Source organism: Amphiprion ocellaris, chromosome 13 (genome assembly GCF_022539595.1).
Source record: "Amphiprion ocellaris isolate individual 3 ecotype Okinawa chromosome 13, ASM2253959v1, whole genome shotgun sequence".
Lineage (NCBI taxonomy): Eukaryota > Metazoa > Chordata > Actinopteri > Pomacentridae > Amphiprion > Amphiprion ocellaris.
In genome coordinates, this window is record NC_072778.1 from 16,198,107 (window position 1) to 16,314,690 (window position 116,584).

General features: G+C 40.0%; 3 protein-coding genes and 1 long non-coding RNA gene across 13 annotated transcripts; all 4 read right to left on the reverse strand.

The window, feature by feature from the left end:
• Positions 1-9,782: 9,782 nt before the first annotated feature.
• Positions 9,783-16,540, reverse strand: LOC129350303 (uncharacterized). Of its 5 annotated transcripts, XR_008603657.1 has the most exons (6): positions 16,434-16,540; positions 15,436-15,536; positions 13,573-13,673; positions 10,265-10,388; positions 10,044-10,201; positions 9,788-9,944 (listed from the first exon to the last, which is right to left on the reverse strand). It is a non-coding gene; the product is annotated as an uncharacterized LOC129350303 (long non-coding RNA). The 5 variants fall into 5 exon arrangements; XR_008603660.1 differs by lacking the exon at positions 16,434-16,540 and having other exon boundaries at positions 9,783-9,939; positions 15,436-15,600; XR_008603656.1 differs by lacking the exon at positions 16,434-16,540 and having other exon boundaries at positions 9,789-9,944; positions 15,436-15,597.
• An 11,373-nt stretch (positions 16,541-27,913) lies between these two features.
• ccdc88b (coiled-coil domain containing 88B) lies at positions 27,914-86,355 on the reverse strand. Of its 3 annotated transcripts, none has more exons than XM_023282017.3 (28): positions 86,156-86,355; positions 84,802-84,950; positions 82,373-82,481; positions 76,765-76,834; positions 76,518-76,576; positions 75,948-76,031; positions 74,950-75,090; positions 70,550-70,695; positions 69,993-70,074; positions 68,474-68,632; positions 64,554-64,700; positions 64,094-64,268; positions 63,739-63,854; positions 63,244-63,312; positions 61,062-61,745; positions 58,680-58,859; positions 54,620-54,960; positions 54,218-54,377; positions 52,163-52,537; positions 48,250-48,411; positions 46,436-46,713; positions 46,071-46,214; positions 43,883-44,069; positions 37,901-38,046; positions 33,128-33,235; positions 30,882-31,033; positions 28,478-28,825; positions 27,914-28,115 (listed from the first exon to the last, which is right to left on the reverse strand). In XM_023282017.3, exons 1-28 carry the CDS (start codon positions 86,213-86,215, stop codon positions 28,048-28,050), a joined length of 4,899 nt encoding a protein of 1,632 aa, XP_023137785.2. In that variant the 5' UTR covers positions 86,216-86,355; the 3' UTR covers positions 27,914-28,047. The 3 variants fall into 3 exon arrangements, with proteins under 3 accessions (XP_023137785.2, XP_023137784.2, XP_054872272.1); XM_023282016.3 differs by having other exon boundaries at positions 63,718-63,854; XM_055016297.1 differs by lacking the exons at positions 27,914-28,115; positions 28,478-28,825; positions 30,882-31,033; ... (1 more) ...; positions 37,901-38,046; positions 43,883-44,069 and adding an exon at positions 44,097-45,168 and having other exon boundaries at positions 63,718-63,854.
• A 2,628-nt stretch (positions 86,356-88,983) lies between these two features.
• On the reverse strand, positions 88,984-94,887 carry rom1b (retinal outer segment membrane protein 1b). Of its 3 annotated transcripts, none has more exons than XM_035953623.2 (6): positions 94,384-94,887; positions 94,090-94,245; positions 92,578-92,820; positions 91,850-92,037; positions 91,043-91,289; positions 88,984-89,807 (listed from the first exon to the last, which is right to left on the reverse strand). In XM_035953623.2, exons 2-6 carry the CDS (start codon positions 94,237-94,239, stop codon positions 89,541-89,543), a joined length of 1,095 nt encoding a protein of 364 aa, XP_035809516.1. In that variant the 5' UTR covers positions 94,240-94,245; positions 94,384-94,887; the 3' UTR covers positions 88,984-89,540. The 3 variants fall into 3 exon arrangements, with proteins under 3 accessions (XP_035809516.1, XP_035809515.1, XP_023137806.1); XM_035953622.2 differs by having other exon boundaries at positions 94,090-94,248; XM_023282038.3 differs by having other exon boundaries at positions 94,090-94,887.
• A 2,541-nt stretch (positions 94,888-97,428) lies between these two features.
• On the reverse strand, positions 97,429-107,555 carry si:ch211-276i12.4 (uncharacterized). Of its 2 annotated transcripts, XR_004848337.2 has the most exons (8): positions 106,960-107,555; positions 105,157-106,732; positions 103,047-103,075; positions 102,198-102,326; positions 101,432-101,498; positions 101,218-101,325; positions 100,678-100,796; positions 99,251-99,384 (listed from the first exon to the last, which is right to left on the reverse strand). XR_004848337.2 is itself a non-coding variant. In XM_035953621.2 (7 exons), exons 1-7 carry the CDS (start codon positions 107,061-107,063, stop codon positions 98,734-98,736), a joined length of 2,664 nt encoding a protein of 887 aa, XP_035809514.2. In that variant the 5' UTR covers positions 107,064-107,451; the 3' UTR covers positions 97,429-98,733. The 2 variants fall into 2 exon arrangements, 1 of the variants encoding a protein (XP_035809514.2); XM_035953621.2 differs by lacking the exon at positions 100,678-100,796 and having other exon boundaries at positions 97,429-99,384; positions 106,960-107,451.
• Between the last annotated feature and the right edge of the window lie 9,029 nt (positions 107,556-116,584).

The following is a 116,584-nucleotide window of genomic DNA, read 5'->3' on the forward strand; positions in this document are numbered from 1 at the left end:
CTAAAAACGTCATAGTATAGCATGTCACTTTAAAAATGTCATAGTATAGCATGTCGCTCAAAAAACGTCAGAGTATAGCATGTCGCTCTTGAAACGTCGCAGTATAGCGTGACGCTCTAAAAACTCAGCATAGCATGTCGCTCTAGAAACGTCATACTATAGCATGTCGATCTAAAAACGTCATAGTATAGCATGTCGCCCTAAAAACGTCATAGTATAGCATGTCGCTCTAAAAATGTCATCGTATAGCATGTTGTCCAAAGAACATCATAGTATAGCATGTCGCCCAAAGAACGTCATAGTATAGCATGTGGTTCAAAAAACGTCATAGTGTAGCATGTCGCTCTAAAAACGTCTTAGTATAGCATGTCATCCAAAAAACGTCATCGTATAGCATGTCGCTCTTAAACGTCATAGTATAGCATGTCGCTCTTGAAACGTCATAGTATAGTCTTTGGTCCACAAAACGTTGTTTTGTCCCAGCTGTCTGAAGTACAGGGTGGGCCAGAAAGATTTACCCATCGTTTTTTCTGTACTACCCAAAAATGCCTGCAGACAAACATAAGAAACATTGAACACAGTTTCTATATTTTATTCTCTGTCACCAAAAAGATTTACATCTCAATATGGCCACCCTTTGCCTTTATCATAGCCTGGAGACGACTTGGCACTGCCTGGCATGAGCGCCGCACTGTCTCTGCATCAAGTTTTGACCATGACTTCATCAGAGCTGTTTTCAAAGCGGTGACACTGCTGTGAGACACTCTTGAGACACTCTTGAGACACCAGATCGCAAAGTCCATTGGATTGATGTCCGGACTTGATGGAGGCCACATGTTCTTGTCCCAGAAGCCAGGAAAGTGCTGCTTGCACCAGGCCTGTGTGATATTGGATGTGTGAGCTGGTGCACCATCTTGTGTGAAGACATACTGGTTTCCAAACACATTGGTACACCAAGGCAACACTTTTTCTTCAAGCATTTGAAGGTACACCTGGCTGTTCACTTTCACACCCTCCTGAATGAAGACCAAAGGAGACTGCAGCCCACACCATGACTCCAGCTGGCTTCTGACGACGAAAATGAGTTCTGCAGCCTTCGGGTAGGTGCTGTGCACTATGTGCATAAACCCTGTCGTTCTGGGAATTGACCACTGCCTGAACGGTGAACATCTTCTCATCAGACCAAACCATGACTTTGTCTGTGGCACTCTGAATCTCCTGCAACATCATTTTCCCCCTGTCAAGCCGTTTCTTCTTAGAAGTGGCTGAAATCAGTTGTCTATGTTGCATTTTTAGTGCTTTCAATCCGAGATCCTGTTTGACGATTCTTCTCAGTGAAGTTCTTGAGATGTTCACTTCCTTTGCTGTTGCCCTCATGCTCCTGCGAGGATTCCTTTGGACTCTCTTCTTCACCCTCTCAACATTCCTTTTGGTACGGACTGAACGTTTTCTTCCAGGGATTGGCTTGCTGGTGGTATTGCCAGTCTCCTTGTACCGTTTCATGACATTGTAGACAGTCTTACGACAAACATTCACCTTTTTCATGACTTGCATTGTTGTCAGTCCAGCCTCCTTCAAGGCCACAATCTGGTCGCACTTACCTTTTGATGCCATACTTGACAACCATTTGGAGTATACAAATGAACTCGGGTACATCAACACCTATGCCTTTTAGGAGACACTATCCAAAATTTTAGGTTTCTAGGATAAAAGGTAAGCAAACAAAATAGAAATATACGATGGGTAAATCTTTCTGGCCCACCCTGTAGGTGAGGAGCAACACCAAAAAAGTCCAAACGCTGGTTTCCAGAGGGTTAGACGAGTATTTATTTGAAAGAGGAAGTTTACAACAACACAACATGTGAGGGGGTTAAACGCAAATGGGTGTTAGTAAAATAAAAATAAATAAACAGAACTAAAAGTGAACTTCATGTTGACATTGATGGGCATTCCAACCAGGAACAAAGTAAAAGATAATCAATACAAAAAAAACTCTTCCTGTTCACCTCTTCAAGCCCAAAAACACACCACAGTAGCACCCTAAACTAAAACTACCAATGGGTTCTCTGTTTTCCTTTCTGAACAAGTCAAAGGTCCCTCTCTATCTCCCCACACATCCACCAAGCACTGGAACACATCTCCAAAGTTCTGCCGGGCCAGCTCAGCTTCCCCTCAGAAGAAGTTCCACCAGATGAAGGAGCCTTTTGAGAGGCAGCTGGCATCGTGATTGGACTGTACTTTGGTCTGTTCCAATCCAGCTTCAGCTCCAGAGACGGCAGGCGGGACGAGTCAACGGAGGCCGGGTGGACGAAGGCATGCAGCTGAGTACAATCCAGAAAACAACAGAGGAGGAGTGCAGAGCCAGAAAAAACAGAGTATGTCTCTTAGAAAACATCATAGTACAGCCTTTGGTATAAAAACACCATCATATACATCGTATATTGTACAAATAACAAATCAGAGGAAAGAGACATACATTGTAGAATTGTAGTAATTGTGGGCTGACTGATTTACTGATTATCAGTATTTTATTTTTTACTGATTTACAGTAATAAATACATTTAAAAATGGTGCTACTTTGGCTCTGAACCTTAATCTACCTGTGGTCGCTCTGTCTTCTGGAGTGATTTGATTGGTTATACGTCACGAATGAAAACTCCTTTAACTTAACATCTGTAAACAAAACAAAAACGTAGCAACAAAGTTTTCTGTTAAAGTTTGTGTTCTTGTAAGTTTAACTCCAAGATTTTAAATACTTTCATTTACTGCAAATGAATATCGACTCCAAATGTCTCACTAATAATCATTATCAGCCTTAAAAACCCACAAAACACCCCTCTACACTCGACCACACTTAGTACAGTCCGGTTCCCCCTTCTATAAATCTGCTTGGAATCTTCCACTTCCTGTTTGTCAAAGTGGCCTTCTACCTGGACAGGTTTTGTTGGAGCTCATGCAACAAACATTTTGGGTAACTGCACTTTAATATGGATGGATGACACTGAATTAGAGTCTGTTTTAATGAGACTGAGTTAAGATGTGTAGCTCTGTCATTAAATAGGAAATTATTTCTCAGAATTCACAGAGAAAAGTCTGAAATGTTTGCTAGGTTAGCATCCCACATGTTCTTTGGCTCAGCTAAAGCTAACTCTCTCCAACTTCTGGATCTCTTGAGTTGCTTGTTGTTAAAATATCTTGCTAGAGGTGCTGAAGCTCAGAAAGTCTGACATGTTTGTTCAAAATAAGCTCATTCTCAAGTCTTCTCTGAACTGTCCTCTTTTGTTTGAACTTTCCCTAAATTTAGCAGTTAATGACAGAGCAGCACATCCAGACTCAGTCTCATTTATGTAGAGGTTAAACTTCAGTGTCATTCATTGATGTTAAAGTGCAGTTTTTCAAATGTTTGTTGCACATGCTCCCGACCAAACCAGTCCAGGTGGAAGACGATGTGAAGAGAAAGCTCCAGAGGATGAATATCACACATTTACGTTGGAAATAAATGTCCTTTAATTAGACATTGTCATGCAAAAGTTGGATTTCCCTTTAATGATGTTCAAATCTTTGTTGAGTGTTTTGTTGATGTTGGTTTCTAAATGTTTTCTGACACTCGGCCCCAAAGATTAAAACCTTTTACGGCTCACAAGCTGCAACAATTCACACATTATCAATTATCTTTCTGACTAAACTAAGATAAAAAATGAAAAACTGCTTGATTCCTGCATCATGAATGTAAATATTTTTGGTTTTTATGACAGTAAACAATATATTTGGGTTTGACATTTTATAAACCAAAACAAGAAATGAATTAGTGGAGAAAACAATCAGCAGATTAATGGACAAAGAAGATGTGTTTTCCAACATATATGGCTGAATTACTCCAACATTACAAGATACATACAGTTTTAATTCAATTTTATTTATATAACGCCAATTACAGGTCAAATTGTCTCAAGACGCTTTATTTTTATATTTTTTTGTCATATTTAATATATGACAAAGAAATTTAAAGCTCTTGACTAATCCAATTTATTATTTGGTTTTTAAGAGACTAATGGACAATTAAAATAACTTTCTCCACTAAAACTAATAAACATGAGGTCAAATAGAAGGAAGCGTTTTAAATACTGCATTCCCACGACGACAAGAATAAAGTTTGTCAACAAAAAGTAAATCTGCTGGTGGATTCCATTAAAGTCCTAATAAATGATAATAAAGTGTGATACTAAAGGTTTGTGGTGCTAAAAATGTCCAAGTAAAGATATCAAGTTGAACATCTGGATGGAGGTTGATAAAAGTTGACCTCCCTTCATTTCTCTGGAGCGACTCCATGGATTTTATGGATGGTGGTTAAAGACCTGCTCTTCTAGTGGTCTTCCTTCTTGCTGTAAAAATTCAGTCCATCCTGGCTGACTTCAACATCTCTTCATGACAACTTGTTCTGCCTCCAACCTGGTGGAAACTCCAAAAACTCAGGAAAACCTGTGGAGACTCGAAGAACTCGTGGAAACTCGAAGAACTCGTGGGGCGGGGGAAGGTGTGGTGGGCGGTGGGGGGAGGTGGGGGAGTAGAGGGGGGAGGCCGCCACCCACCTCCCCGCCTACTCTCCGCCCTGACTCCACCCTGACTCCGCCTTGGCTCCACCCATGTGGTCACTTCAGGAACTACGATGTCAAAGGGACGACGAATTTATTTCTTTGTATCTGATCTGTAGCTCAGTGAGTTAAGGATTTGCCTATGGAGCTGCAGGTCGCTGGTTCAAGACCAGACACTTCTTAAATTTTCTCAAAATTCTGACAAAGACAAACAAAGAAAAGTGCCAGTGGCGGGTCTTGAACCTGCGACCCTCCACTTGGTAGTCTGTCTTCTTTTCCCCTGAGCTATTCGCTCAGATACTAAATTTTCTTTTTTTTGCGCATTTATCATCTATTTTTTGTCGTTTTCGAGTTTTTTTTTTAACTTTCTCTTATCTCGACCGTTTTTCTCAGGAGGTTGGACTTCAGCCTTTGTGCTGGAGGGTTGAACCCTCAGTTCCAAGACTTTCCAAAGCCTCCACACCTCCCGAGTCCTCAGGACCTGAGCTTTCACACAGTCTGAGGGCTGAAATTTTCTAAGTCCCACAGTAGTTCTCTGTTAGTTTGAACCTTCAGACACTCTGAGGACTGATATCTTCTAAGTTCCTGAGTACTTCTCTGTTAGTTTGAACCTTTCCACAGTCTGAGGACTGAAATTTTCTAAGTTTTTGAGTAGTTCTCTGTTAGTTTGAACTTTCAGACAGTCTGAGGACTGAAATCCTAGAAGTTCTTGAGTAGTTCTCTGTTCGTTTGAACCTTCAGACAGTCTGAGGACTGAAAACCTAAAAGTTCTTGAGCAGTTCTCTGTTAGTTTGAACTTTCTGGTTAACAGAAGCCTTTAAACTTGTGACCATGAGTCTTGATTTAACATTTAGATCATCCATCTGAGTTCTTCTCAGACCTTCATCTGTGGGTTTTTTAGAAATCCTGAACAAACTTTGATTCTCTTCACTGAACAGTAAAGTTTGTGGAGATCAGAAGGTAACATTAGTTTGATAAATGCCTTCAACTACCAGTAGACTTTATCTGGAAAGCAGTTTTCTGAAATGAGTTCTTAGTAAATCTGTCCACAATCAAACCAAGAACATAGAAAGAGGAAATGTTTGAAGAAACAACTTGATGTTTTCATTTCAGACTAGAAAACGCTTTAAAACCTTTATCTGTTATTGTCTCTTCTGTTTAATTTGATCTTCTAAAGTTTAACTGGTGTCTTTTCAAATGTTTTGTCTTTAGTTTGATTCTTCTTAAGCATTTAGTTTTGCTCTTTTCTCACCTTTTATTCTTTTCTAATGTCTTGATTTGATTTAGAAATGTTTTCTTTTTAATGTTTAATTGTTGTTTCAAATGTTTTATCGGCTTGTTTGAATTTCTTTTTCTTTCCCAATATTTAATTTTTCGTTAAATCTTTGTTAAATGTTTTACCACCTTTTAATGTTTAATTTTCTTTTTAAATGATTCATTGTATTTTCTGTTTAATTACTATTTGAAGTTTTATTGTCTTTAAGATTTAATTTTCTAATTAAACATTTAATTTTTTAATTAAATGTTTTGTTTTTTTAAAGGTTTAATAATCTAATTAAATGTTTTGTATTTTTTTAAATGTTTAATATTATTCTTGTTTGAAAAGTATTTTTTTAAATGATTAATATTATTCTTGTTTAAAAAGTATTTTTTTAATGTGTAATTATCTGAAATATTTTCTCTGTAATTTTTAATAATGTTATTTTAAAAATTTTGTTTAATTTCATACATGTTTTGTATCGTGTTTAATTATCTAATTCAATATTTTGTCTGTTTAATATAGTTAAACATTAAATACAATTAAATGATATTAAAAATTAAAAAATACAAAACATTTAATTAGATTATTAAACCTTTAAAAAAATACTTTTTGAACAAGAATAATATTAAACCTTTAAAAAAAATACTTTTTAAACAAGAATAATCTTAAACATTTAAAAAAAATACTTTTTAAACAAGAATATTAAACCTTTAAAAAAAATACTTTAACATTTTTTTAAAAGTTTTATTGTAATAATTTTTTCCCCCTTTGATTTAATTGCTTTTTGTTATGTAGTTTATTTCTTTAATCTTTTTTTCTGTCAAGATTTTAACCCCAACCTTAAAAATGAAACAAACCCTTAAATCACAATGAAAATACTTCTTTTGTCACAATCACGAGTTAATCGGTTATTCAGTTTATCAATTCAACTTTATTTGTTTAGCACCTTTCACACAGATGACAAAACTAAACAAGCAAAGACAAAAAAAAACTATGCTAAAACTATGATTAAAACTCAAAAACATATTTTTAAAAAAAAGATTTAGCATGGTAATAAAATATGTTGTGTCCAGGGGATGGAGGGAGTTTGTTGAAGTCTTCTTGGGCTCACATGTTAAATCATTTAAAATATAAACTTGATATTCAGTCTAAGGAAACTGCAGAGCAACAGAAGAACCAACAACATCTCCTGTTTTCTCCTTTAATGAGTCGACTCTTCTTGTGCTTTCAGACCAAAGAACTACAGACTTTTCACAACCTGCTCAAACTCTTGGTACAGGACCTCACCACACGGGTCAAGAAGGTTTCTGTCTCATTTCTACTCTGAAGCTCACCTTCTCCTGCTCAAACTGCTGATAAATGTTTCTGCTGCTCTAAAGTCTGGTCTCCAGAACTTCCTAAAAACTCTCAAAGTCTCTTCTGCTGCAGGTTGCTTTGTAGAACTGTTGCAGAAAACCTCACTAAACCACATGGAGGGGCCTCAAGATAGTCATCCAAATGAAACCATACAAAAACCAAACTAGCACAACCCAAACACTAAAGTCTCCTGCAGCCAACCAGAGAACCTCTGAGAACAGAGAATCAGGACAGGAACTCTTACCTTCTGGACAACCAATGTTGGTTCACAAACTAGAATACAGAATGTGTCTGACCAAAAACCTCTAAAGACTCAGTGCAGCCAAGATAAAGACACAACTCAGCTGTACCAAATCCACTAATCAATGCAAACATTAGCACCATGTGCTAACTGTGGCTGAAGAACCACATTTACCAAGACAACTATCCAGTACAAAGCCCTAAAACACACCAAGAAACACATTAAAGACGATTTTACTGCTGGAAGCTGCAAGCCAACGCCTAAAAAACAAACTAAAGCAACAGAGTCAAACCCGGTTCATTGGTGAAGACAAGCAGAGGAAATGTTTGACTGCAGCTAAATAAAGCAGGAAGACACTGAGCTACTCAGGTGTTCCTGATAACACCAAGCAGCCACCTGGACAGCCAATAGGAACACAGCCACCTGGACAGCCAATAGGAACACAGCTTACTGGAAGTCCAGAGGGCTGGGTTAGTGAAGGAAATTTAGTTTAAAGTTGAAGCAGAAAGTTAACAAAGAAAGTTGAAAACCACCTTCTGATCCCTGAAATCTCTGAGTTTTTACACAAAGAACACCTGAACATGTCAAACTGGTTACATAGTAGAACCATCATTGTAAAAACGTCATAGTATGGTGTGTTGCTCAAAAAACATTAGGACCCGGCTGTCTAGGTTCGCCGAGGAGCAACACAAAAACAGGACAAATGCTGGTTTCCAGGGGGTTAGGCAGCTATTTATTTGAAAGAGGAAGTTTACAACAACACAACATGTAAGCAGAAAAATCACAAAGTCTGTCTTTAGTTCAACTGAAAATATTAGTTTTTGTCTTTTTTATTGACCAAAATTTTCAGGAAGTAGATGAAGAATAATTAAAGCTCTCATGTAGAAGTCCAACTTATTTTGGATCCTTGTGGAGAGTTTAATCTTAGAGTTTGTAAAGCTGTTGAGTTTTTAGAGTCACATGGATTGTTTTGACATTTAATAACCGAATCCTGAAATAAATTTACAGTTGTGGATTTCTGTCATTTAGTCTGGACTAAACAAATAACAGCAGCATAAATCTCAAATGTCATTATGAGGAATCTGGATTGAGGTTTCTCACTTGATAATGATCAAAACATGAAATTTAGGTTGGTTTAAAGGAATATTCCACCTTAAATCTTTGAATGTTGACCTAAAAGTTTGGTTTCAGGAAGTATTCCACCTACAAGGTCCTCAAACATCCACCTTATAGGAACATTCCACCAAAAATCCTTGGACATGCACCTAAAATGTTGGTTTAACCGAGTATTCCATCCAAAATCCTCAAAGAGACCTGAGGGGCTGGTTAAAAGGAATATTCCACCTAAAACCCCAAATATAGACCTGAAAGGGTGGTTTAGAAAAAATCCTTCAATGTAGACCAAAAAAGTTAGTATGGAGGAATATTCCACCTGAAATGTAGACCTGAGAAGTTGGTTTGGAAGAATATACCATCCTAAACATCCTTAAATGTAGACTAAAAGACAGTTTGGAAGAAAATTCCACCTAAAATCCTCCAATGTAGACCTAAAAGGTGAGTTTAATGGTATATTCCACCTAAAATTCACTACTGTAGAACTTGGAGGTTGGTCTGATGGTATATTCCACCCAACATCCTTGAACATAAACTTCAAAAGTTCATTCAAAGGAATATTCCACCTAAAATCCTTCAATGTAAACCAAAACATCTTTGTGTAAAGGAGTATTCCAACTTAAATGTAGACCTAAAGGATGGTTTGGAGTAATATTCTACTCTAAAATCTTCCAATGTAGACCAAAAAGGTTGATCTGATGGTATATTCTACCCAACATCCAGGAACATTTACCTAAAAGGTTGGTTTAATGGTATATTCCCAGAAGGACCCTTGAACATGGGGCTTAATGGTATATTCCACCCAAAATACTTGTACATATACCAAGAAGTCAGTGTAAAGGAAATGTAGACCTAAAAGGATTGTTTTAAGGAATATTAAAATGATTATTTTCATTATTTAATAATCTGTTATCAGTCAGAACCCTGGCAAACGTATTTTCATCAGTTTTTTAGTGGAAGTCACAAATAAAGGAGCTCTTGGTTTTTCCCGGCGTTACTGATTCAAAAGCTGCTGTTTCAACACAGAACGTTCACATGCATCCACAAACCTCTCAGCACTCAAACACCCACAGACAGGAGGCCGGCTGGGCCGAGGCTCGGCAGCGTCCTCAGACCGAGTCGGGGAGTCGCTGAACTTGTTGGTCCGGTTTGAAGGCCTCCGTGTGGTCCAGTAGAAGTCCACGTAGTCAGTGTTGGCTTTGAACCGCAGCGACTGGCCACCATCAGGTGGATCAGCTCGTCCTCATAGGACTCCTCCTGTAGCCTTGAGGGAACCACAGGAACATTCAGTAGCTGTTGCAGTTCTTCCTGTCAGGCTCGTGGTAGAACAGCTCTGAAGAATCTTGTACTTGTCTTATCTGGAACAATCTAACAGCCTAAACTGTTAACAGCGGTGTAAAGAAGCAAACAAACAGGCATAGATTAGGACTCAAACTAGATTTATTTTAGAAAACAAATCAGCTTAGAGGCATTTGTTCACATGTGGCTGAATAGGAGGCCGTCCAATCAGATTTGAGGTCTTCACTCTGTAGGTTGTTTGTTGGGTGAGACTCTTGGACCTCCATCAGCTGACATGGATGTTTGATGGTCTTCTTCTCTAGTGCCAGATGATTCATCCATGAATTCAGCAGCTACAGACTGAAATGAAGCTCATGCTGCCATTATTGAATTCCTGTTCCAGATCAAATGTTCAGAGTTCACCTTGAATGCAGCCGTCTGCTGTCTGATAGTTTTTCTCATTGTAGTCTTCAATAAAGTCTTTTTCCTCATGTCAGGATGTGGTGAGACTCTTTCTCAGTCTCTGCAGACGTCCCTCATTGTGCATCTCCAGAGAAGAAACAGAAAAACTGGTCACTGCTTCAGCATCACAAACGCTCTCCAGCATTGAGAGTGTTTTAGGAATTCATTCATTGTGTTGTGAACTTTGAAGGAGCAGAAACTTTACAGCTGCCAAAGATATGAGCTCCAATTCTGGATGTTTTAGGAAATGAAGTTCATCAAATGAACAGTTGATTTTTGCTGATAACTCTCATTAAATTATTGAAGAAATCTAACAAAAACCCGTAAACTCTCAGTCAGCTTTTGTTAAAGTTTGTCTATAATTCTATCATCATGTTCTGGAACCAGGACTCTGCAGAAGTTCCTTCAATCAGATACTTGTGTGTTTCTATTTAAGGCCTCAGGTTTCAACGTACAGCAGAGAATTAGAAAGGAGTGATTTTAATGTTTAAATCAGTCCAGTAAATGTTTGGAGTAAAAATGATTAAAATTTTGATTTAGATAGATTTGTGTCAAATAATATTGTAGAGTCTCACTTAAATATATCCACATGAGTTCAGTGTATTTACATTTTATAGAATATTTGATTTCTTGATCTCAATACTGTAGGGTCTGACCCTAAATATTATAATAATGATGTCAATTTAAATAATATTTTAGTGCAGTCATAAACTTTAATCAGCTAAACTTACATAAAAAATATCACTGTACAATCTTAACCTGAACATTCATATTATTGAGGTAAATTTACATAAATCATGACATTCTAGAGTCTTAACTGGAATATTTCTAACATTGCAGAAGGAGATAAAGAAGAAGATCAAGGAGGACAAGGCCAGCTACAGGACCAAGATGGAATCTCACCTGCAGGAAAACAACACAAGGGAGGTCTGGAGAGACCTGAGATCCATCTCTGGTTACAGCAGAGGCCATGAGAGGGGAGCTGCAGCAGGAGGCCAGGAGTGGGCCAATGAGCTGAATCTGTTCTTTAACAGATTTGATTCTGCTCCCACTCCTCCCCCCTCTCATCAAAGCACTGACCAGCCAGCTCCTTCTTCACACCTCAGCTCTCTACCACCACCACCACCACCCCTCCTCCGATCCCCGTCTTCTACCACCTCCGGACTCCACATACCCTCCTCGTCTCACCCCCCCCCACCACCACCACCACCACCCCCTGCATCTCCATAACAGCTGATCAGGTGAGAAGTGAGCTAAAAAAGATCAATACCAGGAAAGCTGCAGGTCCTGATGGAATCAGCTCCAGACTCCTTAGAGACTGTGCAGACCAGCTCTGTCAGGTGCTGCTGCACATCTTTAACCTGAGCCTGAGTCTGGAGAGGGTTCCTCTGTTGTGGAAGACTTCCTGCCTGGTTCCTGTCTCAAAGACCAGGAACCCCAGGGAGCCTAACCACTTCAGACCTGTGGCCCTCACTTCGCACCTGATGAAGACCATGGAGAGGATCGTCCTCAGGAACCTCCGTCCCCAGGTGAGCCCACATCTGGATCCACTGCAGTTCGCCTACCAACATTGGAGTGGATGATGCAGTGGTCTACCTGCTGCACAGATCAATGACTCACCTGGAGAACCCCAGCAGCACTGTGAGGGTCATGTTCTTTGACTTCTCCAGTGCTTTCAACACAATCCAGCCTTCTCTGTTCAGGGTGAAGCTTGAAGGAGTGGGAGTAGACTGTCACCTGGCTGCTTGGACCATCGACTACCTCACCAACAGACCACAGTACGTAAGGCTTCAGGACTGTGTGTCTGATGTGGTAGTCAGCAGCATGGGGGCACTGAAAGGGACAGAAAGAGACTAAACAGAAGGTCAGGAGGGCCGGTTCTGTCCTGGACTGTTCCCTGGACTCCATAGAGGAGGTGGGTGAGAGGAGGATGTTGGCAAAGCTCACATCCATCATGGACAATCCCTCTCACCCACTGCATGACACTGTGGGGTCTTTAAGCAGCTCCTTCAGCAGCAGACTGAGACATCCACCCTGCAAGAAAGAGCGCTATCGCAGGTCCTTCATTCCATCTGCTATAAGACTTTACAACAACAGCATCACTGGCTGATGTTAACATAAACTGGACTCATATCATTACCACCCCAAACCGTAAAATTTGCACAGACATTCTTGCACTGCTACATCTTTGCACTTTTTAAACTTATTTTTTAAGCCACTTTATATTGCATTGTCTTAGAGTGTGTCACTACTGCACTATTTCATCCTCATTTCTCATCCCTGTACATATTGTGAATATTATTACTACTGTTCTGTTATTATTGTATTTCTATTACTACGTGTATTGCTACATAAGCTGCTGTAACAATGTGAATTTCCCCTGGCGTGGGGAGAAATAAAGGACTTATCTTATTAATCTTTTTGTATTGTGCTGATAAACAACAATAACCCGACTTTCAGATAATATTATTATTATCTGTGATTGTGAGACTAAATTCCTCCACATTCTGGAACTGGACTGCATTTCCCAAAATGGAAACATGGACAGAATTTAACACTCATGTATCCATGGCAACGCTAACGTTTCTGCTTCTTACCAAAGTTCACAACACAAGTAAAGATTTTAATGTAAAACTTCAGGGATGACTGCTAACCATAAGTATTCTGATCAATACTTCATGATCAATATCAGGACAGATGTTACAACTCCAGCTGTTGCATCAGACTGCAGTTATTCACAGAGAAATTAAAACATCACATTCCTCATAAAAACTAGATGGGACTTTTATTAAATAAAGTGTTGGTGAATAAACAGCGTACAAAGTGCAAAGCAGCTCCATTAAATCAGGAGATGTGAGACTTCCACAGCATGGATCACCATCTGCTGTGTTGATTCATAGCTGAATGTCAGAATGAACTGAGCTAGAAAAGCTGCTTTGAGCTGCAACATTACGGTCTGACAATCCAACACCATCACAGTTTTCATCTGGTTGTTTTGCTCCAACATGCTGTGAAGTTCAGTTTTTACCTGAATCAATACAGAGATTCTATTTCCAACCAAGACTGGAATAAAAATTAGAATGTTATGAGGTCATTAATGCAACTAAATCCTTTCAGATGGAAGGATTTACTTCTAAGTTCTAATTCAAGTTTCAGTTGGAGCACATTTCATTCACAAAGAAAAACAGTGATACTTTCATAGCAACATTTAATAAACCTAAAGCTTCCCTGTTGGCTCATTGGTGGAGTTTGTTACTGAGCATCTGAACCTTAAATCCAGTGAGACGACCATCTTCAGTCGAGGCCAGTCAGAGAACTTCAAGACCTTCCATCAGCTGGACCAGATGTGGCATCATCTCCCTCTGAACATCTGGATGACAGGAGAAAAGACAGAAATCAAACACAGATCACAGAAATACAATTTATTCACTTTCATCATTTTATAAAAGTAGCATGAACTTTATTAAAACTTGACAATATCAGTAATGAAAGTAAATGTTTTTATCTCGTGTTGAAGCTAAATTTAAAGTCAATTTTAATGACAGTTTATCCTGAGAGGAGTGAGAATGGAGCTTTTCTTTCCTTTTTAGAATATTCCCTCAAAATTTTCTGTTTATTATTGGCTTTAGAAGCATTTTTCTTTACTTATTTATTTTTAGATAGCCTCAGACTGATGCACTTTGCTGGTTTGCAGATAATTTCATGTACAATGACAATAAAGATCTTCTATTATAACATATTTTGCTAAAACAAGAACTGCAAACCTTCTCAACCATGTCTCAGGCTGCAAAATTCCAACTGCGACAAAGAATTATCTGATGTACTTATTATTATAATCTTTACTGAACCAGCCCTGGAATTAATAAAAATCTGTATATGGATATGATTTTCTCTGATGGGACCACTAAAACTGCATACAATAAAGTAAATCTCTTCTGCACTGCACACATACTACACTTTTGTATAACTCTGGATGTCAGAGTAAAGGCAGACAGATCCACCGATCAGCCACAACATTCTGACCATTGACAGCTGAAGAGAACAACATCCATCATCTTGTTCTAATGCAACGTTCTGCTGGGAAACCTTGACGTTCATGTGGATGTTTGACATGTACCACCACCTAAACACTGCAGGACTAATAACCCCCTAGTCTCCATGGCAACAGCAGTCCTTGATGCCAGCTGCCTCCCTCAGCAGGAAGAACTAAAACTGCTACTACAGGAGTGGTCTGAGGAACACGACAGAGCTAAGCTGTTCACCTGGGTTCCACACTCCCCACATCCACATCTGATGGAGCATCTGTGGGATGGTCCAGGATCAGCCTGGTCTAGATAGGACCCACCCTGCAACCCACAGGATCCACAGAATCCACAGGACATCCCCAGAGGTTCTGATGAACCACTGGGTCAGAGGAGTTTTAGCAGCATAAAGGGACCAACACAGTATTAGTCAGGTGGTCAGAATGTCATACTGTTATATTGTCATGCTGATTATATGATCAGTAAATGTTACCATCAATTATAACGTCCACATTGATCAGGAAAAAAAACAACTATCAGTTCATTCAGAAACTGTGGGGTTAAACCTAAAAACACAGACCTCAACAGCAGTTTGTTTCAAAGCAGAACACCAGCTGGTTTTCACTAAAGAAGCTTTCAGAGCAACAATTAAATGACAGTTTTGTTCTCATTAAGTTCAGAGTCAGCCAAAAATAATGTACACACATCAGGAAAAGAAAAAGTTTTATAAATATTTAATTTGCATAAGTACTTCTATACATATAGATTCCTCTTTCTAAGTTTGATCAAATCATGATAACTCTGTGTTCTGTTGTACCATGTTTTCCCAACAGATGGCGCTACCCTCATGAATGGAGCATCAACAAGTGACGTCTACAACACAACAGAAATGTCTGGAAGCCAGTGGCCACCACTTTGAGCACCTCTTGTAATTGTAGAGGTCAAAGATAACTTTTATTAATCTCGTTATGTCTGAATAAATTTGGTATTGAAATATTTATGCAAGTTTTTCTTTTCCTGATGTGTGTAAACATTACTTTGGCTGACTCTGTATAATGGGTTTCTAACAGGTCACCAGGCAACATCTTATTATAATAATGACAAACATACCTGCATTCTACAGGAGTGATTTTCCTCATGTGCAGGTAAAGATGTGTGAGGAGCTTAGAGATGACAGGAGCAGGAGTCATCCTCACTAATTCAGCTTCCACCTTGAAACAAAGACCACAAACAAACACACTGATATACTCTCAAACGTTCAACCTCACAGCCTCAAAATATCTGTTTAGGAAGTGTTGTGTTTCTAAATTCTGCTGAAAGCATTGACAGACATTCTCTTACAAGGTTGTGTAAAAAGCAGCCTGTACTCTGAGCTACTTAGAAATCTTCCTGAACAAAGTTTCTACATGTAAATTGGCTCAACAAACACTAAGCCTCAGTCAGAGATAACAGGTATCGCATATTATAAACAACTTTCTTTATTAACTCAGACTTTCTGCTTCAACCTCACATAAAAAGGGGAGTTTAACTCATCAGGTGACTGAAAATGAACGGCTTGTGCAGTTCTTGATCCAAAAGTAGGATGTTTCAACTCATGTTTTACTACAAATACATGCAATAATAAATAAATACAAAGGCTGGTTGTTAGTTTATTCACCATTAATGCCACTTTATATACTGGATTGAACTTGAGCAGTGGAAGAGAGAAGGAATTTAATGAAATTATGGAGATTCAGAGAGGTAATATTGCGCAATGCTAAGTGGTTTAATTCAAACCAGCTGAATGTTAAACTTAAGTGCAGCTCAACGGGTTTCAGTTAACCTTAAAGTAAAATAACTTTTTTAAAAACTAAAATACACAGTAGAGAAATACAGGTTGACAAGGTCATTCTAATAATGACGGATAGCTGCAGCATCAACTAACGCAGGTGTTCAGCCGTAAGTTAGCCACCTGTGTTAATTAGCCCGCTAGCTAACTTAGCCGCTTAGCGAGCTAACGCGTCCGGACCAACTGCTCAAACATGACAAAACACAAAACACTCTTCACAAGTCGCTGACTTAACGTACAATAAAACAACGCTACAGGTTATAAGTATTTATCTTCTTACCGTGTTTTACTCCAAAAACAAGGTCAACAGCAGCCAAAGACGCTACCAGGCGTTCAGACCATAGATACATAGATGACTAGATACGCTAGCCCGCTGTCTTCTATATTATCTATGGTCTGACCAATCACTGCTCTCTGGCTCAGTCAGTCTGACCAATCGCTGCTCTCTGGCTCCGCCCTCCGAGAATCTTGCTGTCGTTTGGCTCCACACTTGCTGATGACCACTTCCGGTCCTACAAAATAAAAAAACGGACCTTTTTTCGTTTCTGTCTCTTACTGATTTTATTTTTTTGTTATTCTAAATATAAAATGAAAATCAAAGCATTTTTAAAATTTCGTATATCCCTTTTTGATCATGAAAAGGAAAAACGCCTTGTATTTCAATTTTAATGTTTGTATTTTCAAACGAAAATCAAATAACCACTCGTTTTTTGTTTTTCAATACCCGCTTCAGAACGGAAAATCCAATTACCAGATCCGTACACGGACCGAAAGTGGCACTTGTGTATCCTTTGTTGCAGTGAGAAAGAGGCCACTGTAGGATGTGGAGCTGTGATGATCTGCTGGATGAGTTGGTTCAGAAACTCAGAGACAAGAAGGAACTTTGGCAGGTTTGCATTGCAAAATTATGCCGAAGTAAAAAAAAAAACACTAAGAGTCAAAGCTCATTATCAAGAAAATATTCGCACTGTCGTAGTTCTTAAATCCAGTTGCTTTCTTCTGAGAGTTGCATTTTCCTAAGATCCTTTGTTACAAGTCCATTCATACGAGCCCAGTTACAAACCCAAGTTGAATTTTTCTAAAAGCCCAAGTTGCATTCTTCATAAAGCCAAGCTTTCAAAAGCCCTCAAAAAGCCCAAAAACTAAACCAAAACCAAGTCTAAAACAAAAACTGAATTGCATTCCAGTGACTTTCCTCTATATATAAAGTTTTGGAGCCAAATTCAAATCAGCATGTAACCAATCATGGATGTGTTCCTCCCAGTGGGTGGTGTTGAGCTTCACTGTCCAGGAGAGGTCCGAGGCCAAATACCTTTAAAACTTACTCTTAGTTCATTTCTTAAATGCAGTAATCCAACTGTTCAACATTTATGATGATCACAGATCTGAAATAACAGCAAATTAATGATTAAAATGACACCAAACACAACACATTTATCTCATATGGTTCCTGAGATAATAATAAATATGTAAACATAAGAATAAACTTACAAACTGTAGACTTTAGGCTACATTGAAGTAAACTTATAACATGGTTAAACATACAAGCATATACATTCAGTAATAATAAGAAAAAGAAGACATAGGGATAGAGTCCAGATCGTCATTCTGATGATGGTGCATTTCTTTAACGTTCTGATTTAAACGGTTCTATTCACTCCTGTACATAAAGTTCTGTGTGTCAGGTTGGGAGATCAGAAGGTCAGAATGCCAACCCTGCAGAGGTGTGGTTTTCCTCACAGATGACACTTTATGACCCTTATCAGATTCTAGTGGAGGTAGGAGGCATCCTGTTGTCTCCAAAAGTGCCATGAGTGGTCCTTTATTCCTAAACATCCGATCAGCAGATGTTCCATTTGGAGGTGAATTTTGGGTTAGCTGTCTCCTGAAATGGTGTCTTACCACATTTACAGCTTTGGGAGAGGGTCTTTGGATGTTTGTGTGTTGCTCTGGAATGTTTTGCTCCTTAGTACGCTACAACACAGAAGTTAATGTTTTTCTATATAAATAAAAACTATCACATGGCCAACTGTAAGTACTTCAACACTGACTCATCTTCTGTTTCACTGACTCAGTACCTCAGTGCACTGGATTTGAAATGGAACAAGCACTATGAGGTTTATTTTGAGGGAGAACAGTGAAGAACACTTTATAGTACAGCCCACAGAATACAGTGTTATTTTTATTGTATGAATAACGAAACTATTAAACACTTACTGACTGTAGGTTCTAGAGAAGAATTCTCAATTTTTTAAAAAAAAATACTGGGTACCTGTGAAACCAAACTGAAGTTTAGGAAAAACGGTGTTCATTCTGTGTAATTAAAAGGTAAAAATGGAAGAAAAGCCTCACATCACATTACAGCCCACCCACCTCATCACTTCCCTGTAATTAAAAAAATAATTATAAGGTCCTTCATTAAACATCAAAAATCACCCGTGTTTGATCCTTCCACATCTGTGTGTTATTAATAATATTAGCTTATGACAGAAACCTGCAATAGCTGTGCATCTGATAAAGGTATATTTGTTTTTTCACACCAGCGGACCTGTTAGGAACTGCTCGACAAACATCCCTGCTCACAGGAAACTTCCACAGGTATAGTCATATTTCTTGTCTTTATTCCAGTGTGGATGTCAGCGTGTGGGCATAGCTGTGTGCTGAAGGCAAACTTAGACGCTGAGTGCACCTTTTTAATGCTGTGTTTTCTATGACGCATCACAATCATGTTTGTTAATGAGTGAAACTACAGCATATAGTTTACATTATAATAAGCTATGTGGGTTCTCTTACTCTTTGATTAGACAGTGGGAATCTTAACATAATTTTCCTCGAATTATTTTTTTTCTTCACCCTGTAGGTACAGGAAAATATTTACAAAATAATTTTAGGGTTTCATTATTCCTCTACAGTGCCCAGTTGTTGCTCCCTTGTTCCCCATAGTCTTGATTTCTTCCACTGTAGCTACAATTTAAGCACCAGTAACAACCAGTAAGTGCTTGATTCATGTTGAAATTGCACTTTAAATCACAGCCCGTTACCAGAACGTCCTGCTTTTCCATCCAAAAAGTGAGGAGACTATATATAATACCAACATGTTCATACGCTGTTAAAGCAATATGTGAACACCCTTATCACTCCATCACGTCAAATGAACAGACACAACAAAAGAAAATGTGTTTCTGTGCACTTACTTACAGACTGTACTGGATAAATGGGTATAGATGGATATAGTGTATATAGAGATAGAGTGAAACTAATGCCAAGTTGTATTAAAATGCAAACCTACTCTATAGCCATTCCTCCAGACGCCAGTGATAAATGTCAGATTCCTGATGATATGTATCTCCTTTGAAACACAACAGCATCTCTGGGCTCCTTTTTCTCCCCAGTGCCTCCCACCTTAAATAAATAAAAAAAAACTACCAACAGAACACAGATCACGTCTGAGGAGAGCAAAACCTGTTAACAAAGTAGCTCCACACAATTCCTCACTGTGCTGATGTCAAACAAATTACAGGGAGGTTAAATTAATCCTGATGCTGCTGGAGTCAGACCCCTTGGAACCAATTCAAGGAACCCTGCCGGGCTCTGGACCCCAGTTGTGGTAGAGTGTCGGTACACTATTCAGACGTGTGTGAGCAATCAGTATGTATTTCTGAACCGCTTCGAGCCTTTAAAGGTATTTCTCTTCTCAGAAAATTGTGAGTCAGCAGCGAAAAGTGGGAGGAAAACAGCGGTCGGCACTCAGAGAGGATGAGGATCTGGCAGTTAGGTGAGGCGGGTGATGTGTATGGATGAGGCCATGATGGAGAGAGCGAGAGAAGAGGGAGGAGAGTGATGTTTACGGGTGGGGGGTAGCGAGGCTAGTAAACTGCTTGTGAAATGAAAATGGCTCTTTAGCAGAATCCAGGACACTTGGGCGCTGCTCTGGATCAATGTCTCTGATTTACTGTCTGAAAGCCTGTCAGAGGGAAAGAGAGGCAGAGGAGGAGAGGGGGGAGACGGAGGCCCGGGGGGAGGAGAAGGGGGGAGACGCTGGACGGAGAGAAGTTAGAGCTTAGAGGTAGAAGAGTCCTTTAATGGAAGGAGAAAGAGAAGAGATGGTAGAGGTAAGGATGGAGAGGGAAATTGTCCGTCAGACTGCCAATGCAAGGAGGCAGATTGCTCCTCAAGTCCTCGTGGCCAAGATACAAAATCAATCTGTCAAGACGATGGGGAAGGGCAATCTTGTTTTGTGCAGGGAACTGGTGTGGCCATTTGGGGTAAAATCAATAGGGGACACATGGTGCTTCTTAAGTCCTTACTATCCCACAGAGGCCAGATTATTGACAAACAGCGGAGTGTACGTAGGCAGTACACAAATCCTTAACTTGACCTGTCTGAAAGGAATCTATATTCTGTTGGTGGCCGAAGAACTGGTGGAGACGCATGAAGGTGGTGCTTTCTGCTGTGCACTCAGAAAATAATATAAATGGCAAAGAGGTGACAGTAAGGCAGAACAAATTCTATCTATCTATCTATCTATCTATCTATCTATCTATCTATCTATCTATCTATCTATCTATCTATCTATCTATCTATCTATCTATCTATCTATCTATCTATCTATCTATCTATCATCCATCTATCTATCTATCTATCTAGCTATCTATCTATCTATCTATCTATTGCATGCTAACATCTGCTAATTAGCACAAAACCAATGTATTCCCCAAAAACCACAGCTTTAAATTGGAGCCCATGTCAGTCGCCTAGTTAATATGCATCTGCAGCCACTTTTGACTAGATTTTTCTTTTAAAGTCATGACGTGCAAATATATACAATTTTTTATCCATCCCTCTCCTCTGCAGCATTTTCCTGCTCCTCCTGGGGGATTCAAAGGTGTTGCCAGGCCAGATGAGATATGTAGTCCTTCCTTCAAGTTGTGCGTTTACCCTGGGCCTCCTCCCAGTTGGAACCTAATCCTAGTTGCATCCTAATCATACGCCCCAACCACCTCCGTTGGCTCTTTTTGACCCCAAGGAGGAGAACCACATCAGAGTACAGTACAATGCCCACATAACTGCCAATGCCGTCCCAGTCCATCTGTCCATTAAGATCCCAAGATATTTAAACTCATTTGCCTGTGACAGAAATTCCCCTCTACCCAAAGGAAGCAGAGGACCATGGCCTCGGAGTGGGAGGTGCTGACTCACAGTGCATGCTGGAAGTCACGGCCTGATAAAACCAACAGAATTATTTTATCTGCAAATATGCAGAGAAGCGATTCTGAGGTCCAGGCTGGACGGCATCCTCGGTCTGATTCGTCTGTGGTAATAGCAAAGATATGTGTTTGTGAGACTTTACCACAAGATGCATTGACACTTGACCCCAAATCTCTACAAGCATAGCTACTTAAGCATAGCATTTTATCGTTTCTGCAGGAATATTCGAGCCGTTCTCTGTTTTTAATGAGCAACATACCGATGATGCTGTCTGCATTTTATCAGCTTTCCAACAGGGTTCAACTGCCGCGCCTCAGGCTTCACTCATGTAGGTGGATGAGTTCTGTAATATATAGAACAGATAGGAAAATACATCAGTATTAGTTAAAAATAAATACCATGTATTTCTATCAGTGCCATATTAATATATTTAAGTGACTTTTCAATCATTGAACACGGCAAAGAATTAATGAGAGCTCTGAGGCTCCTTCCTTTACATTAATAATACCATGAAATTCAATGAAACCTCCAGTGTAGCTAATTAACACTGACACAATTAGACGAATGTTACTCACTTATAGACATTTGAGGCTTTGCCGCTTCGCTTTGGTGTTTCTCACATCCTTTAAGCATGGCCAAGAAAACAGCAGCAACCCCAAGTGCATTTGTGTCCTTAAATGCCTTACAAAAGTCAAAACAAACTTTTTAAATTAAACCCAATATGAGTGGAGGTTTGTCAGCTGGATTGAATATGTCACGCCTCAAATTTGTTCGGATTTTGGTGGATTCGTAAAATAAGACAAGTGGAGGTTTATGCAGCTGACTTCATACAACAGAAGACTTGTCATCCTGTTCATTGGCTCACACAACTGAAGCATCAGCAGGTCTGTGATTGGATATTATATCTTTATTTTTTAGCCCTGTTGTAATTTTGTAATTTTCTGCCTTATCTTTATTCAGCTGCTGTAACATGTGATTTTCCCTGGTGAGAGATCAATAAATTCATCTAATCTTATCTTATGTTATTACATCTCTTCTCCACTCCTGACATGCTGTAGGCTTCAAGTCCACTCAAATGCAAACCAATAGGTGACATCACTGCTTGCTATGTCCATACAGTTTAAGGTATTTCCTGATGATGAAAGGAAGTGAAGTTATCACAGTTGATCTTGACAAGGATATGTGTGTTTGTGCCAATTTCAACACCAATCCGCCCAATAGTTATTGAATTATATGACTCCAAACCCAGAATATGAACCTGCTGGTAACAGTCCACATGAGAGTAACAGTCATTTGGATTAATCATCTAAAACCCACAAATGTCTGTACACATGCGGCGTCGGTTCATTTAGAAGAGATATTTTACTCAATAATAGAAAACAGATGTTGCCAGGCTCATATTACCGTACCCAAATATCTAATTTTGTCAAAACAACTTGTTGAGTTTAATGATATAAAACAAAGAAAAACAGCATATTGAAGAACGAGAGAACAGTTGGCATTTTTGCCTTCATAAATGATCAGTTAATTCTCAAAATAGTTGCTGTTTAATTTTCTGAATGGGTTAATTATTACAGCTCTATCATATCCACTGACATCCACTGTCTGTGATTTGTCATTGTGTTTGTTACAGTGCATTTGTGTTTGCCTGAGAATCCATGTGTATCTGGCTGCACGAGTCTCAGCGTGGAAAGAAGATGTGTGTTCCTTTGAGTATCTCTGTCTGAGTCAGTAACACACACACACACGCACGCACGCACGCACACGCACACGCACACGCACACGCACACGCACACACACACACACACACACACACACACGCAGGTGGAGCTCGAGGGCCCGGATGACAGAACGGACGTCTCGACAAGAGTGTTTTCCCGCACCCTCGGGACACCAAAAGTCTGGTGGTGGTGGTGGCGGTGTGGAGGGTTGTTTTATTTTTATTTTGAGTGTTTAATGTATTAAAAGGGGCCGGGGTAATGAATTATAATCTTTAATGCAGAAACCGATCGATACCACCCAGAGAATAAATCAGCTTTTACTGAGAGCGTCAAAGCCCCTTAATACACTAGGGGAGAGAAAGGGAGTGCATGGGGAGGAGGAGGGAGGAAGGGAGGAGGGGAGCAGCAGGGACAAACTGTGAGCAGGAAGGATCCCCAATGAAGCAGAGAGACAGAGAGGGAGAGAGAGGGGAGGATGATGAAATAAAGGAGAAGGGGGAGTAAGAGGTAAAAAAGAAGGGATAGAGGGATGGATGCAGGCAGACGGGGGGAAGTTATAGATGAACAGACTCACCTTTGGGCTAACCTCATTGAGTAAAAGCCCCGGTGAAAGCTCTGAGATTCTGACAGTTTTGTGAGGAGGCGAGGTTGCAGGGTCAGCCGGTGTGTGTGCTCACACACTCCACTTACTTGTCATTTCTCCACCTAGCTGCATTGTGTTCCCTCTCAATGATCCCCCTCCCGACTTCTGTTGCCTGAGGCAAAATATAATTAATTGAATTACACCACCACTTCTCGATCAAAGATCACCTCGTCGCTCTCTTGTCTCGGTCCCTGCTCGACCGGGGGCCTCTGCCGGGAGAAAGCACCTAACAACAATCCATGAATTATAACTTCTTATTAACCCAAAGTGAAGTTTTCAGTGCTGTGTGCTGTTTCTAAATCAGCCAGACTGCAGAAACAAGCCTGGGAAGATCGAAAAACAGCTTAATTTAAATTCAATTGACAGTTGCAAAAAATTTCATCTCAAACAAAAGCATAATGCACCTCTAAGGATGCCTAGCCTGTTCAGTCAGTGGGCTAAGTGGTTTAAGCGAGGGTTTTTGGTCGCTGGAGACTCTTTAGTAAGACACAGTCATTAAAATTTCAGTGCTCAGGCCAGGACTGGAGGTAAACGGGCAGAGAGGGGTGATGAGGAAAGTCATATGCAGGCCACAGAGGTGGAGAGAGTCTACCTTGTTAGAAAAACAGAAGAAAGGCTTTCACTGAGACAGACGAAAGCGAGAGAGAGGTCTTTACAAGAGGAGGATGGCCAAAAACATCGAAAAGGAGGGTTGAGAAAGTGATTTCTGCTGATAGAGTTACACCCCTCAGGTGCTCAATAATTAAGCAGCGGAGCAGACTCTTGAGATCCAACCGTGATGTCAGCCAAGGCAGCCATCCATCATTCATCGCTTTAGGAATCAGGGATGGAGATGGCACTTAATCACTCATTTTGTGGCACAGACTTTCTCTTTTTTTTCTGTAAGGCTTTTTTTTGACTGATTTTGTGTTGCTGCTGCTTGTTATGCTCTCAGGGACAAACTTTCTTTCAAAATGTGAGTTTATTTCACTCAGTGATTGTAGTGAATAAACAAGGGTCAAACTACAAATGAGTCGCTTCCTGCTTTTTATTAATTTTCCTGTTTGAGTGGTCTTTCTTTAAGAATTGTTTGGTAATGCACAGAGCTTTATAAATGGAGAAAAACAACCTGTGAATGCTCTCACAAGGCTCCACTGTTGAGATTTGAAAGCCTTACCCTTCACTTTTTGTCTGGGCGCTGTCTGTCTGTGTGCCTGAGGGCGTGTGATTGTTGCATTGCACTCATAATAAGCCTCTGAGTGACTGGCAGAACCAATATCTTGCTATCGCTTTGCCCTGCGCTCACTCAGGCAGCTCGGTGTGCAGCCCCCGTCATGCATCTCAATTCCACAAACACAATGTTCGGAGCCGAGAGAAGGGGCCTGCTTTTTGATTAATGTCACCATGACAACTACATAATTCATGAATTGTATTAGCGATCCATTTGTCATTTGCAAATCATAATTCAGGATGTGTGTTTGGGGAGGGCTGGCTGAAGAGACAGAGGCACGGCCTGCTATTATCCTCAGCGTTGTCTTCTGCACTCAAAAAGAAAAAGAAAAAAAGCAGCCCCAACAGAAATGCTGACGTATCCTCGTCCTAATCTGGGAGGCAGAGACTCTTTGGAAGCTGCTTGTCTTCTAAGAGGGCCCTTTTAGCTTCATGATGAACTCTTAGGTCTGCTCATTTTGAAAGCCGCATGCTAATGCCCCCCTCTTCATCCCTCTGTCTGTCTGTCTGTCTGTTGACAGAGGCCTGGCCGGCTCTACACTGACACCATTTGGTGCAACAGTGAAAGAAGATAAAGAGGACTCTCGTTAAAGCACCAGTGCACATCATTTGCCATTAGATCAATGGCTGGATTTACACAGGAACCCCTGAAATGAAATGAGATTTTCAACCGTATGTGAGCCAGATGGTGGGGTTTCTCTGTGTTTATCCTGCTGTACACAGATAAGATCCGAGGGTTACAAGGAGGTTTATCATAAGATTTATGTATTTGCTTTTCCTTCTGGATAAATCTGACCCTCACAGTGAAACTGGATTGAAGATGACTTAATCATTTTTTCTCTGTTCTTAACTGAAATCTTGCATTTTTTTGGCTGGAATCTTTATACTTCTTGCTTCAGAGCTAATTTTCAACATTTTATTCTCTCTGGTATCTTTCCTTTATACCTTAAAGCATGTCTCATAAAAAATGTGATCAGCTTTTAGAAGTCATACTTTTTTTTTTCTTTTTTGCTTTGAGTGAGCCAACTTCAAGAAGAGGCGATGAGGAAGAACAGCAGGAACGCCGAACATTTTTAGTTAATCCTGTAAAGGTTTATGAAAGACGAAATGAAGCACTTCAAGCACTGATGTTTAATTCTCAAGAGAAATTAGCATTTGAGTTCTTTTACTTGTACCAACTCTGCTACTGTTTCCTCCACAACGGAGCTACATACGTGTTATATATGATGCACTACATGGCATCTGCACTGATATTCCTGCCGTCGACTGCAGGCGTCTGTGATTAAGTGGCTCCACTCACATCACAGAGCTGCTGTTTGAGTATCTGATGAAGAATTTACACCGTGAATATGAAGCCTTGAAATCAACAGAGTCTGGTAAAAGGTTCCATCAAAATATAACTAAACACATCAATTAATCATGCTAACAATTAAAATGGAGTGTAGAATGTACCGTTGTAAAAAAATGATCATTTTAATTTAACCGCTGATAAGTTAGTCCTTGATGAAGACACAACGTGCATTTTAAGATGAAGCTACTGGAGCAGAAACATTAAACTTTAACGTTATTTTTTAGCGTTAATTTGTTGGATAAAATGCTTTAAATACTACTGCTTATAGAACCAGAATACCATATATTTTACATGATTACTTGGTGGGCTTTAAAACCCTACAGTTCCTATATAATAAGAAAACTACAAATGCAGCAGTATGGATACATCACTCGGTTTCATTCATATTTCAGTAGTTGATTTTGAAAGCTGAAAAAATATACCTTGGTGTCATGTTGTATTTATATAACACCCGAATGGGCAGCATTCCAGTGCGACACTGTTTATTAAAGATGGACGTAACTACCATGATCACATGGTCTGTGGTCGTCATCTGTTATGACAATCAGTCACGAGGCAGCTACGCCCTAAAACGTGCTTATTGTTATGTGTTTCACTCTAAATAAGAGCAAAATTTACAAAATGAACATCATGTTGTATTCAAGAAGATTTGCAAATAGTGTTGGAGACCATGAAATCATTAGAAAAATCTTTACTGAGGTAACAAATTGAATGAAACGCAGAATAATTTTCTCATAGACTTTTAAACAGACCTGACTTACTTTGCAACCAGTGGAGTCGCCCCCTGCTGACCTTTAGAAATAATGCAGTTGAAGACACTTTCATATTGGCTTCATTTTTCAGACCCAGGAGCTGCATCCATCTGCCATGTACAATGTATGGTTACCATTTAACAACAAATTTTAAAACCGAGATGAATCATTGTTAACATTACCAGTATTAACAACACATTATGCAGTATTTTGCTCATAAAAACAATTACAGATAGAAGTCGGCCAGAAATGTGTGTAACCGACTAGAGACACAAATAAGACAGAAGTGCAGAAATCCAACTACAGAAGGGAATTTCAACTGAAACTGAAGCAACTCAGTGGCTAGCTGGTGCTCAGTGTGTTCTCAGCCAACCAGGCAGACCTCTTAACTAATTATCTGAGGCTGTCAATAAGTCCTCCAAATTAAACGACAAGATATACTGTTTGCTATTCTCATCCAGAATGATACATAAGTGTTTATCTGATTAGACCTCTGTGTGGTTCAGGTTGTGGTTTGTGCACAAACATGGCCTGGTTATGGAAGAGACCATAGCTCGGGTTAAAATTACCGTAGTGTTAAGATTGTCAGATAATATTGGATGTATTAAAAACAAAGTAGTGTTGACTTTCTGTAAGTAACAGGAAATGAACAGAGGTTTCCTGTGGTGTTGAAAATCTTGTAAATAGAAAAAAAGGATTTGAAAACTGATTCCATTTGTGCTCAATCAAAACACTGTAGGAGTTCAAAAATATAGATATTGCAAATAATAAAATCAATTTAACTTATCAACTTTATCAACTTTGTAATAATGGAATATTAGTAAGGGTCAGTTTAGAGAGGTGGTTAATAACTTCACAAATCAGCAAGCCTGAAAATCATGGATTGAAGAATTTTTTATTTATTCATATATTCAAAAACACTAGAAGGATCTCATGTTTAAAATATTCAGACATAAAAGAAGATGCATAAGAACAGTTCAGTGGGAGAAAATAATATAAAACCTTTGGTTTTAATTCAGCTGGTGTGAGTCTGTTGTGTCTCGAGTCGTCACGGTGTCGTCACTGGAGTGTTGATTGTCTGAAATGCAGAGAAGATCACAGTGTAAGAGGCACCTGCATGTTTTATTAAAACGATCATTAGTTGTGCTTTTGTCTGGTTGTAGATGCTATAATCTCTCCTGGCACAGTTTCTACTTTACAGTAACATTTTTATCCAGCTTGACATTTAACTGATTACCCAATAGATCTTTCTATATGTTCCCACAGTTCACTTGCAATCACATTGTTTATTACACAGTCGATTATTATTTTGTTTCCAAATTAATGAACTTTTCTTGCAAAATAATCCCTCCATTATCGTCCTCATTTACAGTTGCTAGGGTGGACATTTCTGGAAGTTGTACAGACAAGACCTTCCTCATTCCACTTTCTCGTCCTCACCTCTGCCTTCGTCCTCCTCAGCACCCTCCGGACTGCTCACCGGTGCTTCTGCCTCCTGAGGTGCACTTCTTTCACTTCTCTCTCCCTCCCAGAGGACAGTCGAGTTGTTCTGGCTGGAACGTAGCCTCAACAGTGGATATGTTTTCTGGTCGCCGGGACTAAAGGACTGGGAAACTCCAGAGCCTCCTCTGGCCAAACCCAGCCCCCACCCATGACGGGATCCCAGCTTACGACGGCCCCCGGAGCCGGAGCGTGTGGCGGGGGTTCCTGGGAGCGAGATGTCCGGCTCCGTCTGGGATGACGGAGCTTTTCTCAAGGGAGAAGGAGACACTGGAGCACTGCGGGGGTCTGAAACAGTAAGAAATGAATTAATGGCTGACAAATGGTGAAGTGTTTTCACAAAGTAAGTATAATGATATTGGTGATAACGTGTCATTATCAGTAAATTATTGGTTAATAATGATGTAAGTATTGTTAGCAATCAAGACCCTCTGTATGATAGTGTTTTTCACTTCATTCCACCAGATTGGACAAATCAGTCTGATTGGTTTACAGCACAAACAAAGAAGATTAAACTTTTCTTCCAGTGCAAATTCACTTTTGGTGACTATCAGGCTGAGGCAGAAATAAATTGAAGAAAGGTTGTAACTGTGGCTCAGGTGGTGGAGCTGGACTGCCATTAATCCCAGAATAGTGGTTTGATATCTGTTTTTCTGAAGCAGAAAAACACTAAAAAAATAAGTGCTTTATTTTAAACCTCAGATTTACCAATTATTTAGCTAATATATGAACAGCTTACTGCAAATGCTTTGTAACAGACAGTAATATAGTCAATATGTTTGTATAAATGACTATTTATTATGTATATCGAATACATCATGTATATTTAAAATGTAGTTGTTTTTCATTATTACATTAATTTGCCTTTAACTATCTGCTTGTGTAACAAATGCACAGGAGAAGGAAGAATGCTGCTGAACTCAGTAATGTTCACTTGAAAACCTCCTATTTAACATTTATAGTATATAAAATTAATAACTGGTTTATAATATACATTATGATGACTACATTAATAAACCAATAAACAGAAAGCAAGTTCTTATTATTTGTTTGTTTCTTTTATTTAAAAAATGTGTCATTATTTAATTTATTTTCATTGGAAAAGTTGAAATAGTTGACAGATATACATGAATAAAAGATTTTAAATATCGTAGATACCCTTCAGAGAACTCCTGCATATTGTCAGCACTAACAGTATTGAAAAAAACAACATTTAAGACAACAAACTCACATAATGTTCCAATATGTATCTTTTTGCTTGTTCTACATGCTAAGTTAGAGCCAATGTCAATAAATTCAGTGTGCACAGGCTGCAAGAGTTCACTTCCTTTGTTCTTATGCATCATGGGATTTGAATTGTGAGATATGATAATTATGAAGTGTGCTCACTTGAAAATGTGCCTGCAGCATGGTGGAACACAGTTATGTGTTGTTATATCTGAGTTTATTAGAAAGCATAAATATAGTAAAATATAGATATCATTTAGAAATGCATTACAAATGAGTTCACTGAAGGGCTTAGCATGGATATACGCCTGACCTTTATATTCCAGAGAGTGATCCTCACCTGTCTAACAGTAATGTTATGGTAAACAGGGATGACTCACTTTGATTTCAAGGCTAAATGTTCATGGAAAAATGTCACCTCTAATAAATAAAACAGCAAGAAGCTGAAATTGTGGGACATGTCTTAGCTGTTTCTCCACTTTGGAGGGATTTTCTGCTTCTTCTGCTTGTTGTGTAGATGCGAGATCAAGTCTTTCTCTAGGATACAGACTCAATAAAAAACAGCAGTTCCCTTTTCAAGAACACAGAAAGACCCCCCACGTTTAGGAAATCAGGGTTTTAAGGGGGATAATAGAAAACACAATGCAAGGGAAAATAAAATGAAATGAGTGACAATATTAGTATGTCAGGAAGAGAGAAAACATATCAAGAATGCAGGTTGGGGCTTAAATCCAGGCTTTGAAAATGTCTGCAGAGAGTTTTCCTACAGACTTTCAGTCAGTAAATGCATAAAAAGAGAATGAAGCCTGGCGAATCTTCTCCTTTCAACATGTGGTTAGCAGAGAAAGCCGGCTTCAGTGAGTCTGGGCACTCTACAGGGAGAGATCTAAGGAGAAGGGAGTGGTATCAATGCCGACCACACTTGGCAGTCATGAGATGATTTGTATGCACGCCTGTAGCCTCGCTTGATGGGGTGAGCATGTGAGCATATCTTTGTGAAAACCAGTCGGCTGGTGTTTGTGTGTTTGTCGGTGTGAGAATGAGGCATAGTGTGTATGCCTCCCCGTGTGTGTGTGTGTGTGTGTGTGTGTGTGTGTGTGTGTGTGTGTGGTCTCACCAGGCTGAGGTGTGTGTGTGTCTGATGTAAATTCAGTGCTGTCGGCCAAGTTTTCCACGCTGCCCGCGGCGGTGAAGAGGGCGCGTCCCTCTCTTCCTCCTCCCCGGGGTTTGATTAGCTTCTTCATCCTGTCTGCAATCCAGTTAGATTTCCTATGAGGACACAGAGGACAGGGACCATTTACAAAGAGGGATGAGCCAGGGGTGTGTGTGTGTGTGTGTGTGTGTGTGTGTGTGAGCACACCCTGACTTTTCAGAAACAGCGGTGGGATGCCAAGTGTCAGTGGCTGCGTCTTGTTCACAAAATGCATTTGTGCCACGTTGTGTTTATTTCCTGATATGACAATTCAAAATAAGAACAAAATATTCCTCAAGGTGCCAAATGTTATTTGTTACGCCGGGAATGCATTTGCAGAAAATGCTATAATTAAAATGTCACGACAGGAATAAGCTGTAGCACTTGGGACAAAATGCACTTCCACATTTGTCAAAGAAAAGGCTCTTCAGTGGTTTAGTGCAAAGCAAGTTACACTGAAAAAATACCAAAATAAATGGTAGTCCCACTCACACTTCTTTTTTGAGGCAGAGAATGACATTTGTGAGTTTATATTAGCAAATATACATCATTATCAGACATAAATAAAGCATTTTTTTTGCTGTTTTTGAAGTGGGACAAACTACAGTTGAAAACTCAACTTGTCAGTTTGTGGACAAACTGTAAATGAGACGCCGCTTATAAATTATCTCCAACCCACTTTGGCACTTCTGCACTGTAGATTTCTTGTTAATTATCTGACAACATATACACAATACTCTACAATGAGCTCATTTCCAGTATATCAATCCCTATCTAATCAGTCCTTTTATTTTCCTGTGTTGACATGTTTTGCTATTGAGTGTTGCCCTCCTCCTCCTCCTCATATAGAGAATTAAACATCATCCCTTGCTGTGTGGTGGAAATCAAATCTTTTGTTATCATAATGAACAATATAAAATTTTGTACGATCGTTTTATCCACAGAAGTAAAAATAGTCTGCATTTTGCATGTAATGTGGGCGTGCAGCCTAAACATGGTATGATGTCCCACTACACACTATTTGTGAATGTGAATGTATTCAGAGTACAAAGTAAGTATCTGATAAGAAAATACAAAACCAGAACAGGTAAAAAAAAATCTATTTCTCCCCTGCAGTCTGGAAGAAAAGCCTTGAGTAAACATAATAAAACTGATCTGAAAGGAAAAAATTGTGATTTAATTAAAAAGGTTGCTTTGTATTTGCTTTGTCTGTCCAAATGAAAACCACATCTGAGAGCTGATGACATATTCCAGCTCAACAAAATGTGAAAAAAATAAATAAAAGATAAAGGATAAAATGATGACCTGTTTTGTGTGCTTTTGGAGTGCAGCTGTCTCTATCAGCTGTCACTAAACTGTGATTGAAAAAAAAATTCTAATTAAACTGTAACAATTCCAAATAGTTTGCTGTGATTAAATATAGTCATGTTTATTACTAATATGCACCAGTGCAATCAGGGTAATTCAACAAACTGTTCTACCACAGAGTCAAATTTTATGATGCCTATAACATTCAGTTTTTGTTGACACAGTCAGAGAGGAATAAATTCTACTATACCTTTTAGCACTCTAGTGATAGTTGTGTTGTACTGGACTTTGATGCGTGTATTTAGAGTTTTTATAATATTCTGCTTCCTTCACATAAGGAGGACAACTGAATTTTACTACGACCTCAGTAATAAACATATAATTGAATTTACATTTGAATCTGCAGACATGATCTGTATTAGCTATGCAGCTTTTACACACACTGTTGTAGAGATGAGAGCAAACAACTGTAATTCTGAGTCATTTTTCTGGACAGCTGGAGAATTTAAGTTCAATATTTACTCCGTTTTACCTCCGTGTTGGTCTCCACTAACTCCTGAGGGAAATGTCAGGCTCTCCAGCTGCTCAATGCTCCTCTATGTTCACTAGCAAGTTGCTAACTATGTCTATATCTCTCAGGGGCAGAGCAGGTTAGTGTGCAGAGAGCTTTTTTGCAGCCTGCTGCATCAGAAAACTATCACTATCCCATCAAATGTCATCTATTTGAAAATACTGATATTTTTTTTAGATGCACAGCACTTTCCATTCATCGACTATTAACAGTAACCTTGAATTATTCACTACCCAAGGCTATTGTATATACAAAATACATTAGCATAGGTACATGTATTTGTATGGCGTACTTGGCCTTGCTACTTGGAGGCTGCATGCTGGGTTCGAGGACTCTGTACTGATCCATTATCTTCTCCACCAACTTCTGCTTCTCCCGCCGGAGCTCGCTCAGCTTCTCCCTGGAGGAAAACATATGAAGCATCGGAACAAAGGAGATGAGAGGATGAAGGTCTGTTTGATTCATTTCATGCATGCATTATGAGTGCAAGTTGATGGGATTATTCTGGAGGATGTAGGCAACGTGGCTGATGGTGTTTGATTCAGCCATGTCTTATAACGTCCCTTCTGAGAAGTGGAGCCTGCTGTGATGTTTGCTCTGGCTTCTTTTATAACCAGCACATCAGAAAGGAGACCGTGTGTAGATGGATGTTAATGCACTGCAGAGGTTTCAGGGTTCGAGCTACGCCGTGCGCAAATAAAAATCAGGATATTTGATTAAAAATAGCCTGTATGCTTTGAAAAACACCATGCTGAATGAAATATAAATACTGAACAGAAAATCTGCGACAATAAGAGCTGATGATTACTGACGCATAGATCAGAGGCTGTTAGTGGAGACGAGCAGCGGTCATAAATGGAAATATTTCATTTGGTATCAAGGCCTCTGGAAATTTCTAGCTACAGTAGCAACGCGGTTGTGCTGGTCTGTTAATCACTCGCTCAGTTGACCCACCACTTTTGTCCAAACCGAAATATCGCAAAAGATATTCTATACATTGTCAGTGAATTACAAAAAAAAAAAATTGTGAGCAGTGACAATGCAGGTTCTGCTGATAAAGTAACACTCAGGCACTATATTGATTTATGTCATGGAAAGCTTTATGGTGATGTATTGCTTCATATGTTTATTTATTTACTTATTCATTTATTAAACACAGAATTCTCTTGTATTTTGCAGAATTTTTATTTGCTTCTGTAAAAACAGCCTGCTGTACTTCGCTGTGTGCATCACCACAACCACACTATCAAATTTATGAAGTAAGACTGAGTTTAGAGTTTGATAAAGCACCCTGCAGGGCGAGTTCGCCTCATTTTATGAAAACTTATGAGGCGTCTTTCACATGTTTGTTCTCACTGGATTCACAACATTTCCACCTGCATTAGTTCTGAAGGGAAAAGTCATTGCATCATTTGCTCAGCGTCACTCACAATTCAGGCGATTCTGTAAATCAAACAATCTAAGCTGTCTTCTGCAGTTTCCCAGGTCTACATTCCAGACCCTTCCAAGAAAAAATAAACAGAAGAGTCCAACTGAGACAGCTGAGTGGCAGGAAAATTACATATCTGTGAAGTGTATTGAATCTGCTGCAGAGACAATTTAGCTGAAATGTGCATCAACAATTTTTAAATCTGCGCCACGAGCCAGGTTGTTTTTACTGCGTTTTTTGGTTTTCACATGAACTAATACATGTCACATTAATTGGACTGTTATGTCATCTGGTTTGAATTTTATCTTTTCATTGCAGACTACTCATTGTTACTCATTGCTCCTATGAAAACAGACAAATCTGGATAGGAGCCTGAGTCAGACTCAGACTTCGCTTCGTTTTTAATGGTGTGTTTCTGAGAGAAACTGCTGGCTGTGACATAAAAACATCCGTCCCCTTCCACCCCGATGCTCTATTTGGACTTGTATCCTGGTGTTAGTTTGGATTAGATTCTCACTCCTAATGAACCATACCACAGTTGGCTTGGCTCAGGACAGAGCCTTGCTAAAAAAAAAAACCTAAACTGCAGGAGTAAATACTCCAGTTTGAAGAAACTGCTCTAAAAATGCCCTGTGCACCATTTTGCTCTGAACTTCAGACACTGGGATGAAAACGTTATCAAATAATTCAGATGGAAACACGCTGATGGGGAATCTGGTGATGTTTCAGGCTTCAGAGGACGAGCACAAAAGAGCCTCGCAGTTTAGCATTTTTAATAGGCGTGCTGTTCGTCTGTTCTTATTTTTTTCAAATAATGTATTCCAACATAATTCAGATTTTTGTATTCACTAGCAGGCAGGAGGTGATACTGGTTCAAGTCAGCTTTGATCAGGGCTGAAGTCAAACTGTCAGAATAAAAACTTGGCAGGGTCTGAAGGTCACCTCCACTTTTCCAGAGTGATGCTACAGCATATTTAAAGAGTCACGTCAACAATAAAAGTGCCTGATATTAGTATCTATAACAGTAGTTACATAGCTGTTACCTGAGGGATGCTTTTAATATGATAATATGAACTTAGAGTTGCTCATTTTCCACAGCACATAACATTAACATTCATTTGAAGCCATGTTTCAGGCCACTTGATGAATAGAAGTGCAATACTTATTCTCCTTTTAGCTCCGTTTTATCATTCGGGAGCTTTTCAACAGCTAAATGCTCCTGTCAAGATGGCTTGTTCTTGGTTGTTTTTCTCTTCCTCTGTCCCCAGCCACTTCTCATTTCCCCCCAGGCTAACGCATGTCTTAAGAACTTTTTAGACCTGCCATTCTCCATCTACCAGAATGCCCACAGACTCTCCCATCGGCCCCAGTCACCTGACTCCCACATCCACCTGCTCCATCTACACCAGGCCGGTTCCACCTGCTGCTTGCCAAATCATCAGGTTTGTTGTTGTGTTTTTTGTGTTACAATTTCCTAAATCGGTTTCTGTATCCTGTTAGCTGCAGTCTGGTCCTGCTCCCCTGTCCCTGATTAGTTTTTCTCAGCTAGCCATGTTGTGACCTGCTGCCAGTTGGTGACCTGCCTTTTTTGCTTTGCTTGTCTGGACTTGTTTACTTGTCCTAACTGCCCTCCTGCTGCTAAGTTGTAAGAAACAAATGCAGAAAACGTTAACAGGTCATGTTTCCTTTAAACTTATGTTGTATTAGTCTGCAGGTATAAGCCTGCTATTGGGAATGCATTTCACACGGTTTTCTCCTCTCCTTCTGCGACCTACATGTCTCAAGTTGTGCAAAACATTTGGATCATGCAGTGAAAGGCAGAATTAGGCATTTTAATCACAGTGCTTGCCTCCCTGCTCTCAAATCCAATTCCTCTGTCACTATTTTGAGGGAACACATTGTTGCATCCCTGACTTAACTCCACCCAATATGGTAGTGATATGTAAAAAAAAAAAAAGAAAAAAAACCAAGCATGAGCATTTTTATTTTTTTCTCGTATAGAAGAATGATAATGAGGCTTGGACATTCTGTGCTGCAGAATAGTCTGACTACGTAAACTAATGTTACGTTTACGGTTTCATGTTCCTCACTAACCTACGTAATATACATCCATGAGGCTTACAAATGCACTGAAAGCATTTTTGATATATTTTTTGATGCATTATTGCCACTAACTTTGGAGTAGTTTAATAGTGCCAAACTGTCAGCAGAAGTACAACAATCACCCACAGCATTAAAGCCATCTGCCCACTACTCTCTCGTGTCCGTGAAGAGGCCACTACCTGTCCTCTTCATGGGCACGGGACCATTAGTGTCTCAGGTCCTGTGGTGTTTGGCACCAGGTACTTGTCAGCAGATTCTTTGCATCCTGTGGGATGAGGAATGGAGCCTCTGTAGATCCATTGTGTTGTGGTGCATCCCACAGATGCTCAGTCAGATAGAGATCTGGGGAGTTTGGATGCCAGATCAGTGTTTTTGCCGTGAACGCTTGGTCTCGAACGATGTTTAGATGGCTGGTACAAATTAAAATGACATCCACATGAAAGCCGTGACCTAAAACTTTTCAGCAGAACATAGAATTCAAACAAGACAATCAAAATTACTGACATCAGTTGTCAGTGGTTTGAAAGTTGTGGCTGATCATGTGTACATATTAGGTCATTATGTGCTCTTGTGGACATGAATGAGATCCAAATAAAGCCCTGGTCAGCTCACAAAAACAATGAAAACTCTGCTGGGCATCTTTAGCCTTCAGCGGTCTCAAGTGTTGCCTTAAAAACTTTCCGAGTCAGCTTTAAAAATAGGATACAACAATGTTTTTTCCACAAATCTGCCACAACATACATATATAAACTCCTCAAACCCAAGATCGTCCTTCCATCTTGTATTCTGTTCCATCCTATTCATGCTGTTATCGTGTTGTAACCTACTTTTTCTACAATTCAGTGTGATTTCTTTCTTCTTTGTCAAAGCTTTGCTGATATGGACAAACATCCAAATTGATTTCTGTGAGTCTGAATTATGCATGGCCTTTTGGCATGCATTTGTAAGAGAGACCCACCAGTGTTGCAGGTGTAAAAGGCTACAGACGTTGCTTTGCAGGGAGCTGGACCTGCAAAGCAAAGCTGAGCCGTGAAACAATGTGACATTGTTACCAGTGACATTTTTACCTTGAGACAAAGAAAAACTCAGCAGACAAAAGTATTTTTTTTCAAGAATGAAGGCTGAAAATTAAGGCAGAAAAAATACATAATTTTTGAGAAATCCAATTCATTAGACTTGAAGAGTGAAGCCAGCTCTGCATGCTCACTGTTAGTTCTGGATTAATTCGCTACCAGTCCTTTACTCATTCAAAAGGACGACTGCTGAGTGCTGCCAGACTGTAAAATTGTTGTCTCGCAGTCTCAAACCTTTATAGAAGTGCTTTTATGTGCTAGATATGATTATAGACTGTGTTACTGCCTACAAACTAAACAAAATGCATTTGCTCTAACACATTACATCAGATTTTCTTCTGCAACAGCATAACATGGGGAAACCTGATTTCTTCTTTAATCCACTTTTGCTTTCTTGGTTGCAATTCACAGCAAAACAAATGATCTGCTTTGGTTTGAGTGTGAGCGTGTGTGTACTGACTGGTACTCCTTTTGCTGTGAATAGTGCTGGTCACGGCGCTCCAGGCTCTGCTCCAGTAAGGCCCGGTTCTCCTTCAGCAGACTCTGGTTCTGCTCCACTAAGTGCCGGTTCTCCTCCTCCATGTTCCCCTTCAGCTGGGTCAACAGCTGCACACAAGACCATACATTCAATCGGTTTTTTCCTACTCAGACGGTCTGTGTGAGCATGCCTAATATCAGGATATATTAATGTATTCCCGAGACAGCATGTGAAGCACAGGACACACAGAAAACAAACTTTGAGCTGCTGACAGAGGGGAGAGCGTCATACCCAGTCACTGAATGATATAATCAGCAATGTGGTTCATAAACACTGCATAGATATTGTCAAATTATGCATACTGGACCATGAAAAAATGGAGCACCAGCTTTTAGGTTATCTTTTTAAGCCCTGATGATATCTCTGCAAGGACTTCTGTGGTACAGTTTCACAACTGATAAACAGTTGAAAATACTGCATTACTTAAGCCCTCTCTGCAGTGTGTGCATGCTGGGACCTGCAATAGCTTGACATGTAAAACAAGCTGCTCATTAACCAAAACAAAAGTCTGTACTAGAAGAGAACAAAGTTTTCATAACGGAAGAACCTGTAGTCTCTAAAAGTGGACAAGGTCAGGAGCACCAGTAGCATGCTCATTGTTTTCCTCAACATTAATGTGTTTATGCAGTGGGAATTAGTCCTCCAGGGTGAAAAAGCACTGCGAGCACTACTCTGATGGGCCAAATTTAAACCAAAAACTTCCTAGAACTTACGAGAACGTACCTCGTATCATACAAATGCAGCACTTTAAATTACTAGCATCTTATGCCACATCTGCAATCTCGCTATACATTGTATAATGACAATAAAGAATATTCTATTCTATTCTATTCTATCAGCTCCTAACGTTGTTTTTCTTTTCCTTATAACTCTTCCAGTGCCACAGCATCTCTTGCACTGTTTTTTCTCTACAGCTCTTTGTAAACAATCAAAGCTCTTCCACATCAATCAACGAGATACAGCAGCTCTTACAACTCTTCATGTGTAATAACATCATGTGTAACGCTGGTCTTTTCCCCCAATGTTTTAACAGGTATGTGGGTACATTAGCTTCCATGCCGTACCTGTACATATGTAAATTCATCATGTCATATCTTTACACATCCACATTTAAAGCCAACATATCATAGTGGCACTTATTCATATGTAAATTAATTTCCCCTTTTATATTGTCACTATAAGACCTTTATTATTACACAACCAGTCAAAAGTTTTAGAACGTCCCCAATTTTCTATTTTTTTTTAATTGAAATTCAAGTAGTTCAAGTCCAATGAAAGCTTTAAATGGTGCAAAGGTACATGGTGAACTGCCAGAGGTTTAAAAAAATGATAAGGTTGCCCAAAACTGAAAAATAATGGACATTTCAGAATTATACAAAAAGGCCTTTTTCAGGGAACAAGAAATGGGTTAACACCTTAAAGTTGTTCTGCAGCAATAAGGGTTGATCAAGTCTTGAAAGTTGGAGTTATCAAATCCTGCAGGTGTCCCAACTTTTCTTGATTACTTACAACCCCCTCTGTTGGCGTAAAATTAGTGTTGGAACACACCATGGCACCATACCCTCGAGAACATTATTTGAACAGTACTGTACTACAGAAAGTAGTGTGTTGCCATACAAATGGTGAGAAAAAGACAATTAACAACAGAAGAGAGACAGACCATCATAACACTAAAAAAATGTAGGTCTTTCCTACAGAGAAATTGCAAGGAAAATCAAGGTGTTGGTGAGTACAGTTTTCTTCACCATCAAAAGTCACTCAGAAACTGGAGGAAACTCTGACAGGAAGAGGTCTGGAAGACCCAAAGCCACAACAGAATCAGAAGACAAGTTTCTGAGAGTCAACAGCTTGGTGATAGACGGCTCACAGGACAACAGCTTCAAGCACAGCTTAACAGTGGTCGTAGTAAGAAGTCTCAGTTTCAACTGTAAAGAGAAGTCTTGGAGTTACAGGTTTGACTGGTGGAGTTGCAGCAAGAAAGTCATTGCTAACACGTCAGAATGAGATGAAAAGGCTTGCCAGGGCCATGACACACCACCAATGGACTACTGAAGACTGGAAGAAGGTATTATGGACTGATGAATCAAAATTTGAAATCTTTGGTTCATCATGCAGTATTTTTGTATGCCGTGGAGTAGGTGAAAGGATGGTTCCTCAGTGTGTGACATCAACTGTCAAACATGGAGGAGGAAGCGTGATGATCTGGGACTGTTTTGCCGGATCCAGGGTTGGTGACTTGTACAGAGTGAGAGGTAGCCTGAATGAAAACGGCTACCACTGCATTCTGCAGCACCATGCAGTACCCTCTGATATGTTCCTAGTTGGTCAGGAGTTCATCCTACAGCAAGATAATGATCCAAAGCATAAGTCCAAGCTCTGCCAGAACTACCTTGGGAAAAAAGAACAAGATGGTGAGTTTGAAACCATGGAGTGGCAGCACAGTCTCCAGACTTAAACCCCATGGAGCTGTATGGGATGAACTGGACAGAAGATTGAAAGCAAAGCAACCTACAAGTGTCAAACATTTATGGGAACTTCTGGGAAGAACTTTATGAAGAATATTTGATTTCCATTGTGGAAAGAATGCCACGAGTATGTTCAGCTGTTATATCTGCCAAAGGTACCTAGTTTGATGAGTCAAAAATTTAGAATACATTTTGGTTTCTAAATTTTAACCTCATTTGTTGATGCGTTTTCGGCTTTCATTTCAGAGTTCAATGGGACATTAACATGCAGAATTTCCAATAAAAAACGAAAAAATTGTTCTAAAACTTTTGACCAGCAGTATATATCTTTATTTATTTTTTGAACCTTTGTACTTTTTGTAATTCTTGTCCTGCCTTATCTGTATCCAGCTCTTGTAACATTTAAATTTCCCCAGTGAGGGATCGATTAAGTTTATCTTATCTTTATCTTTAAAATTAAAAGTTTTTAGGTGCAACTTTTGTTTCACAATCAATAAAAAATATCTTCCAAACACCCTTCTATTTTAATTAAAACTGAGTACACAGCGCCTACCATTTAAACATCTTTGAACACTGTTCTACACTAAAAAAACATTTACAATCATGGTATCATACCAGAGTCTCAGCCTATAACCATGAGGAAATCTGTCTGCCAGTCCCAGGTGTTGGTAGAGCAGCCAAAGCCAAACAGAGTTAGCAGAATATTCACAAAACACCCCCACACTCCTTTCAGTGCCGAGGAGAGTGAACACTACAGGCCTGAATTCATCAGTTAACAAGATTTAACTCTGCAGGAACCAAAAATAACATCATCTCTGTCACAGTCAACAATTTGACTACTTAACATACCTGTTCTTATTAAGCCCATCTCTGGTTAAGATTAAGAGTAACAGCAGTTTTGTATTGACTGAGAGAATTGCAGCTACATGCACACACACAAATATGATTTTACTACCAAGGAGCGAAAAAAATATGAGACAGAAGAAGCACAAACACAACAATCTCATGAAACTGTTTATCCACCTGAATAGAACGGTGCACAAAATTTTAAAAACTTAAATAACAAAGGTACTGCTGCTGCAAGTTCAAAATGGGATGCAGATATTTGTCAAAAAGTACTCTGTAACTTACAAACACTAACATGAAAGATCTTTTCAAATAGTGCTTGATTTAATTAGCTAAAAAAAAGTTCAGTGGTCCTGTTCCAATGCTCACATACAAGAAACACTACATTAGAGCGATACAGGGGAAACAACAGATGCATAACCAACTGCATGATATTAAATTCAACTTTTTATATACACCAATCGGTCAATGTTTAGGTGGGTGGCACATGTCAAACATACACATGAATGTCAGGACTCAAGGTTTCCCAGCAGAACATTGCATTATAACAAGATGATCCATGTTATTCACTTCACCTGTCAGTGGTCAGAATGTTGTGGCTGACTGGTGTATTTTCAGCTTTAAAAGATACAGTCCTGACTGTTGTGTAATCAGTAAAAATCTCTATGGGACACTTGGGTGAGTGTAGGCCATAAATGCCCTCCGATAAATCCTGTTTTTGGTCAAAGCGGACAACAAAAGCAAATGTAAAAGAACGTAGAATACACAGTATGGATCTGCAAGGATCTCTATACAGGATGATTCACATTTAGCTGAATAGCAGGCAGCAGTATTGAATTTAAACTGAGGAGGTACACGGAGAGCTGATGATCCGTCAGTGACCAAGGCAACAGTCACAAAAACTGCTAACTTTTTTAATAAAAGCTCAGAAAACTGAGAAGAGAGAGGTCACAGCTCTCTAACACTGACTCACTGAGACTGACAAAACCACAGACCTCACAAGTGACCGCAGAACTATTTCAGCTGCTTTGTCTGCACAAAAACTGAGCATTCAGTGTCGCAAGATGTTATCTGGAGCAGAGTTTACATCACGACATCACCAGGTGAATGAAACACAATGAAAAGAATAGAAGAATAGAAGAAGAGCTCTGAGCCTTTTTCTACATCTCAAAAAATGTCTAAGCTTGGAAGAACTTCCAAGAACTCCTTATAAACGCAAACATTTAGAACAAGTTACAACTGAATTAATCCCTACGGAAAATCTTAAAAACTCTGGATCTGCCCATTATTATTTCATGTTTCATGACGTCCATTCTGTTGCAGAGATGATGTATTGTGACGGAAAATCAAATACTTCTTACTGTATGTTAAAAAGAATCGATGGAATTTGTTGTGTTCAGATTTTTGTTCAGCGTATGTAACGAAGACTTTGAAGTGTGTAATTTCAGAAAGGGAAACATCAAAGAGAGCAAAATTCTATGTGCAATATGTGTTCACAGGTCTTGGCAAATAAAGAGAGTAGGCTATATTTCAAGTGTTAATACTGTTGCAAAGAAATTGCAAATTCTACAATGCAGATGCTTCAAACACAAGATCTATGCAGCCGCCACAGTTACAAGATTAGTGTCACCAATTCACCAGCTACACTAGCTAATAACAGAAAAGTGTTTTGGCAGGACATTACAATGTCACAGTGAAGTTAGTTTTTGACCTTTTTCATATAAAATGTTGTCCTGTTAGACATTTGTGTGAAATTTTGTCACGATCAGTGTTTGAATTCTTGAGTTATGGCCAAATTGTTCTGTGAGGTCAGAGCGACTGTGGATCACCAAATTCTAATCAGTTCATCAGTTAATTTTTCCAATATTTGAAGAAATTTCTTCAAGACATTCCTGAGGTGCTGCATTCACAAAGTGGGATGTGATGACAGACAACCTGAGAACATAAAGCCTCTGGACGCGGCTGTTGCCAGTGTTGAGGCAGAATAACTGCCAGATCTGCATGTGTCTGGAACCAGACTCTATGAGACCAAATGATTCAGGAGCAGAATGAAGCATCTGCTGGTTGACTTCTTAAACCTTTTACGGGAAGTCACTTTCCACCTGTGTCATCCCTCTAACAACTGCTTGAAAAACATTTTCAAAATTCAGTGCTTGTTTCACAGCATTACACGCAAGACTAAAGCTGATTTGGAGGCAGAAATGCACCTAATCCTAAAGTGTAGCTTGCTGTTCATTTTCTTTTCAGACCAATGTATCATTTTTGTCTGATACGCCAGACTGAAATTGGCTTTCTATCAAATGTTCCCCACTGATGATGTGATAGCTGTTCCTCCCTGACCACAGCTATGTAAAACACTCTCTAAAACCTGCAATGAATTCCTAATAAATTGTGTTTAATTGCCCAATAATGCGTTAGATAAATTTGTTTTTATTTGAAGAGGGTAATGTATCCGAGTGTCTCTGCTGAGAAGCACTAAATCCTGTTTTGCATGTCAATGGTCAACTGACAGCTGGAATACAAAACACCTGTGTGTATCTGCAGGTGTGTGCCTGCTTGTGTGCCTGCTTGTGTGTGTGTGTTGGGTACATACCTGGTACTGGCTGGTGAGGCGGGCGCTGCTGAGGTCCAGGCTCTGGTTGGTTTCCCTCAGGCCGCTCAGCTCCCCCTCCAGCCGAGTCCTCTCCAGCTGGGATGCGCTCAGCTCTGCCCTCAACACGGAGCCCTGAGCCAGCAGCTCGGCCTGCGACGCCAACCACTCCTTCTGCTGGGCCTGCAGCCTGCAACACCACCACCGCCACCGTTATGTGCTCCGTAAAGTGCTGGGTGTCAGCGCACCCTAAGTGCTCTCCATCTGAAGCTCGTTATGTTATTTGCTATGCAACACAGTGAGTCTCCACAAAGCCGCGCAATCCAGCAGATAAATCTGACAACGTCTCGCACAAAATGGTTCAGGGAGAAACATTTCTGAGTTGGTAAGTGTTTAGAAAATAGAAACAATCTTCTTTGTTTCATTTCGTAATGAGAACTGAGAGAGCAAGATGAGATGAAAATATTAACAATCACTGAGGGAGCAATTGAGTCATATTCACTAATAAACGTTTGAGCATTTTATTTTCCCCATGTGGATATGGAAATTATTTGGGATGAAACTTTAAAGATGAAAATATTCACCTTTGAGAAGAGGGAACTGAGTGTTTTAGGGAATGTGGGGAGTGAAGGAAACAAGCTCAGTACAACACTGATACATCATCACCTGTGTTTTTAGTGTGACATAACACATATCATAGTTGAATACAGGCGTTGGTGGTATAGTAGTTAGCATAGCTGCCTTCCAAGCAGTTCACCTGGATTCAATTCCCAGCCAATGCAGTGATTTTTGGGGCAGATTAATACACTACTATAAACTGTCAACACCATGGCTGAGTATTTCTGTCTTGAAAATCCCAATGATTTTTTTTAAAAACACTGATTCAGACTTCTGGGATTTTATATGTAGCAAATCTAAGCAACCAATTCTGCCAATTTACGGGGTGATGCTCTCTGTATCATTATTTTCACTGAAAAACTTCTAATTATGTGACTTTGATACACAGAGTTGAGTTTTTAAGGTTTTGATCAATCACAGGAATAAGACTTTAAGTGACTATAGCAAAATTGTAAGCTCACAGCAGTTTGGGCGCAACATTATTCTTCATTTAGAGTCCTGTTTCTGTCCACCCGATGAGTGTTGGTTATCCTTAACTTTGTTAAAGCGGCTCTGGAGGGAAACGTCTGTCTCTTCAGCTCCCCTGTGTTCACCAGTCAGTCGCTGCTGTGTCTGTCTGCTGTGTTGTTCAGAGACTGTTGGGTTTTTCTTTTTGCTGAAACAGCCGCCTGCTGCAGCCAAAAAACATTATGCTATGAGTGCAGTGAGAGTGAACCAAAACAGTAAAGCTACAGCCAGACAGCTAAACAATGAGCTCACTATGAAGCTCCGTAAAGCAGAAGAGATTCAGGCAATAATTCTCTGTAGGTTCATCCCTAAGGGAGCTTCCTCATTTGATATCTCCAGACATTTTGATACACTGCTATTATAAAAATATATATTATAGCCACCTTAAAGAGCTCTATGAAACAATCTATCTTCTAGCATTTTTTTTTAAACCAATTCAAGAATTTCCTCTTTACCCGCATTCATGAACGGGTCTACAAAGCATTTCAAAATGCATCTCCATTTACGTTTAATGTTGTATTTATAGCACCATGTCATCAGCTTGCCAGTCCATCATCTGCAACAGTCTGTCAGTAATCAATTACATCAATATGATGATGATGGTTGATTAACTAATTATGGTACACAAGTATCTTATGATGACGATCATTATCATCATATACCCATCAGCCATCAAGAGGAAATGTAATCAGAAGCACAGATGTGATGATGAAAGTGATTTAAAATTTTCTAAAACAATACACAGCCTGACATAAATTCACTTTTTGCAGAAGAATTCAAATAAATCTTTCTTTTTTCGCTTTCACTTGCAGCTCTTAAGTCCTGTTTTTTGATGTTTTGTGCCTTGTTTTTCTGTGCTCAGCCCAAAGGCCCTAAATCAGGAACAAAAATGCATTCAGAGCACTATATAGTGCATTTGCATTCAAACTGATTCCTGTGTTGCTCGCTGTGCTTCATACAGAGGTATTACTGCTGCTGCTCCCTGTATTCAAATGAACATGAGCACCGTGAAAGGATGATCGGATCTCATGAATGTGATGCAGAAGAAGCTGGCTAGATTTATTACCTCTCGTTGTCTTCTTTCAGCTTCTCCAGCTCTCGCTCTCTCTCCAGCCTCCTCTGGGCCTCTGCCTCCATCTTCTCTCTCTCCATCTTCATCTCCTGCTCTCTCTCTTCCAGCCGGGTTTTACCATCTAACAGCTCCTTGTACCTTGAGATTTCAAACACAATATTCACCCACCAAAAAAAGCCCCAGTATGACTTAAAATGTAAGACAGTGTGTGTCCTTAAAAGATCCAGGTCAGGCGTGTGAGTTTGTGTGTCGTTCTTTTGTGTATTTCAGTTTTGGGAGAACTGAAAGTCCTCAAAACAAAAGAAAATATGCCATAAATCTTCAAAGTGAGGATTTCATCAGTCAGTGAGTGTTTGTACCTGCCCTCCAGCTCCCTGTGCTGGGCCTCCAGGCTGCGGTTGTTACTGCGTAGTTGGGAGTGTTTGTCCAGCAGCTCTTCCAGCTCCACCTCCTGCCGCTGCTGCAACGCCGTCATCCTCTCGTGGTCTCGCCTCAGAGCCTCCATCCGGGCCACCGACTCCTCCCGCTCCCTCGCCCACACCTTGGACTCGGCCTCCAGGGCAGCACACCGGGCCTCGCTGTCGCTGCAGCGCGCCAACACCGCTGCATGCTGGGAACTCAGGGCTGCTTGCTCCACCTGTGTGTGTGTGTTTAGTATGTGATGCAGAACAGAGAGGCCATGTCTGTAATGTTGGATTCATTTTAAAGGTTAAACAGACAGCCAAAAAGCTCGAAAGTTACTTTACATTTATTACCGGAAGATTTAGATGACTTGACTGTCTGTGTGATGAATATGAAGCCAGAGTAGTTGCGAGTGAACCAGTAGAATAAATGAACAAGAATTACTGCCTCGCAGTTGGATGCCTCTGTAATCCATGTCTGTCCACACTCATATAATATACATCATGAAAACTTTCAAGTTCATTTAAAGAAACAGAATAACAAACAGCTGATTCTGATAACACTACATTGTAACCACGGCGATGCGTCAAATCTGAATGCTGCTGCAAAGAATCTACACATTCTAAAATGCAGAAGCTTCACATACATCTTCAACCCAGCACCACAGTGGATCTTTACAATCATCACAGTGTCAAAGTGGAAATCCAAAATTAGAGTCACCGTTCAATATTCAACCAAATGTAAAATACCATTACTATCCCCCTTCTGGTAATTAATTATAGCCTTGAATAATGGCCAGAAAAGTGTTTCTGCAGAAAGTTATAATGTCACAGTAACGTTGACCTTTGAACTTGAGGATGTAAAACGTCACCCCTTCATCATTTTATCCTGTTAGGTATTTGTGTGGAATCTTGTCATAAATAGCTACAGATTCTTGAGATATGGCCAAAAATGTATTTTTGTGAGGTCACAGAGATCTGACAAAAATTCCTATCAGTTGATTTGGGAGTCCAAGTTAACGTTTGTTCCAAATGTATAGAAATTAATCCTCAATCATTTTAGCTATTGCATGTTAATAGTGAAGGCTAGATGTCTATATAGCAGAAACTCACTGAAGGTTATCATTAAATTATGTGAATAAATTAACAGAACATTAAGTGAAGGGTAATTGCTTTCTACCGTGCTTTCTCTTTCTCTCTCCTTCTCTGAAGAAGGTTAAAGTCAATGAAATACAAATTACATTTATAATGAAATGAAATCAACCTCTGTAATTGATGGTCTTTATCAAAGGCAAATTAAATGCAGAAAGAAAAATGGCTGGGAGTGACAGTTTATAGTTGGTGGCACCGGTGAGGGGAGTGATATGATTTCACACATACCATTCTATAAATTCCACCACAAAACCCTGCAGCAACATAAAGTCCTGCACAGTAACACTCCTAATGTTCACTTTTAGTAGAAATTTGTGAGCTTTAGAGATGCTCTTAGGTGGAGCTTGTTTTCTTTGGACAGAACCAGACTCACTGTTTCCCACTGGTTCTGGTCTTTATGCTAAGCTAAGCTAAACAGCTCCTCAGCCCAGATACACATTCAGCATACAGACACTGGCTGAAAAAATATGAATACTTCCCAAAATGGACTTTCTTTAAATGTGACATCTTCTTTTCACAGTCTTACAGTGTAATAAAATCCATGCAAACATTATGACAAAATTCATTGCAAAAATTCCCAAAGCGTTAATCATGCTGTGTGCGCCTGTGCGTTTTGTCACCTGTAGCTGGGTGTTGAGTGTCTGTAGTCTGGTGCAGGAGTCCTGCAGGCTGAGCGAGTGTCGCCGCAGAGCCTCCAGCTGCTCCTTAAGGTGCTCACAGGCCTCCTGGGACTGAGACAACCGTGTCAGCAAAGCCTCTTGTCCTGCAACCACCGCTGCTTTCTAAGAGGGAGATGATAAAACCTTTCATTTTCATTTTTATGTTGCGTTCACACATGACCCAGTTGATGTACAGCATCAACTCGGTCATGAGTAGTGCTGCCTTCAGTGTCACACACCTCTGAAAATATCCATATTATTTGAACTTGGACCAAATCTGCAGCTGACCTTTCAAAGTGTTCTCAGTCAGGTGGCAGCTTTACGTGACATTTGTGTCGATCTATAAATGCAGAGATGAAATTCATCCAGTGCCTCTGATAAATGTTGAAAATATGTTCCACTAGTTTATATCTGATCCAGAAACTTGCTGCAAGATTTCAGTCAATTCTTTGTTTTTCTTTTTTTATAATCCAATCAGCAAATCTGCAGCCTTGTTTATGACACTTGATTCACACATCTCGTGAAGCCACACTCAACCACTAAATAAAGCAGTTTGTTGATTGGGAATTGTGAGAGCTACTTTAGAAATGAACAGAAATATGTTTTGTAAAATTGCTGAAGGTATAAAATCTGGTGTGTTTTCTAAAATTAAAATGAGCTTGCAGCACCACCACAACTCAGCTCTACTCCCACGACACAGTAGGATTTTATTTGAACATTTTTTTCAAGCACTGGCAGAACGACAACACAATTCATGTGTGCATCGTCTACAGAGTCTGCAGCAGTTTTTTCACCCTGGATCCTTTCACATTTCATACCAGCATACTGCTGACTGAATCATACTGCTACACTGGGGAGTTCTACTTTTTTTCACCAGTGCTTTTACAGTTTCTGCTTTTTTACTATACCAATCTCCTCTCTCATGTCAGCAGTACAAAGTAACCATTTACATTTACTGCAGTATTCCACCTAAGCACACCTTTGAAGTACTTGTTCACAGGGGTTAAATTGGGATTTAAGAGGGAGAGGAGCCTTTGTCCACTGAGGACAGACAGCAGACCAACGGCTGGGTTCCTCAACTGAAAGCAGTTCCACTAAAAACTGCAAACATGGTGTTGTGTTGATGTCCAGAGTGACAAATGGTTTCTGAAATGAGATGTTGCTCCTGAATTTTGTACGTATCATTTCATTTTAGACTGAAAACTGAATTGGATTTACCTCCATTACATTGGTGACATGTCAGAATCAGATATACATAACATGAAATCTGTCCCATTAGCCAGATACCACTACGATTTCCATTTTTGTTTCATTTCACGTGTACTTTCTGTGCCTTTTGGTGATTTGGATGAGGAAGCAATTTCAATGAATTTGAAAAAAAAGAGAAAAAGAAACTTCTGAAGCTCTGCGAAGTCCCAAAGGAAAATAATACAGCATCCCAAATATACAGGTCTTCATGCAAATACCCTGCTCTTAATTTCTATTTTTATTATTATTTTGATTCTTATCTGCATTTTACTGATGGATCAGGAAACACTGACATTCCTGCCACACATAAAAACACAACAATCTCTGCAGTGGCCCAACTAAAGTATCTGCAGCAGCTTATTGACTGAGTATAATAAATTAATTCATTACTACGCCACCTGTCTGTTTGCTCATTTTTTAAATTTCCATTATCGATTAGAGTTCCATTCTTGCATTAATACCACTGCTGCAAATAGTCTCCATTGAAGGAGCAAAACTGTAAACTCTGCAATACTCCACTCTGCAGACCAGAAATAACATATTGTGATTCTCCGCAGGAAACGATATTTGGGCTTTTACTGACAATCAGCCCTCATAGTGCTGGATTCATCCTGAGTTTGACCACTTCCCAATTATTCCCAATTATTTCCAATTATTTCACTGCAGAAACTGTGAATCTATGCACAAACAACTGTTTGCTCAAACGAATAAAGCATTTATGTTAACCCTGAGCTCCAAAACCCACTGGTGAGTTGAAAAGGCATGTTTTCTTTTAAATGTCAACAAAATCACATGAATACAGAAATAACTGCCAACTTTACAATGAGTTACTCATCTGTGACATACTGTTTTCATCAGAAAAACAAATATACGCTCATAATTATGATATTTGATTGAAACACTTTTCTCTACATGCCTTACGTAAAAAAATAAAAATAAAAAACTGGCAAAAATTAATCAGATTCCGAAAAAAATTAAAATGATGTGCTCCTTTGCACAATGTGAAGCAATGAATACATCAGCAACAAGAAACTGTCATGTCATAAAATTGAGGGAATTCTTCAGCTGAACTGCAGGCTGTGCTGACAGAGCAGACAGATGTTTGGGAAAAAATGAAAAATGTAACGAGTAAAATATTAGGTTTTTTTTCCCAGTACTGGTAACACCTGTGGGCACTTGTAAAATGCTGTTATTGTTACTTTTTTTTCTCAATTTGTATAATAAGTTGATAAAATAAATAAACTTTAGCTAGCTTTATTTTATGATTTATGACATTAAAGCTATTTCCTATCGCACACAATACATGTTTGAGTTCTCTCTGCTTCTAGCCATGGTTGTGCTGTGTCCACAGAGATGCAGGACTTTATATTGCAGGGTAATAAATGTATGTAAATGACTAATTTTGTAAGTTTGTCAGGATCACGCTGCTGTGTGATTCTGTTATGTATGTGAGTCAGTAGAGCTGTGAAACTGAAGGAGTCGAGCTCCGACCCAATTCAATCCTTGCTTTTCTGCTCTTTCCATTTCATGCTTCTTTCCTCTTCTACTTGATTTGGAAGCTCTTAGTTAGATTTCAGATTCTACGTAAAGCTTTTGCATGATCTTATGACATACAACAAAATGTTTAAAGATTAAACCAGCAATTCAGAGCATTTTTGGCTTATGACTCTAAAACTCCAGTTTCTCCATGTTTCACTACGGAATGATTTTCTCCTCTAAGCTTCTCAGATGGTTTCGTTTAGATAACTGTTCGAGGCCCAAAGAGGTGAAATCTAATCTTTATGTAATATTTCACAAAAGAGCAAAGATTAGGAAAAACCCCAAAAATGATTATAAATGCATGTAGCTATGCTTTCTCTCATTAATCATCTCAGGACTGCTCAGTTTTATCTCGTGGCACAAAGGAGGGGGACCAGCAGTAAATGAAGTGCTCCACATTGACCAGCTACAGTTAGCAAACAGGAAAATGCTGCTTGAATGCATCAGTATTACCTGATATATAGGCCATATTCCTGCAGAATTAGTTATTGTAAGTTTTTATTTTAAGGACATTTTGCTGACAGTACAGTATATTTACTTGAGCAAGACTTTAAATGCATTGTTTTACTAGGAAATTAGAATTTTTCTGCTTCCTTACCTGTATCTACTGTAAGTATGTATGAATGGGACCTGGAAAAAAAACCTAACTAAAGCTGTCTGAGCCCTGCTTCATCTATCCTAATCCAAAAATTTAAGTCCTGATTGTGTTAAAGCAGTGACATGCCCACTGAGAAGTGCACTGGATAAATTTCCTGACCTTGGCGACGCTGGAGCCGCCACTTACAGCTTGATGTTGGAGTTTATGTGTGTATTTGAGAGAGAGAGAAACAGTAAGAGCCGAAGTAAGAGAGCAGCGGAGGAGATAAGGAAGATTAACAGTAGCCGAGGTGACATTTTAAAACTGATGAGCAGAGATAAAGCGGTAGTTCTGGAAATAAAGTGCTGCACTCAGGGAAGTGGCCTACTGTGAGTTGATAGTCGTCAAGCATCCCGAGAGCAGGAATTTCAACATAATATAGATCATCTCTCTCACACTGAAGTTGCACCGAGCCACACACGCATCCTGTGAGGAAACACACACACAAACCTCTTTTTCCAGCTCTGTCACTCTCTCCCTCAGCTGCCTCTCTGCTTCTCCTGTGGTTTGATCGTGCGTGTTGAAAAGGTCACGACCTTTGCCAGCTTCAGGGTTTTGATCCAGAGGTGACGTCTCCTGTGTGAGCGACGATTCTGAATTTGAATGAGACGTAGCGCTCAACTCCGCACTTCCTCTTCTCTTTTCCAACTGGAGAAGAGATTCGCTTTTCTTAAGGCACTGGGAAATTGATTCTATTCTCTCCTGAGACACGCTGAGAGAATCTGTCGCCACTTTTAGTTCGGCTTCGGCTCTTTGTAGTTTACGGTTCTGGTGTTCGACTTCGGAGGCCAATTTCTGAGAGCGTTCCTGCTCATTGGTTAGATCCTGATGAGAGGGAGAAGAGACGAGGGGCAGAAGTGTTCAAAGATTAAAATCTGTGGAAAATGATGGCAAACAGCACTCGAAAACAAATCTAAACCAAATGCTTTGTCCTCACAAAAGTTGACATGTCCTTATGTGTCCTTATATTCTCATATCATCAGCGTAGTAGACATTGTGGCCCAATTTCATGCTGCACGCTCCACTACTATTTTCACTACGAATGTTACAGTATTATGTTAGTTGTTAACAATTAGTAGATAAAGAGTTAATGTCTACAACGAGGAAATTATTCAGTGCTCTGACACGCATTGACACGCGCTGGCTACAGCCAAATAAATAATTTAATTCAATTTTATTTTATTTATATAGTTCCAATTCCCAACACGTGTCATCTCACAGCACTTCACAAAGTAAGGTGAAGACCCTACAAATATGACACACAAACCCAACAAATCCAATGTCTCCTTTAGATTTTCTTTGAGCAGGTACTTGGTGACAAAGAGAAGGAACAAAATATCTTCAATTTATAGGAGAGGACAAAATAATACCTTGAAGACAGATGAGAGGATATATATAAAACGTGTTTGTTTCCTTTTTTACTGTGTAATATATCATGATTTTGTATGCTCATTCATCATCATCATTTTTCCCACATATAAAATGCAGAGCATTGCTGTTCGGGATTGTTAGCAGATACTAGCATACATGCTATGGATATGGCTTTTTTACTCTACTGTGGGACTGTCTGGGGGCACTATATAGTAGAGAGATTTAACACACTCAGAATTCAGACACTTGGATAAAAATTGCACACTGTATACTGAGCAATAAATCCTATTTTCATTGCCATATTGCAATATGAATGTGCACAATAAACACATCACAAAACACTAAAACACAAAAAAATAACCTCATTAACATCGTCAGACTCTCATGCTAACCTTTGACCTATCACATACATGAACCCTGCATTTGCACCATTTGGCCAAAGACATGAAATCCCAGCAAACCATCAGCTACCCGCAGATTAACTGCAGTCAATTTGGTAGAGACTGAAGGAGAAAAGATGTTTTTGTTGAGTTTAGAAGAAAATTCTTAAAAGGGAGCAGCAGGAGAAATTAAACTTTAATTTCTAATTGTTGTAATGTCTTATTTAAATGAATGTTTTGTTTAATTGCTTGGATATTAATGTGCAATTTGTTCAATAAAAGGATGTTCAAAATAATTTATTTCTCAGCAGTCACAGTAGGATCATTGTTAGCAGCGCACCTATTAACGCAGGAAGACATATAAACTGTACGGCTAATACACACTCTTCGATATTTGTTTATTTATCACAATACTGAGCAAACTTTCTTCAAATGGTGCAGGCCCACCTAGTGTGTGATTTGAGACAGTGCTGTTGTTTTCCTGGGGCTTTTTCAATTTTTCCAACTGTGAGCAGCCTTTATCTCAAACATGCGTTGCATTGTGGGACAAAAGATGTGAATTTAGGCCATCAGAGGAAATAAGGAATTAAAAATCTAATTTTAAAGATGTGGCTTCTGTCTAAATCAGGGTAAAAAGCAGACTTTTGGAGGGTACATTCCCTCCACTACATCCCTGCAGCAGTGCTTACTGTTAGTGACTAAACTAACACATCACACACACCCCCCACACCCACCCACACCCACACACACACACCTGGGACAGTGAGCTAATCTTGGCTTGAACTTCTACATACTGCTCCTGCAGCTGCTGTTTGCCCTCCTCCACGCTGCTTAATTGAGTGCTGAGCTCTTTCTCCAGGTCCTGCAGCCGAGTGCAAAGCTCCTTAGACTCAGACAGCTGCTGACACACACGCCTGCACACACACACACACACACACACACACACACACACACACACACACACACACACACACACACACACACACACACACACAAGGACACACCAGCCGCAGCAGAAATACAGGTCAGACACAGGTTGAATGAAGATAGAGTTGGCATTATAGATAAATGCATAGTGCAGTCAAGTAGCTCTCTGATGCCTTGTAAAGTTAATTGCGTGATCAAGGTTAAGCGTGTGAACAAGAGAGTGTTGTACCTGTGTTCGGCGTCCAGAGCACGGGTTCTCTGGTTGCTGTGCTCCAGGGCCAGGGTCGTGCTCTCCAGCTGCTGCCTCAGTCTCGCCGCCTCCCTCTCTCTCTGCCTTCCCTCCTTCCGGTGGCCGTCCAGCTCTGACTGACACACCTCTTTCTCCTGTTCGAGCCGCGACGCCTCCAGCAGCGCCTGGTCTCGTGCCCTGGCCAGAGCTTCGGCCTCCAGGGCGGCCTCGCGGAGCTCCGCCTCCAGTTCCTCCTCCCGACGCCGTGAAGTCTCCAGGCTGCGGCCCTGACGTTCCAGCTCTGCTCTGAGAGTCTGAGTGGTGAGCTCCAGCTGGTCACCCTGGGGAAAGAGGAAAGATGGATGATAAATACTGTTCTGTTACTGATCACATTAGATTAGACACCAGGTTGGTAACTTGTATACAGTGGCGAATTCATTTAACCTTTATTTAAACTCAAAATACACTGATGTATGGAGGCTTTATTGACAATATAGTTGAGTCAGAACATGAAAGATATAGGCGCACAAGTACAGAAATAATCAAAATATTCAAATGAAAAGCTAGTAATATAATAGCATTAATTAGAGCATTTAAGATTTAAAAACAAATTAATCAACAAAACAAGAGCAGCTGGAAGTAACGTAAGATGAAATTAAAAATCTAAATTGAATAAAAATGAATCAAGCTTTAGACTATTGTGCAGGTTATTCCATGTTACAGGTGCACAGTGTGTAAACCTGGTTGTTCCAAACTCATCAAAACAGCTGTCACCGGCAGTGTAATCCAATCATTTGAGTGTTTATGGTAAGGGCCCATATTAAAAGATAGTAATGAAGCAAGGGGGTAAAACAACAAACAACATGAATAAATTAAACCTAGTGTCTACCATGCTATAGAGGGACGGCCATTCAGCCTCAGCATACAGCTCACAGTGATGAATGTTGTAATTATCATTAGCAATAATCGATAAGTCCCAGCTGCATGTTGAAAATTTCACTATAATCATAAAAAAACATCCCAACACTGGATATTGGTCCTATAAATGGGGACAATAAAACAGCCAATAAGCATGACATTTAATGTTAAGTTGTAAAAACAATATACATAAAATTAAACCTTCAAAATTATGTGAAAAATACAACTCAAGAACATGTCATTCAAAAGTTGTACAATCGTTTTCGTTCAACACACTTTTTAGTCTTCCATAAACAACAAACATGGATTGACCTTGAAGCTGAAGTATGGTTTGGACTCTCTGCCAGGTTTATTTAAAGGTACCCTGTGGATTTTTTGACCTCTAGCAGCACTATGGAGCTGTTTCTGTTTTGTTTATCTTGTGCACAGACCACAGATCCTTTACTCAAGTAGAAAAAAACAACACTGCAGCCTAAAAAAATACTCCATTATAAGTTAAAGTCTTGTATTACAAATATATCCCCAACGTACAAAAGTGTTACTAGCAAAATGTCCTTATTATACAGTAATATAAGTAAAAAAGATGGATGTAAACATTAGCACATAGAACTCAGGGATACACATCACTCATTTTTAGTGAGGAACAGTCTGTGAACCAGAGGCGAGGCAGTGGGAGGGCAGATCTCCTCTTAATAAGACAGCAGCTCCCCTGAAAAGACACAATTTTGGCGTGTCTCTAAAATATTGAAAGTATGCTACTGTTGCCATGCATTTTTATCTTTTTTCTTCATCATGGTGGATCTTGCATAAAATAAGGCTATTATTGATGTATGATTCATGCATGATGGTGTTTCATCACTAATTCACTTTAATAAAGACACCGGCGTGCAGGCAGCTTCTGCCATCGAAGCGAGGCACCACAAAATCATAAACTTCAGTCACTTTAACTCAAAAATCGGAAAAGCACACCAACTTTCTTGATGCTAAACAGAAGAACAAATCAAAATCTGTGGTGCTGAAAGCAAGCAGCAGCGGCTACTGTTCATCTGTTTTCTTTTTCTTATTATTCATATTCTTATTTATTGGAATAAATAAAAGTTAAGTCAAGTGTTTTGCAAATGTATCTGTCATTTTTGACCAAAAGTGCGCAATGAGAAATACTGAAGTAAACATAAATTGTGTTGCTTTCCTAGAAAGCTCCACAGTGTTTAACCCTCCTGTTGTCCTCATTTAAGGGCACCAAAACGTATTGTTTCCTTGTCTGAAAAAAATCCAAAAATTCAGCGGAAAAATTCCTCACATTTCTGAAAATTCGCAAAGCCTTCAGGAAGAAAATTCCTTAAAAGTTTCCCTTAAAAGTTTTATTTAAAAAAAATTCCCCAAATTTGGCAAGAAAATTCTTGTAAATATTTTCAAAAAATGAGCAAAAATCTTCCCAAAAAATTCTAGAAATATCTAAAGTGACTACATATATATCAGTAAATCTTCTAATATTTTCTTAAGAACATTCACATAAAAATGGACCAAAATTCAGCGAAATTCGCTGGATTTTGGTTAATTTTTTGTGAATGTTCTTAAGAAACATTTTTTAAAAACATTTCTTTTTTCCACCAAAAAAATGTTGAAAGATTTCCCAAAAATGTTGAAAATGTGGGCATCAGAAGTTTCATTGTGAAAATGTTATTTTTTTTTTCCACATTTTCAAACTTTAAAACAGGTCAATTTTGACCTGCAGGACAACACAAGGATTAAATACTCATTAATGAGCAGCTTCCTCCAGATTTAGAATCAAATCACATTATTTGTATTAACGGCATTAATACAACAAATTCAGAATTTTCTGCACAACTTTTTTGGTTATATTCCAAAACAGAATAGTTCAGCAAATCCACACAACAACGAGGAAGCAAAGGAGAGAACAAGGATGGGATGTAATTTCCTATTTTTGGTTTTATTCACCCCTATAGCTGACAGCAGTGGAGTGCACTTCATGTTTCATTTAACATGCACAGTTTTAATCTCCATGAATTCTCAGTCTTTGCTTCCCATTCTGGTGGTCAGAATGTGAGGTCTACCACAGACATTACTGGAAAACGACTTTGTTTTATGAAGTAAATCATCAAATATTGAAATGAATAAATTTTATTTGGTACTGACCATGTTGAACTTAAGCTATTTTATTCATAAACCAGAGTGACAGAGCACTTCTTCTGAGAGAGAAATGTACTGAACCCAGTTTCTCTGGATCTTATGGATTAAAAGCTTCAAAGAAAAACACATTCATTTTAATGTGTTCACCGGCATTGAATTTAAAATTGTACACAGCTGAAATACGTCTATACTTGGCCGTAAATAGAAAAATAGTATTTTATCAGCCAGTCCTGGGTGTATTTAAAGTATATGTACAGTAATATGTGGGTTAGTAGACAACATGCACAATAAAAGCTGGATTTCCTCTTTATAAAGAAAGAGGGAGGGTGATACAGAAGAATATTACAACATCAGAAGAAGGATTATATACGGCTCTTTCTGAGTGGGAGGTATTCATGAATCCCTTTTATGGTATTTCTTTAATGCTGACTTAGCAGTGCTCTTTTCCTTAGCTTGCAATTTCTCTCATGTCTTGAAATTTTACTGCAAATAGCGCATTAAACACAATTTGAAGTGGAAAATCTGAAAAGGGAGGTTTGTTTTTCCTTGAACATACATCGAGGGAAATTCATTAAAGGAGCTGCACCAAAACCTTAACCGGCATCTCTCCTCTGAGTGTGGATGAATTTCTTGTCAGTCTGTGAATATCGCAGTTCAAATCAGACTCACGCACTCAATACAGGGTGTACAAAAATGTTTTACTCTCAGACAGCTTCACTCATTCGTCTCACTTCACGCTTTCAAGTCCGCCTCCTGCTGAACACTTTCTACTTGCGGTACTATAATTTCTTTGCAGAGATATCGACAGAAATGCATCTAGCGAGTAGAACCCCTATCCGATGGAATTATTTCAAGAGATAAGGATTGGATTGATTATTAAAAACAAACTTGTTTCTTTGGTTCTGACAGTCTATTTTTTATCTTATATCTGCTGTGTTGATGGATATTGTTTGGTTTCACGGCTGTCCTGACATCATGTGTACTCTCCAACCTTGCGCTGGGCGGATCGCAGGGCGTCCACGCTGCTGCGTAGAGCGTCCCGGTCTCTCTCCAGTGCAGCTCGCTCTCCCTCCAGGGTGGCGATGACCGTCGTCTGCATCCTGTGAAGCTCCGCTTGGCTCCGCAGGCGGCACAACTCCTCCTCCATGACCAGACCCTCAGACTGAAGGACCTGAGAGGCAAACAGCAGAGAATTCACTGAGTGGTGGAACTGTCCATTTATGTGCATCTACTTCTCCTGGAAAACAACGTGTGGAAACATGGGGACACAAACTTTCAAGGTACTATTATATTTTATAGCTCTCTTAAAATGGACTAATATATAACTGTAATACCTACAGGAAAGAACAAGACAACCACAATGACAATAGATACAATATTAAAGGTCCCATATGGTGAAAATCCATTCAGCTTGGAGGAGTAAAGAAAAAGCTGCTAATATATGAAGATGTTTACTTCTCCCATTCCTCTAGGCCTCCTACAACTAGACCCCAGCCTCCCAGCCTCCCAGCTTTACAAGCCAGTCCCAATTTTACTGAACTGCTACGTAACAGCTAACAAATTAACAGTTGTCAAACTCAAACTCTGTGTAATCCTGCCTGTTCAGAATGCACAGCTGCCTCACAATTCACCAGGTTTATTTACTTTTTAGAGCTCCTGCTCTTCACTCTAAAGTGTCTCAGCCACAATCAAAGGACACTGCAAAACACACAATGCTGTTGGCTGCAAGAGTGAACTCTGAAGTCTTCATGCACTCCTAGGATCTAAGGAACTGAAGATCAAGTGGATTACTTTTATTGTTTTTTACCACAAAAATAAGAAAATCCTCTGCATTGTCATGGTGTATGACTTATGTGGCTAATGCAATGCCAAGGGACATACAGAGATGACAGAAACTTTGAGACCAATTAGAAACCAATAAACAAATACTGGGCAGGTGACTATGTTTTTACGTCACCATGTAACCTAACTTCAGCCAGTCCTATACATCTTCTTGCTACTCTCCTGCTCTCTGTGCTCATATATACTGCATTTTAATACAAATCCCCAATAAAGTTATTCTCATTTACGTTACTTTTCTTTTTTGTTGGACAATGCAACAAGCATGCAGCCCATTAACCTACATGTTCACCAGCCGTCATTTCACATCCGTTTCAAAGCTGCTGCTCTGCAACACTAAAGTATGGATTTTATAAAGGCAACGTTGTCTGACAAAATCCCCAGACACATGAGTGAAAAACAATGACTGTGCTGTGACTTTGGTGATATTTCAATGTAAAATGATCAGTCAGGGAGAAAGTTAGAAGCAATAGAAAGTCAGGGTCTCACACAGTCATTCCTGTCTGTGCTAGCTGCCGTGTGGTTAATTGCTTTGCTCCATGCTGGTACTCACAGACTCAGAGAGAGTCTTCTTCCTGATAGCAACGTCGACAGCAGCAATTCAGCTGCATTAAAAGCTACAGGCACAAACAGCCTGGTCAGAACAAGACTAAAACCAGGACTGAAACAGTCATGTTAATGCAGTATTTTCAGCAGAGAAAAATCTTTCATTATTTCGCTGAAAATGATACAATATGGGGCCTTGGTAAATTTCCAAATGATTTCAGTTAATTTTAAGCATATTACAAAGAGTCTGTTGTCAGTGCACTGCAGATTAGATGAATATGCAAAAGAACAAAGGGTCTGCAGCTATGCTAGCAGCTCTGTGAGGCTTTACTTTGGTACACCATTGCCTTGGGCTAAATGTGAACATCATGCTGATAGTTTCAGGTTTAATTTTAACCATGTTTGACAAGATATTCCAATACACACTAAAGACAAAGTAGAGCTAGGGCTACGTGAGAATAACACTGGAAAAGTGTGATCTTAGAGGATATTAAGGGACTTGTCAAAGAGACTACAACTGATCAGATGAATGTTCCTATCTCTTACAACAGTATTTGTTACAAAGGAGATGCTTCAGTTTAAAAGCAGTAATGGGAGGGTTTTACATTTTGCCTGCATTTTCTCTACATGCACTCTAATTTACATAATCAAAAGAAATTTTAAGGTAATTAGGAATAGTAAAATATAGTCTGTTTACCACTCGATGCTGCTGCACTGTGAATTCTGAGCTAGAATGAATCCATGCTTCTATAATTAAATCATAACTTAAATAAATTCTGCATGTCAATTCAAATCAATTTTTAAAAACTGCTTTATTTTTAACATTTGTGATACTTTATTAAAAATGTATTTATCTTTTTCTTTGGACCATTTTTTGACTGCGGAATTGCATTGTCACAGTTTGTTTAACACAGTGATAAAACATTACATCACCTCATCCATCCATCCATCCATCCATCCATCCATCCATCCATCCATCCATCCATACCTCTATCTGCCTGCGAGCTTCCACCAGACTCTCTGCTGCTTTCTTCAGACGCTGCAGTTCGGCCTCCAGCAGCACCAGTCTCTGCTCAGCCTCCCAGGTTTTCCTGCTCTGCTCTCCCAGCTTGGATCTCAGGTCCTGGGCCACCGTCACCTGTCTGTCAGCCTCTTCCTGGGCCTCCTGGAGCTGTTTTGTCAGAAGCTCCACGTCAGGACCAGACAGGGAACCTACAGCCGGGTGTGAAGGTGTGGTCCTATCTTCTATTTGGATCTCTGAACTTGTTATTGCTGCAGTCTGGTCTTTCTTTGACTCACTCACTTTCTCCTGTTTCTCCCTTTCTTTCTGCCCTCCCTCTGCCTCTCCCCTCCTCTTGGTCTGGATCTCCTCATCACATGCTTCATCTTTTCGCCCAAGAACATGGAGGATTTCCTCACCAACCCCTGCTTCCCGCTGTGTCCCAATGATTTCTCCTCTTTTCTCCCTCTCCTCTATCATCCTCACCCTTCCTTCCCCCTCTCCCCTGCAGGATTCAGAACCCTGGACTCCTCTCACCACCTTCTCATCCTCCTCTCTGTCTAGTTTCTTCACATTTTCCTCCTTCCTCTTGTCTTCTAGGTGTTGCAGTTTGATCACCAGCTGTTCCAGGCGCTGCTTCAAAGTGACATTTTCATTCTTCAAGTTTTGTAACTGAAAAATATAATAAGAGAGGAATTTAAAAGTGTTTCAAACCTTCGAATGTGCACCATTTTGCTTCCTTTTTGTCCTTGTTTCCTTCTATGTACTGAAGACAAATTAACTCGAACTGAAACCACCTCTTGTTCTTGCCTTGAATGTATCCAGGTTCAATACAAGGAAGTAAAGAAGAAGTGCGAAAAAATCAAAGAAGGATAAAAGCTGAGAGGGAAACTGGGGATCAATTTAAATAATCTTTGACAGGTTATAACAATAGCACACAAAAAGAACACAGAAAAACACAGAAAACTATGAACAGTTGAGCCTGAAAATGACATCAAGCAGCAGTCATCACAAACAACAGTACAGTGCAGGAAAAAAATCACTGAAGTTCACTGTAAAAAACACATCATTTGTGCAGAATTTGCACATTTGAACTGCTGCACCATTGCGTCAACATCAAAGGTGAAATGAAACATGACTATTTATTCATTTAATACAGCTGGTGTGGCCCGCTGTAGGCGTTCTGAGGTGAGAAATCTGATGTTCATCTGCTGAACTGCAAACTGAGTGACATGTAATCACCATCCTCCCTTCCTATGGATATGAAAAGTACGACAATAATTAGTCTGTCAAACAATAGACTTGTTTTCAGATGTGTTATTCTAATGTAATGGCCTTAATTAATCTTTTGTCACATTGACAGTGAAACATGAAACATGAAATGAAACAGAAGTAGTAAATATTGCAGTTTACCATTTACCTTAACCTCTTTAATATTTTAAATCTGCATTTTTCAAGCGTTTGGTGACAGAAAAACAAACACATCCCTGATATCTTAATGCAATAAAAAGTAATTATGGTGAAGTTAATAGCAAACAATTGCCTGTTCGCAATTAATTCGAGTGTATTTTCTGGGCACCTAAAAAAATGGCTCCAATATTCACTTTACTTTTGGCCCATTTTTGGTCTCCACCTACTCATTAGTAAAAACATCTGTTTCTTTAACTGCTAAATGCTTGACTGTGCTCCTGTGTGTCTGGCGTCTGGTGTCGAGCAGAGTAAACTGTGGGTTTTTGGAGTTTTTTCACCGCTGCCTGCTGCTGCTAGAGGTTGATGAAAGCGGTGAGAATGAACCATAACAGTAAATTTCCAGGCTGGATAATGGAAACAATGAGAAAAGACGTTAAAACACTCGGAGTAATTATAAAGACTGTGATAATTCTCAGCGGTTTCGCTGTGAGCAATCCATTTCAAGCAGACATGTGAGCCATTATTTTTGTAAAAATACCGATTAATGCGTCTAATTTTCTCTCGAAGATTAATTAATTAAGAAATGAACTCAGAGCAGATATATATAATAAATATATGATGGAGATGGGCTATGGGCTTCCATATTATCTGAAAAATAATACTAATACTTCTCTACGCTTTGGTGTGAGCAGAGTTTACTATAACTCAACACTGTTTGTCAAAAAAAACCTGTTATCTGTTGAATTCAGCTTCCTCTCACCTCCCTGAGTGTGTTCTGATGTTCCACCTCCAATCCAGCCAGCTCGTCCTTTGCATCTGGAGAATCAGCCTGCAGTGACGAGAGATGGATGTTTATGGCCTTCATGTATTACGTCCTGCTTTTCCTGTTTCATTTACATCTCTCACAGCTCAGATAGATTCAGAGATGACAGGGCGACTAGCATTTTCATTTAACGCCCTTGATTGAAATGGTTCTTCCCAGCGTAATGATCATATCTATTATGAGAGATGCAGGAGTTCGTGGAACTCTGTATATACCCTACTTTACATATTATGAAGTGTTTCAAAAGCCCAGTCATCCCTCTTCTGTCTCTTCCCTGCACTTCTGTGATCACTGATCCTTCACAGATTCATCACTTATGTACCACAGTCTTTTGTTTATGAGCCACTCTGCCCTTCACCCTTTAACAGGGGAGAGATAAAGTGTTATAGATTTTTTTCTGTGAGTCACAACCTTCAGCCGCTGAACTCTGACCTCCTGCTGGGCCTGCAGCTCCTCCAGTCGTCTCCTCAGCTCTGCATTCTCCTGCTCGGCTCCCAGCAGCCTCAGCGTCGAAGCCTCGCCCACTTCAACGCTCAGTGGCTTCTGGTCTAAGATAGGCAGAGGGGCAAATGAAGAAAACAGCAAGAAAAAAGATGATAAAAAGCAGGTAGAGAGGCAGACAGGTGGAGAAAAGAAATTAAGAAAAAGAGAAATGGATATATAAAAGAGATTCCCTCGGTTATTGTTGATTGATAACCCGAGGGCCAGTATTACCTCAACATATTTTCTCTTATCAGTTAATTAAAGTGTCTTAAATGACAAGGTACAGAGAGGCAGGTGCTCTGACCAATCAGTTCGCTCAGCTCCTCGTCGGAGTCCAGCTCTGATTGGAGGAAACGGTGGTGAATTGCAACAACTGGAGCGGGAGCGCTGCCTGTGCTGCTGCTGTGCCTCAGGTCCGCCTCGAGGCTCATGTTCATCTCCAGCAGCTCATCAACTCGCTGCCTCTCAGTGTCCCGCTCCTACATAAAGACACACACAAAAACGCATTCAGTCATCACAGGAAAAACAACAGCTCATGCACAACAGATATCATTCATGAAATGCCACTTTCATGACACACAAAGTACTAAAAGATTTCAATATGTCAAATAAACTGTAGACATTTTCACACCAACCCAAAGTAAAATTTCTGATAACACACATATTGAGACAAACAGAAGCAAACTGTTTAATTACATATGCTGAAAAATGAGCTCATTGGGTGGGACATAAATACAGAAATCATGCATCGTAGCTCCGCCCACCGCTTCCACGTCCATGATTCTCTGACGCAGCAGAAGATTGTCTCTCTCCAGCTCCCGTAGCGAGGAGCAGCGGGCTCGAGCATCCGCCAGCTGTTCCTCTAGAAGAGTTTTAGTCTCCTGCAACGCCGCACACAGCTGCTGCTGCTCCTGTAAAGTCGTAAAACAGAAGGAACATGAAATTATATAATGACGCGTAGTTCTCAATACATGCTGTGAAATTTATTTCATCCTCTAACCTGCCACACCTATAACTGCTGAAACTATTTCCTGCATTCCTCAGAATGTGTTTTAATAAGGAAATTCCTCTATTGTGATAAAAGTAGAGAGCAACATATAAAAGTTAGAACCATCAGCTGCTCTATTTTTAAGCATATTTTGCCTCGATCAGACAGGTCACAGCAGAGATGTAGACATGAACTGTTGAGGGAGAGATTCATAGTAATGCACAACAAGGTCATAAATGAACTTTAGACATTGTATGTGTACACAACGCGTTCTACAAGTGTGATTATGAGGCTTATACCTTAATAATTCATCACTTAGTGTTAAAATTTTTTTACACATTCTGAAAACATCAAATGCTGGTAGGCAAATCTTAGTTTTGTTAACTTATCAGACATCTTGCTACAAAACTTTATTTAATTCTTTTCCTGGAAAATTCCTTGTGAATCTGATTATATTATGTTCAAATAAAGCAAGTATAAAAGAAAACTGTTGGAAAATTAATGTTTCATTTACAATGAATCTGAACTGTGAATAAAGACATGGTTTTGACAAATAAAGACATTCAAGATGTTTTGTGGCTTTGGTGTGAAAAGTGTGAATGGTGGTGAAAGTTTCTAAAGAGATAACTCAAGACTGCATTATAAGTATGTGATAAGAGGTAACACAGACCCCCATCTTTTGTTTAAACTGTTTAAAGTGGATCAGTCATCTCTAAACCGAGGAGGAGGTCTACACTACCATTCAAAAATACAACTACCAGTAGCAAAATGACTTCAGATAAACAAATTGTGATCTTTACATAATAAACTATGCCTTAAAGTATCATTCCAGTTCATGGTTTGGGTTTTATTTTCATAGTTTTAATGATAATTTCTATCAGTTACGATAACAAACTATTGTTGAGATCTAGAAACCTCCCAATAACGAAGTAAGAAAGTAATCTAAACCAAAGAATTTAGATGTCAGACTAAAAGTAATCACAACCAAAGTGTCAATATCAACATCTCTGACTGTCTGTTTTTGGTCCCGACAGCCTCACTTTTAGCCATATCACCATGTTCACAGGTCTTTGTTGCTGCTGATTGTCAAAACTATGCAAAAAACACAGAAGATGTAAAATAGCATATTTACTCCCACGAAATGTCCTGTTTTTCATGCATGAACATTCAGTAGTGGCTCCTCCAGTCTGCACAACCACACAAAAGTTCACCCAAACTTTTGAAAATTAATTCTGAAGACAAACATGAGAAAATCACCCTGCCAGTTAATCTGAGCTGTCACAGGGATATAGCATCAAGACAGGCTGAATTAAATAAGGCTGTGAAGGTGATGCTGAGGACACTGAGAGGTGTTTTACAAGGATATGAGCACATTTTTCTGCCTCTGAACTGTTACACTACCTCAGAATAAATCTCATTTGGGTGTAAAAGTTCTAATAACTGAAGCTGTACTCCTGCTCTTTGTCAACGAAGCAGCTCTGTGCTGTAAATCCCAATGACATCACACAATATAATCTCATTCTCCGGCTTTGAGCTTCAGAGTTGTTCATACTCACTCTTACTCACTCTTGATTGAAACGCTCAGGGCCATGAGAGGGAATACATGGCTTTTGAGATTAAGTGGTACTTCTTTTTTAAAAATAATAGCTACTCAGGTTTAAAAAGGGATCTTCTTGATGTGACCTTCACTGGTAATATTTATATGAGAGCCTCATTTTGTAAAGCTCGTGTGCCTTTGTGTAAATGCGCACAAACGCACTGTGAGTACAGTGGTGCTTGAAAGTTTGTTAACGCTTTAGAATTTTGTCCGTTGCTGCGTAAATGTGATGTAAAACATTATTAGGCTACCACATGAGTCCTGAAAGTAGAAAACAGAGAACCCACTTAAGCAGAATGAGACACAAATTATACACATGGTGATTTATTAATTGACCCATTGTGAGTAGAAAAAGTATGTGAACCTCTAGAATTTGCAGTTCATTTGAGGGTGAAATTAGAATCAAGTATTTTCAGTCACCAGAATGACAATCAGCTGTGAGTGAACAGAATGTACCAAAGCCCACCAGTATCGAAGGAGATGTCTATGGACCTCAGAAAGCAGTTCTGTTTGGACTCCACTGATTCCACAGTGAGGCAGACTGTGCTCAAATAGTGAAACTCCAAGACCACTGTATCCCTCCCCAGAAGAGGTCGACCAACAAATATTCAATTTCAATTCAATTTTATTTATATTGCGCCAATTACAGTCAAATTGTCTCGAGACGCTTTACAGAACCCATATGCCTGAGCCCCAGAGCAAGCCAAAAGGCGACAGTGGCAAGGAAAACACCCTTTTAACAGGGAAAAAAACAACAATATCACTCAAATATCACTCAAAGAGCAACCTGTCTAAGACTCTGTGAGGTCACAAAACACCCTAGAGTTACTTCTAAACAACTAAAGGCCTTTCTCGCAGTGGCTGATGTTAGTACTCGTGAGTCCGCCATCAGGAGAACACTCAACAACAAAGTGTACATTGCAGTGTTGGAAGAAGAACTCCACTGCTCTCCAAAAAGAACAATGCTTCCTGTCAGCAGTTTGATAAAGATCATGTGGACAAGCCAGAAGACCATTAGAAAAATGTTTTGTCAGAGGGATAAGACCAAAATATAACTTTTTGGTTTAAATCAGAAGTCAGATATTTGGAGAGAGGAAAACACTGCATTCCAGTGTAAGAATCTTTTCCCATCTTTAAGGCATGGTGGTGGCACTATTATGCTTTGGGCTTGTTTTACAGCATCTGGATGAGGACAGCTTGCGTTAATTCTGAATTATACCAATGAATTCTCAAGGAAAACGTCAGGAAATCTGTCTGTAAACCAAACCTTAAGAGAAAGTGGGTTGTGCAGGGAAACCAAACCCCTGAGCATAAAAGTCATTCTGCCCAAGGATTGTTAAAGAAGAATAAGGGCAATGTTTTGGAATGGGCAAGTCAGACTCCTGACCATCCTACAACAATTCTACTGTTTCATTTAGCAGACACTTTAGAAGCCACGTACATCTGAGAGTAGATACAAAACCAGCAAGGATCCAGTCAGGAGAAAACAACCTGGATAAGTGGCATGAAACAAGTTTAAGGGACAACCACTGACCATCCACTAGGAATGTTGTAGCGGGATCTGAAGGGAGCAGTTCATGTGAGGAAACCCACCAACATCCCAGAAATGAAGCTGCTCTGTACGGAGGATTGGGCTAAAATTACTGACTGATCAACAGGTATCAGAAATATTTAGGGTCACACCAGATAAAAGATTCACATACTTTTGCCACTAACAGACGATATTGGATACATTTCCTCAATTAATATATGACCATCTATAATGTTTTTGTCACACTTTGTTTTATAGTGTTTTCTTTTTCTACTTTAAGGACTTGTGGAAAATCTGGTGATGTTTTAGGTTGTATTTATGCAGGAATATGAAAAATTCTCAAGGGTTCACAAACTGTCAAGCATCACTGTATGTTTGATTTTATGCTGAGTGGGATATTTCTATACATAATGTACCGCAATAACATATTTATATGTATTTCGTGGTGTGGATGTAGCTGTGCTGCTTGATGTCTTCCTGGTGTCAGTGACTTATTCAGAAGTGTGAGTCGTGTGTGTGCGTGTGTCTGTGTGTGTCTGTGTGTGTGTATTTGTGTGTGTGTGGGTACCTTCAGCTGAGTGCGTGTCAGCTCCAGGCTGCGCAATCTGTGTTTACAGCTCTGAAGCTCAGTCTGGAGCTGTTCAGACCGTGCAGCTCGCTCTCGGGCGCAGTCCAGCTCATCCCGCAGTGCACGCATGCCCCTCACCTCACCCTGCAGAGAACGGTTCTGCACACACAGACAGCCACACGCACACACACACAACCACACACACACACACACACACACACACAACCACACACACATTCATACACCAGAGGGGATGCGGTCAAAGAAGGTTGCGAACAGATCTGGGATGTGAAGTAAAGTAAATGTTGACAAAGTCTGATACACAAAGAAAGAAATGTGTGTGTCTGTGTGAGTGTAGTGCTGAAATGTCCTTGCAATGGTAGGATTCTTTCCATCGTGATCTTAATTTAAAGATAATATTAGGACAAGGTTTAGATAAAGTTAGGGGTATGTTTAAAGTATTAGACAAAATATTGATGTCATTTCTTTTCACCCTCTGAACCCCAAGCAATTTCTAGGAATAGTTTTTTTTTTGTGTGTGTGTCACAATATAAAATCCTGGAACTTAATGGAAACAGAGTAACAATGGCTTCTACTAGACAGAACTTGAGAATATCTTTTGTGCAATATCTCACAGTTATATTGTAACTAATGATAAAAACTTAACTAATTGATTATTTATGCTACAAAAATGATGACACCTGGAATTAACATGTACCACAGTTTTCCAAGTACCTACAAGTGTTAACAGCATTGGAAAAAAATGGTGATTCCATATACTATAAATATTTTACTACTTAGATTTCATGTGTTTCCAAACTTGTCTCCTGTCTGGATTGTTTAAAGAACAGCCTGCATTTCAGCCAAAAAGTCTCAGAATTTTTATCATGGTATTATTTTTTTTGGCTAATTGTTAAATATGTAATGTAGAATAAAGAGATTTGATGAAATATCACAATTTCAATTTTAGATTTGGTTAAGTCTTTCAACTTGAAATATCGAGACACTGAAAATCAGATTGTTCTTTCTGTTTTCACAGTTTGTTAATATGCACCCATATAAACCAAAAACTATCCCAAAATCTCCATAGTTTGTGATTTTGGAAGACAACTTATTGCTATAAGAGTCTGTAAATACTTGTACGAAGTAAATTTAGCACTACACAAATGGGAAATACAAGTAAATGACTCAGGGAAAAGTTCTTCAGTGTGGCAGATTATTGATTTCATGAGCTTTATTAGTCAAATGTCAAGTTCAGCTGGAAAAGACATTTAACAGGAATGTTCTCCTATCCAAACTCTATTTGGCCGTAAGGTGTGCAGTCTAATTACAACTAAACACATTACCTCAGAGGAATCAACTTAGTGGTTGTTCAAAGTGTTTTGTGCATCAAGCCTGGTATTTAGATGTCATAAACAATATATAATAGCTGTTTTTTTAAGTGTGATAAAGTCTTTCTGTGCGTTCACAGCAAGAAGCAACAAAAACACAACATCAGGTGTCATCTGTCTGTCTGTACCTCTTTCTGAAGCTTCCTGAGCTGCTCCTCCATGGTTTCAATCTCCTGCTTGTAATCCAAAATCTGATCACCTTTATCCTCCCTAAAAAAACAAACAACCATCAACACCACAAATGGCATTACAAAGCTTTTTAAAACAGTATTTCTGGCAATGTTTTTGCTTTAATATGAATCATAGCTTGAGAAATTTGCAAATAAAAATAAGATCATTTCAGGAAATGTTTCCTAGAAAAAGCAAAAGACATACTCAGAAATTCTAATTCACTCCTGTGACCTTTAGTCTACATTTAATACACTGTGTGAATTGGATAATAGCAATTTGCAATAATAGCAAAAAATAGTAATCCCGACCCGTTGCTCAGTAACAGCTCAGTTTTGTGTATTGTAATGGGTAACAAAACATTTGCAGATTTTTCACATTGACCTTTATCACACAACTTTTCTAAAGGTTCTTCAGTTTTTCAATCACACACACACGCGCGCGCACACACACACACACACACACACACACAGACACACAGACACACACAGACACACACACACACGCACACACTCACAGTTGCTGTTTTAGGCGCCGGAGTTTGGCCTTGCTGTCTGCCAGCTGGAGCGCCAGACCTTGGGGCGGCTCCTCGCTGTGGCCACCCAGGGACACCATGTTTGAATCAGCCTGGGTTTCTCGCTCCCGACAGAGCTCTGCTATCCTCTGGGAGGGAGAGGGACAGAAAGATGAGAGGTGGATGTAGGAAAGGGACAAAGAGGATGGAGGTAAAGACAGATGTAGATGGAGAATGAACAAGTGTTAAACAGCCAAATTCTGCACTGTTGAACCCCTCTACATTTACCCTTTTTTTACTAAAAAAAACCTAAAAGCATGGAAGCCTTTTGTTTATGAATTTTTACAGTGAGAATCGGGGGCAGCAAATAGCATCTGTGCCTCTATAGATGATGGAAAAAGTAAGGAATCACTGTTTTGCTGTGTCCTGGTGTGGTATTGGTATCTTAAAAGTTCCACATTGTGCTCTTTTTCAGCAAGGTATTTAAGTCTCACACATCCTTCTAAATGTGTCTTACAATTTTGAAGCTCAAAATACCGCAAAGATGGTTTATTTTACCATGACTATAGAACTTTAGGCTCTGTTCTAAATGGACTGTTTTAGTGTAACTTTAAATGCTGCTGAGCTGCTGCTGTCCAGGCCTCTTTCAGGAAAAAGACTCTCTCTGAGTCTGATTGACAGCATGAAGCAAAACAGTTGACTACAAGTCAGTCAACAGAGACACTTTTTATTGTTTCTTACTTTCTGTATGTTTGATCGTTTTACATGGAAATACAATTAAATTCACAGGTTGTTTTCAGGTCATGTGTTTGGTGACTTTGTTTGATGACGCTGCAATTATAAAAATCTGTTCCCAGCGATGCAGAGCAGCAGCTTAGAAATGCCTCGTAAGTCAACATATAACATTTCATACCCGTTCTGTTTCCTGGTAAGAAAAATTTTTAAAAATATACAAATTAGAACTGTTTGCCTAGGAATTCGGCTGTTTTGAAATGCAGTACATGTGAGCACAGAGAGCAAGAGAGAAGTAAAAAGGTGTAAACACTGGTTGGGCTTTGGTTTCACTGAAGCAACATGAAAACACAGTAACCCACCCAGTCCTTGTTTATTGGTTTCAAAGTGGTTTCAAAACATCTCTGAATGTTCCTCAGCTTTAAAATTTACATGGAGCTCTGACCTGTTAGCATACGATTAAAGCTAATGGTAAATATAGCCACGTTAGCACTAACACGAAGGATGCTGGGAGTGCATGAAGACTCTTGTGTTCACTCTCGCAGCCAACAGCAGAACAATTTGTTGTGTTTTTCTTATGGTTGATACATGTTAGAGTTAGCAGAAGCAACGCTAGAATGTAAATAAACTTGAGGGAGGCAGCTGTTTTTTCTGAATGGCTAAAGCAGTGGGCAGGATTATACAAAGTTGTAGCTAAATGACTTTTGGTTCTTATGCTGGAAGTGGCAGCTCAGTAAAATTGTTACTAACTGGTAAAGTCGGGAGGCTATCTACTTGTGGGAGACTTGAGGAATGACAAAAGTAAACTTTTCTTGTGCACCTTCCAGTTTATAACAACCACAAAACACACTAAAAATAGATTTTCACCACAAGGGATCTTTGAAATGGTTTACATCATTTGAACCATGAGACTCTGTGCTTTGTATAGTTTGATTCAAAATGTGTCGACTGCATTCAAAACACAGCAGCAGAATTTTGACTCATTATTGTTAAAGAGTTAAGTGCAACAGAGAGTCTGGTATATTGAATAATAATGTGACTGCAGGTAGAGTGTCATTTTATCGTTCTACAAAATTAATGGAGAGTGACTTTTCTCTGTGTGTAATTTTCTCTGTGTGGTTTGTGTGGCACTTTCTACAATAGCAAGGCAACAGACAATTCTGTTTTTATCTGGTTACATTGTTCAAATAATGGAGAGCAACATGAGCCCCTGTTTCATTAGGGCTTATTTGAGTCACTGGAATTTATTTGATGAGAATTTAATATCCCATGCTGCTCTGATCTCATATAAAGGTTGTAGCTAAAGGTTCAGAGCATTATTCACTACTGGATACAGAGATAATTCCTTTAATAAGGCCTTTTAATCCCCCAAAAGCTGAAAACAAATCTCAGTGTAATATTGGCAGATTTGAGGATTCAAAAATGTGTCTGCATTCACAAAACAGAAACGTGAAGTTGAATGCGAGGCTCATTTATGGATAGCTTTGGGCTCTTTGGGATTTTAAAGGAAAAATGACCGTGCCTCTCGTGCTTTATCTCAAAAGTCAACCAACAAGCATTTCCTTTTTCTTTCATTGTTATTTAAAGTGCCTTAGAACTTTTGACTTCAAGCTCAGCTGTTGGTTAAAAGGGAGAATTACCAGAACCGTAGGTGGTAAATCACAGCCACAAACTGAATAAAAGGTCTCAGCAGCATAAAGAATAACCTGAAACAATGAAGCTTTAATAAAAACAAGTGCTACACTTATTATATAAAAAAACATTCTTAAAAATTTACGAGTTACGTTGGTGTGGCAGAAAATGTCACACAAGTCTGAGACGGACATGTCCAACATATTTTTATGCATCAAGCAAGTCCCCCAGCAGGAATCCAACAGAGACACTGATGTTAAAATCCCTTCAAGGCATAAAAAATGCAATAAAAACTGTCTTGGTGTCTACAGTCCCACAGCACTGCAGTAGCTCCCACACATGGGTCTGGTTCCATCTGTCTGAACTGTTGTAGATGCTAAACAAAAAGTCATACAGAAGTTTGGAATCTCTTCAGTCAGGTATAATATGCATTGCTGTCTTCTTTGCTTATTTGCTGTCCAGCCAGATTTAGACTCTCAGTTACTGAGTCCAGTTTATTATCAGTAGTAGGAACAGGGGTGAACAGCAGATCTGGCTTAACCCAAAGGTTAAATATCCTCCAGTCAGTCCAATTATCATATTGTTTGATTACAAAATACTGGGAAAAAAACTGTTGTGATTTTTTTGGGGGTGGTGTATTAGACTATACTTCTGGCCAAGTAAGCCCAGGAAGATACGGCGCCTGTCCTAGAAACGATTATAGAGGCACTGGTTGGCAGATTTTGTTATGTTTGCACAATAACAGGCAAACTGTTTCCTAATGACTCCAGTCTTTATGTGAACTTAATCAGCTCCTGGCTGCTTTATATTTACCGGCACACAGGCACACATTTAGATGAGTGACAAATTAGAGACAATACCAAAATCTGTGGCTCTGTTATTCTGTGGGGACATTTTTTGAGATGGTTCATCTTTCAAAATAGAAGAGTCGCTGCAAATCATTACAATGTCATCATCTTTATCTTATGATAAAACATTTCTGTCCTAATATAACTGGTCTCTTGCAGAATGACAATGCATCCATCCATAGGGCATGAGGATTCGCTGAATGGTTTGAATGGTTTTGAATCTATCCAATATGCTTCACCTTAGCAATCATGTTGATATGGCTGTCTTTAAATGTGTTTATCCTCGTCATTTCCTCAAAACATTTAAATACACAGACTATTTACATGTTATTTACTCAGTTTCTTCTCTCCTGTATTTCGGGCTTTGTCCTCTCTGTCCTCTCTCTCTCTGAGCCTCTCTACAGGCATTTCTGAATCTGGAGCTGCACCAGTTTGATCTGCAGCTACTGGTCCCACCAATCAGTTCTGTGCTTATGTTCTCTTGTTTGCTGCCTGTTTGCCTTTTATCCTTTTCTTTCTCCTGTTTACCCTCACCATAAACAGTCAAGGCAGATGGCCAACAGATACAAAGGAGCTTTTCCTCTCCATCGGGAACATTTGGATTCATTGGGTCTTCCATATATAGTTTTGCAGGTTCTTCACTTTAATTTTGTAATTAATCAGGAAAATGTTCATAACAAATAACACTGTAGAGCGTTAGCCTTAATATTTAAACTTGTTAACTACCAACCTAACACCAATCCTATTTTTCAAATGGAAAGCACTTTCACTCAACAGCTGTTGTTTTGCATGTGCTATAAAAACAACGGTGACTTGACTTTACTTGACTCACCATTGAAATTACACGAATCATATGTTTTGGCCTTGGCGGTCACCAGGTATCAACCCAATTGATACCTACTGAAGATTTCTGACCGACATGTTCGACATCACCTTCATCATCAAAACACCAAATAAGGGAATATCCTTTGGAAGAAAGGTGTTCATCCCTTCAGTAGAGTTCCAGAGACATGAAGAATCAATGCCAAGAAGGACTGAAGCTGTTCTGGCGCCACATGGTGGCTAAGCACCTTACTAAGACATTTTATATTTTATCCTTCAACTTGACATATATCTGTGCCTATTAGCAAAAAGCAAATCACTATATTTTCCAAAATGCCAAACTATTCCTTTAAATGTGTGCATGCATACCTCCAGATGTGTGTCTCTGTGTGCCAGCAGGCTTTGGATCTGTTTGGCCATGGAGCTAAACACCAGCTGTAAGTCTGCACCTTCATCTTCCACCAGCTCCTCCCACTGAAGCGGCAGCACCATGCGAGGATCCTGAGTCACCTGCAGCAAGGACAGTTTCTCAGGTCTCTATGGTAACATCAATGTGCATCTGTGAATTCTGACACAAAAATGCCAGATCGGGGGACAGAAAATCCAGGCAGTGTGAGCGCTGTGTGAATGCCAAGCATCTGCACAACAACAGGAGAAAAAAAAACAAAACACATCTCACATTTCTATCTGGGTAATGAGTCCAAAAATGTCTGGCTAATGCATGCAAAACTAATGATCATGTTGAAATGTCCTCGGGTGGAAAGCATATGAGCAACAAGCAGGAGATGCATCCATCCACGCAGGAAGAGCACCTCTCACCTCTGATTTATTAGGCTGAGAAACCTGGCACAAAAAAAGGCTGGTGGGCAACATGCCGTTACTGTAATTCAGACACGCTGGCATGCAACATGCTGTTTTTGTAATGCTGGCAATTATTCATGGGGGTATTTTTAAAAGAGTACAATTTGACATTTATGCTTTACTGGAGAAGACGGTGGAGAATGACAGAAAGGAGAAAAAGGAGAGACGCTGATGTGACAGAGGTGGAGGTGAAAGAGGTGGACATGAGGGGTGGAGGATCCATCCTACGGTGGCAGCAAGGGGCACCCAGAGGTCCTTAAGAGGCTGCCAGCAGAATGACAAGTAGCTCATTTCCACACTTACTTGAAGCAGCAGTAGAAGGTATAATAGTTTCACTTTCTCTGCCTACAGGCCAGACAGTAAAGAAAGTCTATGCTAAATCACATTTAGGAACAAAAATCCTCTTAGAGATCTATCCCCTGGACCAAATCTCATCAGCTGTGGGTCAGTCGGTGAAGGAATTTTATATTTGGGGGGTGGGTTGACTTGATTAATTCTGTACTTACTTGCTGAATACAGCTGGCAATGGCTGCCTGCGTCTCAATGTCCAGAGACTGGATTTGCTGAATAAATGTTTCCTTCTTTTCACACTGCAGGATGACAGAGAGTCAGGTGTGGTAGATCAGAATATATCAATATAAGACAGTATATCAGTCCAGTGATCCGTAGCTGGAAGTATTTTCATAATTAACTGATTATTGCAGTAACTTTTCAAGCAAAAATACACTCACACATTACTTTATGCTCTATCATTGTGATAGTTTGAGGTCATTAGTCATATACAGCAAGCAACTTGAAGACTAATAAAAAATCTTGAAAGAGGTATCATGCCAAATAGAAAGTCAAAACGCGAAGGTGGAAAATAACTCATTTGGACTCATCAGGATTCATTCTTTGATGATCAAAGATTTGTGTTTCAAACTTCACCTTCATCCAACCATTCATTTTACTCTGGACTACACATTAAGTGTAGAAAAACCATAAAACATTAAAAAAAATCTTCTAACTACTGATAATCATGATGGTGCCATTATCAACCTTCAAAAAGCCTGACAGTTATGTGAGCTTGTCATCACCTGCACTGCACATCCTAGTAAAAGCAGCAGCAGTCGCCTGAGCTCCTCCACGGCTGCCTCTGAGGACACAGAAATAACTGTCATCACCATCATTATCATCATCTCCACCCCCCACCACCATCCCCCTTATCATTATCACCTTAATGCGCTTCACAGATAGGAGAGATATGGACTCAAACATAAAGCGTAATTACTTTCTTGCGGCTAAGAGACATGGCACTGATAGGATCATGCTGTTATCTTCTACCTGTTAGGGGGTCCTGCCCCAGAATGGCAACATTGGGGAGAGGCATCAGTATCAACTGCTGCAGGTCTTCCTAAAAAAAAAAAAAAAAGAAGGATAAATGTAAAGAGGGCAAAAAATTCTCAAGAGATCACCTGGCTTGTCCAGTCTGTCTGCCTGCAGCTAGAAGCTAGAACATAAAAACTTTCCACCTGCCTGCTGAAAATTTGTGGTGTAAACAAAGAAGAGACACCTGATAAGAGCATATTCTTCCATTCTTCCAAGTCCAGAAAGATTTGCACAAATTAGTTTTATTATATTTCAGTGAAACCAAATCTCTGCATTCTCTATACAGAAACAAACAAAAAGACTGGAATGAATAATAAATCTGTAATAAAATCACTAAACTGTTTCTATTGTTGAATTTGTGGTTAAAACATAGGACGGATGTGGGTTATATGACAGCAATGCAGGGACATTAACTGAGGATTATAAGTGCCAACAAGCTACTTAGCTACTAGATCCTGACTGGTACAGTATCACAGTCAATACTACAGGCTGGTTTTAGCTTGTCAGAAATGTATTGGTATTGATAAGATCAAGGACTGCAGAGCAGAAATAACAAACAGCGTCTCCATTACAGCCTTTGTCCACCACTGAGTTTATTGTTCAACTGTAAAATGTCCAATTCACTCAGAAATATCTCAGTCACAATTTCAAGGCATCCTTTTACACATAGTTGTTTACTGAGCGTCCCTGAGGCCTTGAGGTTTAAAGCTCTGAACAAATAATTGCAACGGTAAAGTCAGACTGTGTCATTTTGGAACACGTGATTTCTCCTCACGCTTTCTTTCTTTCCTGTCACCTCCACACTGACACTGTCAGATAAAAGCAAGAACGCCTGAAAAAAAAACACCTTTTCAGTCTTCATTGTGTGATCTCACCTAAGGGTTGTGTTTATTACAGAAAAAAAGCTTTTCTTGCACATTAAAACTGAAATAAACATAGAATTTGCTAAAGTTATTAAATCTCTGCTACAACATCCTTTAAGCCTGGCAAAATCAGCTCTTGTATTGGACATTTCTCGCATGGTTCTGAGGTAGGAAGCATTTACAATGTGTTGTAGAGTAAATGGGGTGATTCAGGACTAGCAGAAGGCCCACCAACACTGTGGTCAGCTTGTTTCAGCGAGTTGTAATTTGTGCTTTGAGCTCTTGGACAAATCTCCTGGCAGACTTAAAAGACTCTGAATCAAGCTGGACTGCAGACGCCTCAGACATTCCCCGTCCAGAAACCTGGCTTCTCTGGCAGGAAAAAACAAGTATTTGTCATGTGGACCTGCGGGGCCTCGCTCCTCCTACATTGCCATCTAGTGTAGCACAAGTGTAGTGGCTAATCATCCTGTTAATTTGCAACTTTTTTTTTCTTTTTACTTGGTTTAAAACTCTGAAAAAGTAGAACTTTGCTATTAATTAAAAATATTTCTGTCAAAGAGCCACACGCTGATGTTGGCCAGCTCCTTTCCCAACTGCTCTGAAAACCTGTTCACATCCTCCTGCGATCCATCAATGCAAAATCACCAGAGTACAGGAGCAAGTCACATTTACAGCTCTCTCTGCTGCTCACTGTAATTTATAAACTGCACGGTGAAAAAGGCAATGTACCAAGAGGCTGGAAGTCCCTTTTTGCAGCTGGCATGTGCAGCCAACCTTACGTTTCTGCTCCTTCAGGGCATGTAGGATATTAGCCACTGCAGCTCAGTTGGTCATTGCGCAGATCATGGCTCATGATGCCAAACAGACTTGTGCAGGAGATTAGCCAGACTGAAAATTATATAGAAGCTGCTTGCTGTTGCTGGCATGCTAATGTCCTTGCATGAACAATTGTGTGTCTGGTAGTGCAGCCAAGATACACACTAGGTTGTGTTTGCTCAAATTCCCTCCTGCACTTTATTTTAAACATCATCATTTGATGCAAAAATACACCCAGCCAAAGTACAAGATTAACCATATGACTAATACGCAGTGCAGTTATCTGTGCTGTTCTGTGATTTCCAGGACAGTTGCACTCGAAGTTCATTTCTAGACAAAGAACAGACTTTTTTTCTGACACTGTAGTAAAAAAAAAAATAAGGAATTAGCTTTTATCTGTCTGTGAGTCAGAATCTGATTATAATCTCATGCTATATACAAGAGTTTTGAAATTGCAATAAACTTCAAGTCTGCTGGCTGCCAACAGGGAGTATTAATGTCCATCTGCAAAATGATTTCCCAATTTTCATTTTTCTATATTATGTTGTCTGGATTGGTGCTGGTTTTCATTTTACCCACAGACTTTCATTCTTTTCCTTTTTTCCCCATATTTTTGAATCTTAAGTTTTATGCAAGCCAGATTAGCTGAAACATAATTTATTGGATGTTCAGTAGCCTTAAAAATGTCACAGTTTACCGAGGACAGTGAACTTTACATGCAGAGGGTCAATGAATTAGTAGTCAAGAGAGTTTAACATTTAAAATCCCATTAACAGAAGGTTAGAAAGTAAGTGTCTCATTTAGTGGCATTAAAGGCTTTTAGATAGAGGTAAAAAAAAAAAAAGAAGAGTAAAACAGATCAAAAATATGAGAAGAGAATACAGTCAAGAAGAACAGGACACAGCCAGCAGCACAATGAAATACCATACAATGCAGTGCAATATTAACTGCCACACAGTGCGCTCACATGACACATTTCCAGCGTAGGTGAATCTATAGCCTTCACGCCTGTAATGTGTACACAAATAGCTCAGCTGCTGTATGAGAGAGGCTGAGGTCACAGCAGAGAAAATGAAGCCCTGACAGACTGCACATTATTGCTGCAGTTTAAACTCACCACACACTCATCACCGCTGTCACACACTTTCTTTCATAAGCACGTACACAGCATTAGAAAACAAAGACAGTGAGAAGTAAAACTGTGACTTGAGTGGAACTAAATGTCCACAGCAGCCTTTTTTAAGAGCACCTGCTGAAACTCTGCCCAACTGATATGAGCTTTTGCACTACTGCCGGCTTTTTATGCTGCTCCGAGCTTTCAAGGGACATTAGTGATTCACTGAAAATTAGGAAGTGAAACCTTGTAGACCCGTGTTTTTATGTTGTGTGACAAGCTGAGCAGAGCGTGTTCAGTCCACCTGACTGGGGACGCTTTCTTTGCTGAGAACAGAAGCACTTGAATCTTCCTCCAGGGAAAGAATAGTGTCATTTCCTAAAATGCCACAGGCGCCTACAACATCACATTATGAACCGCATGATGCTGAGAGCTTGATAGATTTTTATTCTCCGTCCCTGCACTAAGCCACAGCTGTAACTAAAAAAACTCAGCCCCTCCACTGTTCCTCTCTCCATTTGATAATAAGCAGGAACACGTCTCATCTTCTGTCTCGTGCAAATGCTGTCACCCTCCGTACTTGAACACTTCAAACTTTCTAAAATATCCTCGGGCGAAATGTGTTAAGACTGATAGCTGGGCTTCATCTTGTCCTCTGTTTTCACTGCTTCATAGCTAGACAACTGCCTCTCCAGTCTTCCTCTGTCACCCCATCTCCCCTCGCCATTTGCTGAGGCCCTGAGTTATGTTTCAGAGGCGATTTTTACAAGTCTGTTCTACTTATAATGAGCTGCAAGTCATTTCAGTCCGTCCACAGCAACAACAACAACCAAAGAAAAGCCATTACACCAGTGTTTATAGGAACGTTTTTTTTCTGCCGGAAATGATAGAGAAAGTGAATAGAGGTATTCAAGAGAGCAGATGAAGCTCAAACCAGAGTCAGACCATTTCCAAATGATTGCCTGTATCACCGTGTCACAGGTTTGCCTAAGCATTTCTGTGTAATGACTTGTCTCACTGCTGAGATTTTAACCTTCAAGTCTGACAACTGCTATCAAAATATCAAATTAAGCTTAGCTGAGGCTTACATGAGAATAAAACTTCCATAAAACTACACAAAGAAATAGCTCCACATATTGGAAAATACATGTACTTGCTTTCTTCCTCAGTCTCAATATTGCTTTTATTTCTATTTACTGAATACTATGTTAATGCTAGACGCTGATTAGCCGAGTATAAAGAGTGTAACATGCAAAAAGTAAAATCAACTTTGTTAAAAGACAAACAAACAAACAAAATGTTCTCCTATCAGATCATTTAAAGCTCATTAATTAACACATTCTGTCTAATTTCCTTAATCCCCACGTGCACCACGAGCTCCAGGATCACATTATGGTTTTAAACAGATAAAGATACAACAAATAGGAATAATACGTTAATCTGTAAATTTAAATGTGCTTATAGTTGGGCTGTCTCCAGTCTGTCTATAGCTTACTAAGTTGTTAAACAACATGTTTTCAATCTTCTTTTCTTACGGCAAATATATTTATTTTTCAGATGCACAAGTATCCAATTAGAAATGAAAACAATTCATAGAAAGTTCCTAACTTTTCAAAACATGTTTGATGGCACATGTTTTTTATGCTAATTCATAAAATCTAACAGAAACCAAAGGCACAAAAGAGAAAAAATTTACATGAATTTTAAAAGTCAATTTGACAATTTTGCAGCACATTCACATCCACAAACATCTCCATATTTGGCCAGTTTAGACAAGTGCATTCAAGATTACGAAACTTTGACGTCAAGCAGATCTAGAGCATCATGTGAATTTTTTGAAGTCGTGCTTCTGGTCACCAGGAGGATGTGAGCTCAGTATTGCTTTTGTATTGAGGTCTGTTTGGGTTTTCATCAACTCCTGAGAAAAAGATCTGGCACTTTAGATGCTAAATATTCTACAATATGTTCACCAGGTAGTCTCTAACTTTGTCTACCTGCCGTTTGAAGCTGGGCACGTAGCGTACAGTCGGTTTATCAAAAGCTTTTAGGCTGAAATCAGCTTCCTGCTGCATCTGAGAACAGGCTGATGAAAGAGTGAAGCAGAACAGTAAAGCTGCAGGCAACTAAAGCAAACATTCAGCTGGAAGTCACTAAGCTTTGCAGAAATGAGGAGAACAAAGTTGGATGACAATCCTCTCAGGATTCACCACCACCAGTGACATTTTTCACATTGCATGCGGCCTTCTGATTTGCTTTGTGGCACCCAGACAACTACTAATGAGGTGATATTTGGCTTGTTGTGTGTGAAATATCTTGATAGTGAAAATTGTTTGCCACAAATTATTTCCATGACCATTTCGCTGACCATGACATGGAGGTGTAAAGCCTGCTCTTGCTTTCATCATATTGGGCTTGGTAGTCTACAAAACTAGTACCAGATCTGATTTCAAGTTCCAAATGCATAAAATATTAATTAAAAAGTAAACAATAATACAGATAAATAGAAAGGAAAGTTAAAGAGAAACTGTAGTTACTTTCATTTTGGTCACACGCTCTTAGAATTTTTCGAAGTTCTCCAGAAACGGAGTCATGCTTAAATGGACTAAACACCATTATACATTCTGTGGGCTTCATCCATTTCAAAGTGAGAATGTGAAAAGACCTGTGCATGCTCTGTTGACTCCCAGCACATCGTCTTGATTTCCCTCCTGATGATTTGACCTAACACCTCAATCTCAGCCTCCCGCCCCCGGTGACCCTCCCCTACCTGGTAGAAGGCTCGGAGGTGTCGATTTAAAATAGAAAAGTTCTGGACTCTGAGCATGTGGTCATCTCTCTCGCTGTCGAAAAGCCGCTCCACCTTGGGGTTCGGGTCTCTGGGCGAACACAGAAAAAACACAGTGGCATATTTACTGCAGCTTGATCAAACAGCCCAGCACCATTTCTCTCTAGATGAGAAATTCTTATGCAACAGTGCATTTAAGCAGGGAGTGGATAAAATTTTAATGAGCCAGAGAAGCAGGCAGTGAGAATCCACATGCAATTATTTGTTGAAATAATGTGGCTGAGGTCAGGCCAAATTAATCAGCTGTTCGGCAAATACTGACTAAGATCTTGTCTTGCCAGTTAATAGACAAAAGGTTTTCTCCTGCTGAAATCTGAACATGAAGATAAGGAATTCAGCCGAGATGACTAACACGATGGCACGTGCGTAAAACCTCATTTTATGATTTACTGAGAATTTGTGGGTCATATTCATGCAGTCCTCTCACACAGGCTGCAGAACAATATGAGGTTCTGAAAGGGAGTGTGATAAATGTTGCATCACGTTTTATACAGAGACAGAACAATACTAAGAGAGTGCAGCCATGCTAGCAGCTCTCTGAAGCTGCACTGTGGCACAAAGAAAACAAAAACATGTTTATTGCCTTCCCAGTTGTTTAAACATTAGCTAATTAGCATTAAACACAAAGGGAATGCCATTTGGTAAGCTAAAAACATAGAATTGTTTGTCCAAAAAAACCCAGTACAAATAAAAAATGCTGCCTCGAGATGGGGCAATATTAAATTACTGCAAACACGGCTAAAGTCAAATCATATGTACCCTGCATATCTTTGTGATTAGAAAAAAAACTGTACATCTGGGGCATTGTTTGGGTTGATTAATGGGTGAATTACAAACCAGGGATGTATTAGACAGCTGAATATCAATCAGCTTTACTGCCAGCTTGTCCACGATATGGATTATTTTATATCACGATAACGATATATATGACGATATACCACAACAAAGTATGTTTTCAGTTATTCTCTGAAAAGTTTGATAAAAATTTCATTGCTTACTTTTCTCCATGAAACTTCAACCTGTTGCTAGGGCTGGACCCGAATATTCGGTCCCCATGGTGGTATGCAGATATTAATTTTGAGATCCGAATATTCGCCCCGCCCACCCCCGACTGCACATTAACGATGCGTTCTCCTGTTCTCAGGAGTCTGTACTTCGGAGTCTCAACGGCCAGTGCATATGCCATAGATATATATAGAAGATCATTATTATTAATATTTTTTTTTATCTATGGCATATACAGTCTATGGGCCAGCACAATTTCAGTATTGCTGTACGCCGCGAAAAACAGGCCGACGTTAAAACAATAGTTCAGCTAATTAGTTCCGTGTTGAAGGACCTTTTCTTCCCAGTCGCCCGCGCCCGCCTGACATGCCTCTGCGCCCCCCCAGGGGGGCGCGCCCCACTATTTGAGAAACACTAAGTCCATTGGTTGCAGACTTGCAGCCACTGCCAGTTCAAATTGATTCTTCTTTGTAACAAAGCACTTGCCTGATGAAGGTCCACCAGAATAATTGTATGTTAGCATGTTAGACCGTGTGCAGGAGTATTTTTGAAACTTTCAGAAAAGCTCATCCGTCTCTATGCATCTGCCCTGTGGAAAAGATGTGCAACGATTTCCTTTACCATAAATCATGGGGTGTTTTTAGTGACATATCTGTGGACTATTGGCTCATGGTGCAGAAGCAAACATAGAAACAAGATTTTTTTTTTTTTTTTTTTGCCTCATGCATATGGTGAGCAATTTCCATTCAAGTGAATGGGTGCCTTCTATGTATAACACACAATACATCCACGATAGAGACAAACATCTAATGCAAGGAGACGGAGGAGGTTATGATTGTGGAAGAGAAGTGGATATGGTGCAACCTTAATTCACCGTCATTCACTGCAACAAACACAAAATCCCCTGCAGCCCAAAAAAGCAAGGTCAGTTTGTACTTTATTACCTCACTCACTGTTGGTCGCTTTAACTCACTTTACTTACATAAGCGCCTCAACCAGCAGGCCACCAGGGTGCCCAGTCTAATGGTTTTTAATGGTTTTCGCTCAGCTTTGGAGTTTAATTGCAAAGAAGGTTGTGGGGTCATTTCTATATTTGGACTTGCCAATACTTGCAACCAAGTGCCAGGTTACACAGTTTATTTTTTTACTGCACAAATGGCACTTGGGCTCATTTATTATTTTTATATTTAGTCTTATTAAGATTTAAATGCACATCTAACATTACAGGTTGAGTGAAAAAGGTTCCTGCAAGTTCATTAAATTAGCTCTCATGTTCCCTCCCAGTTTAACTGCAGCCTGTGTATGAGTGAAAGTCAATGAAGCAAGAAAACGTTGATCAATCTTACATGAACCTCATGACCTCATTGAGGAAAACGCCATTGGTCAGCCTCAGGTAGCGTTCTCGGGCACTCTTGGAGACAGAGTTGACCTCCATGTACTGACTGTAGAGCGGGACACCGTCCTCACTCTCCACCATGTTCTCAAACAGCTGAATCTGTGGCGGGAGACATGGAGAGATTATGTCAAGTGTGTACCAAGAGGTGGACAAAGACGAGGAAGACAGAGACAGGAGCAGAAAGCAGGTACAGAGAGGGAGGCGAGGAGGGGGATGGAGAGGTGCAAACATTTTCTCACAGGAAGCCACTTGAGTCGGCGCACCTGTCTGAACAGGTGGGATCTGTGCTCCCACACTGGGAAGCACTTCACAGTGACAGGCAGCCAAGCAGGACTGCAGCCAAGGTCTCTCCCTCTGCTGAGACGAGCTGTGCCAAAGCAAACGGCAATATAATGAGGTTTATTCCCACCTGCACTTTCTAAAAACTGCGCTGTCGGTAAACAGAGTAACAAGCTTGAGTTGGTAGAGCTGATAAGGTGAAGCGGAGCAGCTTGAGACCCTGTGTGACAGACTGCGCTGGGCGGCGGCGGATGTCCTTCCATATATGAGAATCAGGGTGAAGGCGCTCGTGTCAGTGAATGGCTGACCTACTGAAGTGCCCTTCAGCAAATACTAAGCTCCTGCCAGTGGCGGGCATCCTGTTGAACCTCACCTCTGACCTCCTCTTTGGAAGGGAGCAGCAGCCAATGAGAACATCCCTTCAAGGTTCAGCACAGTATCACAGAATACCATAAACAGTGCTCAGCGACCAGAAGGGTAAAATCCCCTCAGGCTGACTGCTCTCCCATGTGGAAAACTCAGCTGGAAATTTGGTGTGTTACACATGCAACAAATCCTCTACAGATTTTAGAGAGCCTACACTCTCTTGAATACAGTGCAGAAGACTTTGTGTTATTTTCAAATCACATAACAGCCCAAGGACACGGAAGTGTCAAGGCTAGGGGAGAAAAAAAAGCTGGTCATTAAGAGGCAAGGGAAGCTGCCAAAAGCAGAAGTGGAGTGTTTGCTTTTCTCTACACAACAGCAAGAAGGCAATATCAAGGCTATTCCTGTTGTTTATTCAAGTCCTGCTTTTATATTTATTTGGGTGAATAGAAGTCGAAATCAGACTGCTGTAAAAAAAACGTCACAGGCATTTCTGGTTGCAAATAATAATGTGGAGTTCACTGCAGAACTGGTTCCTGGCCAAGGCGGCGGATTCCTACACACTTTCTACACTGTTCTCCTGTTTTTTATTCTCCTCTCTGCCTCCACAAATAATGACCTTTTCTCTAACTCAAAGTGATAAATGATAAATGACGTACCCACTGCGCCAACGCACTTTCCATGAATTCCTCTATTATCTCCTTAATGTTGGACTCCATTGTTGTGTTACGAGGGCTGTGAAACACCACAGAAGACAGCAAATTAATTCTAAAATATACTATCGGCGCTTCGCATAATGAATCAAAGAGAGAGAATCCATCTCGCGTCAAGTGAAGTCGTTTGACATTTGTGCGGCCCTTCCCCTCCCTCCACCTCTGTCTCTTCCTCTCTGACTGTGTCAGTTTCATTGCAAAACCGCACCGGAATTTTTCAAAACGCACATGCTGCGTTTTTTCTTTCTTTTTTTTCATTTGTTCTAACACACCCTTCACTTCTCTACCATACGCATACATTTTCCACATAGGGTAGGACTGAATAATATGAGGGAAAACATGACAATGCTGTGTTTAATATTCACAAATGGATCTTGTTGATTCGGAAATATAGGCCCATTTCCTCATATTGGTACACTTTAATATGAAAACAGTCCTGCAAGGTGTTTGATGCTCCAATACGAAAATAAATCGTCTCGTTTTGTTTCGGGACCACTTACTGATCTCATTTGCTCGAGAAATAAGGTGTATATTTTCACTTTTGACCACAAAGTTGTGAGATCTCTGCTGTTTCCACGTTGTTCTCATAAGAGCACGTTCAGGTGTAATATTCAAGCTCTGTGCAATCGTGACCTCTGGTGGTTCCAAAGGAAAGTTCCTGTTTTGTTTTTGTGTGTGTGTGTGTTTTTTTTTTTTTAATTATGTATTACGTCATTATTGCCGTTAACAAAATCACTGGAGGAAGTGTACCCAAGCAACCCAGTTTTAATTTACAATATATGTGTTGTAATATTTCTAACTTCCCTAATTCACATAACAAAACTGAAACGCTGAGATGTTGTGCGTAATGGCAGCTTTATGTTGGTTAAAGTGTCCTGACAGCTCTGGTTGAGTTCAAGATTTATTCTGAGGCTTTAGTGCAAACAGTTCCACCGTATAAACCTGGACTTCATGTATAATAACTGACCTGTCTCGTGTGTAGAGGAACACAGAACGTTATTTACGGTCAGATCCTCTGTTCCTGAAGCTACCACCGGTGTGAATAGATGCTGCAGGTATTTATCAAAGTCAAAAGAAAGAATCTGACACAGAGCTAGCTGCAGGTAGCAAACACGATTTCAGTGAGGTTATTAATGTTCCTGGTAAACTTATGTTTTCCAACTAAACAGCACAGGCAGGAAAAACAGTCGTAGCCACACTGCATGAAATATCTTGAAATATTGAAAGAAAGAATAATATCACAGCAGCTGGGTCCCAAAACTGTTCTAAAATTACAGAGAATAAACATCTCATGAAAAAAAACCTTAATTTTCAATTATTAAAATCCATTTTTCTGGCAAAATCATTGCAAGACAATGTGTATATTTCTCTCTCTTTTTGGCTATTTAATGTTTAATGGAAGATATTTGTATCTATTTATGCATTTTTTTTCGAAGGATGGAATTTTATCATTAAATGGTACAGGTTTTTAATATTGTTTTGCGTTAGACATTTCAATTCACAGCATATTTTTGTAGTGTTTGGATATTTTCCTGTATTTCAAAAATACAGAAATTGTAAATGACAAGGAGAAACATTACATAAAATTACAGTTTTCTTTTTTCAGTGAATTTACAGGGCAAAAGGAGGATATATTTAACATATTTTGTACTGAATATTAGTGCTTACTCACTAGCAGAGGGGACAAAAACACACCGTAGCTCATTCTAGCCAGGTAAAATTGTCATATAATCCTTGTTGTATTTCACTATCTAATGAAATGTGTGTGTAGATTATCATTAACCCCTCAAGTTCTGGCCAAAGTTCCACCAGAGAAAAATATCCCCAAATTTATCCAGTAACCGCTGCAAAACTATAAGGTTAAAATGGATAACCTTGGGAGAATCTTTAAATACAATAGGTTCCCTTGTGAGTATCACCAGATTTGAAAAATTCACGTAAAAATGTAAATGTTCATCAATGCCTAAGGGTGGAGGGAATCATATTTATGAGGAAACAAAAGTGCTGGCATTAATGATTACACGTTAAAAAGGAGTAAAATTTGTCTTTTTAAACATGCAACTATTGATTTTTTCATTTTTACTGTTAGCTTTAATTAGTTTCGTAGTAATTACTTGAAAGAACTAGCTACAGTAACTAACTTTCTACCTTCCACTGTGATACTGTGATACTAATTACACTATAAATATTTTTGAAAGTCTGAGCCTGAAACTTTCACCGTGACTCCTCTGCTGGCTGCTTGTGTTTTAACAGTCAAGAATGTGTTTTTTCTGCAGCCACTGAAAGCATTTATCAGGTTATTGGGAATCAAATAAGACATTCATTGAAATTATTCTGTGACAGAGTTTTATTCAAGAAGAATGAGCACACATGGGATATACCTGTAGCTAGGACAGATCACCATGATATTTCTTTCTTTGCAAATAAATAGCATTTAAAAACCGTTCTGCTTTATAAAATAACTTGCAACATGTTGTGTGAGTGTGCTGTTTCTGCCGCTGTGTGACAGAGTGCGTTCCTGTGTGCTGTCAGGGTGTGCTGATAATGCTTGTGCAGCAGTTCTGGGATTAACTACACCAGGATTATCAGATTGTTTCAGAGCTGCCAGAATAGACACGATGACAGCTTCATATAGGGCACCACACTCACACACACGTATGCACACAAAACACACACACTTAATCCAACACTCCTTGCTGAACTCAGATAACCCACTGTCAGTTTAAACACGCCTCTGTTATATTACATGTACAAAAGGAGGCCGACACTACAAAGCAGTTAAAAACTTCTACCTTTAATATATAATTCATGTGCGTTGCCAGTTTAACAAGTTCCTAAGCATTTCATTGCAGTTTAGTACAAATTCTACAGCTCTGAGATGAAAAATACAGTGCACATGGGATGAACTTTAGCATCATGTGATGGGGACTTTGCCAAATTTGAGCCAGAATGTCAAAACTCGACTGTGTATGTTTAAGCTACGCCTGTTGAAACTGAACGTACTCTCTTCTAGACACAACAAAAAGTTCTATGCATCTCCACAATAGATTGTCTGATGGTTACACTTTCACACGACCCTGCACAGAGGAGATGTTTGTTTTGGTGTCTGTGCAGGGCCTGATAAGATTCCCAGTGTGTTGCCCAGTTTTGGCCATGTGCGAGGGAGCTGTAGCTGCTGCACTGGTGGAATATAACTCAAGCCTAACGTGTCAAAAACCCAACAGGTGTCCCACCTGCCACCAACCAACTCACACAATGAAAAACACCTCAGATACATCTACTCCTCCTGCATCCCTTCCTCCTCATCTTATGTTTAAATCATGTTTCCCCTCTAGCTGGCAGGAGTAGGGGAGGCCGCCTTCTCCGTGGTGTTATCAACTGTTTTCTCAGCGTCTGCAGCCCCGGGGGACACTTCGGCGTCGGCAGCATCAACCTGCGCAAACTTTAGCATGTCGAGGACCTTGGCTTTGCAATCCTCGAAGGTTTGCTTCACGCCCTTCTCCAAAAGATAACCCTCGCTTTCACCCTCCGGGTTCTCCAGAGCCATGGCTCCTTCCACGGCCGTCTGCAGGTACCGCAGGCTCAGAAGCACCGACATCTGGACAGACATAGGCAATGAGGATACCGTGAAAAGACACTCTGCAATCTGTGCAGCAGACACTATTTATTTCAAATGCAATGGTCAAATGGCTCCATATGCTCACAAAAACTGGTGCTTGAAGAAAAACATTAATTTTTTTTGTATCACAATTGGCTTACACAGTTTCCAACATGATAAGCAAACCATGGAGGACTTAGCACTCTGCCAGATGCACAAATTTTCACATTGCAGTCTTACCTTTCCTGATTAGAGTATGAATGTACAAAAAATGCTAGGGAGGGGTTTATGTGAGGTGGTGATAAGCATTTTTAAAAAATTATTTCTCCCTTCATATTTTAATTGTTCAGGTTAAGATTTAAGTCTGTGGTTTCGTTTACAAGTTAAGGCAACCCTCTTGCCAAAACACTAATGTACTGCAGAGATTCTCAAGTTTTTTAAGTTAATAAAGTCCAACTCCCATTTCCGTCTCAAAAATTCTCATATAGGCTCTTACGCAAAATGAGTTTGCAACGAGTTTCCCAAAATAATAAAGGCTAAACAATGCTGCCAGCTTCATAAAGCAGCACCTGCAGAGAAAACGTGAATTGTGTTGCAGTCAGTGCAAAATATTTTTAGCTGTGTCTCATCTTGTTCCTCTTTTTGTCAGTTTATGTCAGGCAGCAGGGTTCAAAGCAGGTTTTGGCAAAGTGTTAAGACTTTTGGTTAAAAAACAGACGTCATTTAGCCCAGCTTGATGCCTTGGTAAGATGGCAGCCATCTGTCCGCCCCTTTCAAAGAGAAGTAGAAGAACCACGGCATTGAGCTGCTGCATTTAGAAGTATAGATTATCTGATTAGCTGTGGGCTGTGTGTGATGACGCCCTGTTAAACATGTGTATAGGCGCCCTGTTCCTGCCTGAGGTCCTGTTATTTGAAGAGAATGTGCCATCAATACTGTTATTTTGCAAAGGAGTGAAAGTGCATGTTTGATTAAAAGGGAGAAATCAATGTGTGCCAGTGAGTTTTTCTCTTCCTGTTGGTTGTCATGGCAGTCTGTGCGTCAGTAGACAGCCATCAGTTAAAATTCTGGGGCATTTTTTTGTGTGTGTGTCAGGGTAATTTTGGGACAAACCTAACAAACTTCCTCTCACACGGTGACAAGTGCTTGAATACGCTAATGTGTGATATATTTGACCATATTTCCTCTGTTTTACTACAGTTACAGAATAATTGCGGTGTTGGTAGATAACCCACCTGTATTAGGATAACTGACAGCACACCGGGGCCAGTTGAGTTCATCAAGTCCATGTAGTAGTCGATCAGAGCCTGCCTGCAGCCACGGCTGTATAAGTTGAGTTCCTCTGATTGGTACTCATAGTTGTAGTGGGCCCTGTTATCTGTCAGGTGGTACTGCAGGCAGGGGCGAGGGGAGGCCGGGTTACAGCAGCTGAAAGGAACGCCATCCAACAGGAAACGCCCGTCCACGTTACTCCGAATACGACTGTGGATAAAACAAGGATGCACAGCATGAAAACCGGTGATAGAAACAAATTAAAAAGAAACAGAAATGGGTGGAGACTCAGAGGAGACAAGGGAAGGGAGGAGGGTGGAAGGTTCATCTTCATCAATTCATCTTATGGTAGCTAAGGCACAGAAAATGTTAAAACTAGTTAAAGGCCTGACTTTTAGCTGTATGCACACTTACTGAGAAATGAGGAGTGTCTCTATACAAATGTCATCATGTCACAACCTTTCTGTTTACTCATTCCGTTTTACTTATTTCATCTCTGACCAACCTTTCTCCGCTTGCTTCATGACCAACCTTTCCGTCCATTTCTGTCGTTCTCTTCAAATGTAAAGGCCAGATCTATTTACACTCCTCCTCTAGTCTTCACATCTTTCTGTCTCCCTTTCTCAATCCTTCCTCTGCAACATATTCTTTGACCTTTTTGGATGTGAAGTCTACTTATCTGTCACTCATACAGATCTCTGTTTTCCTTCTCTCTCCTGTCTCTCCTCTCTCCCTACATCCCATAAATGCCTGCACTGTCATTCACTCACTCTTTGACGTCCTTTGAGGTGAAGTCCAGATATCTGTTGCTGACCCACTGCACCTCAAACCAGTCCTTGAAGTTGTTGTTGCCACAACAGCGGAATTCCATCTGCAGATGATCAATGGTCTCCTTCTGAAAACATCGTCCAGGTACATCTGTGTCCTTGTAGAAGCGAATACCATTCCTCAGGCCCACCTGACAGTGCAGAGAGACAAGTAAAGGAGGGAGAAGCAGGTGTGTTTGGCTGTACTGTCTGCATAAAATGCAGCTGTTCTCTAACAGACAAACAGATTTTCAGTGTAATTTAAAATCTGTTGTTTGTTCACTTTAAATTAATTAGCTGACAGCCCGTAAAGGCTTCATTTTGGGTGACAGCAGATAGAAGGAGGAGAGCTCTAATCCTTCTCCATAATATTTGTCTGTAATGTTTTCAGAAATAAATGAAGAATGACTGGTTATTTAAAGGCAACATGTAAACAGAAGGTTTTGATAGATAGTTTTGTTCTGTCTCCATCATGCATCCATCGTGTTTTCTCACCAAGGCTGCCAATTTCATCTTACATTCAAGTGAGGCAACTGACTCTTTCAGCCACAGAGGCCTTGATGGGGGCCAGGTTTTGCCTTGTGGTTTGCTAGAGACAGATCCCCTTAACTCATGTGTCCTCTCTTAAGACTATACTGGCACCTCTTTTCCACTGTCACCCTCAAAACCATCACCCAGCCCGATGACCCCACCTTCAGGGACTCCTCCAGGCGTCCCTGCAGGGCGTAGCTGAGCACCACCACAGCGATAAGCAGACAACAGAGCAGCGCGGCTACAGCAAACCAGGCCAGCAGGAGAACCTTCCAACGGGGGAAGCGGCTCGCGTCCAAGGAGTCCTGGCAAACACGGCTGGCAACCCAGTTGGTGCCGATGGAGGCCAGACCCACCATCATCAGGATGTTGGGCACCACATGGATCTCTGTGTTGTCCATCACCTCGAGAGAAGAAGAGCACAGTCAAAGATAATAGCTGGTAAGAGCAGCAGCAGCCAACTGCAGGTCACTTTGTCATTTCCTCTGCCCACTTCAGTTGGTAATAATCCTGCATTCAATTTGCCTTATCTATTCTAAAAATGACCTTGACAGCCAAGAGATTCAATTAGGTGCTGATATGCTGGATGCAAAAGCTACATGGAAATATGATGATAAATTAAATTCATTGCCCCTGTTCATGCAAAAGTCAGTTATTGACTGAGTTTATGATTGGGTGAGTATTCCCAAGCCTGCCAGTCACAAAGCACCTTTACCCCATTGTTGTTTTAAAACTGCCGTTAAAAACCTTACAATTAAAGCCCAGTACTTCCACCTTCTACAGTCATACTTTAATATCTGTCCAGCCAACTGTGATTTATGACAAATGATTTCAGCTCGTGAATGCTACTGGGAAGAAATAATTTCCGCTCCATGTGTATTAATCAGTTTAGTCAACAGCAAAACACAATAAAGTCCAAAACACACTGTATAAATGATGTATTTGTCTATCTAATGTAGAGGATTAAGCTCTTGTGAATCATTCTGCAATATTCTTGAGCTTCCTGTCATCATTTTGTTGGTCACAATGCAAATGCTATTTTTTTATTTCATTCATCATAGACCAAGCTAGCTGCTACACAACTAAGAGCTTAGAAAACCTGATTCTCTCATTGCAGATCAATGAATATCTGAGGGCATGCATTCATGGCCTGCAGCTTTCCTGTGTAGCCAACTGCATATCAATTCTTCCAACCTATCCAAATCAATCACTGATCAATTAAGCCCAATGACTAGTGAGCTTGAACAAATGCACCAATCTTGTGGAAGTTATGACCTCAACCTGCTGGTCACATTACCTACATTCAATACACATTAATGATTTTTTGAGGGAAAAGTGCTGATACTTCAAAGAGGCTTTTCAGTATACTGCACCCACACGACTTAACATGCAGGAATGTATACGTTTACACTTGTATTTTGTGCACTGCGTGTTTGTATTTGTGGATTAAACTGTAGAGATAAGTTTAAATAAAAGGGCCAGATAAGCGACACAACAGACACGGTAAACAACCACGAGCAATGGCAAAAGTCTGAGCATAAAATGCCCTGTTTGTTCAACTTTGAATAAACTCATGCTGTGCTTTTCCACTTCAGCACCACTTGATTTTCTAGTTGACATAGCATTAAAATGTATGTTTTTGTCAGTGTGAGAATATATTTCTCTCTCTCTACCTCGTCCCTACGAAGCAGCTCTGTCTTAAGGTAAACCCCCAGACAGAAGATGAAGGCCCCACACATGACTGCCAGCCAGGACAGCAGCCACAGGCCCTGGGCCAGACGCACCCGCCTCTGCTGGGTGAACTTCATCTTCAACAGAGCCATGGCTCACTGCTATGCACAGCACAAAGACAAAAGAGGAAAAGTAAGACACGGGGAGCTGGACAGAACAGCAGGGAGTCAATTCTGGTCAAAAATGGAGTCTATCCAGAGGTGGCCAGCTGCATGCAAAGAGACAAACAAGCTCACAAGAAGTTGGTTTCAGTGTTGCACAAATTGTGCTGCTGGAATGGTCAGTGGTCAGTGCAGGCCTTGCGCTTGTTGTTTGGTGAGTTATTAGCAGGTTGAGCTCATCTAATTTGTTCCAGGTGAAGGGGATAAGCAGGTAGATCCCTGGGATGGTAAAGGACAGAGTCGACCTCAGAGGATAATCCAAAAGCTTGCACTTGGTTGCTGAAATTGTCCCAAAAAGAGTCTTTATAATCCAAATGAGTGCAGCAATACCATGGGGAAAATGTGAGAAGAGGGATGATTAATGAAATATGGAATAAAAGAGATATTCCTTTTCCCCGAGATGACAGGTTTTCCCCTCAAGCAGTTGGTCACACCCCCACAGCCTCCCCTTCGAGATGAAACCAACGATTTCTTCCTGTTGATGTGATGGTGTCTTTGGATGGCGCCCCTCTGGGTCTGTCCGTGTGCGGCGCCCCCCTAAACCGCTGTACCCATGGCTGGAGGACACAGAGACTGGACAAAGTCGAGAGTTTGGAAACGTAATCTCCCCAACAGAGTCCCTGGGATCCTATTAAAGCCCAGGGGCCAATGGGAAAGCAGGCCAGTGTCTGATCAGCAAACTTGTTCTGATAGACAAATAGTATGGGAGGGCCTATTGGACTGTTATGACAGGTACCTGAAACGCATCAGCACAGGCTCGCCTCTATAGATGTTTCAGAATATATCCTGGTACGAGTTTATCATTATATCTGAGACTGTGCAACTAAATCTCGTGTACTTTTAGTGCCATTCAGTGTTTTCACTCTATAATCAAGCTAACATATAATATTTAAATTGAGGAGAAACATCTAAGCCATTTGAAAAATTTACAGTATCAACATTTACTTTAAACTCCGGCAAATATGGTTAACTTTTGTTGAACTCACTGCTTTCTTGTAACTGAAACTCACTGTTTCCACAACTAGGTTTCACCTAAACCCAGCTATCTTTACTTGCCTCAAACTAACTCATCCAAACTTTTTAGTTTTAAAGGAACCCTGTAATCATGCATGATGTGGCACTACAATGATCCAGCAACCCGTAGTAAATTACTTTGGAGAAGTGAGAGAAAAGGTCAAGAGCTCCATCTAAATTATGGGTGATGATCAGATGAAGGCAGGCGACGTATCCACTGACTAATTTACTGACTGAAATTAAGTGAATATTGTTTCCCCAGTGTTCTCAGGGACTTTGTTGAGGAAGGTGTGTCAGAGGCCAGCTCATAGGCAAAGTGAAAGCAAGACAAGAGTTACGCTTGTAGGGGATTATGAATGCAGTGCATCAGGGAGGGAGGTTGGTGGGGCTGCATCAATAGGATTAAAATGTTATTAAAAGTATTTATGACAGCTTGAATCAGAGCTATAGTTTGGTTGAAGCCAGTCTCATCCAAAGATAAACTCTTGCTTCACCAATGTTCTCCATTAATCACAATTCCATTGATTATTATTTTTAAAACAATAAGACTTTATTTGCTCATATTCACATAATAAGCAAACTTGTTTCGTCCTGTAGCAGCCAAGACTGCAGTATTGGTCAGATAGTGTGCATAAAAAAATAGTCACTCCCCTATGACTTTTCAAACTTCAGTCAGTTTAATTTAGCTTTATTGAGAATTTACAAAAAATGAAAAATAAAGATCTGTAATGTCAAATTAAAAAATGATTTTTACAAAGTAATGTTAAGTACTTAAAAATGTCTAGTAAAATAGTAGTAGTAGTTACATGTATTTGTAAAGACCATGTATATCATGGCAGTCTGGAGTTTTCAGTGACTCCTATAATTAAGACTCTTCTATGATGGGATCATTGAAACCTATGCATCTTTGTTACAAAAAAAACCTAAACAATAATGCATTTTGGTTGTTTTATAGATTTAATATTGGTCTTCTGGAAATACAACAAAATCTACTGGGTCAAAAATATACATAGAGCAACGCTAATATATGGTTAAATGTCCCTTGTCCATGTTCACCTCAACACGGCCCATTTGGTAGCCGTCTACAAGCTTCTGGTTGTATCTTTGACCACTCCTCTGGACAGAATCGGTGAAGTTAAACTGTATCTTAAAAAGCTCATAATAATTCTTGACTAGAGTTCACCAGAGGTTGAACACATGAAGAATCTGAAGTCAACTGAAAGCAGGGTGTTTGATCTCTCTTTTTTTAATAATAGCTTTCTCTTTGTCATTCCCCTATAAAGGAACAGTTAACAGTTGTTTTGTGCACCGTCTCTCACATGTCACCTGCTGAAGCTTGTAACTTCTTGAGAGGAGTCGTAGTTGTCTTGGTGGCCTTCCTTGCTAGTCTCCTTCTTGCACAGTCACTGAGTTATTGAGAACACCAGATTTAGGCATGTGTCATATTCCTTCCATTCCTTAATGATGAATTTAATAGTACTCAAGGGGGATTTTAGCGACTTGGAACTGTTCTTGTATTCATCCCCTGACTGATGCTTTTAAATACAAAATTACTTGAAGTGTTCTTTTGTCTTTGTGGTGTATTTACAGCTAAGAGTGTTGATTCACCCTTCCAGATACAGGTGTCTTTTTACTACAATCACTTGAGACACATTTACAGCATGCAGATGATCCCCATTTCACTAACTGTGTGACTTCTAGCACTGTTTGGCTGCATCTGTGTTGAATTGAGACACTTTAAAGCAGTGAATACTTATGCAATCATCTATTCTGTTTTAGATTTTAATTAACTGACATACATTTTTAAAACAACGCATATAAAAAAAAGTTTCACTTGGATGCGAAACAGTCTTTTTTAAATTTTTTTTTGTTTTTTTAAATTAAAACCAAAATTATTTGGCCATGGTTCTATGTTGAAAAGCAAAAAAAAAGGAAAAAGTTCCAAGGGTGTGAATAGTGTTTAAAGGCACTGAAGTTCAACAATTACCCACCAGGCCTTAAAAATGGCAATACTTGTGGTTTACTGCACAATGCTTTTTAATTCCAGACAGAAAAGAAAAGAGAAAATGATTAAAGATGAACATATGTGTAATCTGAGACACTGCACTGATTTAATATGATTATCTTTATTGGTAGAATAGCTGTAATGACACAGACTAGAAGTTTTCATACTGACAAGATGCAGAGAGACATTGGGGCTATCAAGATAAAAATTACAGTAATAAGCTGCTGCTGTACTTTATCTAATCTACATCTTCACAATACCTGTAAACAATCACAACTTTGTATATGAACTGCAGTTTTTTTAGCCTAAATTATCTACACCAGACATCATATAATTTCAAAAAGGAAAGGCCAGCTATTTCAGATATCACATACAAACAAACACAAAATCACTAACTATTTACACAAATCTCCACATGCACAGCAAAATCTAAATTATGTTTTCCAGTAAATCATTTAAAAATGTAGTCGTTTAATGCCAGTTTTCTTTATTCTGTTCAAACTCTCAGTTATCTCCTCCCTTAAGTTTAAGAATTATTATTCACAAATATACAAATATTGACATATGTCTACATAAAAAGGAAGAGGTAATTGTGCCTGTTTAAATTGCTTTGAATAAAAGTAGAAGAAAAATGTCAGCCTTTGTCACTTCTTTTCATCCATAAGTATACAATTAGCAGACGCCCTTGATTTCAACAGGTTTTGAAAGCCTTGTCTTTCATCTTACTAATGTGTCTTAAGGTCCATCATAGCTGTTGCTTACAACTGAAATGAAAAGCTGTCGAAAATTATGATGGTTTCTTGCACTTGTTAACAGGTAAATTTTCACATTTTTCACAGGGATGAAAATAATGTCTATTACCATAGACAAGGACATGGACATGGGCTTTTCATTTAATCTCTCTACACTGGGGGCTGTTAAACACAGAAACCAGACATTGTTAACAGTAATTTCATCCTCTGTGTCAACGATAACATTGTATATGATCAATGTGCTCTCTGTTAATTTAGGAGAACATTACCAGAAAAATGGGCACAGGTTATAAAAGACACAGCATTTTTTAAAAATATTGCTTAAGCAGCGGTACATTTATAAAGTATATTTCAAAATATTACTAGAATAGAATAATCATTTTTTAAACATTTTGTAATTACACTTTGTTGTTCATTTTATTGATGCAGCTGCTGCAAGTCTTTTTTTGCATTTTTCATCCTTCAACTTTATGAGCTCCTTTCTACTCCATGGATTACCTTAAAGTACATAATCTACAAGCAGACAGCATTTTGGAAAAGCAGTGTTTGCATATGACAGATTTTCACAGGAAACATGAATCGATACATATTTAAACGATAACAATAAAACGAGCATATACATTCATCCTGCCACGACCTTTGATGATGACATTTTCAGTCAGCTATTTTGCCTGTTTGTTCCACTCCACTCGCCCACTCCTGCCCACTCTGTGGCTTCTTCCCTCCACCAGCCTCCTTGCGAGCCTGCAGCTGCTGCAGGAAATCATCCAGGATTTGCTGAGCGGACATGGAATTGACATCCTCAGCGTCCTGCTCCAAAAGCATTACCTTTAACCCTCCCTTCCCATCCCAGTTATCAACACCCACACGTGCCCGCCGGGGGTCTGGAGGAGTGTCAGCATGGTTAGTGCCAACAGTAGAAAGCTGCTGCTGGCTTTTTGGGTAAAGAGGTTGTGGTCTGGCAGCATAACTGGCCGCCATTTTCTTATAGATAGCAGTGCTGATGTCAGCCACAGAGAAAGGGGGGCTGTGGCTCGACTCATCCTGACCTGAGAGACTGACTTCATTTCCTGTCGGTGGGACGTCCTGCTTAAATGGCATGAATGCTGTCACCCTCTCAGGACTTGCTTCTGATTTCGTCAACCAATCATATGCTGCTCCTTCCACTTTCGGAGAATGTGATTGGTTTTCTGTTTGTGGGACAGAGGCCAACAGGCTGGTTGGAGCAGGAGTCGTTAGAAACTTCTTTACAGCCTCGGCTGAGTCAAAGTGCTTCTCCAGTAAATCCTTTATCAAGCACGGTACCTGAAGAAGACAAACCAAACACAAACACACACTTAAAATAGAATAAACAGAATTTTCTACATTCCTAAAGATTTTCTATAATGAATTTTCTTTGATTGCCTTTGTTTTGACATATCTGCTCAACCTACAGTGCAATTTTAGTGGTGGAGTGAAATCTGTGTTGCAACACTGTTCCAATGTAATATTGATTGGATAGAAAGGTTGTCTTGCATAGATGATTGTTTCATGATATTCTGCATGTTTAAAGCAACATTTTGCAAATAAGCAATATATGAAGTGATGATTTAGATCAAGAACAATTTTTGAGTGTGCATTGTATTTATCTTGAAAAGTGACATTAAAGCATGCAAAAATCAAGCAACATGCATTCTAAATTGTACTTAATTTTTCTCCCATAATGCATCACACAGAATGCAAAGAAATGGAGGAGCTGCTCATACCTGGAAAAAAATTTGAAAGTGGGTGTGAAACAGCTCCAAGAAAGTATTAAGTCTTAGGGAAAGCTTAATGACATTACTTAATTGGCAGTGGTTTTGCAAAGCAGCAGATGCCACACATATTGTGTTTTTCCAGCTAGTATAAAATGGAAACGTATGCTAAATAATAGATGATGTTTAGGTTACATTATTACGTAGTGACTTTGGGGGACATCTGACGACTTGTGAGCAACAGGCGCATTCAGTAATTCCTCTATGCTTGCACCTCCTATTTTGTTCAGTTTATATCTGTTGCCCCTGTTGTCATTTCACTAGTGTGTCCTAAACCTGTTACACTGATGACTCCCAATGGAAGGTCTTGTTTCGTCCCAAAAAATGTGACAATCTGGATTCTCTGCATTAAGGACTAGGTGACTTCCAATTTCTTGCAACTGAACCCAGTTAAGACTGAAGTCTTGGCTATTGGTCCTGATCATGTTTCTGAGAGTATCTCTGCCTACCTCAGACCACTAACAACCAGCAAGAAGCAGTCAGCCAGAAACATAGGAGTTGTTTTTGATCAATACCATGTTTTTATCAGCACATTATGACGCGTGTTCAATTTTGTTTCATGCAAATGAAACAATATTACTGAAGTCAAACCAGTGCTCAACTAACTCAAACAGACCCTCATTTTCTCCCACCTGAAATTAAGCAACTCAATATTCACTTGTCTCAATGATACAGTAATTGCCCTTTTACAGTTGGTTCACTTCATAGCAGAAGGCTACTTACAAACACGTGACACAGAGACCACTTTACTGCAGTCCTTGCTGAACTGCACTGGCTCAATTCACTTCAAGATTCTGTCAATTACCTTTAAATCTGTACATGGTCTGGCTCTGATCTTCCTTTCAGAGCTATTAATCCATTGTTCTGCAGCTAGAGCACTCAGGTCAGAAAATCAATTGCTGTTAAAAAATTCCCAGTACAGGCCTGAAAAAAGGAGAGCTCATTATAGCCATTTCACATACGCTTTCAAAAACCTGCTTGTACGGACAGGTATTTTTATAATATTTTAAAATATATCATGTAACTCTAGTTTTCAAAAGGTGCAATGCAAATAAAGTTTATTATAACTTCTGGTGAATTCTGGCTGCACAAAGCATGATTTCATGGTGATTACAACTTCATCGCCTTGACATGGTTTGATGAGGATTAAATTGAGAGAAGAGGAGGCTAACATTATTGCTACTGCAAAACATATGTGTATTTAAATGTTAGGAATTGGTGAAAATAAAAGGGCATGATTTCATGATGTTGCACCAGGGTTTGAGTCAGGTAAAAATGTTTGCTATCTGATGTCTGCTGTGTGTGGAAGTGTGCTCTGGTGTCCAGTAGATGTCAGTGTGCTCACATTAATGTTCTCCAGCGCTGCGATGGTCCTGTGGGCGTCCTCCAGCTCTGAGCTCAGCTGGGACACACGGTTAAGCAGATACTTTCTTTCACTGGTCAGGCTCTCCGACTGCATACACACAAAACCATTCAATAAATGCATGTAAGCACCAGGTGGGACGTAAATGCAATGAGTGAGGTACAAGATAAGTTAACCCTTTGATCAGTTATCTCACCGCTATATGCAGGTGCTCCCCCAGCAGGTTATTGGCCTGTTTGGTTCCTGTATGTGTCTGCAGAAGGCTACATGGCAAAATAAAAGAAGAGTCACTAGAAAACTGCAGGATTTTTTTAAAAATAAAGTTCAATTAAACCCACTATTCCTACAGTTAGCATTCTTTACCATGTTGTTATCTGTAAGGAAGATTAATTGCAGCTGTTTCTTAGGCAAGTGGCAACCACAAAGTCTCCTATTGAATATGCAACAACTGACTCAACCCAACTGGAGCCCAGTGTGAGGTGGCCGTTCACTCCGCTCTGCTGAACAATGTTTGGTATGTGCCTGCTGGGCAGCAGCAGTTGTTTGGTGATAAATACAGGCCTGACAGCAAACGGGTGAGTGTGAAGGGGCAGGACAGATGCATTGACACCCTCTGTCTCTGTTAGGCAGAGAAAGTAAGTCACTGCAGAACCAAAACGCTTACAGAAATGTACAGCACTAAATGCATTGCCCATGTTGTTCATCCAGTATGTTCCATGGATCAATGAATCTATAGAAACTATTGTGTAAAGCCATAGATTCATTTCATGGATTAACACAGGAAAGCCCTCATGTATAGAGGCATGTTAAGTTTTCTGTATTGAATCACTGTGCTGCACATGAAAGAGATGTTTGTCTGTTTCATGCAATCTTCAGTATTTAACTGTGCACATGAGCCACAGGGCATACGCAACATTAATCCATCTTGCATGTTGAGTTTTGTTCTGGTACAATTGCCAGACCTTTTATATTTCTCTTTGACGTGGCTGAGCTCGTCCCTGGTCCTCTGCAGCTCCCCCTCCAGGCTCTCGATGCAAACCACCGTCTGCAGCAGGTTCTGGTGAAGATCTGCATTCTCATCCTGCAGTGCCCTGAACACAGAGAATCCATGGAAGATAGAGTCAAAGCAAGATTACCAGGGATTGTTCTGAATGGTTGCATTTGGATCCAGATCACTATTTTGTAAACATTTGTTCTTTTAGATGAACACGCAGGGAGATTTGAAATTAAGAGATAGAATTTAAGAAGTCCGACATTTGGCAGTGAAGAGCAAAAGTACAAAGATCACTGCTATATAAGTTGTATGGTACTTTATGGCATTTTTAGTTATTAAGCGATAGAAGTTTAGCAATCAGTACATCAGCACTTGTGCTTTTTTTTAAAAAATTAAACACTCTAAATTTGTCCCCATTTTACAGGCATATTGGTCAAAATAGCTAAAATATTGGACATGTGAATGATGCATCACATGTAGAAGAGATGCTGTAATCAGTGTTGATATGGCAACTAAGACTTAGTGATTCAAAGGCTACTGTAAAAGCTATTCAGTGTTATTTTTTCTAACCTCACTTTAGTTTTCCTGTCACAAATGCATATTACTGACAACACAGTGATGGTTATATAAATGAGTTCCATAACGACACCTCTTCCTGTTTAAAGAGGAGTGGATGGACAGAGGAGACTCATTAGCATGATCAATAACCAATGACCCATCATGAGGCAGACACAGAGAGGGAACACAATGAACCAGAGAGGAACATATGAAAATCTCTACTCAAATGTGAAGCGGGCACAGTATAATAGACACTTACTGAACATGGTTGGCATCACACAGCATGTCCTAGAATAAGAATAGGACAAGGGTGAGAATTAAGTGGGTGAGGTTATAAATAAAGTATGACATCACTTAGGATATGATGTAATTGTTATTCAATTATTTTAAGTATGTGGAGAGTCTTGTTTTGTACTCCGGTACGTTGAATTTAAAATTAGATGATGACTGTGTACAATGACGTTCAGTTTTAATATATAGAGATGATACTTTACTTATGCACTATGAATGTGAGCACTCCCTGAGCATCCACACTGAAAGTCAGACCTACTTCATCCTCACAGTCATTGTTGCATTTGAATTCCAGTGGGTTGGATGAGCTCCGAAAGAATGAGAAAAATGCAGTGAGATATAAGCACCATTAGAAGTTCAGGACTGATTCAAGGCTTGATGTTGCATGGTAAACTAATAGAGATATAAAGAACAATAAAAAGTAAGCGCAAGGACACTATCCATTCATTTATATATTACTTTTCAGTCTAACAGGCATTGGAGTCTCCCCAGCTGACATTGTGTACCCAGGACGGGTTGCCACTCTATTACTAACAAATTGAATAAACTATTGAGTTTTGGTAGACCCGTGCAGGAAACACATACTACTAGTATTGATCAGTAGTCAGGATTTTCCCCTTGTGTTCATGCATGTGTGTGTGTGTGCGTGTGCGTGTACACTAAGCCCCGCAAACCAAGTGAGACCACATCCTACGCTGCTAATACTTTTTTAAAAAGGCTACGTTATGTAATGTTGTGTGTGTTTATCAGCACACAAGAGTGTGAGTCTGAGTAGATTCTTACATAAGAACGACATGATACTATCCAAGTGACTCACTCTCACATTTTGTACAGTCCTGGTAGCTGGTGTCAGTGTTTGTCTCAGTAGATGTGTGTTGTTACTTTATCTGCCTGCGCAGTCAGTCCATAGAATATAAAGAGCAGAGCCTTGAAAAGAAACAATGAGCCATCTAAATTGATATGTCAGGTACTTTCAAAATGATTTTCCCCAGAAAGCACAGGACAGTTCTGTGCTGCATTGCTGAAGAATGACTCAGCTTGCAATGCGTAGTGTTCGACTCGGCCCACACAGCCTGTGACTCAGCTACGCTGCCTCTGCAAGAGAGGAGCAACACTACATTTGCTACATTCATTTTCCTCTTTCTAAGCAGCAGCTATGACTTCAGGAGGTTAATCATTGACTCCATTTACAGTACACAGCGTTTTTTTCCCAGCAGTCTGTCATGATAAGACATGGCTGATATGATACGCAGAATACAGATGTCAAAGTGGTTTCAAATGTTATATAGAGCAGAAGTGTTGATGCAGTTTGTTCTCGGTTTTGGTTTACTTCCATTTTTACATATTTCACAATATGACTCACAAATGCCATACTTAAAGACTATTTGTGTGTGTCTCCAGTGTTTTGTTCATGCTGATTAACTTAATCTTAAAATGGAAACACATTAAAATTATATTAACTGGTTGATGACTCATGTATCTCTTATGAAGACTTATCACCTTGGATGATAGAAGACAAGCTGCTTTTTTTAATTAATTGGCCTGCATTAAGATTATTGTGTACATATTGTGATTCTGTTTCAACTAAAACACATTTTATACAAATGGTTTCTGAATTCGAATTGCAACATGGACATGGCTTTTAGGGGAGGTCACTTTTTTGTGGTTAACAATGACAGATACATTTTTAAAACACTTAATTTAGCTTTTACTTATCATTACTTCTATTAATAAGAACATGAATACTTTGAATAGGAAAAAACATGAAAAGCCACTGCTGCTTCCTTATAGCACCACAGATATCTGGGTTTCTTCTTCTTCTGTTTTGTTTTATGGCAGCTGAAATGAAGAATTTTTTTTTTTTCCGTTTGAGTTAAAGTGAGTGAAGTTTATGGTATTGCACCGCCACATTTCAGAGGTGATAGAAAGACTGTATAATAAAGAGCGTGCATATATCAATAATAGCCTAGCTGTACACGGTTGATGATGTTAAAGCTACAGAGAGCTAGGGTCCTGACATTTCATTTTTGTGATTTGAGGCCTGAAAAGGAGCAAAAGCACTGTTAAAGTGGACTCACCCTGTGCTGTTTAGGATGTCCCACATGCTGTGACTGGTGTCGACCACTCTGCTCTGAGCTGTGGCTGGTGGCTGTGGATGCTGTGTCTCTGGCCCTGGATGAGTCAGATTTTGTAGATGAGGACTCAGATCCCACACCTGGCCTTCCACCCTGGGCTGTGGATGGAGGGGAGATGCTTGGCCCTCGGTGCCCAGCGCCTGAATGTACCGGCTGAGGGAAGTGCTGAGTATGTTGGTTGTGGGACGTGCTGGGCTGCAGTTTGCGGTGGTGCCGTTGTTTGGGTTGGGCGGGTTCAGGGCTGGTGCTTGTTCCATCCATGAGATGAGATCCACATCTGCCATATCTGTCTTCCGACACGGAGCCTCCGGTGGGCGAGGGCCTACGGTCTTTACGGTTGGTTGTATGATGGGTGTTGTGGCTGGCAGAGCCGGGGTAGTGATGAGGCGGGGGGCTACCATGGTGGTTCCTGGCTGCGTATGAGATTAGCTTGTCAGGATTGGAGCAGTCTGAGTGTTTTCCAGAGCTCCTGGAAGCTTCTTTCTCCTTTCTGCTAGTATGTTTCCGTTGTTGCTCCGTCTCACTACCCGCACTCTCTCTGTGCTTCTTGGGTGGGAGCTGAGGCTTCACTGGGCCAGATGTTGGGGATGGGGCAGATGTCTTCCCAGTAGTCTTAAGTTTGCTCACACCCAAGATGTTGAGATCTGATGGACTTATAACCTGTTTTGTAATCTCATCTAGAAAAGCTGAGAACTGCAACTTTCCCCGCACAAACTTGGCCCTGGCTTCCTCTACCTCAGCTGGAGTCAGTCCTTTGCCCTTCTGCCCACTCTGACTTTGCCCTTTGGAAACTCTCGGAGACAACACCTCCATTGACTTAGCCTTGCGAATGTCAAGTTGACCGTCCTTGTTCTTGAGGATTCCTTTGCTGGGTAGCTGGCTGGAAGACACTGCCCTCTTGGGGCCTCTGGAGACCCCTAACAGAATGTCCTCCTCACTGAAAGCCAGGCTTTGGTTCAAACTAGTTGTCTTATACAAAGGCCCATAGTTAATGTGCGATGCTCTGGATTGTTCTCCTCCATCATTGCCCTGCAGATAGCCTTCATCGCTCCGACTGTGACCTCGGTCAAGAGATGAGAAACCACGCTTTCCCCTCTGCTTTGAGCCTTCCTGTATCTCGCTACAAACACTGTCTTTTTTGCCATGGCGGATGGTGGCAAAAACAATGGGCTCACTGCTGTCATCTTCCTGGAAACCTATACGCACATCTGGGATGTTGGAGCAGGACAGGGAGTGCTGTGGCCGCTCAGCATGACGAAGAGAGAAGGGATCGTTCGGCTCTGTGTACCAGGAGGAAGAAGAGGAGGAAGAAGAGGAGAGGGAAGAGGAAGACGCCCTGGAGAAAGTTACAGGAGCGCGGTGGTCGTAAAGGATCTCATCCTCCTCGCTATGGTGAAACTGATGAGGATAGTGGCCATCATGGTGAGGGCTGTCATGGTTATAATGACTGTGGTGATGATGGCGATGGTTCCCTCGACCGTCATCTGTGTTTCGCTCAGTGTCATCAAACCTTGTGTACCTACAGCAAAGGAAAAGTGTGTGAATGTGTACATATTACATACTGTATTAAAAAGGGATTGTGCCCACTTACTTAACTTGCAATTGGTATATATATTTTTCCGAAGCTGCAGAGGTTTTCATTTTCAAAATCTGCGCAATTGCAAATTTCAAAATGTAAATTTTTATTTTTTTCCTAAAAGTCTCCTATGATATATAAATGTCAAAGGTTAAAAAAAGACATCCTACCTTTGTGACTGAGAGTCTTGGTGATGATGGTGATGGTGGTTCTTCCGTGGTTTAATCTCATCTGGTGCAGAAGGGCTGTGGACAGGCTTAAAAAACTTCTCCATCACCTCTCTTTTCCCTGGTGGCAGGCTGTCGATGCTGTCCTGGTTAGGTTGACTACACAAAGGGTGCTGATAGTAATCCGTGTTGTTACTCTGTTGTTTTCCTCTACTTTGCTGCTCTATTGTTTACTCTATACAGCTATAACTTGTCTGTTAAGTCAAGTGCAAAGACCACCATAGTGTTGTTTACTGCCATACTGACCACAAAAAGATCTAATCTGAGTTCAGCTCTCAAAATATTTGCTCATAGTATGCTACAAAAAGCACAGCTGTCTTAGTCGAGTATCCAGCTGTTTGGATTGTTCATGCATCTGTCTACATGAATAAGTTTGTCTCCCTCAGTGTCTGTTTGCAGAATAATAGAATCACGACGTGTGAGCAGGAATGTATGGATCCCTGGATGGTAGTTTGATTTTGCATTACGCCTGATGTAACAGCTGGGTGCTCACTGAACCAGCAAAAAGAGCGAGACCTTTGTCCTCTGACAGGAGACAATTGAATCGAGCTATGTGGAATAGGATCTATAACAGTGCTCGTGTAATGGTCTGATTTCAGAACAGGATTTGCCCATATGTTTGTGTGTTGCTTTATGTTTCACTTTTGCGCATCTATCCTATAATCTGACATTTAGTTTGAGTTGTTTTAACCACTAGTATCATTAATGCACAAAAAGCACATATAAGGACAAATCAACGCTATTGAACTGTTCTTTATTGCCCCATTGATTTTAAGAGGTTTCCTGCAACCATTCAGTTGAGGCCTATGTAATTATATTCACTAGAGGCGGGTGATGTGATGGGACACTATGAATTTTTTAGCTATTAGTAATTTATCAAGCTATACTTACTGTGGGAGCTGTCCTCTTTATTCATTGCTGGCAGCATTACAAATCAGTAAGGGAGGACTCTGATTTGTCAGTTATTTGCCTGATCAGCCAAATCATTTATTAATCAAAGGCTTGCAAGCTGGTTGTACACAAAAACTTCTTTATTACAATCAATATTGCAACATCATTACATAGGATTACAGTTTTCTCTTCTCCTGATCTGATACAACTGTCCTGTCTATGTTGGTACATGTCCACATTGTTGCAATTCATGTTTTCACAACAAATTCTTATCAAATCTATGAGTCACTGAATGTAAATTGAAATTGACTTACTCAGTGGCTTTAACTACAAAGTAAATCAGCTTGATCAGCCTATTGTTTGGCTTGATTGTCACATGAATGCCTCTCTTTCTTAGCATGCCACTGACTACATCCTGTTCTGCGACTGAAAGGGATCGATTCATTGGTGTTAGGAGGGGCTGAAACTCATCCAGAGGACAACTCCCATCAACATGCTGCAGCTGATCACTATGAGCTACCATAATATACATAGTTGCATAAGGGAGGTTGCCTGGACTTGTCTGCGTTACTGTGATCAATGCTGAAAACCAGTTCTCTGGATGAAAACACAAAGGATAGAACGTGGAGTTTTCATTACTGAGAGATGTGACAAATGGCACGTACTTTCACTGCACCCCCTGGTGGTGAACACGAGTAACCCCCATTTTGGCCTTTAAGTCCTGGTAATTTTCCACAGCAACACACTTTCTGGCACTGGATGTTTCTGGATATTTCTGGCTGTACCACGTACTATCTTCACTCTGCACTAATACAGCAGTAACTTACCACTTAAATTCAAGACTCATGGGTTATTCAGACATAAAGGCTTGTAACCATAACATGATATTTTTCATGAAGAAAATGTTGCCAGCACCAACAGCTTGTACTTAAATTGCTTAGTAATCACTGTAAAAACTGCTGGCGCTCACCATAAAAGAAAAACTCGTTATTGAACATGGTCCATCCGAGTTAAAGCAGATGAGTTGGCTGTTTTGTATTGTTCTTCAATCAAAAACAGCATATCTTTGCAGTAAAGGGGAAGTAGATCCGACAGCTCAGCCACATTCTAGTTTGATCCGGTTTGTAGGACCTTGTTACACACAAGCAATGATCAATGCGCGCAGCCGTTGGTGTGACGTCTGCTGTTTTGGCCATCATACCAGACAGTCTGTGAATCATACCACAGACTGTATTTTAACTGTATAACAGATCAAAGTATGAAGTTTTATTATAGCTTGCATCACTGATTTGTGCTTCAGGTATTTCCAGATGATGAATGAATAGTAAATATGGACACAATGACACATTACTCACTTTGTATGTTAATGCATAATTTTAAATCTTTCTGTATCAATACTGTGTTAAAGAGTGCCTCGTGTATTGAAACCAAACTGATTCGTTGATTATTTCATGTCTTGAATTCAACTGTAACGCTGCAACAAACTTTTTTCAACGTTATTGTGGCCAAAAGGGACTACTTTCTTGTCGGATGAATACCTCAGCCAACTCACTCAAACAGTATAAATACCGTCAGCGACGCCATCTCAAGTCACACTGCTTCGATATGACTTCGTCGCTGTTTTGGGCGTTGCAGGTTAAACCAATCTTGTTTTTCTTTCTTTTTGTACTTTGAGACTCGGTCAGTACTAATGATATAGTGTGGTTTTGCTCTAAATAGTTTGATAATTGAGAAAAATCGTCATTTAGTGTGGTTTGATAAGCGTTAATGAATATTAGGCCCTGCCTCTAAGGCAAATAGCTTTAACGGCAAGATACGGAGGGCAGCTTGTATTGTCTTTTTTGAAGCAAAACTTCTCGCTATAGAGGTTTTAAATTACTATAATTTATCAGGCAGATCGCACTGAAAGTCGCTCTTGTTTTGAAACTTTGGCTTTACAATTTTTCGTCGACAGCTATTGAGCTAACGATAGGCTAAAGGAGCCAAATATAGAGACTGACGTTGTTTTAGCGTTTCTCCTCAACGGTCGTTTACTCATTCATAGTTAACCGAGTTACAATATGTAACTATCGACATATCAAGTTACAGTTATGCATTTTTATTACTGTATATTACTAAGTAATACTTTATATCATCGTAACTACTGTTTACCCAAAATGGGCGCGGTAACGTAGAATCGTGTAAACGTTGGCTATTGGTCAATTCGAATAACGTAATGACGTACCTTTCAAGGGCGTGGTCAGGTTTTACCAGGCTAACGGCTACAAAGCTACACAGAGCCACCGCATATATGTATTTTGACCTTTCGATTCTGAAGGTTTACAATCAGCTTTTAAAATCAGAATAACGAGTAACAAGGTTACTTTGAAATTAATAGGCAGTGAGTGAAATGCAGACTCAGTTTTGGACAAGTCAACTGACTTGGTCATAAAGCAGGCTCAGAATAGAAAGGCCTGAATGGTACTAGCTTCACAGACAGATCTGAAGCAGATGATAGTCACTCCGCTATGGGTACCGAGTAACATAGATTTAAATAGAAAACTGAAAAATGTGAATTTAAAATGGAGCTACCATGTCTAAATGACTAGTGATAGTCAGAGACTGTAGGGTGTTGCAGTTGGAGTATGGACCTTAAAATCAGCAACGTAGACTGTGACTCTTCACATTAGAAAACAGGCTGTATTTGAACACCATAGAAGTAATCAAGACAATCGTTTTTTGTAACTTTACAAAGTGAATGAGGTCCTGGCCTCAGTCTTCTCAGTCTCTGCCATTGTTTGGGCAAATATTTTAATGCAGTTGAGTTTGTTTGTTTTTTTTTGTTTGTTTGTTTTTTTTTTTATTTAACTCAAAACGCTTTATTGGTCGTCACAAGTTTGGCTTTTTAAAGTTTCAAGTAATTGTTTTTGCCTTAACTGAAGATAATAGAGGAAACTGCTGTTTTTAAAGCAGCTTGAAAGAAATCAAAGCTTGTATCACTAGAGGTCTAGCTGTAACTCTAGGAATCACAGGCTTAGATGATTCTGTTTGGATTTTTGCTATCAGTCTTTTTTTTTAATTGCATAGAGAAGACGGAAGATTTTTTTTTTTTTCTGGGGGGAAATGGACTGAGTTATCAAGGGGAGAAATGGACTTAGTTATTGGCAGGAAGAATGGACTTAGTAATTAGATGAAGATCAAAGGACCAGCGTGGAGCGAGGCCATGGGACACGGGGAGGACCAGAATGGAGCCAGGCAGGACAGGACCAGAGGGCGTGGGAGGACCAGAGTGGAGCCAGGCAGGACAGAACCAGAGGGCATGGAGGGATGAGCAGAGGGGTCTCCAAAGAGCAGGAAGCAGCAGCAGCAGCAGCAACAACAGGAGCTGTCGGCGGGTGCACACCAGAGGGAGCCAGAGGGACAGGGCAGTGTAGAAGCAGAGTGGCCAGCGCTGACGCAGTTGCAGCAGTTCCAGAACAAGCCAGCCAGTGCTGAGGGTGGGACAGGGCGCACAGTCTTCTAGCTTCACAAGTGTAAAGCGAGCATTGGTTTGTATGTTGGGTAGAGGTATCTCTGTAACATTCTCAGGCATTTTGTTTTTTAATCACTTTCTAGACACAACTGTTGCAGTACACATTTTCTCGCACAGCTTTCTCTTCCTCTTTTCAGGCAAGCCGTGTACCGTTTCAAGCGTTTTGTACCGTGGTCACCCCTCCTGTTGTGCGCTGACATGAGTGTGGTGGTGTCTGCTGTGATGAATGCCTTGGTAGTGTGCTGGCGAGCGGAACCTCTTATCGGACTTCTCTACCCCCTGCGATCAGGAGTAGTTCCCCCAGCCGGAGGGAGAGGCAGTCCTTTGTTGTTCGATAGGTCTCCCACAAAGAAGGTTTCAGCATTGGAGTGTGAAAGTGGATGGTGTCCTGTGCGGCCAGTTGATGTGTATACAGCAACCCTTCAGTACTTCAGCTGCGTCTCATTGGTACAGATCACCTACAGCTACCTCTTATTCCAAGCAGTGAGTGAATGCATGAAATGTACATGTGGGTGTAACTATCCTGTACATCGATTTAATACCTTTTGCTGTAAAGTATACAGTAACTTGTACTGAAATTGTGGTTGATCCTAGCCAGTAAAGATTTATGGGTTAAGGGGGGGATGGGGGTATTTAAAACGTGTTTGGAGTTTTTCTTTTCACAGGCCTGGCCCCCTTAAGCTGATCATCGAAAGAATCCCCCCTGTGCTAGCCGCTCGGTACAAGTTGAGCTCATCTTATTTACAGTAGTGCTATGGATCGGGATCATGTGCATCCACTGTGGTTTAACGAGATGTAGGAAGGTATTTGGTATTGTTCAATACATCTATTAGATTTTTACAAATTTGCAGTATTTGGAACTTGTTGTAAATGGGCTTTCATGCACTATTGGGGTGATGGGAGGGAGGGTTATGGGGCGTTAATCAGTCTCTTCCTAGACTTCACAGCTCCACTTTGCCCAATGCAAATGGCTTGAATAGGAAACATCGAGGCGCCCCGAACAGGATTCAAGTGGACACTTTACCACGCAGGATAGCAACCTCAAAAGTAGTCTCCCGATGTAGCAAGAAGCTCTTATCCCCAGGGAGTGTGGTAACAAGTCTTTTTATTAGACGTCATTGTAATTCTGTACAGGCTTCAAGATGCTTTGTTGGGTTGGGAGGGGCTGTGTATTTTTGACTTTTTCAGATTAAGTAATATGGCCCGCCCATCAAAAATCCAAAGTCCATGTCTACGGTTCAGGAAGGAATCCCTCGTGCTCAGGCCTGCGGTATTTAAGTAATTCTTTTGAAAAAAGGCTTCAATCTTTTTGTGAATTGTTCATAGTCTTACAGCTCTTGCTAAGTCAGTTTTACTTGTAATTGTTGTATTGCCAGTAATTGTCTAGTAGTTCTGTAGTGCTTCATTGTATTAGGGGAGGGGTATTGTGGGGAGAGAGGCTTTTTCCTTTGCATTTTTCAGTGTGCTGTGTCCTGTGCGCTTTCCAATACCCGAGACCATCAGGAACTCTCCTAACTCATTGTATGTACAAGTTTCCTTGCGCATCGAGCATCACGTAAGGTCACTAAATGTGTTCACATTTACCTTAACATTCATTGTTTGGCTAAATGCCTCCATTACAATTCCTTTGCAATTAGTTACTGTGCCTTGTATTGACAATACAATGAGTGAACTATCTGTAAAGGATTTTCTTATTGCATAATAAATGCATAGCTTGTTGTGATTGAATACAGTTTTGGTATGCATTTGTTCTTTTTGGGGGCTTGTGTGGGGGAGCTTTTCTTGTGCTTTTTCAGGTATGACTAAAGCTTGGAGCTTTGTAGAGCACGGATGTGACCTGGGCTCGAATGACATCCTTTTCAAAGTGGAAATTGAAGGCAGATAAGTTGAATCCATCAAATATTGATGTTGGAAAGCAGAAAATTCTCAGCCCTATAGGGGTCACTTATCTTGAATGGACATCATGTCCTCATTTTTCTTGAAATGAAAGCAACTTGCTGTACTTGACAGTAGACATAGCACTGTTGTGCTTTCTCAACGAAAGTCTCTTGTGATAACGGGAAGATTTGATGGACCTATTTATTCTGACGTTATCTGCAGTAAAGCATTTGGGTAAGGATAACAATAGTCAGTTCTACGATACTGTGGGGAGGGGCATAGGGTGTTTCTTTTCTGCCTCTTTGATCTTACAGAACAGTCCAAAGGAAGAATGCAGTCTACCTAGGACAACACAGGAATCTTGCTGCCATTTGAACTCAACCAACATGCAGTTTGTACAAAAGGAGTCAGGTTGTTTTTGATGTGTCTTTATATTGATAGAGCAATTAGCCCTCAGCTGCTTGCCCTTGTGCAACTGTGCAAGTGGCAGGTTGGTCAAGATTTCACTACCGCGCAACTGTGCGAAGTTTCAAAATTTAAGTAGCTGAGGACAGCTGTGCATGGTGCAGCTTTAATTTGGTCTGAAATGCAGCGCAAATGTGTTGCCTTTAGTTTTTATTGTGCTTTGGTTTTGGATGGGCGTATCCCTACACTTCTCTTCACAGAAATCACAGTGCAAGACTGGTTCAAGCACGAGTGAAGTCCTCTAACCTGGAGCATGTAGTAAGATGTTGGCTTAACTTGTCAAACTTCTGCAATGTTGTAGTTGACAAAATGACATCTTGGAACTGGCTTTATGTTAACCTCAAATTATCAGTAACAATGCTTTACTAGCATATTCCTCTTTGGCCTTGGGGCCCTATTTGCTTTGCATCTTAAGACCATAAGATGAGTAGAACTCAAATCTTTGAGTATTGTGTGGTGGGTGTGTTGTGTAGATCACTCTTTGTTTCAGATCATTTTCGTCTGTCCACTTCGATCTCGCCTGCCTCTGAATGCAAAGCCATCTGTGGACGCTGTCAGCGAATATGAGTGTGGCCCCTGAATGAAGCACCAACCCCTTGTGCGCTTGAGCTTAAATCTGAACCCCTGACGTCCTTCGCAGAAGCCCCGCTCTCTGTGTGTTTGTGTGTGCCTTTTTTCTTTCCCCCTTTGGTTTCTCAGGTCAAATTGCCAAAAATTGTCTTTATTTGTCATCTGGGATGGCCTAACCTGTGATGGAACACTGAGAATCCAGTCACATTAAGATCAAGAGCTGCAAGCTTGTTTCGCTAATAATGCATCACTTCAGTCTCGTGGGTGCTAAGTTAAGTAATTTCGGTTCCCTTGATTTTTCTTTAACATATATCATGGCTTTAATGTGTAACTCAAAATGTTGCATGCACATCAGCTCTGCATAACATTTTATTTGTAATAGGCACCATAATGTTCATGAAGTCGTTGTCAAACATTGCAGTAGTGTATGGCCAGGGGTTTTTGGGGGGGGCAACACTCTTCTCTCTCCCTTTCAGATTTCTCGTTCAGCTTAACTTACAACTGAGCCAGACAACTTAAACATCTGCAGAGAGTCATGGGATGACTTGGTACAACCAGCTTCTAGGGTTCAGTCTTTAATACGTGAAGGAGTTGCGCATCAGAGGAAGAATAGCTGTGGTAAATGCTGCTACATCGTCGCGGTAACAACCATATTGACGTCATTTGTCATATTGGGTAAATATTGGTACACGTGAGGGGTCTATGTGGGGAGGGGGGGATGGGGAGGCTTAAATTGTCTTATCTTCTTTCCATTGCAGCCGTAAACGTGGCAAGAAAGCCTTCACTGTTCATTTGACCCGCGAGTCCTGCCGAATTGCAAAGAGAAAAACTGCTTTGAGTATCGCAAGGGATGCTGGTATCGTGGCTTTAATGAGTAACTGGATTTCATGGAATCAGTCATACGCCAATACAGTGTCGTTATGGGAAATGCCGGGGATCGGGGAAACCAGTTGTCTCTTTCTTCTAGTTTCAGCTTCGTGATCCAAGAGAAATCCCCATGTGGTGACAGGATAATATAGCAGCCAGGTGTTTAGGGGTTTTCTTTTCCTGGAGGAACAAACTTCTTGTTCCTTCAGGTTTTGCTTTTGCCCTTACTATAGCAACAACAAAAAAGCAAAAGACCCCGGTGGTGGCACTCCTGACTCTGTCAGGACGGGGTTCAATTCCCTGCGGTGTCTTGCTTTTTCAGTTTGCTATGTTGGGAAAAACTGAAGTCATTAAACAACTGTTTCATATAGTTATAATGTTATACATTAAATACAGACTGAATAGATACAGAAGCTTGGTTCAAGCAAAAACAAATATAGCTGCAGGACAAAGTTGTGAAGTAAATTATGTTTTACAAGCAAATTCACTTTTTTTTTTTTTTTTTAAAATAAGTGTAAATCAATAAAATGTCTATCCTGGCTTACATTTTGCCTTACTTATTGTGTAGTTATGTGAATAAAGATATTGGGGGGGAGGGTTGTAGTTTGATGTACACATGCTCAAAAAACAAAGTGTTTGATTCATTAAATCAGTAAGTTGTGTAAAAGTAAATGCACTATCAATTAAAATGTACTTTGTATTATTTAAAGGTTTATTGTCATTATTTTTTTGTTTTGTTTTTTTTGCAACCAGATTCTACGTGAGGTGTTGTTGTTGCAAGTCTGTTTTCTCGGTCAAATGTGGTGACATGAGTTTTAATGAAACCTGCTTTGTAAAATGGGGAGCAAATAATTTGTCCAGTACAGTGGAGTGGTGTATTTATGCCCAACAGGCAATGTGTTACATGTGGCCAAAACAATAAGTGAATGTAAAATATGCACAAAAATCATAGTTGAGACAATGGACAGGTTGAGTATTTTTGATTGGTTGGTTGTTAATTGTACTTTGCACTACATCTGCATGGAAACACCCGCATTTGAAATGTGTTTGTAAAGCTAAAGACTAAAACGGCAAACAGTCAAATTTATTCTACATTTCTATATATCTTATAATCTACTTTATGGAAACAAAATTTAGCTAAACACTAAAGCACACCAGTCTTTTACATGTTATATCACCCATTAGACTGAAAGTTAATTGAAATGGATATATATTTTTTATGGCAGCACCGTTGCCTTACAACTAGAAGATACCCGCCTGGGATCTTTCTGCATGGAGTTTGCATGTTCTCCCAGTCCAAAAACATGCACAGGTTAATTGGTGATTCTAAATTGTCCGTAGGTGTGAGTGTGATTGTCTCTGTGTGTAGTCGTGCGATAGACGACC

Excerpts from the sequence above, each read along its gene's own strand:
- si:ch211-276i12.4 (XM_035953621.2), bottom strand. The coding sequence starts at position 107,063 with ATGGAGAAGTTTTTTAAGCCTGTCCACAGCCCTTCTGCACCAGATGAG. Across the intron at positions 106,733-106,959 it reads CAAGACTCTCAGTCACAAAG|GTACACAAGGTTTGATGACA; the intron begins GTAGGATGTCTT and ends CCTTTGCTGTAG. Across the intron at positions 102,327-103,046 it reads TGTGATGCCAACCATGTTCA|GGCACTGCAGGATGAGAATG; the intron begins GTAAGTGTCTAT and ends CTCTGTGTTCAG.
- ccdc88b (XM_023282016.3), bottom strand. The coding sequence starts at position 86,215 with ATGGAGTCCAACATTAAGGAGATAATAGAGGAATTCATGGAAAGTGCG. Across the intron at positions 82,482-84,801 it reads AATGAGGTCATGAGGTTCAT|AGACCCGAACCCCAAGGTGG; the intron begins GTAAGATTGATC and ends GTGTTCGCCCAG. Across the intron at positions 76,032-76,517 it reads TACTAGGATGTGCAGTGCAG|TGTGAAAAGAAGGAAACATT; the intron begins GTGATGACAAGC and ends GTCATCCTGCAG.
- rom1b (XM_035953623.2), bottom strand. The coding sequence starts at position 94,239 with ATGGCTCTGTTGAAGATGAAGTTCACCCAGCAGAGGCGGGTGCGTCTG. Across the intron at positions 91,290-91,849 it reads ACCTCAAAGGACGTCAAAGA|TCGTATTCGGAGTAACGTGG; the intron begins GTGAGTGAATGA and ends TTTTATCCACAG. Across the intron at positions 89,808-91,042 it reads TGTCAGTTATCCTAATACAG|ATGTCGGTGCTTCTGAGCCT; the intron begins GTGGGTTATCTA and ends ATGTCTGTCCAG.